The sequence below is a fragment of the Sturnira hondurensis genome, unplaced genomic scaffold (assembly GCF_014824575.4).
Source record: "Sturnira hondurensis isolate 20B ecotype Veracruz unplaced genomic scaffold, ASM1482457v3 Scaffold0025400, whole genome shotgun sequence".
Taxonomy (NCBI): domain Eukaryota; kingdom Metazoa; phylum Chordata; class Mammalia; order Chiroptera; family Phyllostomidae; genus Sturnira; species Sturnira hondurensis.
This window is the reverse complement of record NW_028098031.1, coordinates 1-144,179: the sequence shown is the minus strand read 5'-3', so window position 1 is coordinate 144,179 and position 144,179 is coordinate 1. Positions and strand designations below refer to the sequence as shown.

At 37.9% G+C, this 144,179-nt stretch overlaps 2 protein-coding genes across 4 annotated transcripts; both read left to right on the top strand.

Annotated features, from left to right (window-relative positions):
- The first annotated feature begins 67,601 nt into the window (after positions 1–67,601).
- CR2 (complement C3d receptor 2) lies at positions 67,602–103,572 on the top strand. 3 transcript variants are annotated; one of them, XM_037039708.1, is made up of 20 exons: positions 67,602–67,757; positions 82,449–82,838; positions 84,189–84,377; positions 84,463–84,562; positions 84,797–84,879; positions 85,334–85,741; positions 86,361–86,537; positions 86,625–86,715; positions 87,010–87,086; positions 88,173–88,580; positions 88,964–89,140; positions 89,215–89,302; positions 89,657–89,739; positions 90,231–90,623; positions 91,569–91,754; positions 93,353–93,541; positions 94,185–94,208; positions 94,898–94,973; positions 99,821–99,929; positions 102,836–103,572. In XM_037039708.1, exons 1-19 carry the CDS (start codon positions 67,700–67,702, stop codon positions 99,912–99,914), a joined length of 3,291 nt encoding a protein of 1,096 aa, XP_036895603.1. In that variant the 5' UTR covers positions 67,602–67,699; the 3' UTR covers positions 99,915–99,929; positions 102,836–103,572. The 3 variants fall into 3 exon arrangements, with proteins under 3 accessions (XP_036895603.1, XP_036895602.1, XP_036895604.1); XM_037039707.1 differs by having other exon boundaries at positions 88,952–89,140; XM_037039709.1 differs by lacking the exon at positions 88,964–89,140.
- A 6,503-nt stretch (positions 103,573–110,075) lies between these two features.
- On the top strand, positions 110,076–142,743 carry LOC118982574 (complement receptor type 1-like). The gene is made up of 9 exons (XM_037039710.1): positions 110,076–110,345; positions 118,442–118,621; positions 119,195–119,294; positions 131,535–131,620; positions 136,350–136,745; positions 138,660–138,836; positions 138,926–139,028; positions 140,388–140,473; positions 142,512–142,743. The coding sequence occupies exons 1-9, from the start codon at positions 110,228–110,230 to the stop codon at positions 142,733–142,735; spliced, it is 1,470 nt and encodes a 489-aa protein (XP_036895605.1). The 5' UTR covers positions 110,076–110,227; the 3' UTR covers positions 142,736–142,743.
- Positions 142,744–144,179: the final 1,436 nt, after the last annotated feature.

The following is a 144,179-nucleotide window of genomic DNA, read 5'->3' as shown; positions in this document are numbered from 1 at the left end:
GGAATGGAGGACAGATAAAAGTTGTCACATTGTTTTCTGTTCAAGCTTCTGCAATATCTAACTCCAAGTTCACTTGAAGGTCCACTATTCTCAGTGGTACCTGAGGAATCTCCTGTGTGTGAACAAGCAGATCCTGAGCATGTACTCTGTGTGGACAAGTTCCTAAATTACAACCTCAATTTCTCTTAATTTCTGCCTCCTGCCCTCCATCATCATTACCACAAGCACTCCATTTTAAAAAATGAGGTGTAAAACCCAATGCTCTAATCCCAAACCCAATCTTGTCAACTATTACTAAAAACAGAGGGGACTGAAATTACTTGTGGCTCTAATGAGGCACACTCAAAACTAATCACAGATTTTTATTTTAGCACAAATATAAGTTCTAAAGAATTTGGACACCTTGACTTTCTTCCTTCCTATAACGGGCAATAAATAAGCACAGGCTAGTTGACACCTTTTTCTGCCCCTGGAAAGGTTCCATTATGTCAGGACAAGTGACTTCCCAACCTAGGTCAAATTTATCCTAATTGTCTTTCAGGTCAACTCTGAACATGTTCTCCCCACCAGAACTTTTGAGTTGTATCTTGAATAGACAGATCTGGCTGGGTGTTAGGACATCAGATTCCAGCCCCAGCTGTCACTAACATTTGTGATCACTTACCTTCTAGGACCTTAATGCCCTCTCCTGTGAACTGAATGAATTAAAGTGAAGAATCTCAAAGGTTTCTCCCAGGCTTAGCATTGATTCTACAGTTTAATCAAGTGCTAGAAATGAATTTCTGACCTCCACTTCAAAAGTCCCTGGTAGTAGAATGAGTTGATTCTATGAACAATCCTTGCAGAAAATCTGCTGTGAAAATAACTGAAACAAACTTGGTATATGTTTTTCCAAGAGAGGCTACTTTCCTTTCTGTTTAACATTTTCTTTGTCAGCATAGTTAATCAGTTTTACAAGTATCAAAAGGATAGACTCAACTTTATGCCTCTGGAGAACCACAGGCATTGCTGCTTTTCCTCTTAGTAAACTCTAATCAAGGGGAGAGAATCATAGGGGAAAAGGGGATGGACTCACATGAACAAGTATAAAGGACACATGGACAATAACTAAGGTCGGGGACGGAAATGGGAGGGAGGTGGGGAGCACTGGGGGGTGCAGGGCTGGGAATATAAGACAGAAAACTACTTGAACAAGAATTAAATAAAAATAGAAATTTAAATAAAAAAGACTTTAAAATTTCATGAAAATCACAGATATTTGGATGCTTTTAGCTTTTTTAAAAGTATGCTACTTGAGTTTTATCTTGATGGGGTTTTTTTAGACTCCTTCTCTGAAGGAGGAATGGAACATTGCTTCTGTCCTCAATTGGCAGTAAGGTCCAGCAAGTCTGTTCCCCACTCAGTGCTGAGACCACCTCACTCTTAAAACCTCCCCTCTCCCTGACTACCTGTCACTTCAGCGATCTTGGATCTTTGTGGAGAGAGCTTCCCTAAGACCCTGATGTAGAAATCAGGCCCTGAAATAAATTATTCCCCTACTGTGTTCCTCACGTTTCTTAAATTTATGTCATACCTCCCTCACTCTCTTTGTGCCCCTTCTTAGAAGAGTCCTCTGAAAGACTACCCAGAGTCTCAAGTTTTTGAAATGATTTATTCTGTTGCAGAAAGCCAGATGTTTCTCCCCCTTTAGAGAAGTGTGAGGCAATCCAGTTGCATAAATTTCCAGCTAAGGGCCTCTAGGGAGTTTCTTAAAGCAAAGAGAGATGGAGTGCTTCCAATTCTTCCTGAAGTCGCCAGCTGGGAGGTCAACCAGAGGCCATTTTAGTCCCTGACCACACAAACCTTCTGGGAGACACTGCCCCTTGTGGTGCTGCAATCGACAAGTGTGAAGAGGTTTCCGAGCACCCTACAACGGTTTCTCCTCTTTACAGAAGGGTTCCCTGCCTCTGCTTCACCTCTGCTCTGAGGGCTCCAGATCCTGAGTCTGTCCCTGGGTGGTCCAATACAGACTTCCAAGAATGCTACCGCTTACTCCTTCCAGATCTCCTACTCCCATATTTAAGGTTTTGTTTCTTATGCTGTTTGCTAGAAGCTTATTGTATCTTTCTCTATACATCTTCGTTTATCTCTATTAATGATAAAAATTTCAAAGGACTGGATTTATTGTCACTTTTCACTTTTCAGCTCATTGAAGCATTGCTTCTTGGAGGAATATTATTTCCTACTGAGCTTTTGTAATGCCGTATTTTCTTATCAGCTTAATAGAGAAAATCAAAATAATAGCTACCTGTTGAGAGATTATTTGCATACGTAAATATTTAAGCTATCTTGAATCAAATAAAATGGTGAAATTTTGTCTTAAGTTTTATTTTAAATTTGAATTTTAAAATATTTTATTATTTTTAGAGAGACGGGAAGGGAAGGGGAAAGAGAGGGAGAGAAATATCAATGTGTGGTTGCCTCTCACACATCTCCTATTGGGGACCTGGCCCACAATCCAGGCATGTGCTCTGAGTGGGAATTGAGCCCTCGACCCTTTGGATTTGAAGGCCAGTGCTCAATCCAATGAGGTTTGCCAAGCCAGGCCTAAAAATTTGAATTTAATAATACAAGTTCTTAGTAAAATTTTAGAAACCTCCCTTGTGTTCTTTTCGGGAGATACTAATTTAATACTCTATTAAGCTGGTGTTGCATTAGGAGTCTAGAGTGTACAAATTAAAATAATATGCTCCACACCATGTAAGTGCCTGATAATCAAATAAGTAGATAAAAATTCATACACTAGCATCTAAAATTCTTTTCAGGAACAAAGCATGGGATAAATAATACATTCATTAAAAGCAAGAGACTATCTGTGGTTCAGAAAAATGTGTGACTTGAGAGGCAGTATGATGTACCTTTTATTACTACCATACATCAAGGCAACACACATGACTCTTAAAGCTTCCAATCCCACACAAAATAATACAAACCAGCCAAATTATATTTTTTAAATATATAACTGAGCTTGAAGTTAAGAATGGAAATCCCCAAGTACGAGAAATGAACAGAATATGCAAAATCAATGTAGTGACCAAGAGCTAAACCCAGTGACCTATAGAGGAGCCCCTATGGAGACATGGTTAATACCAGGGTTTGGGACTTGAGCTCAGAGTCCCAAGCACCATTGGCCCCTAGAAAAGGGCCCTTTTATACTTCTAAAAGCCAGCCCGTAAAGTGGAAACTGGAATACCCTCCCCTTTACACCAGGGAGGCAACAAAAAAACAAGAGAGAGGAAAAAAAGATGCAGGAAGCCCACGTCAAGCCTTACTCAGTGTGTCATATGAATTTGCATTAACCAGTATGTAAAACCAGAACTGACAAAACAGAAACTCTCAGGGCCTTGGTAGAGTCAAACGTGCTCCTGTCCCACAGGGGGTCCTCTGCAAATCAGTCCACTCAACTCTTGTGAACTCCCACTGGAAAAGAGTTCTAGTAAAATATGTGTAACCCTCAAGAGGAGACAGAGAACTAGTGAAGAGACAGAAAGAGAAGGTACAATGAACTAGAGAAACCACATTTAATGAAATACAGATAGTAGAAAAATATGAGCATGCCATCAATTAAGGATATTTACAATCTTTAAAGTAAGGAGTAGAAATTGTAATGCAAGAACACATAATGAAAAGGACTATATATGTTGTAAAGAAAGACTGAAACAAATCTAAAAATGAAAAATACAATAATTTACACCTTCATATCTGGCCAGATAGCCTAACCAGTACCAGGCTTGCCCTGCTACCATAAAACACAAAGGAAAAAGGACTCCTGGACATGGACAACAGTGTGGTGATTTCAGGGGGGAACTAAATGATAATGGAAAATATAATAAATTTAAAAAACCAAGTAAATTGGATTAAATATAAAAGAGCAGTAGTCTCCAAACATTAAATAACAGCCAGAGCAGGACTATGCTTCCTGAGAGAAGGAAAACCAATTATGTGACTCCTGTACTTGCTCTGGCTTCTTACAGAGACAGGTTTTAGATCACAACAGACAGGGAGCACCCCAGCAGAGCACAGTGGCCCCAAACACTTTGAGAGATGGAGATCAGAGTTCAGGGAGTCTGAAGCAGCAGAAGCTGTCTGGGGAGAACACAAGAGTGGAAAGAACTACACACAAACCGAGCTCCAGAAGTCCACCTAAGGGTCACCTTACATCAGATATAGTTAAAATAGCAGCACAGACTGTGATCCTGGAGGGTGAGCTTAATCTAAGCTCTGTGTTGCTATCTGGAGACAGACACCAGGCTGCAGTACAGGGAGTCAGCAGTCTGGCAGAACTGACAGGCAGCCTGAAGCTTGGTGTGGGCCAGGTGGCTAGAATTTGCAGGGCCAAGTATCAGAGAGAAGAGGAGCTGCACAGATGCAGAGAGGGGTGCTCTCAAGTGTGTGGCTGAGTACTAGTTAGGCAAGGGAAAAGAAACTAACTGAGGCCAGAGAAACAAGCACCAGAAAGACACAGGAAGAAAATTCTTAAAGAAGACGAAGAATAATTTGTGCTCTTACTGGTAAGAGTACAAAGATCTCAGCACGTGTAAAAGGGTATTCCCTTACCACTGAGGTTAAATGAACTCTAAAGTAAAGACTGTTCTGAATCCACTTAATAAACTTAAGACAGAAAATAAACAAATTTAATGCTATTTTAAGGATTTTTTTACTGGAATGTATATATGTAAAATTAACACCATTTAGGCAGTTAAGTACCTTTACCACACTGTGTGACCATCACCACCACTTATTTCTTGAACTTTTTCATCTTCTCAAACTGAAACTCTGTACCCATTAAACAGTAACTCCCCATTCTCCCCTCCATTTGTCCCTTGGTAACCTCTATTCTACCTTTCTGTCTCTATGAAGTAGCCCATTATAGGTACCTAATGTATGTGGAATCATACAATATTTGTCCTTTGTGCCTGGCTTATTTCATTTAGCATAATGTCTTCAAGGTTCATCCATGTTGCAGCATATATCAGAATCCTATTGCTTTTTAAGGTGAACAGTATACTATTATATGTATGTATAATTTTTTAAAATTCATTTTCTGTTTGAAACAGTTGGCAGTTATAAGTCAGGATATAGGAAGGAGGAAACTCCAGAGGGGCCCCAGGGCTAAGACAAAAGACATTGATACAGGACGGAGACCCTGTTCTAAGACCGGTTGCCCCTACTTTCTGGAGAAGTGCTGAATCACTGTGAATCACGACTGCCCCTGCTCAGAAGATGCTATATGACCCCTACTCCATTATAAGAGCATTATAATACATTAGTATTGTGGGACCCCCTGCGCTGGTGGCCAATCAAGGAAAATCATGGGAGACGGCAGTAGCTTTAAAGTAATATAACTACTTGCACATGCACAATAAAACCCCACCAAAACTAGCCAGGAAATATCTACCCTATGAGAACAGAATCTCTCTAGCCACTGAGGGTCAATCTCTGCTTGGCGTTGGCCCACTCCCATGTTCTGTGAGATGTACTATCACAATACATCTTGCTCTCTCTGCTATAAACTCTCTGTGTATTTCCCTCAATTCCTTGTTCATAATCACTAAGGACCTGGTTGCTGTGCCCACCTGCAACAGTCAGACATCTATGAACAGAGTAGGAATGATAGGCCAGGTACAGAAGGTTACCCAGGGTGTTACCCAGAAAGCCCCAGGTGTTTAGCAACAGACAATTGGAGGGTGAGACCTCACCAACAGGGTAAACTTTTTCTCCCCTAGCATATTGCTGGCTGTTTGGTTTAGACCCACTGATCTTTCATATCGCTGGCTATGGGGTTTGAATCTTCCCTTGACCTTTCCTCCCTTAGAGAAAGAAAAAGATGGCTGAAGACTATCCTCTGAGGACTCCCATACAATCTTCTGCAAAACCACTCCCTTAAGTAACATCTAGGCCTCAGTTGTGTTTAAGCTCCAGGCCCAGAAAAAGAGCAAGGACAGGCATGGCAACACCATGGCTAACATCAGACCAGCTGTGATGACTAATGACCACCTGCCCTGACACTGGCCAATGAGTGGAGACCATGACCCTGAAAAGACACACCTGGAAAGCTGATGAACATTCTACTGAGAACCTCCTCTGAGACCTCCAGGTAAAAGTCCTGAGGATTAAAGACCCAGACTGCTTTTCTCTCTTTCTCTCCTCTCTCACTGCCTGTGCCTTCTTCCATTCTCTTCTTACCTCAAAGCACACTCTTTGGGTCTCTGGAGCATACCTGCACCTATCCCCTTCTTCTTCCCCTGCATGTGTTACTTTTGTCTTTCTGTCTCCTAAGCTCCAAGGGCCCTTCTTTTGCTTCTGTAACTTTTTTCCTGAGCCCACACAGCCCAGCTTACTCACTTCTTACTCACTTCTTTCCATGACTTTCTAAATAAACTTTCTCCTTCAATTTGAGTTCATTGGTTCTGAATTCTTTCTTTACCAAACCCAAGCACTGAGATTGCTAAACCAAATGAAGTCCTATTGCCAGTAGCACCTGGTGCCATTCCTCCTCTAACATTTTGATACACATTTGGGCTGTTTCACATTTTGGCTATTGTTTTTTTTTTAATTTAATTATTGTTCAATTACAGTTTTCTGTCTTATATTCCATGCCCAGCTCACCCCCCAGTGCTCCCCACCTTTCTCCCATTTCCACCCCCACATTAGTTATTGTCCATGTGTCCTTTATACTAGTTCCTGTCAGCTATTGTTAATAATGATGCAATGAACACTGGTGCACAAATATCTATTGGAGTTCCTGTTTTCAAGTCTTTTGAATCTATACCTAGAAGTGAAGTTGCTAGATCATATAATTCTCTGTTTAATTTTTTAGGAGCTGCCAAACTTTTCCACTAAGTGGCTATACCATTTTACATTCCCATTAGCAATGCATAAGAGTTCCATTTTCTTCAGTTTCTTTTTTAAAACAAGTAAGCCCATTTAATTTAAAATTTCAAATTCTTCCTGCCCAGCTGGCAGAAAATTTCTCTTCATTCTGGTGCATATGTCCTTTTTGATTGGTGTTTCAGGGTCCTTAGGATGTAATTCCAGCAGTGGAATAGCAGCACAATTTACAATAGCCAAGTGCTGGAAGCAACCTAAGTGCCCATCAGTAAATGAGTGGATCAAAAAACTATGGTACATTTACACAATGGAATACAATGAAACAGAGAGAAATAAGGAGCTCCTACCCTTTGCAACAGCATGGATGGAACTGGAGAGCATTATTCTAAGTGAAATAAGCCAGGTGGTGAGAGACAAATACTATATGATCTCACCTTTAACTGTAACATAATCAACAAAAGAAAAAAACAAGCAAAATATAAGCAGAGACATTGAAATTAAGAACAATCTGACAATAACCATTGGGGAGGTGGGAGGGGATAATGGGGGGAAGGGTTTTCAGGAACCACTACTATAAAGGACACATGGACAAAACCAAGGGGGAGGGTGGAAGCAAGGGAGGGAGGTGGGTTTGGCTGGGGTTGGGGGAGTGGTGGTTGAGGGGAAATGCAGACAACTGTTGTTGAACAACAATAATTTTTTTTAAAATTTCTCTTCATTCCACCCTGGCTGGTGTAGCTCAGTGGATTGAGCATGGGCCTGCAAATTAAAGGATCGTGGTTCAATTCCCAGTCAGGGCACATGCCTGGGTTGCAGGCCAAGTTCCCACTTTGGGGCACACAAGAGGCAACCACACATTGATGTTTCCCTCCTTCCCTTCCTCTCTCTCTAAATTTAAATAAAAATAAAATCTTCAAAAAAAGAGTAAAAAAATGCAAGGAAAGGTGTTAAGCCTTTTGGCCCACACAGATTATCATTGAAATGTTCTTTGTTGCTGTCTGATACCGTCAAGGTTGGCTGATTTTTGTTGCTTTTACACTACTGTTGAGACAAGGCACATTCTTTTAAGGCAGGGAACTTCAGGTCTATAAGTTCTACCACATACCTATTGCTTGCAGCCATTTCCTTCTGAGATCATGTAAGATCCCAGCACTACCAGAAAGCCGGTCCTGGTTCCTTGTACTCTGAAATGCACAGACCCCTATCTCTAGCCCTGAAATCATTGTGCTCCCTGGGGGCAAGTTTCACTCTCTGTCTCTTCTAACCCCCAATTTCTCTAAACAATTTTGCAAATCTTTACATCCTCAAACAAAAGACCGGAAATCTTGCAGATAACTTCTGCTTTTCTGCCAGCCTCATACTTTCTGAGAAACAATGAAGGCCAGAGTCACAATAAGTTACACCTGATCAGTACAATGGGGTAAGGAAATGGAGACACTGAGGGGGGGAGGCACAATTAATACTTTAAATATTACCCAGACAAGTGAACAATTAGATTTAAAACAAATATAAAAATAACACCTACATGTGCTCATGGAAAAAATTTGAGAAATGCAGTAAATATAAAGAAAAAAATTATTATTTATAATCACACCACCTAAAGTTAACATTTTGGATATATCCTTCCAGCCTTTCCCCTGAATACAGAAATGCACTTACCACTTAAGTTGATACATGTTACCTTTCACCATTTTAGACTTTCCTTTTATTAAATAACTAAATAACATATTTTAAGTTTCTATTTCATGTGATTTCCAGAAATCTAGTGTGCTTTTTTCTAGTTCTGAGATTTCTAAATGACAGAAAACCTACTACATTCTTCTGGTTATTTTTCACCCACTGTTTCTGGTTTTATCTAAATGCACTGTACTGTTCAATATCATAGCCACTAGTCATGTATGGTTATTTGAATTTAAATTAGTTCTATTGAAATAAAATTAAGAATTCATTTCCTCAGTCACAGTAGTCACACTGAGAACATTCAATAGGCACACGTGGCTAGTGGCTGTCATATTAGACAGTGCAGGTGTAGAATCATTGCAGAATGCTCTATTGAGTGTCACTGCTTTGGCTCACTCAGACTCTTCTGACTCCTCCCCTGCACCTGCGACCATTTCCTCTTACCACTTAGCTCCCATGCCTATATTCTCCAAAACACAAAAACCCTATTGCTGCTGGATGTTTTTTTAAAGTATTTTCTAAAGGCTTAGCAATAGCAGAGGGATATTATTGCAAAAAACAGGAAAATAACTTCAAAAAATAGCAGGTGTCACTGTTGCTCCAATTCACTAACCAGCAGATACAATGTGTAAATGCATCCAACCCATAAATCAATTGGGCCTCGGTTCTGCATCTGATAGGTGGAGCAATAATCACTTTTTTATTCAAGTGTTAACTGATTGTGAGCATTTATCATGCTCTTGTAGTTAAAAACATCATGTAATAAAATACACGCATGATGAAAAGTTAGAAATTAAGATCAAGTATTCTTGCACAGTTAGATGTTTATTTTCAATACAAAAGCAATCTTTCCTCAGTCGTTGACCTTCTGCCATATTGTTGACCTTTTTGCTTCTTTTCTCTTTCTTGATCAAGGTCTCCAACGTTCTATATTTTAGGCTACCAATGAAAAAAACAAAAATTTGTTATATTATTATGATGAGAAATTTGGCTCCTAATTTTCTAAATCTCTCCCTCACTAGACTGGCCTATGACTTTATTTGCAGAGCCAGAGAGCCCCCATCACTGACCTTTCATAAGCAAATGAGTGATCTTTTCTGGAGAAGACTTTTGTCATTCTTCTAAAGTGCTGAAGCAGTCACTGGGAAATTTGGTTTTGTAACTGACAATTTTTTTCTTCCTTCTTTCTGCCTTTTTAAACTTTCTCAATATTTTTTATATCATGCTTTATACATTTCTGTATAATGTTTCCTTCATGTATCCTACTTTACCTATGTATCCTTGCTATTGGATATTTACATATTAGATTGGTTTGTTTCAATCTTACTACAAATGCAGAGATTAGTAACTTTGCATGCATTCTGATTATTTCTCTAGGATAATTTGGATCAATTATTTGATCCATAATAAACTTGTAAATATTCACTACTTTCCCACAGAAGATATGTTTACATTCTGATACTCCTCCCCTCTCAACATTGATGTGGAGCTTGGCCAAGTGACTTCTTTGGCCAAGTGAAGTGAAATTTAGCACGTTTGACACAAGCAGAAAACTGAAATATGCTTCTGCATTTAAGCCTGCCTTACTGCCCTTTGATAATCTTCCATGAAGACAGCACATTCTGTGTAACCACTTACAAACTAGGCCCTAGTGATACAGGGTGCAGCCAGGGGGGGGCCCAGAAAAGATTTAGAATGGTGTCCAGAACTCAAAGTGTACAGGAATATTGGAGGAAATATTAGGATATCCTCACCCCCCCGCCCCCAGGTGTCAGTTAGGGGAAGGGAAGAATGGAGCAGGGCCATTGAGAGCTGTTTTGCATAGCAACAGTTTTGCAGCTAACCTCTGGAATGGTCATTTAACATATCTATAACCTTTAACTGGTTTCATAGATATGTTAAAGAGCTGTGGCCAAGTTTTGGGTGAGGGAGAAGTGAGTGACTACCCAGGCTGGAACTGGGGCTGCTTCTCGGAGAGAGAGTGCCTGCGGGAGAGCCATGTGGCTTTAGCAGAGTGAGGACCCCATCTTGGCCAGGTGAGGGGGAGAGCCACGCTATTTAGGAAGATGTAGACCCCTGTAGCCATTAGGAGGGAGAGCCACACGGTCTCAGCAGGGTGCAGATCCCCTCTTGGCCAGGTGAAAGGGAAGACCACGCAGCTTTGCCAGAATGGAGATCCCTGCGGCCAGGTGAAGAAGAAAGACACGCTTTTGGTGGAGTGCGGCTTTGGTAGAAGAGGCCCACGCAGCTTTGGTGTGCTTCCTTTGGCTGAGTGGCCTGGAAACCAGGAGAGACTTTGACTAGGAACTTGGTACAAAGAACTCTTGCCAGTGAAAGGTGCCGCATGACTTTGGATTACTCGGAGATCCTGCCTGGACAGGCAGGCGACACAGCTCACGTGCCAGCGACCTGAAAACGAACGTGTGCTGTTTTCCTGATTTACGGTACCCGGAGTTGGGACAGTGGGAGAAGGGAGCGCTGTGTGTGTGTGTGTGTGTGTAGGTGTATACCCTTAAAGACTTTAATATTTTAAGGAAGGCATTAGGCCTGAATAGCATTAAATAAACATTTTGTTTCCTTTTCACAAATCTCTGGCATTGAGAGATGTGTTTCCAATTGGCGGCGGACAGAAGAGCCCTATAGATATTAGTGTATCGTCCTTGGGAGGGGCCCCTGTTTTCTGCAGCAGTTTTTGGCATCCCTTGGTGGGCCAAGTATTGCCCCCCCTCGGACCCTTTGTTCGGTAACACTAGGATTAAACGTAAAAACAACACAGGGAGTAGACTTGAATTCAAGCTATAATCTGGAGACAAGCCCAGTTTACTTCTTCTAAAGCAGTCACCCAGTTTAGCCCCTTCTAAATCAGCCAAAGTGCCATCAAACTGCAGAAGCATGAGCATGAGAACAAATATTGGTTAATATGGCAGTGAATTTTAGGGCAGTTACACAGCATAATTGCAGTGTAAACCAATTAATACACTTTTCTTATTAAGATTTGCATTAAGTTACAAGGTTTCCAGAATGCCCTTGTCATGGGTTCTAGATGAAATTTGTGATTTTGTTTTCAGAAAATTCAGAGACAAAACCTTACTGTGACTAAAGAACTTTTTAATTACTCAAATAAGACTGAAAACTAAACTAACCTTGCCTAAACTCAACTAGACTAAAGTACTGCAACTCAAGGCATTAACTTTATAGATCCCAAGTCTTGGGGAATTTGGCTTTTGATCCCCAAACAAGAGTCACTGTGATGATTTCAAATTCATACTATTAAATGGTTTTATCATTGGAGAACAATTATAACTGTCCACAAGAAAATTAATACCTGGGTAACTTTGCTGCAAACTCTGGCTACTTAGCATGCACTGGAAAAAGCTGAATAACTCTAGCTTGAGAAGATCAGTGAACAAACATAACATGTGCCTTGGGCAACAATAAATAAAATAAATGTATTTCCTATTTTATTTTATTTTATTTTATTTTATTTTTAGTCTTTTTTAAAAATTTATTTATTTATCTTTAGAGGGGAAGGAGAGAGGGAGAGAAACATCAATGTATGGTTGCCTTTAGTGCGTCCCCTGCTGGGAGTTGGCCTGCAGGGAACCAGCCTGCAACCCAGGCATGTGCCCTGACTGGGAATCGAACCGCAATTCTCTGGTTCGCAGGCCCGCGCTCAATCCACTGAGCTACACTGTATTTCCTATTTTAGCATTAGCTATAAGGAAATGAGAAGGGTTGAAAGGCTGTGTGGTTCGTTTATTGATTCTAAGTGCAGTAGAGAACTTGGAGATAGAAAATGACAAGCCCTACGATATTTATAAAAGAACATAAATATGCAGCACCCAATCAGGTCAAATTTAAAATGTCTAGTCTCCAATAGAAAACTGTCAGCTCTGCAAAATGCAAGAAAATGCAGTCCATAATGAAGAAATCAATTGATTTAAATTTGCCCAGAACTGACACAGATGATATAATGAACAGACAAGATGACAGAATATAGTAAAAACAGTTATTATGATCATATTTCACACACCTAAAAATAATTAAAAGTATGGAAGGTATAAAATGACATAAGCTAAACTTCTTGAACTAAAAAATATAATTTGAAAATAAAAAATACTGTGGATATGATTAGCAGTATATTAGACATTGAAGAAGAAATTATTAATAAACATGAAAAGATAGTAATAAAAACTATCCAAATGAAACACAGAGAAAAGAAAAAAGGGCAGAGCATTTATAAACTGTGAGATAACTTCAAATGACCTAAAATACATATAATAATTTGATTCTTAGAGAGCAAATAAAAGGACAGAAAAACAATATTTGAAGAGATAATAATCCCAAATTTTATCAATTTGGGATTGATAAAATTCCATTTTGGAATTTGCACAAGTCAAAATGCACAAGTCAGAGAAATTCATTGAATCCCAAGCATAAGAAATAGGAAAAAATTATTCCCAGACATATCATGATCAAACTTGGAAACAGATTATGGACAAGTTATTCACCTGCACATAATTATGTCCCATGGAAGAACCCAGAAGATACTACCAGTCGAAGAACTTGAGAAATACATTGATGAGAAAAATTCCAACATTTTTTAAGTCCTCTGTACTAAATTTTCTTTGCAGACTAAGAATGGTAGTGGAAAATTATGCCATTGAAAAGGTCTCTTTTAATTCAGTGAGGATAATTGATATCTGAAGTGCTGAGGGCCAAATGATAGTGCTTATTAAGTAGAAAATAAATGGTTATGATAATTAATAACAATGCCAAAACCACTAGTAATGGTTGACCCACAGATGTCTTTGACATTGGCTATTGAATAAATTTTTTTCTTTGACTCAGGTATTTGTTCTTTTTGTTTGTTGTTTTTTAAATATATTTTATTAATTATACTATTACAGTTGTCCCACTTCCCCTCTATTCGCCTCTGCCCTGCACATCCCTTCCTACCCTCATTCTCCCTCTTTAGTTCATGTCCATGGGTTGCACATATAAGTTCTCTGGCTTCTACATTTCCTAACTCTCCCCCTGTCTATTTTGTATCTACCATTTATGCTACTTATTCCCTGGACTTTTGCCCCCTTTTTCACTCTCTTCCACTGACAACTCTCCATGTGATCTTTGTTTCTGTGATTATGTTCCTGTTCTGGTTGTTTGCTTAGTTTGTTTTTGTTTTTGTTTTTAGGTTCAGTTGTTGATAGTTTGTTGTCACTTTACTGTTCATAGTTTTGATCACCTTCTTTCTCTTACATAAGTCCCTTTAACATTTGATGTAATAAGGGTTTGGTGATGATGAACTCCTTTAGCCTAACCTTATCTGGGAAGTAATTTAGCTATCCTTCCATTCTATATGATAGCTTTGCTGGATAGAGTGATCTTGGATGTAGGTTCCTTCCTTTCATGACTTGGAATATTTCTTTCCAGCCCCTTCTTACCTGCCAGGTTTCTTTTGAGAAATCAGCTGATGGTTTTATGGGCACTCCTTTTTAGGTAACTGTCTCCATTTCTCTGATTTTAAGATACTTTCCTTGTTTTTAATCTTGAGTAATGTAATTATGATGTGCCTTGATGTGTGCTTCCTTGGGTCCAACTTCTTTGGGACTCTGAGTTTCCTGGACTTCCTGGAAGCCTCTTTCATTTGCCAGATCAAGGAAGTTTTCCTTCATTATTTTTTCAAGTAAGTTTTTAATTTTTTGCTCTTCCTCTTCTCCTTCTAGTAGCCCTATGATTCAGATGTTGGAGTGTTTAAAGTTGTCCCAGAGGTTCCTAAGCCTCTCCTCATATATTTGAATTCGTGTTTCTTCATTCTGTTCTGGTTGAATGTTTATTTCTTTCTTCTGTTCCAAACTATTGATTTGGGTCCTGGTTCTCTTCTCATCACAGTTCATTTCCTGTATATTTTCCTTTATTTCACTTTTTATAGCCTTCACATTTCCCTCTATTTTGGGACCATACTCAACCAGTTCTGTGAGCATCCTGACTGCCACTCTTTTGAACTGTGAATCTCTTTGTTGGCTATCTCTTTGTTACTTAGTTGTATTTTTTTCTGGAGCTTTGATCTGTTCTCACATTTTTGCCTTTTTTTTTGTCTTGGTGCACCTGTTACATAGTAAAGGGCAGAGCCTTAGGTATTCACCAGGGTGGTGCAACCCACATCACAGTGCTCTGTCAGAGAGGGAACAATGCTGCTGCTTGTTCAGCTCTTTGCTGGCTTTCAGTCACTTCTGCCACTACCCACAAGCAAATTGGGCCCTTCTGGGCTGATTCCCAGGTGGATAGTTTTATGTGCACTCTAGGACTCTGTGGGCCTCTCCAACAAATTCTCCTGTGAGGCTGAAAGTTTCTCCTACTGCTGCCTCAACCCTCACAGGTCTTTTTGGTCAGAGATTTGAGGCTTTATTTCCCCAGGCTGGAACCCTGGGATTAAGCAGACTGTCTCACTTCTCAGTTGTTCCTCTTGGTTTATTCACATGTGAATGTGGGACCATCTGCTCTGCCAGCCGCTGTCTTACCTGCCCTGGTCCTCTAGCCACTGCCTTGCTGAGTCCTGTCTGCCCAGCTGCCCATCTATGCCCTTCCTACCGTCCTAAATGACCGTTTCTTCTTTAACTCCTTTGGCATCAGGCTTCCATACAGTTTGATTTTCTGTCAGTTCTGGTTGTTTTTTATTTTTAAATTTGTTGTCCTTCTTTTGGTTGTGCGAGAAGGCACAGTGTGTCTACCAATGCCTCCATCTTGGCCAGAAGTCCGATATTTTCTAATTCTTAAGTGAATAGGTGAAATACACACACTCAACAACTGGCAGAATCCAAGTATTTTTTCCCTAATTTTTGTATTGGGTGATATTCTGGTAGGAAAACCAGAGAAACTGGCTAGTGAAAGTCCCTAGAACTGTCACTATTTACCCACCCCCCCAAAAATAAACCAAAACAATCTTGCTTTTCTGGAGAAATTCTAGAGATTAGTACACTCATTAATGATCTGAAGAATCCAGAATTCATGATTTCTACCATATCTTCATTTAACTCACTTGTTTGGCTTATGCAGAAGAGAAATGGTCCTGCAAATGATATTAGCTCATCATTAACTTAGTGAGATGATAACTCTAGCTGATGGTGCCACTCAACACAACTCCTCTTATCTGCCATGTAGGCGTTGATCCAGAAAATATTTCTTTTTACCTGCTAGTAAAAACCACCAGCAGTGATTTGCTTTCACCCAGCAGGGTCATCAATACACATTTTCTGCTCTACTTATTTTTTACATCAACACTGCATCCATCTGCCTTACTCTAGTCTGTAGGAACCTTCACCATCTATCCAATTAAAATAATATTATAACTCTGTGGCATGGCCTAGGAATAGAGAGAAAGCTAGGAAGTCTGTACTATAAGATGGGGTTAGAAAAATCAGCAAAGATGAGTTTTGAGACAATTCAGCTTCTTATAGACCAAAGCTTTAAAGGATGTTAGGATTTTGGTCTTTAGCTTAAAGACAATGGAAAGTTTTTAAAGATTTTAAGATTGAGAGATTGGTAAAAGTAAGGGAGATAGAAAATTTAAAATTGTTAATATTTTTTCAATAACTGTAAGGAACCTATTCTGACCTAGAAGAGCAAAATGAAAATCATATTTTCAAGATTAATTAGTATTCTGTCAAAAAATGGATTAGAATGGGTAAGGCACTAGACTTGAGGACAAATTCATTAAAAGACTAGTACATTATTGCAGGTGAAAGATGGTAATAGCTTAGCATATGCTGGCAGAAGATATGGAATATATGTATGTACAGAAGAGATATTTAGAATAAAGAATAGATGGATTTCAAAAATGGATAAAATCCTGGAGTGTGAAAGAAGTGTGGTATCTAAGATTTTTAAGTTATGCAACTGCATGAATACATGGTTGTTTCCATTCAGTGAGATTAGAAATATTGGAGAGAACAAGCAAACTTTGGGGCAAGCTTGGTGCCTGACATATTGAGACTGAAGAGAAGTGTGAGGTAGATTTAGAACTTTTTTGAGTCATGTACATACACCTGTAATAAGTGTATTTGCCTGTGGAGATATAACAGAATGAGAAGAGGACAGACCAAGCTTGCGTTTTGAGAATCTCTGTCATTTAATTAATAAGTAGAGGAGGATAAATCTGCAAAAGAAAAAATAACAAAACAGTTTTTTAATTATAAAGAGCAAAAGTAGTCAGAATTCGAGGTAGAAAATCAGTAGATAATAATATTTCAGGAAGCTAGAAAAACAAATTGTTTCTAGAGGACACATGAGGTTAACAATGTCAAATTCTACTGAAAAATGTCCATTGGATATGGCAATATGGAGGTGATTGTTAACCTAAATGAGAGAGGCAGAGTCCTAATTAAAGCAGATTGGACATTAGTAAAAGTTGTTGAAAAGAATAAGAAATCTATAACTCTTTTAAACAATAAAAATAGTTGGCTCTGAAAGTAAGGAGAAAGGTGGAAATAAGTTGTTAGCTAGAAGGGGGTCTTAATAGAAAAGGTTAGAGAAAAGCCTTAAAATTTATTTGCCTTTACCATTTAAATTTTTAAAAATAATTTTAAATATTTGTTCAGGTTACTTATATATTTATTTTTAGTTGTAGTTGACATATAATATTATATTAGTTTTAGCTATACAACATAGTGATTAGTGTTTTATATACTCTACAAAATGATCACACTGATAAGTCTAGTACCATCTAGTACCACCCTTTGTTATTACAATGTTGTTAACTATGTTTCCCATGTTGTACTTTTTATCCCTGTGGCTACTTTTATAATTGACAATTTGTACTTCTTAATCCTTTTCACCTTTTTTGCCCACCCTTACAACCCCCTCCCATCTGGAGACCATTAGTTTTTTTCTCTGCATCTGTGAAATTGTTTCTGTTCTGTTTATTTATTTTGTTATTTTTAGATTTCACATATAAGTAAAATCACATAGTATTTTTCTTTCTCTGTTTGATTTATTTTACTTAGTATAATATCCTCTTAGGTCCACCATGTTGTCGTAAAAGGCAAGGTTTCATTCTTTTTTATATTTTAGCAGAATAATATTTTATTGCATATATGTACATCTTTTTTTTTATCTATCTCCCTACTAGTAGATACCTAGATTGCTTCTATATTTTGCCTTTCAAACATTTTTAACATGTTCAAATATCACCAGAAATGATCCAATTTTAGGAAGCAATTGAAGACACAGCACAGAGAGGAATTATTTGGTAGTGTGATATTTTTGAAAGATCTGGAAAGAGTAGAATTCAAGACTCAGGTGAAAAGATTAACTTTAAGTAGGAGTAGAGACAGGAAGGTAGAAGAAAAAAATGAGTTCAGATGGAGGTTCATAGAATTGGTAGCAAGAATTCAAAGAATGTATTTCTGATGGCTTCTCAGTGAAGAAAAGGACAAGCTCATCAATTAAGAATGAGGTGAGAAGCCAGAAAAGAGGCAATATGCTTGGAAGGATACGGGGGTATAAAGAAGGTTCAGAGTAATTACCGAGAAAATGAATTAGCACAGAAAACTTGTAAGGTTGCCTTGCAAGAGGGAATATCCATTTGAAATTGGTTACTGAATGTCTTCACCACTGCAGCCTGCAATTGAAGATGAAGAAGGTGCGGAGAAAGAAGAAAATAGGGCTGGTACAGGTTTGGAGCTTCCTAAACACTTGTAATAAGAAAACAGGCAAAGGAGTCTCGTGTTATTGGCAGAAGTGCTATTCAATTTGCGGTTTATAGCCTCTAGAGCAATTAAGGAACTGAAAAAAGAGTGAAGGGGCGGGGCTACAGAAGGTCCTAATACGATCAACCAAAAGTCCAGAATAAGAAGTTTCTAGTTCAGTCAAAGGTCGAGTATACAGGAGATTATAGACAGAGAGCAGGATGTTGACTTTGTGATTTTGGAAGTGATGCAATATTATGACATAACAAGGACTACAGTGTTACCAAGGAAGTAGTTTGTCAAAAATATTTACTTGAAAACATGCTAATTTTTAATCTTGCTCTTAAAGTCAATGTATTGACAATTATCATTTTATCCATTTATAATACTTAAAAAATAAATCCACTGGGAATAAATGTTCATGTGTAGTCTCTGAATCCATTCTCATAGACTATATTTGCATATTTTAAATTGGTAGCAACTGTAAAATTTTATATTTAGAGTGCACACTTCCTTTTGATGGCATTCAAATTTCTTTTACTCACTAGTTCTATAACCTTGGTTGATCATCAGAATCACCTGGGGAAATTTTTAAATTCATAAATTCCCAGCCTGCTCACAGCTAAACAGTAGTTCTCAGTAGATTCAGTAGTTTTTATGGGGGAAAATGGGGATCAGTATATTTTTGAAAAAAGCTTCCTAAGTAATTCTGACAATTCCCCTAGTATGACAACCATTGGGGGAAGTATTCTGCCTCTCACTTCTCAGCTTCTCAATGCAATCTTTTGGAGCTAGACATCTAAAAAGGAGCAGCAGGAATGCTGGAAGAAGGGCCATAAACTGTAAACAAATAGAGTCAAAATTCACATTTCATTAAGCTAATTTATGGATTTGAATAACTTTAAAATACGAAGATATTTCATTATTTTAATTTCTAATTATCTTTTAAGAAGCAAGGGCTATTTCATAGTTTATTATAGCAGTAACACTCCAATTATAATTTTATCATATTATATATTATATAACATTATGTATAATATTATATGTATTATATATTATATAATCAAAATTTAAACGATGGAATATCTTCATATTTTAAAATTATTCAAATCAGGGGTGTCAAACTCATTTTTACTGGGGGTCACATCAGCCTTGTGGTTGCCTTCAAAAGGCTGAATGTAATTTTAGAACTGTATAAATGTAACTTACTCTGTAACAGTTAAGTGAGCGCTCAGTGCTGCCACTGAGTAGAAACAAGGTGTCAGTCTGGATAAAACAAAGTGCAGGGCCAGATTTGGCCTGCGGGCCTTGTGTTTGCCACCTGTGTTATATAATAACTATATCATAGACTTTACTATAAAATGGTATAATGTTTAATATTAATTTCAAAATGTTCTTTTTTATATTCTCCTTCATATCTGATTTTTAAAACTGCAAAAAGATAACTTGGATAGTTATGTAGAAGACTCATTAAAGATGATGATGAAAACTACAAAAATAGTAAAAGGCATACAAAGAAGAAAACAGAATCAAAGTGAGTTATAGAATAGAGACAATTTAGGATTAGGAATGTACCTTCAGATTTCTACAGGGGTTCTAAAACTAACTTTTTATAAGTAACATAAGGAAGTTTTTTTTTAATTTTGGTTTAAAGACTGGCTTCACATTATCTGATTATTTCAAATTATATGATTATTCCAAACATTAGCTTATTTTTTAACCAAAAACCAACCAGAGACTTAAAACCAACTTTCAAAGTTGCTTTTGTCACAAACACTCTTCAACTTAAGAAGGACTGAAAAAGAAGAATTGAAAAGCAAGTGCAGTGTACCTTGGTTCCTATTTCCCATGGGAACTCTTAAAACCTATGGGGGAGGGGAGGAGGTGACTTTAATTATGTAAGTCAAATCAACCACAGAATAGCTGGGAAAAAATAGTAATAAAACTCTCCAGCTACAGGTAGAGACAATTAAACCCTTTTAAACTCCACATGTTTAGAAATATAGTTCAATGACTATAATACACTACTGGGAAGCACATTTATGATCTGTGAGTTTGTGCTTAAATTAAACTCACTTTATTCTTACTTACACCCTTATAAAATAATCATTCCTTGCAAATGATAATTCACCTTGAATAGAAGCCTGGCTTTGGCCCTCTTAATGAGTTGGAACAATTATTGATGGCAGATGTACAAAATTTATGATTGATATGAAGTAGGAATGAATAGCCAGGGCCAGCTGTAAAGAAGAAAGATCCAAAATAATATTAACACAGGAAAACTTTAGGTCAAATCTTAGAGAAGCTAATATTAAAAATATAACTATAAACACTGGTACTTAATTTTAAAAATCTTCAAATGTTCAAATGTATACGTTCAGCATGGGAACTAATATGGCTTGAAAGCTGCATATGTGAAACCATTTCAGTACTTAAATAACTCAATATTAGCCAATAATGTGATAGAACAGTGTAGATCAGTGTTGTTATTTTGGAAAACATTCACATAGGTATAGTGTTCAGGAAGAAAGTATAACCTCATTATTATCTTGTTGAGGTCAGCTTTGCCCACTATATTTTAGATGGAGCATAAGCAAACTGGCTTGTATAGAACAGTGAAGACAATGGTACAAGAATTTGAATCTGTAATACAATTTGTTAAAGAGGTAAAACACCTGGCCTCTAAAAGAGAAAGACACAGCTGGTCTCCAATATGTGAAGCAGCATTAGCTCATTCTGTACAGTTCCAAATGGCAGGACTCAGTAAGGCTGATGGATGATGGACAGATTTTGTCTCCATGCCAAAACGAGTTAAGAGAAAATGTCTTTACAAATTTTAGCCCAAGGGGAGCTAGAAAGGTCTCTGGGGATAATACTAACATAGGGTCATGCTTTAGACAGAGGAATAAAATGCTCAGTGACTTTAAAATGTATTCAAATAGTAGTCCCACACTAACAACATCAAAATAATAACCTGGGATCATTAAAAACAAAAGTTCTAGATCCTTCACCCGGGGATTCTAAGTTATTTGGACTTATTTGGGTTGTAGCACAGAAATCTGTATCTGTAACATGCTCTTGGGTGATTGTGATTATCAGCCATGTTGGGGAACCACTGAATCACATTATTTCCAAAAGTCTTTTCCAACTCTAAATGGTATAATCCCAAATACTTACAAAAGATGACGCTATTGGCCAAATGGCCTAAAGGAATATTCAGTGAGGTTAAGACTTAATTTATATTTTATTTATATAAAAGACATAATTTATATATTTAATTTGTCATTAGTTAGTTTATAAGAATATCCTAAAAATATGTCCTGAGGAGAATTTAGAAGAAGAAACAAAATACAAACACTAGTTTTTTTACTGTCTGTTTGTTTATCCTACTAGATAAATTAAGAACATTGAGCCCTGGCTGGTGTAGCTCAGTGGATTGAGCACTGGACTGTGAAGCAAAGGGTCGCTAGTTGGATTCCCACCCAGTCAGGGCACATGCCTGGGTGGCAGGCCAGGTCCCTAGTGGGGGACACATGAGAGGCAACCATACATTGATGTTTCTCTCTCACTCTTTCTTCTTCTCTTCCCCTCTCTCTAAAAATAAATAGATAAAATATTTTTAAAAATCGTTAATAAAATGAACATTGATATTAGCTAGATTTTGTGGGTGTCCTGGGGTCAAATAGAGTATGCCTTTGCTAACCTGCAGAAAGCACCGGTCTTTCTTAGTCTAACATAGGGACTTTCCACAGGGAGCAAAGGATCTTCTGTCCAAATAGACAACTATACTGACTGAAGCTCATTTTAAAAGCGTATTAGGAAGAAAATTGCTATGATTAAATTCTCACAAAGCACAATTGTCCTTTAGTCAGCATGAACTAAGTCAGTAATTCTTGGGAATTGTTTCTGCAGTATCTGTGATCCACTTCTGGATGCGGGTTCCATTGTGTTGTACTCAAACATGTGGCCTTGGGACCACAGACGATAATTGTTGACACAGAGCAAGGAAAGCTGAACTGATAAGGCTGTGATTAAGGCAGAGTTTCCACAGATGAGGCCATAGGCCTGTATTTAGTAGATCAGTTTTCAAAGTGCTAATGTGGAGACTTAAAAATCATAAAATACGAGAGTTGACACAGCCCTTAAAGGGCACAAAGTTCAAAGGTTAGGGGAAGGAATGTGACTTGACCAAGTCTTTCCCTTAGACAGTGATGGAACTGGGACTAGAAACTGGACCTTCAGTCTCAGGCAGGTAGGAGAAGAAAATCCAAGAGCATCTACCTCAGACACCACTCTTTGGAAAAGCAGTTCCATATAAATGGAGATAGGCAGTGGTTAACATTTAGTTTGTATGTAGTGACAGTGACAACCAAATGGAGATTTGCTCTACACCTAGAAGGTATAGAAGTAAGGTGACTGTGGTGGGGGAAGCAATGGCAGTGGTGATTCAAGAGCAAAAGAAAATTACTGGAGGTTTAATTCAGGTTATTGGGTAGAGATTGAACCTAGGGTCTCTGGTTTAGGACTTAAGAGATACTGTTTATATAATAAATAGAATGTAAGAAAGAGAAAGACAACCAGAAACTTAGTACAGAAAGGGGATAATCTTGCAAAGAAAGAGATTTTGATGCACTCAACACATTGTGGATTCTTTGGGGGGTGGGCTGGAGGTGAGGGGATGACACCCAGATAGTAGTAATTGGCTTTCCCTGTACCACCACAATGGTATCACAATATTGGCACCAAAATGAAGTTCTACAGCAATTTTAAAATGAAAAATGAGGCACATATTAAAGAAGTTCTCAAATAAATTAGTGTCTAAGAGGGAATATTTGGAAACATTCTATAAGAAAATTAGGATTTGGGGACACCCTATCAAACTGGAAAATAGCTGTTACTGAACAAAAAACTTCATCCCCCCAGAACCTGCAGAGCCAAATGTTGTGCAGTGGAGAAATCAGTGTGGCTTTGCTTTACTCTCAGAGCACTAAACAAGGAGAATGAGAAGCTGTGTCGCTTAAGGCCCAAGCTCCCCAATGGCTCTCCATCAGAAGGTTTTAAGGAGTTAGGGGCAAGGGGTATGCCAAAGTGCTGGTGGGGCAAGTTTGGTTGGAGAATTTTGGAACTTCACCATTTACAGTAAAAGGCTTCAGCACCAGATTTTCCTTGACAACAGACCCTCTGTTTCTTAAAGGATTCCGGTGTTCAAGTTCCCATGATGTCCTGTCTTTTGGTTCTGTGGGAGTAACGAGACTTTGCTTCCAGGTGGAGCTGGAGGACAGGGTTGGCACAATGGCAGGCTGCCTCTGTAAAATCACTGGAGCACTGCATTAATTACCAATCTGCCTTATAGCAGCAGAACCACTTTGAAGCCAGTCTATGTGATTTGTTTGTTGTTTCAGAACTAGGTATTGTAACACTTTATAGAAATTCTGTAAACCTACAATAAAACTTCACTAGTTGTCATTCAATATTTTTGGATAGGATTCTGGAGTCATAGTTAAGTTGAGTAAATGGTTAAGTACATTTTGGAATATATTTGGTGGCATATTAATAAGGTTATTAAAGTGGTACACATGAAGATTTTAAAAATATGTGGAAAATTTAAGATCTAGGATAAGTGAAAAATATTACATATATCACAAGGTTGTTGTAAGGATTAAAGTAAATAATTGATGTGAAAGTAATTTTATTACTTTGTACTATAAATTCCCAATTAATGTTTTCCTAATACATGAATGAGGACAAGCAATTGAGAAGAGAAAAAATATATGTATAGGAGATTCAATGTTTTGAAAGAAATCATTTTGTTGTAAGATAAATGGTAATAACATTACATAGATAAGCAAAGGATGAACTTCCATCTGAAAGGAGTAATACTGGTGGTAAAATAATTATTTATTCCAATAGAAATGGTACTTCAAACTTAAAGGTTAATTTTCTTTCTATCTACTATGCACTTCCTTCTAGCTCCAATAACATTTAAATCAACTAATTTGTAAAAAAAATTAAAGAAAAGAAAAAGGATCCCTGATGGTTATAAGATCTAAGTTTGAACCCTGAGCCATTAGTAAGAGTTGTACAGAAGAGGGGTGGTTGTAGCAGTCATGGAAAAGGAGTTGGAAAATGTCCTAGGCAAGGGAATAGTGTGTTCAAAGATGTGCTAAGACAAGTAAGTAAGTTGTGTGAGGGGAAAAACAAGAGCATGAAGCTAGAACATCTTGACTGTAAGATTTATAGGTCACCTTAAGATATTTGGGCTGTACTTGAGGATCATGATAAACCAAAGGATTTCAAATGGAGCCATATGACAGGGTAGAAAGAAAGAGTAAGAAGGTGATAAAATTGATAAACTCAGGCCAGCTGGCCACCCAGACGAGTTTTCTCAAGGTTTATAAGTGTGTCCTCACATTCTAATGACTAATCCTTGACTTCACATATTCAAAAATCGGGCCCTGGCTGGTGTAGCTCAGTGGATTGATCATAGGCCTGCGAATCACATGATCGCGGTTCCATTCCCAGTTAGGGCACATGCCTGGGTCGCAGGCCAGTTCCTGGCAGGGGACACATGAGAGGCAACCATACATTGATATTTCTCTCCCTATCTCCTTCCCTTCCCCTCTAAAGATAAATAAATAAAACATTTTTAAAAATTGTTTTTCTCAGCGTAAGAATCATCCTCTGGTGGACAGACATACTAACAGAACTTGCATGGAAATGTTTCTATAAATTGTAAAACTTTCCAGTGACCAGTATATTCATGTCTCCTACAGGGAACCTCTCCTCCCTTTTATGTATACAAGTCTAGACCTCAGAAGCTCACTTCTGGAGTTGGAATTACAGAAAATAGATGAGGAAAATATATTACATTGAGGAATATTTTGTCCAATTTCACCCAAGCCTATGATTCTTAATCCTGACTGTATGTTAGAATCATTCAGAGAGCTTTTTAAAATCATTGATGTGCCTCTTATACAGATTGTCAGAGTTAATGGGAATGAGTCCCAATTTATTTTTGTAAACCTGATCAGGCTGTGTTATTGTATAACCTGATGAGACAGTTTCTCTGCCAAGTAAATGTTTACATCCCTCAAAATTCTGTTTGCTTCACTGCACAAAACAAGATATACACTATCCACTTTCTTGTCACTGACCCTGGGTTTTCTAGCTTCTGTTACAAACCACCTGTGTTTCATTAACATATAGTTTCTTTTTCATTTTACAATATTTCAAACATACAGAAAAGTAGAGTAATAAATAACTGTGAACCCCAAGCCAAACTTGGTCAAATCTTAGCCACTTTATATATTCACTTCAGATTTGTAAAATTACATATATGAATTTGTCTCCTATATGTCCTAGTCCAAGCCAATTTTTCTCCTTTTCTGCTTAGAGATATCCACTATCTCTAAAGTGGTACTCATTATTTCTATAAATGTTTTATCTTTTTACCAAAAGTGGATTCATTTTTAATATACGCATTTTTAAACAATGTAATATTGTCTTGTTTACTTGTAATATTTTATAATTGAATCATTTTCCATGTAACTATTAATTTTCTATCTTTCTCAAGAGAATGTTTTGAGAATTACCCATGCTGATACATGTAGCTTTATTTCAACCAGTTTTACTGATGCATAAATTATGTACCTTTGTATAAATGTAACTTCCATGCTAGAGTTTCTCTTGGATATTCACCTCAAAGCAAACTTGGTGCACACACACACACAAAATGGTCTGTCCAGAAAGTATCTAGCCGTGTACTATGAAAAACAGAGACATCAATTGAAGAAGATAAGAGATACAAAAAATATTGTACATAGGACAGTGGTGCCTCATTCTCCACCAAAGTTATTAGCTTCTTTAGGAAATCTGGTTTATTGGTAGCAGTTTGATTCAAGTTATTAGCAACTACAGCATGATATTCCTCCTACTCTGGTATCAGAAGCCATAGAACAAATTTTGTCAGGAAACATCTCATGCCAAGACCCTGTGTCAAAAAATCTCAGACACGGTAGTTTTTGGAATCCCCAAATCATCTTCTGGTTCTTGCACTGTCAGTCACTAATCTTTGTTGATTGCAGCCTGTACCAGTTCAACATTCCCAGGTGTTCTGCTTGCTGTAGGCCTTCCAGAATGTGGATCACTTTCAACCTTCTTGACCGTCTTTAAAGCATTTGTGCCACACTTTTACTTGTGCTGTGCTCATTGCATTGTTCCTGAAAGCCTTCTGAGTCATTCAAACAGTTTTCACAGAGGAAGGTTCAAGCTTAACACAGAATTTGATGCAGTATCATTGCTCTACTCACTTGGTCATTTTGAATATGATGGCTACACAGTACACAGGTTCTCTCTAAAGTGTCTACCACACCCACTGACTAGTATAGTGAAGGTGTCATTCTCACCCAAGCGCATTCCAATCTACTCTCCTTGGCTGCTAGGTTATATCAATGTCACAAAAACTGTTGTCATTATATTAACAATAGTCAGACTTTTTCGGGACAGACCTCATATATGTATACATGTAAATATAGAGAGATTTACTAAATGTNATTTGTGCCACACTTTTACTTGTGCTGTGCTCATTGCATTGTTCCTGAAAGCCTTCTGAGTCATTCAAACAGTTTTCACAGAGGAAGGTTCAAGCTTAACACAGAATTTGATGCAGTATCATTGCTCTACTCACTTGGTCATTTTGAATATGATGGCTACACAGTACACAGGTTCTCTCTAAAGTGTCTACCACACCCACTGACTAGTATAGTGAAGGTGTCATTGCTCACCCAAGCGCATTCCAATCTACTCTCCTTGGCTGCTAGGTTATATCAATGTCACAAAAACTGTTGTCATTATATTAACAATAGTCGGACTTTTTCTGGACAGACCTCCTATATGTATACATGTAAATAGAGAGAGATTTACTAAATGTGGCCAAGTAATTCTGCACAGAAGTTCTAATTTACTACCAGCATGCTGTGAAAATGCCTTTTGTGTCACATGCTCATCAGTGCTTGGTATCATTGACAATAACAACTTTAAAATTTTGGCCAATCTGATGGGTGTGCAATAATACTGGTTTTAATCTGTAATTCCTTGATTACTAGCGAGATTTAGCATCTTTTTATACACTTATTGGCTATGCAGTTTTCCTTTGCTAGGAAACATGGGTCAGGAAATTTCTTAGCCAGCATAGAAAGATTTGTAATGTTCTTCAGAGGAAAATATTTCAAAGCTATGTTTATCATTGGAAATACAGAACTAAATACCCATTTGATCATGAATTATTACAAATTACATAGACATAGGAGTGATATGTGAAAAGTACATTGTCACAAAAGCAGAAAGTAGAAAAATGTATACAATGAAATGCTTTAGGAAAGAAGAGGATTGGGATGAAACAATGAAAAATAGTTCAAGAACAGTATTCTTCTATTTCATCAGCAAAAGAGATAGGCTTTACTGTTTTTATAAACCCCACAATTTATCTATAGATAAATCTGTTTCATAAATGAGGGAGACATGCATGATTACTTTCCACAACATATAGTGGCTCTTAGAAAGGAGAGGTTTCAATGATATTGATATCTTTTGGGAGCTAGAAAATGTATGAAATAGTTTAATTATTCAGAGATATTTGAAGCTACCCTGTGGGACTACTTAATTACACTAGAATGATCTTCTTGCCTATTTTTCCTGGCAATTAGAATAATGTTTGGTCCATATTATTTGTTCAATAAGTATTGTTGAATGAATAAATGACAAAATAAATGAATGCCTTGATACTGTTACATATAGATATCATTGCCCTTGCCTGTGACTTTTCCAGAAATACACCCTATTTCCATGTGACAACCCATGGGAACATAGCTCTTAAAAGGCAACAGAAGGGAATAGCATATGATAACAGGGTGGACCAGTTCTTTTGGAGACACAGCTTTTAAAACCTGTGATGACTTACAGGCCTTTCAACTACCGGAATAACAAAGATAAGAATGTTATCATATGCTAAACTTCACTTAATATGAATGTGAAGTTTCTAGGTAGATTTTCTCCAAAGAGAACTCCCTCTGGGGAGACTTGTGATGAGAAGCAGTGCCCAGTATGTTTTCAAAGAAATGTCAGCCTAGATGCTGGCAGATGTATTCTCCACCATTGACTGCACTCCCTGGGGAGGTAAATGCTACAGACACCATTGTTATCTACTCATTTTATCAATATCACAACAAAAACATTAAGCTCCTTAAAAATTACTCGAAATTCTTCAAGACTTTCTCTTCTGTAATCTATTAACACTGGCAGAAATAGTTTAAAAGGAGTAAAAACAGATACAGAATACTGAAATGAAGAATAGAACTGAAAACAAGTCAGCCATGAGAAAGGAGTTATGCAAGGAATAAACTGTGTGATTTTTATTGCATGTTGAAATTGGGGAACTGGCTTCTGACTTGGTAGAAACATCTTTATTTTTCAAATGGACTTAAGCAAAGAGAAATGGAAGGATCATGACAAAATTTACTGATAATTGAAAGAATTTTTAACAGTTAAAGAAATCAATGTGAAATGTACAAAAAAGGAAGCAATGCCATGTGGGAGTAATTCCGAATTAAAGCAATCAAAGGGACAAACAACTACAACAAAACCTTTTACTGAGGTCTAAACAAGAGCTTCTGTGTGTGATTTCGCAGTTCGTGGTGCCCAGAGCTAAAGTAGAGAATGAAGTTCAATTCAGGTCACACTCCCAAGCACCAGGCTCTTTCTGCCTGGAGGGGGCCCTCTTTTAGAGACTATTGCTAGTGGTACAAAGTCTCTCAAGAAATCTTTGTGACTGCTGTTAAGCTTGCAAAATCGCTAGCCAAAGAAGCAGCAATAGCTTGTAAAAGAAAAAATCCCTAGAGGAAAAACTGCATGTTTAATTACTTTGAGCAAGTTCACACGTTACTACTTACTCTACTTCTTTTTTTTTAAGATTTTATTTATTTATTTTAGAGAGATGGGGAAGGGAGGGAGAAAGAGAAGGACTGAAACATCAATGTGTGGTTATCTCTAGCACGCCGCATCCTGGGAATATAGCCTGCAACCCAGGCATGTGCCCCGACTAGGAATCAAACCGGCGATGCTTTGGTTTGCAGGCCTTAACTCAGTCCACTGAGCTACACCAGCCAGGGCCCTTACTCTACTTCTTATACAACATGTTTCAGTGAAGTAAAATTTTAGATATATGACTTATACCAGGGAGTTCTCAACTGTAATTTTTTTAAAAAATTTTGTTGTTTATGCTATTACAGTTTTTCCAATTTTCCCCCTTTATCCCCGCCTCTGCACTGATCCCCCAACCTTCTAGCATTCCTTGCCTCTTAGTTCATGTCCATGGGTTGTACATACAAGTTCTTCAAGTTCTCTGTTTCCATACTATTTTATCTCTCCTTATTTTATGCCTACTAATTATGCTGCTTTTTCCCTGTACCTTCTCCCCCCTATTCTTCCTTTCCCCCTCCCCACTGAAATCCCTCCGTGTGCTGTCCATTTCTCTGATTCTGTCCATTTGCTTAGTTTTTGTTTTTGTTATTTTTCTTTTCTTTTAGGTTCATTTGTTGATAGTTGTGAGTTTGTTGTCATTTTACTACTCATATTTTTATCTTCTTTTTCTTAGATAAGTTTCTTTAACATTTCATATAATAATGGCTTGGTGATGATGAACTCCATTAATTTGACTTTATCTTGGAAGCATATCTAAAATGTTAAAAGATAAATTAATAAGAATAGAGAAAATGTGTAGATGCAATTGTTTATTGATATTTTCATGTATTACTTAACTTTGTTGCATGAACTATTTGCTAAAATTTCTGAAGGAAGAAAAATTTGATTTTTTTATTTGCTGCACACTACAATAGAACTTGAAATAGTTACTAATTATCCCTTAAGATTGTATGTTAGCTAGCAAGAATTTACAGATTTTCTAGGTTTACAGGTTGGGAGATAATAGATCATCTGACTGCTGTTTTGTGATTTGCAAGTTGTAGACCCTTGCTGAGCTCTACCCTTTTCAGCTACTTGCTGTATTTGCAAATATTATCTATCATTGATCTACTTCCACCAGACATATATAAAAATAGCCCAATCTCAAACTGTTCTGTGTTGCCTAATGATCTGGAAAGTTTAAAGGGATCTTTAAAATGTTTATAAAATAAAGTTTTTATTATATTGACTGCTGTGCTATTGCTTTTTTAATTGCTTTTAAATTTAGAGAAATTGCTTTTGTTTTGAGGTTTAGACCCTGTGACCTCAAGTGAGCAAACTGACTTAGAACTTTTATAGATGTGTTAAATTGCTTTAATAAATTTATCAAATTTTTATGTATGTCATTATTCTCATTATGAATAAATTAAAAATTTCAATGGACTAGTTATGTTATTTGTCATGTGAATTATTAACTTTACAGCTTACAGATTTTAATGAAATTCAAAGCTAGTTCACTTGATTATTCTGTGTCTTGTTTTTTGGTGTTGAGGATCAATCAATCTTTCACATTCCTCTTAATACACAAACTCAACTTCAACCTATGAAAATTTATTTCCAGGGGCAAATGATGATAGAAGAAAAGTTGACTTTGGGGGGTGAACATATGATGCAACATATGGATAATGTATTATAGAGTTATACACTTGAAACTTGCATAATTTTACTAACCTATGTCACCCCAATAAATTCAAAAAAATTAAAAAGAAAAAATATTTTATAATATAAAAATGGAATAAAATAGTCAAAAAACCATGTCAAAGCTGTTGGGCTTTAGAGATGCTGGGGAGAGTGGAGAGAATCACAGGAGAAAGGGGAAGGACTCACATGAACAAGTATAAAGGACACATGGACAATAACTAAGGTGGGGGTGGAAATGGGAGGGAGGTGGGGAGCACTGGGGGGTGGCGGGCTATTCTGGGAATATAAGACAGAAAACTGTACTTGAACAAGAATTAAATTTAAAAAATTAAAAAAAAGAAATGCTTTTTTTAAAATCCCTCTTTGGATTGGGGAAAAGATGGCAGCCAAGTAGGTGGAAGTTGAACCCATTTCCTCATGCCCTCAGCACAGATTTTCAGATGATCTTCTGAGAAGTAACCTGAACAATCAATGGAATCTCAGCTTAAAGGAATTTTTGAAGCCAAAAAGTAAAGAATAAGCTTTGCACTATCTGGAAAGAGATTTTATAAGGTGAAGGGGAAATATCCTGTGTGAGGTTCTTGAAGCAAAGAAAAGAACAGAAGAGAGAAATTGCAGCTTAGTAGCTCCCACCCTTCCTGGAGCAGGGGAGCCCTGGTCCCACACAGGGAATCCCCAACCCTAATCAGGAGAGACTTGGGAGGATATACGGAGTCTGGGAGACTCAAGTTGCACACACACAGCTAGCAGCACATTCATAATTGCAGCACCAAAGGGAGAGGCCAAGAGAGAAATTCTAGCTCCTAAAACTGTCAGAGGCACTGACAGGCTGTAGCTAGTTCTTACGAAGAAAAACTTTTTGCCCTTTGGGGAAGTGGAGTGTGTGGAGATTTGGGCAGTAGCTTGGAGCTGCAGTGAGGGTGCCACAGAGGGACTTTTTTAAAAGAGGGGAGCAGAGACGTGGCTGAGAGGAAACTCACACACGTGCACAGCTGCCCTGCCAGTAAGGAGGCCAGATTCAAAGCATGGTTCATGTCCAATGAACCATGGATTGAGGGGCCCCATCGAGCATGGCTGGCAAACAAGAGGCTGCATTCAAGATGGAGGGTTTGGGTCTTAGCCTCCTCCAAGAACAGTGAGCTGGGAACTGGATAGGCTAGAGCTAAGCACCTGAGGTTCCTTACAGCCAGGCAAATCACAGAGTACAAACCTCTGGGAAGGGGTAGTGTGTTCATCCCCATTCTCAGGATTGCAAACTCTGCAGAACAATAAGGCCAGGTTTAAGAAGCCCCTGCTGGGTGCATATCTACAGAGGAAAAGAAGAGAATCTCCAAAGAAGCCCTTTATGAACTTTTATCAGATACTATGCTGGTCCTCCTCAGGCCCTACTCTACTGAAAACAGCAGAGCAGAGAAATTAGAAACTGGTAGTGCAAGAAGTGTTCATGGCCCTGCCCTGCCTTGGCTCTCACACAGAGCTGCCATCAGTGCCAAGCAGGAAAGAGCTGCCTTTTACACGGATTGGTCACTCACAGAGAGTTAATTAATCAGAAACTACACATTACTGGAAATAATTTGGGACAGACCAAAATGTGTGGCACAGGACCAGGGGAACACACCCACCATCTTCCCTGAAAGCTGAGGAGTGCCTCCTGGGGGGTGACCCAAGGATCCCACCCACATGATTGCACTAGAGGCCATCTCCGGAGGAAGGTGGAGGTGGTAAATGTGGTGCTGTCAGACACTAGAGAAACTAACCCTGGGCCTTGTGCTGATAAAAAGCCAGCAGGGCAAAACAGTGAGCACCAACCAAGTCTGAAGGAGACAACCACAGACTGTGGATCACTTGTAGCCTCAAACAGGCTGCCTAAAGCTTGACTGGGACACCAGTTGAAATCAGGGATGGATCTTAAAGGGGAGGACAGTAAGGCCAACAAACACCAGACTCTGCTGAGCTAAAGTCTACCTTGTTCTTTTTCATTATTTGCGACATTTTTTCTCCTGCATAGTGTTTTAACACTGTTGAAAGATAAATTTGTCTTCAAATTTGTTCCCATTATTTCATATATTTTATTTGTTTGTTTGTTTGTTTGTTTTTAGACAGAGGGGAAGGGAGGGAGAGAAGCATCAATGTGAAGTTGCCTCTCACATGTCCCTCACTGGGAACCTGGCCTGCAACTCAAGCATGTGCCTCAACTGGGAATCAAACTGGCAGCCCTTTGGTTTGCAGGCCAGTGCTCAATCTACTGAGCCACACCAGCCAGGGCTATTTTTTATATATGTTTTTTACTTTCATTTTTTAAATTATTTTTTATTTTAGTTTTAACTCCAAGCACGTATTTTACTCTTCCCTTCTCTATTCCACTTTGCCTTCATCCTTCTCTTTCTTATTTTTATTTTAAATATTACTTTTACCCCTCTTACACCTTGTTTCTTTTCCTTACTTTTACTATTCCTCCTCCCGCCATCCTCTCAAAACAGCTTTCTTCCCATTAGTCATTTCACATTGTTTTTCCCTTCCATATGATATCTTGTTGTCATTCTACCTTTATTAATATTTGCTTGGTTTTAATTGATATTGGTGTTGTTGGTGCCTTTTTTCAATTTTATTCCTAGTTGTTCACTACTTTTTAATTTTAAATCTCATATTGTACTGTTCCCCTGTCCTACTTTATTTTGCCTTCCTCCTGTCTTGTCTTATTTTTGTTTTAAATTTTATTTTTGCCTTTTCATAGCCTGGTTTCTGACCCTTACATTTATTATTTTTCCTCCCTTTAGCCTCTCAAAAATCAGTGTTCTTTTCTCTAGATATCTTAGAGTTTTTATTCTTTTCTCTCTTATAACATTTTTCTCTTTCCACCTTTATTAATCTTTGTTCTTTTGGCATGGATATCACTACAGTGGTGGTTTTTCTTCAATTTGGTTCCAATTTTTTCTCCAAACCTTATATTGTACTCTTCACTTCCAGGATACCCTATTCCCCCCTATTTTATTTACATTTTAAATTTTATTTTCTCCTTTTCTTTGCCCTATTTGTGTTCCCTACTCTTATTATTTCTCTACTCCCTACCCCTTCAAAATCTTTTACTATTAGTCACCTCATATTTTTTCTTCTGTACAATATTTTATTCTCTTTCCACTTGTGTTAATCTTAGCTCATTTGTTTTTTCTATAGCAGTAGTGGTTGTGGGCATTTTTGATGGTGCGGATGTTATATGCTGGGTTGTTTTGTTCTGGCAGCTCCTGTATAAAAGCATACAAGACATGATAGGGGTTATGAATCATAGTCAGCCAGTTAGAAGAACCAATCAATGAATAAGCCAAAAACAACCACAACACAAATATAAGATAGCCTATGTAAACTACATAAAGAGCATCCCTAGAGAATCTAGCTCTGGAGCTCAAGGAGACTGCACCACTCAGTTCCACAGGACTGCTACCACAGAAGGCCACCCAATAAGTAGAGGGAGTTAAAACAGATCAATCTAATACACAGGAACAAACAAAAATAGCCACCCTAAAAATGGAGAGACAAAAAAATAACCCCCAATCAAAAGTCGAGGAAGAATCCCAGAAAGAGTTCTAAGTGAAATTGAGGCAAACAATTTATCAAATATAAAGATCAAAGTAATGGCTATAAGGATGCTAAGAAACTCAGTGAAAATGACAAGGAACTTAGAGGTAATTACATCAACATGAAAAAGGACATAGAAACTATGAATAAGAACCAGGAGGAAAAGAAGAATACAATATCCAAAGTGAAGGATACACTACAAGGAATTAAAAGTAGGCTAGATGAAGCAGAGGATCGAATCAGCAAGTTGGAAGTTAAGGTAGAAAAAAACACCCAGCCAGAGCAACAAAATGAAAAAAGACTCAAAAAGAAAGAAAATAGTTGAAGGGAGCTGCAAGGCAACAGAAAACATAACAATGCTCCCATCAGAGGGATTCCAGAAAGAGAAGAAAAGGAGCAAGGGATAGAAATCCTGTCTGAAAAAATAATGACAGAAAATTCCCTTAACTTGGTGAGGGAAAAAATCATATAAGTTCAGGAAACAAAGTGAGCCCCAATCAAAATGAAACCAAAAATGTTCACTCCAGAACACATCATAATTAAAATGGAAAAAGCTAAAGTCAAAGAGAGAATCTTAAAGACAGCAAGGGGGAAATAGCCAGTAACATACTACAGTGCTCTAATAAGGCTAGCAGCTGATTTTTCAACAGAAACACTACAAGCCATAAAAGAATGGAATGAAATACTCCAACTAGTGAAAAACAAAGACCTGCAACCAAGACTACTCTACCCAGCAAGGCTCTCATTTATAAAAGTAAGGAGCTTCCCAGACAAAAAAAAAAAAAACGTTAAAACACATCTCCACTAAATCAGTATTGCAAGAGATGCTAAAGGACTGCTTTGAGCATATGAAGAAAAAGAGAGAGAGTGAGAGAAACACAGACACAAAGGGAATAAGAGCAGTGAATAAATACCTATCAATAATAATCCATAAATGGTTAAATGCTTCAATCAAAAGACATAGGATAGCTGAGCATATAAGAAAATACAACCCATATACATGCTATCTATAAGAAACTCCCCTCAGAAAAAAAGATGAAAGGAGGCTGAAAGTGAAGGAATGGAAAAGCAAATGGACATAAAAAAAAGCTGAGGTAGTAATACTGATATCATACAAAATAGACTTTCAAAACAGAGGCTATAACAAGAGACAAAGGCCAACACAATACTTAAAGTTGTCCAACAAGAGAATATAACCCTTTTAAACATATATTCAATAAAGATAGGAGCACCTAATTACATGAAAAATCTTGGAGAACTTTAAGAAGGAGATTACAGAACTACAGACATCATAGGGGATTTTAATACCCCACTATCAACAATGGATAGATTATCCAAACAAAACATTCACAAGGATATTGTGGCATTGAACAACATGCTAGATCAAATGGACTTAATTGATATTTACAGAGTATTTCACCCCAAAGAAGAAAAATATACATTCTTTCAAATGCACATGAATCATTTTCAAGGTAGACCACACAGTAGGACACAAAACAAGTCTCAGTAAATGGTAGAAGATTGAAATCATATCAAGCATCTTCTCTGACCACAATGGTATCGCTCACAAAAACACCGAAAAACATGCAAACACATGGAAGCTAAATAGTATGTTGTTAAACAAAGAAGGGGTCAACAATAACATCAAGGGAGAAATTAAAAGATACCTCAAACAAATGAAAATGAGGACTCAACAATCCAAAATCTGTGAGACATGGGAAAAGCAATCCTAAGGGGGATAATCATAACATTACAAGCCTATCTCAGAAAAACAAGTAAACCTCCAATAAACAATCTAACTTTACACTTAAAGGAAATAGAAAAAGAACAATGAACAAAGCCCAAAGTTAATAGAAGGAAGGAAATTATAAAAATCAAAGCAGGAATAAATGAACTAGAGTCTAAAAAATGATACAAAATATTGATGAATCCAAGGGCTGGTTCTTTGAAAAGATAAAACTAGATCAACAAACCTTTAACCAAATTCACCGAGAAAAAAAAGGAGGACCCAAATAAGTCAAATTGGAAATGAAAGAGGAGAAATAACTGACACCAAAAGAATACAAAGGGTTGTAAGAAAATATTATGAAAAATTATATGCCAACAAACTGGACAAAATGGATAATTTCTAGAATCATACATGTGGGGGCAACTTTTCTTGCAAGTCCCCCTGTGTGCCATGGATGAAAGTAAACATGACTGAGACATGATGTGATCTGCTTGGGGAGGAGAGGTGGCTATTTTCCCAGAGGAAAAAGGTCATGAGCGGTGGCCAGTTTCTCAGGAGAAAAAGGTGTTGAATCCCCTCCTCTAGGGCCTTTTATTGGGTTGTAATGCACAGGAATACATGGCGGCAAGGATCAAAGTGTAGATAACATTTCAAAAAAATCTGAGAGCTTACTATGAGTCAGAGTCTGTCAGGAACAGAGTTTTAGGGTTTCCTGCTCAAACCCTTAATGTATGAATGAAAGCACTCTTAGCAGAGCAGATTTCACAGGTTTTTCAGGAATTCTCTGTGATGCCAGATTTTTCCCTGGACACTCTCTGGCAAGGCAAGGAGCTGCACCCCTCCCCATCAGGTATTCAGGCTTAAGAGGATTAGAGCCAAGAAGTGCTTCTCCCAGAAGACATGGGGACTCTGCCTATGTCAAAGCGGGGGGGGGGGGGGGTGAGGGTCCATTGCTCTCTCTTTGTTGCAGCCCCCCGAGTCCTTCCATGATGGCCTCCCAAGTGATCGAGTCTGGCTTAGGTTGCCCCCCGCTGTGAGGGTTCTTACCCGTCATTGACTTCTGACCAAGCTTTGGGGCAGGGAGAGAAAACTGAGGCAGCGTTTGCTACCAGAGACAAGCTTTGGCAAACCAAACTCCCTCACCCTCTGCCACAGGGCAAATTCCTAGAACCAGGCACAGTGATCCACAACACATACAATCCTCCAAAACTAAATCAGGAAGAATCAGAGAATCTGAATAGACAGATTCACCTAGTGAAGTTGAAACCATAATCAAAAAACTCCCAACAAACAAAAGCCCTGGACTTAATGGCTTCACAGGGGAATTTTACCAAATTTTTTTCTAAGAAAAACTAATACCCCTCTTTCTCAAACTGTTTCATAAAATTCAAGGAGGGAAGGCTCCCAAACTCATTTCATGAGGTCAGGATTTCTTTAATTCCAAAACCAGATAAATACTTTACAAAGAAAGAGAACTATAGCCCAATATCCCTGATGAACATAGATGCTAAAACCCTCAACAAAATATTAGCAAACAGTATATAGCAATGCATCAAAAAGATCACACACCATGATCAACTGGGATTTGTTCCAGGAATGCAACATTGGTACTTCATCCACAAATCAATCAATGTGATTCACCACATAAACAAAATGAAGGAAAAAAACACATGATAATATCAATAGATGCAGGAAAGTTATTTTATAAAATTTATCACCCATTTATGATAAAACCTCTCAGTAAAATGGCAAGAGAGGGAGCATAACACAACACTAAGAGACCATATATGACAAACCCATTGTCAAAATCATACTCAATGGGCAAAAACTATAAGCATTCTCCTTAACATTGAGAACAACACAGGCATGTCTGCTTTCTTCTCTATTATCTAAATTAATACTGGAAGTCCTAGCCACAGCAATCAGATAAAAAGAAGAAATAAAAAGCATCCAGATTGGAAAGGAAGAAGTAAAACTATCAGTATTTGCAGATGACATGATGCTATACATAGAGAACCCCAAAGAGTCCAACAAAAACCACCAGAACTGACAAATGAATTCAGCAAAATAGTAAGATAGAAAACTAACATCCCGAAATTAGCTGCATTTTTATATGTCAATAATGAACTAACAGAAAAGGAGATTAAGAAAACAGTCCCATTCACAACTGCTACAAAAAAAAAAAACCCTACAAATAAACTTAACCAGGGATTTAAAAGACCTGTGCTCAGAAAATTATAAGGCACTGAAGAAAGAAATTTAGATGATACAAATAAATGAAAACACATTCTTTGTTCATGGATAGAAAGAAGTAGCATCATTAAAAAGTCCATAGTACCCAAAGCAATCTATAGATACAAAGCAATTTCTATCAAGATTCCAATGGCATATATCACAGAACTAGGACAAATATTTCAAAAATGTATATGGAACCACAAAATGTCCCACATAGTGGCAGTGATCCTGAGAAAGAACAAAGTTGGAGGAATCACACTACCTAGGTAATATCAAACTATATTATAAGGCCACAGTAATCAAACAGCATGGTACTGGCATAAAAATAGACACATAGATCAATGGAAAAAATAGAGAGCCCACAAATAAACCCATGTCTTTATAGTTAATTAATATTTAACAGAGAAAGCAAGCACATGCAATAGTCTAAAGATAGTTTACAATAAGCGGTATTGGGATTTTGGAAAGATACATGCAGTAAAATGAAACTAGATTACCCTATTACACCACACACAAGAATAAATTCAAAGTGGATCAAAGACTTAAGTGCTAGATCTGAAATAATAAAAATCATAGAAGAAAACATAGACAGCAAAATCTTGGACATTGCTTGTACCAGTACTTTATCTGCATATCTCCCCAGGCAAGGGAAATAAAAGAAAAAGTAAACAAATGGGACTATGTCAGAATAAAAGTTTTTGCACAGGAAAGAAAATCATCAACAACAACAAAAAGACAACCCACAGAATGGAAGAACATACTTGTTGATATATCTGATAAGGAGTTAATATCCAAAATTTATAAAGAACTTATAAAACTCAACACCAAAAAAACCAAACAACCCAATATCAAAAATGAGTAAAGGACTGAAGATACACTTATCCAAAAAGAACATATAGATGGCCAAAACACATATGAAAAGATGCTCAGCATCACTAATCATCAGAGAAACACAAATTAAAACCACAATGAGATACTATCTCACACCCTCCATAATGGCTACCATCAGTAAATCAACAAACAACAAGTGCTGATAAGGATGAGGAGAAAGGAGGACCCTCTTGCACTGTTGGTGGGAATGCAGACTGGTGCAACCACTGTGGAAAGCATTATGCAGATAACTCAAAAAATTAAGAATGGATCTGCCTTTTAACCCAGCTATCCCACTTCTGGGAATAAGTCTGCAGGAGTCCAGAACACTAACTTGAAAGAACATAAGCACACCTGTGTTCACTGGAGCATCATTTGCAATCACCAAGATACAGAAGCAGCCCAAGTGTCCATCAGTAGATGAGTGGATAAAACAACCATGGGAAAGTTATACAATGAAATACTTCTCGGCTGTAAAAAGGAAGAAAATTACCTTTTGCAACAGTATATAAATGGACCTGAAGAACATTATGCTAAGTGAAATAAGCCAGTCAGAGAAAGACAAACATCATATGGTTTCACTCCTATTGGAATCTAATGAGCAAACTGAACTAAAAAGGAAAATGGGGACAGACTCATAGATGGACAGCAGGATGACAGCTGGGGGCAGTGCAGGAGTGTAAGGGGTGGAGGGATTGAGCAAAAAGGAAAAAGGACTGAAGGACATGGACAACACTGTGGTGATTGCTAGGGGAAGGGGTGTATAAGAGGGCAAAATAGTAATGGAAAAAATACAATAAAGATTAATTTAAAAAGTACTTGATAGTTAAGTAAATTAGGGAAAGCGCTTTCTTTTAAATGAAACGATGTATTAAGTGTTTGGAATTTAATTAAGTGTCTGGTAAATTAGTTTGTTGAAGTTACTTCAAAAGTGAACTCTAGGTGATGAAGATGAGGTGAAGGATTTCTTCACATGTCCAGGAAAATAGAAATAAAGACAATGAGCCATGACTAAGTCTTATCTTCTTGAAACCAATGATCTTTGTGTAAAAATTGGATAAACCCCAAGGAAGAAACAAAGGAGCCACTAAGAAAGGGTAGAGAAGTCTGAAAGGAGAATGAAAGTACACCCTCTTCCACTACTTACTGACCCCTCACTGCTCTTCTTAATCAGGCCATTGCAAGGAGGCAAAGATGCGATGTGGCAGATGACAGCAGTCTCCATTCCCATTGCTGATTGGGGTGGGGGAGGATATTTCAAGTATTCTGCACCTCTGTAGGTGGTCAAGTCTTTGCTTCAGTACCCCACAAACACAGAATCTGAAGTAGGTCAAAAGCAGTAAAATATATGCAAATCCGTGAATTTTGCAGGAAGGTAGATCCAAATGGCAGCAGAATCTCTTCTGCCTTGAATTCAAAGGAATGAAAATATAAATGGTCATGAAATATCTGTAAAGAGGTAGCCTGGAAAGCCCCTGTAAATGTCCCTAGCCTCCTGACCATCCCATCCCATTGTCACCACTAGCACCACCACCTGATCTCAAGTTCAGCATCGTAACCTGATGTTTGACCATTTTCACGGAGGGTTCATTCATTAACACCACATGATAGAATTATACTGAAGTAATTTACAATACAGGCTGTTGGTTCTAAACTGGCCACTCACTGAAACAATCAAGTGGTTTAGAAGGGGAAACAATTGTCCTAGCCAGGATCTAGACACTGATTCTACTGAAGCTGATACTACATTAATTCTGCCTTGAAGGGGAAAGAACATTGCTCTTTATGTGACTCCTGAATAAACTTCTTTCACTATTGAGGATGCAACATTCCACACTCCAAATCAGTGGAGTGGAAACTCCAAATCAGTTAGAATGGAAACCCCCCAAAAGGAAGCAGTTCCTCTTCTACTTTTTGAATAAACTGACCAGTTTTTTTCTTCAGGAAATCCCTAGGAATTGATTTTTCTTGACAAAAATGACATTTTGTTGTATTCAAGAGACCCACATTCCAGGATGTTAATTTAGTTAGATGGTACAAGCATGGAAAGTGTTTTTAAACTCCATAATAATGTCATGACAGGATTAGTGTTGTGACAGATTTTTAAAACACTGTTTGATCTTCGAAAAATTAAGTCTTGTGGAAAATGATTTCCTTCTCTGGTAGCTACCTGGGGGCTCTCTACCACGCCCAGACACTCACTATGCATGTGTATTCTTGGCAATACGCCAGGAAGTTCAAGCCCCAGACCTTGTCACCACTGAAAACCACAACTAGCAGATGTGTTAGCCCCATGTGTATGGCACTTATAAAATGTTCTGGACCAAGAATCCCATCCATTCCTATGGTCTAAGGGAACCTGAGTATAAATAAAATTTTGCTGTAAGAAAGGGGGACTAGAAAGAGACTTCGGATGACTTGATATCAATATCCTTTATAATTCATAAAAAGCTGAAAGTTCCACAACTGATCAGTGGTCATAGACAGTATTTTGGGTAAATCATACTGGGAAGCATTTTGTTAGGGACTTACAGATGGGTTCATTGAACAAACTTGGCAAGCTTTCTTGATCCATCTATTCTAATGACCTCTTGTACATTTATGATGTTTAGCATTACTTTTATCCCTTTTTCTCCGTTGTTGAACACTCTCACTATTCATTTGTCCAATTAATTAGACTTTAAAAAAAACAAAGTTTGTTTTTATTTTTTTTATTTGACTGATCTTTACTCTTGCTTTTAGAGAACCTTCCTGCTATTATCTTTGGATTTCTTTTTCTAGCTACTTAAAAGAGGTGCTTTTCTGATTTTCTTTTCAATTTATCCATGTAAGAGTTTGCATTTTCTTCTAGAACTTGCATCAGCTGAATCCTACAAATTTTAATGTGATATTTCTCATTTGATACATTTGAAATACATACTAATACATGTTAATCTCTACTATAATTTTTCTCTCTGGTACATGCATTATTTGGAAATGTCTATCTTAATTTTCAAGTTGAAGTCAGGAAACACACTGTATGATTGCAATTCTACAGGGTTTATTTGAGAATTGCTTTATTACCTAGTCTGTGGTCAACTTTTGCAAATTATCCCTATGTACTTAACAAAAGTGTGTTAAGTATACCCTTGGGCTCAGTATTTTGTAAGCCCATTAATTATATCATACTTATTAATCACACTGTACAAATTTTAAAAATATTTTATTTATTTATCTTTAGAGGGGAAGGGAAGGGGAGAAGGAGAGAAATATCAATGTATGGTTGCTTCTCATGAGTTCCCTGCTGGGAACTGGCCTGCAACCCAGGCATGTGCCCTGACTGGGAATCGAACCACGAGCGTGTGGTTCGAAGGCCTGCGCTCAATCCACTGAGCTACACCAGCCAGGGCACACTGTACAGATTTTTAATATATTTGCTAATTTTCTGTCTACTTATCCTATCAATTTATTTCCAGCTTAATTAAAACATATCTGTGATTTTGAATTGTGAATTTCTTTATTTCTTCTTACTATCAAACTTGCCTTACATGCTTTGATGCTATGTTATGGTATGCAGACAAATTTACAATCACTACATCATCTGAAGGATTATTCTTTTAGCATTATTGAGTGACCCTCTTTATCTCTAGTGTTTTCTGCCTTACTTTCTATTTTGTCAACAATTGATATAACTATATTATACTTACTTTACTGGTATTTGCATGTTACATCTTTTACCATTATTGATTTTTAAGTTTTCTGTATCTTTAAGTTTTTTGTAAACAGCTTTATTGAGTCATTTAATAGTTCACATACATTTAAAGTGTACAATTAAATGGTTTTTAGTGTATTTACAAATATGTGCATCAATCATCACAGTTGATTTTAGAACATTTTTATCACCTGAAGAGGAAACCTTGTACCCTTTAACTATCACTCTACTGTACTTCCATTATCCTTCTCTTCATCAATGAGTAATGGCTAACATACTTTCTGTCTTTATAGGTTTCTCTACTATAGACTTTCATACCAAATGGAATCATATAATGTGTGGAATTTTGTGACTGTTTTTTTTTTTTTTACTGAGAGTGTTTTCAAGTGTTTTCTAACACTGAGAGTGTTATCCAAATTGTAACATTTATCAGTGGTTCATTCCTTTTAATGGCAGGATAATATTCCATTGAATGGATTGTTTACCCATTCAACAACTGATTACCAATTGTTTCCACCTATCGGCTATTAAGAATTATATTGCTGCCTTGGCTGGTATGGCTTGGTGCATTGAATCCTGGCCTATGAACCAAAGGATTACTGGTTCAATTCCCAGTCAGGGCATATGCCTGGGTTGCAGGCCAAGTCCCCAGTAGGAGGCATGCAAGAGGCTGCCACACATTGAAGTTTCTCTCCCTCTTTTTCCCCTTTCCTTCCCCTCTATCTAAAAACAAGTAAATGTCTTGCAAAAAAGAATTTTGCTGCTGTAACAGGGTGCAGCCAGCCTCCCACCCCACTCCACAAAGAGAGGATTTGTAACAGGGTCCAGAACTTGGGGTGTTGAGGAGTATGGGATATCCCCAAGTCCACAAAGCAGGCAACCATGGGGAAATGGAAGATGTGGAGCAGGGCCATTGAGACTTATTTTGCAAATCAATAACAGCAGGATAGTTTAATACCTGGTATGCAAAAATGCATATCAACAAGTCTAGCTAGGAAGATGTCAGTGACTTTGATCAGTGATGTTAACTGGGAGGCAGCTCCCCCTGGTTACAGTGCCTACTGCGAGCTTGGAGATGGTTTGCTCCATGCCACTATGCCACACTTGCCTGGACTTACTGGCAGCCAAGAAAGACATAAAAACTGCAGGAATGCTACCAGGTGTAGCCAATTGTGGGAGGAGTCAGAAATGCGGTTTCCAGAGGAGGATTTGCACCGTGATTTAAACCTAGGCCTGGCAGCTATGCTGGAGTCTTAACCATGTGGTTTAAGGGAGAGGGGTCTCCCTTGACCACATGGTTTAGAAAGCAGGAAAGCAAGATGTAGGAGCCATGAAAAGTTCTCTCTCTCTTAGCAGTTTGAAAAAGTGCAGGACAATGTGAGACATTGCGGCAAGGAAAGGGGTGAAATGACTCTTGCTGGTGGACCATGAGAAGGTGCTACGTGGTTTTGGATTAAGAACTGGAGATCAGCCCTGGCTGGTGTAGCTCAGTGGATTGAACGATCATGGTTCGGTTCCCAGTTAGGGCACATGCCTGGGTTGCGGGCCAGTTCCCAGCAGGGGACTCACAAGAGGCAACCATACATTGATGTTTCTCTCCTTCTCTCCTTCCTTTCCTCTCTAAAAGAGAAATAAATAAAATCTTAAAAAAAAGAACTGGAGATCAAGGTGGCACAGCTAAAGGTGCTCTGAACCACAGGAGGCTTGCCCAGAAGAGCAGGTTTTACTGGGAGGAACCGAAAGTCTAGCCAAGCTACAGACTTGTATTTCTTTCTCCAGAGATATGGTACCCCTGACTGGACAAAGTGGGGAAGGCAGGACTGTGTGTATTTGTGGGCTTTGAGATTTTTATTTATTTATTTATTTCTTTTTCAAGTACAGTTTTCTTTTTTTTACTCCCATTCCAGCCCACTCCCCCATGCTCCCCACCTCCCTCCCCTATCCAACCCCCTTAGTTGTTGTCCATGTGTCCTGTATACAAGTTCCTGTAAATCCTTCCCCTTTTTCCCCCTGAAATTCCCTCCCCTCTCCCCTCTGGTCCCTGTCACCCTGCTCTCTATTTCAGTGTCTTTGTTTTTATTTTGCTTGCTTCTTTGATTTGTTGTTTAGCTTCCTGTTAAAGATGAGATCATATGGTATATGTTTTTCAACACCTGACTTATTTCACTCCGCATAATGCTTTCCAGTTCCATCCATGATGTTGCAAAGGGTAGCTCCTTCTTTCTTTCTGCTGCATAGAATTCCATTGTGTATATGTACCATAATTTTTGATCCATTCATTTAGTGACAGGCACCTAGGTTGCTTGCAAATCTTAGTATTGTAAATTGTGCTGCTATGAGCACTGGGGTGCATAGGTTCTTTTGGATTGGTGTTTCAGAGTTCTTAGGGTATAATGCCAGCAGTGGAATTGCTGGGTCAAAAGGCAGGTCCAATTTTAGTTTTCTGAGAAAATTCCATACTGTTTTCTATAATGGTTGTACTAGTCTGCAATCCCACCAACAGTGAACTAGGGTCCCCCTTTCCCCACAACCTCTCCAATATTTGTTGTTTGTTGCTTTGTTTATGATAGCCATTCTGACTGGTGTGAAGTGGTATCTCATTGTGGTTTTAATTTGCATCTCTCTGATAGCTAGCAATATTGAGCATCTTTTCATGTGTCTCTGGATCCTGTGTATGTCCTCCTTGGAGAAATGTCTGTTCGAATCCTTTACCCATTTTTAAATTGGGTTAGTTGTCTTCTTAGAGTGAAGTCGTGTGAGTTCTTTGTATATTTTGGAGATTAAACCTTTGTCTGAGGTATCATTGGCAAATATGTTTTCCCATATAGTAGGTTGTCTTTTTATCTTAATGCTGTTTTCTTTAGCCCCACAGAAGCTTTTTATTTTGATGAGATCCCATTTGTTTATTCCTTCCTTTATATTCCTCGCTCTTGGGGATGTATCAGTAAAAATACGGCTGCGTGAAATATCTGAGATTTTCCTGCCAATGTTCTCTTCTAGGACTTTAATGGTGTCACAGCTTATATTTAAGTCTTTTATCCACCATGAATTTATGTTGGTGTATGGTGTAAGTTGGTGCTCAAGTTTCAGTTTTTTGCATGTAGCTGTCCAGTTCTCCCAACACCATTTGTTGAAGAGGCTATTTTTACTCCATTTTATGTTACTACCCTCTTTGTTGAATATTAATTGACTGTAGAGAGTTGGGTTTATTTCTGGGCTCTCTGTTCTGTTCCATTGGTCTATGTGCCTGTTTTTACACCAGTACCAGGCTGTTTTGATTACAGTGGCCTTGTAATACAGTTTGGTATCAGGTATTGTGATCCCTCCTACTTTGTTCTCCTTTCTCAAAATTGCAGCTGCTATTCAAGGTTGTTTATGGTTCCATATACAGTTTTGATGTGTTTGTTCTATGTCTGTGAAATATACCATTGGTACTTTAATAGGTATTGCATTGAATCTGTAAATTGTTTTGGGCAATATGGACATTTTGATTATGTTAATTCTTCTAATCCATGAACACAGTACATGTTTCCATTTATTTGTGTCTTCCTTGCTTTCTTTCTTCAGCATTGTGTAGTTTTCTGCATACGGGTCTGTTACCTCCTTGGTTAGGTTTATTCCCAGATATTTTATTTTTGTTTTTGCTATATCGAATGGGATTTTTTTCTTGATTTCTGCTTCTGCTGATTTATTGGTAGTATACAAAAATGCCTTTGATTTCTGGATATTGACTTTGTAACCCTCTGTTTTGCCAAAATCATTTATTAGTTCAAGCAGTTTTTTTGTAGAGTCTATAGGATTTTTCATGTACACTATCATGTCATTTGCAAACAATGGCAGTTTTGTTTCCTTATTTCTTATTTGGATGCCTTTTATTTCCTTTTCTTGTCTGATTTCTGTGGCTAAAACTTCCCATACTATATTAAATAGAAGTGGTGAAAGTGGACAACCTTGTCTTGTTCCTCATCTTAGTGGAAAAGCTTTTAGTTTTTACCCATTGAGTATGATGTTGGCTGTAGGTCTTTCATATATGGCCTTTATTATATTGAGGAATGCTCCCTCTATTCCCACTTTGCTGAGCACCTTTATCATAAATGGGTGTTCTACCTTATCAAAAGCTTTTTCCGCATCTATTGATATGATCATGTGGTTTTTGTCTTTGCTTTTGTTGATGTGATGTATTACATTTACTGATTTGTGAATATTGAACCATCCTTGCATCCCTGGGATGAATCCCACTTGGTCGTGGTGTATGATCTTTTTGATGTATTGTTGGATGAAATATGCCAATATTTTATTGTGGATTTTAGCATCTATGTTCATCAGCGATATTGGCCTAAAGTTTTCTTTCTTTGTTGTGTCTCTATCTGGTTTTGGAATTAGGATGATGCTGGCTTCATAAAAAGAGTTTAGGAGTTTTCCATCATTTTGAATTTTTTGGAATAGTCTGTGAAGAATAAGGGTTAGCTCTTCCTTAAATGTTTTGTAGAATTCTCCTGTAAAACCATCTGGTCCAGGGCTTTTGTGTGACAGGAGTTTTTTTATTACTGCTTCAATTTCATCTGCTGTGACTGGTCTGTTCAGGTATGCTGATTCTTTTTCATTGAATTTTGGAAGATTATATTTTTCTAGAAATGTGTCCATTTCACCTAGCTTTTCAAATGTCTTGGCATACAGTTCTTCATAGTAATTTCTTACAATCCCCTCTGTTTCTGTGGTATCAGTTGTAATCTCTCCTCTTTCATTTCTGATTGTGTTTATTTGTGTTTTTTCTCTTCTTTTCTTGATGAGCCTACTTAAAGGCTTGTCTATTTTGTTTATCATTTTAAACAAACCAGCTCCTGGGTTCATTGATCTTTAGAATTGTGCTTTTAGTCTCTATGTCATTCAATTCTGCTCTGATCTTGGTTATTTTCTTCCTTCTACTTTCTCTGAGCTGTCTTTGTTGTTGTTCCTCGAGTTCTTGTAGGTGTAGGGTTAGGTTGTTTGTTTGGAATATTTCTATCGTCTTTAGGTAAGCCTGAATCGCTATGAACTTCCCTCTCAGGACTGCCTTGGCTGTGTCCCATAAGTTTTGGGTTGTTGTGAGTTCATTTTCATTTGTTTCCAGAAACTTTTTGATTTCTTCCCTAATTTCAATCTTGACCCATTCGTTGTTCAATAGCATACCATTAAGTCTCCATGATTTTGGGTGTTTGGGGTTTTTTTCTGTGGGGTTGGTTTCCAATTTTGGTCCCTTGTGGTCAGAGAAAATGCTTGGTGTGATTTCAATTTTCTTGAATTTGTTGAGGCTCTTTTTCTGTCCTATCATGTGGTCTATCTTTGAAAATGTTCCATGTGCATTTGAAAAGAATGTGTATTTAGCTTCTTTGGGATGGAGGGCTCTCTCTATATATATATCAGTTAAGTCCATTTCATCTAGGGCGTTGTTTAATGCTGCAATATCATTGTTGATATTGTGTTTGGAAGATCTGTCCATTTTTGACAGTGGGGTGTTAAAATCCCCTACTATAATTCTGTTGCTGTCAATATCTTTCCTGAAGTCCTCTAAGATTTGCTTTATGCATTGGGGTGCTCCTATGTTGGGTGCATATATATTTATGATGTTAATGTCTTCTTGGTGGATTCTTCCCTTGAGTGTTATGAAGTGACCTTCTGAGTCTCTCTTTATGGCCCTTTTTTTGAAGTCTATTTTGTCTGATATGAGGATTGCTACCCCGGCTTTTTTTTTTCTTGTCCCTTTGTTTGGAAAATTTGTTTCCAGCCTTTCACTTTTAGTCTGTGATGGTCTTTTGTCCTGAGGTGGGTCTCTTGTAGGCAGTATATGTGTGGGTCATACTTTCTTATCCATTCAGCTATTCTATGTCTTTTGATTGGAGCATTTAATCCATTTATGTTCAAGGTTATTATTGATAGGTACTTATTCATTGGCATTTTGTACCTGTGTTCCTCTCTGTCTCTCTTCCTTTCTTTCCTTAAAGCAGCCCTTTTAGCATCTCTTGCAGAGCTGGCCGAGGGATAGTTTTTTAGACTTCTTTTTTAAAAGATTTTATTTATTTATCTTTAGAAGGGAAGGAGAGAAGGAGAGAAACATCAATGTATGGTTGCCTCTTGTGCATCCCCTGCTGGGAACTGGCCTGCAACCCAGGCATGTGCCCTGACTGGGAATCGAACCGTGATCGTGTGGTTCACAGGCCCACGCTCAATCCACTGAGCTACGCCAGCCAGGGCTAGAATTCTTTTGTCTTGGAAGCTCTTTATTTGGCCTTCTATCTTGACTGAGAGCCTTGCTGGGTAAAGTAGCCTTGGTTGCAGGCCTCTGGTTCTCATTACTTGGAATATTTCTTGCCATTCTCTTCTTGCTTGGAGTGTTTCCATTGAGAAGTCAGTAACTAACTTTTTGGGGCTCCCTTGTATGTTACTTCCTTCTTATCCCTTGCTGCCTTTAAGATTCACTCTTTGTCTTGGAGTTTTGCCATTTTAATGATGATGTGTCTTGAAGTGAGCCTCTGTGGGTTCCTTTCGATTGGGACTCTCTGTGATTCCTGGTTTCGTGTGACTTTTTCTCTCATCAAATTAGGGAAATTTTTCATCATTACTTTTTCAAATAGGTTTTCTATCCTTTGTTCTTCTTCTCGTTCTGGTATTCCTATTATTTGGATATTATTATGTTTCATATTGTCTTGCATTTCTCTTAATCCCTCTTCATTCTTTCTGAGCTTCTTTCCTTTTCTTGCTCTTTCTGGGAGTTTTTTTTTCTACTTTGTCCTCCAACTCACTTATCCAATCTTCTGCTTCATTGATCCTGCTTTTCATTCCTTCTACATTGTTCTTCAGTTCAGAGATTGTATTCTTCATTTCCTCTTGGCCTTTGCTGATAGTTTCTATTTCCTTTTCATGTTGATATAGTTTGTGGTGAGTTCATTGTAGCTCCACTGTAATTTCTGGTAGCTCATTGTGAGCTACTTAAATTTCCAGATAACCAGTGCTTTGAATTCAATATCTGATAGTTGACTTGCCTCTCTTTCATCTAACATTCTTTCTGAGGCATCCTCCTTTTCTTTCATTTGGGGATTGTTTCTTTGTTTTCCCACTGTTTGTGAGACTCTTCTTGTTAGCCTTAGCTTCTTAAATTGATCTGTTCTGACTCCCTGGGTTTATGTTGTGAATTTCTGTGGTAGAATACCTGTGAAATTCAGTGGTGCAGTCTCCTTCAGGTATCCTGTTATTCTCCGTTTCCACCTCCTCATTTGTGTGTATGTGTGTGCGTGTGTGATCAGTTGGAGGGGGAGGCAAAATGGTTTATGACAGCAGAAGAGTATGTTATCATATTTACAGTCGCAGCTAGTAGAGAAGAAATAGACGATCTTTAGGCTATATATAGTGTTAACCGTAATCTTCAACCCAACTTTACTGCCACTGCCACTGCCACTGTCTGGTCAGTCAGCGTCTGTCACAGTCTCTGGTCTCTTAATTTCATAAATGCTGGCAAACTGTTGGTTGATTGCGCTGTTCCTCAGTAGATCTGCCAGGATTTTCTCCCATGTGCACAGGAGCTTGAATCTGCTCCGTCCTACTTTGTCACCGTCTTCCACTAATGAAGCAGCTAAATTCAGGTCCTTTTGCTTTTATAGGCAAAACCATCCCCAGCTGAGTCTTTGAATGGTGGGGCTTGATTTTGGGTTCCACCCCCAGCTGGAGTGCATGCAGCAGGCAACCAATCAATGTTTCTCTCTCATATAAATGTTTCTCTCCCATATAAATGTTTCTCTCCCTCTCTCTCTCCTTTCCTTCCCCCTGTGCACTAAGGCGCCATCTCTGTGGCCTCCAGCCCTGGGTTAGGGGGCTGTGAAGCTAGACCCAGTTGCTGTGAACCCGAAGCCCCCAGCTTTGAGATTTTTAAAGGTGACATTCTGCCATTACTCTGAACCTGTATAACTTTTGAATAAATAGTTCCTTTCCCTTTTACCGAACTCTGTCATTGAGAGCCACAATTCTTAACACCTGGTGGTGGTCAAGACAAAAAGTACAGAAAAGCCCTGGGGGAGGGTGCTTGTTTTGGTAACAGTATCTTGGCCCCCCAATAGGTTCTTTCTGTAACACTACTATAAGCAGGCATGTACAAGTTTTAGTGTGGACTATGTTTCATTTCTATTGTGTATATATGTAGGAGTGGAATTGCTGTGTCTAATCATTTGAAAAACTATCAAATTATTTTCCAAAGTAACTGACAATTTTGCAGTCCCACCAGCAGTGCATGAGGGTTTCAATTTTTTCATATTCTTGAAATACTTTTTATTATCTGATTTTGTCATCCAAGAAAGCCTTGATTTTTCTTTCTAGTGGCCCAAAAATCTTTCAAAATCAAAACTCAAATTCTCACATCCTAAAAACTGACCAATTGGCTTCCTTCTTCTTTTTTTATTTTGTCCTGATACTTCCACTGGTATAGTTTGACTGTATATTTATATTTATATTTACATTTACATGTTTATATGAATATCTAGATAGATACATATTCATACATATACAAGAACTCACATGTGCATGCACACACACATATTCTAGCACTCAGAATTGTTTTCATTGAAATGATTCATCTATATAACTTAGGACATAATGTAACTAAAAGTACAATTAGGTTCTTTTGTTTATTTTTTAATGTTTTCTTATTCTGGTTGATATTTAGGGGTATTTATATGTTCTGCATACTACTCTTAATTTTAATTAAATAAGTTGCAGCTATTTCTCTTTTTGTTGACTTTATTGTGGTAATACTCAGTAACAAAATCATGCAAATTTCAGAATATAGAACAATTCTATAACACATTATCTGTACACTGTATTGTGTGTTCACCACCCCAATGAAAAGTCCATCCATGGACTTTATCCTCCTTAATCATCCTCCACCTCCCCCCAGCAATCACCACACTGTTGTCCATGTCCATGTTTTTTTTCTCCACTTTTTCTTTTTTGCTCAATCCTTCCACCTCAACATCTGTTACCCTGTTCTCTATGAGTCTTTTTGTATGTTGCTTGTTAGGTCATTCATTTTGTTTATTAGATGTCACATATGAGCAAAATTTTATGGTATTTGTCTTTCTCTGACTGGCTTATCTCACTTAATGCTCTTATAATGCTCTCCAGGCCCATCCATGCTGTTTTAAAGGGTAAGATTTCTTTCTTTTTTACAACTGAGAAGCACTGCATTGTTTAAATGTATCACAGCTTTTTTATCTACTTATCCACTATTGGACATTTGGGGTGGTTTTAAATTGTGGCTATTGTAAATAATACTGCAATGAACATAGAGGTGCATATGCTCTTTTTAATTACTGATTCAGGTTTCTTCATATAAATTCACAGAATTAGAAACACTGGGTCATATGGCAATGGCAATTATATTTTAAATTTTTTGAGATCTCTCCATAGTGCTTTTCACAGTTGGCTGCCCAAGTCTGCATTCTCACCAACAATACGTGAGGGTTCCCTTTCCCCTACACCCTCACCAACACTTGTTTGTTAATTTACCGATGATAGGCAAGATCTGATGATTCTGAGAAGAGTGAAGTGATACCTTATTGTGGTTTTATTTTGCACTTCTCTGAGGATTAGTGTCATTGAGCATCTTTTCATATGTTTACTGGCCATCTGTACGTCCTCTTTAGAGAAATGACTACTCATGTCCTTTGCCCATTTCTTAATTAGACTGCTTGCTTTTTGTGTGTTGAGTTTTATAAGTTCCTTATACATTTGGGATATGAAGCCCTAACAACATATTGGCAAATATGTTCTCCCAGTCAGGGGGTTATCTTTTCATTTTGTTCATGGCCTACTTTGCTTTACAAAAATTTTTTAGTTTAGTATAGTCCCATTTGTTTATTTTTTTCTTGTTTCCCTTGCTCAAAGAGATATATCAGAAAAAACATTGCTCTGAGAAATGCTCTAAATTTTACTATGTTTTCTTCTAGAATTTTTATGATTTCAACTCTAACATTTTAGACTATAATCTATTTTGTGTTTGTTCTTGTGTATGGTATAAAGAAGGGTTCTAGTTTCATATTTTTGCATATATCTTCCAATTTTCCCAATACCATTTTTTGAAAAGATAATCTTTAACCTATTGTATGTTTTTGCCTCCTTTGTCAAATATTAATTCACTATGAAGGTTTGGGTTAATTTCTGGGATCTTTATTCTATTCCATTAACCTATATGTTTGTTTTTAAGCCAGTACCATGATGTTTTGATTACTATGGTCTTAGAGTATAGTCTGATATTAACTAGTGTGATTCCACCAATTTTGTTTTTCTTTCTCAAGATTGCTGTGGCTACTTGGGGGTGTGTGTGTGTGTGTGTGTGTGTGTGGTTACATATACATTTTTGGAATATTTGTTCTAGTTCTGTGAAATATGCCATTGGTATTTTGATAGGAATTGCACTAAATCTAAAGATTGTTTTGGATAGTATGAGCATTTTAATGATGTTAATTATTCCTGTCTATGAACACAGTATGTGCTTCCACTTTTTTGTATTTTTTCAAATTTCTTTCTTTAGTATCTTATAATTTTCCAAGTACAGTCTTTTACATGATTAGTTAAATTTATTTCTAGGTATAGTTTTGGGGGGTTTATTGATACAATTATAAATGAGATTGTTTTCTTAGTTTTCCTTTCTGAAAGTTAATTATTAGTGTATAAAATGCAACTGATTTCTGGATATTTATTTCATATCTTGCTGCTTTACTGAATTCATTTATCTGTTCTAGTAGTTGTTTGAAGGAATCTTTAGGGTTTTTATTTATAATATCATGTCATCTGCAAATAATGACAGTTTTTATTTCTTACTTTCCAATTTTAATGTTTTTTTTCTTCTTCTTTTCTTATTGCTGTGGCTAAGACTTCCAGGACTTTGTTAAATAAGAATGCTAAAAGTGGACATCCTGTCTTGTTCTTGATCTGAAGGGAAACACTTTTACTTTTTTCCCATTAAGTGTAATGTTGGCTGTGGGTTTGTCATATATGGCATTAACTGTACTGAAGTGTGTTACCTCTAGTCTCACTTTGCTGAGAGTTTTTATAATAATTAGGTCCTGGATTTTATCAAATGCTTTTTCTGCATTTATTAATATGATCAGATGGTTTCTATTCTTCATTTTATTTATGTGTTTTATCACATTGATTTGCAGATATTATAACCTGCATATCTGGAATAAATCCCATTTGATCATAGTGTATGATCTTTTAAGTATATTGCTAGGTATGGTTTGCTAATGTATGGTTGAATATTTTAGCCTTTATGTTCACTTGGGATGTTGGTCTATAATTTTCTTTCATTGTACTGTCTTTATCTGTTTGGGGAATTAGGATAATGCTGGCCTCATAAAAAATACTTTGAATAAATGCTCAGAGGCACTAGCCATCAGAGAGATGCAAATTAAAACCACAATGAGATACCACTTCACACCAGTAAAAATGGCTATCATAAGCAAATCAACAAACAACAAGTGCTAGTGAGGTTGTGGAGAAAAGGGAATCCTAGTACATTGTTGGTGGGAATGCAGATTGGTACAGCCACTGTGGAAAACAGAATGGAATTTCCTCAAAAAACTAAAAGTGGAGTTGTCTTTTCACCTGGCAATTCCACTGCTGGGATTATACCTCAAGAGTCCTGAAACACCAATTCAAAAGAACCTATGCACCCCAGTGTTCATAGCAGTGCTATTTACAATAGCCAGGTGCTGGAAACAGCCTAAGTGGTCATCAGTAAATAAGTGGATCAAAAAAAAACTGTGATGCATTTACACAGTGGGATACTATGCAGTAGAAAGAAAGGAGCTCCTACCCTTCGCAACAGCATGGATGGAACTCAAGAGTATTATGCTAAGTGAAATGAGCCAGGTTGTGAAAGACGAATACCATATAATCTCACCTATAAGTGGGAACTAAATCAATAAAACAAGCAAGCTAGCAAAATATAACCACAGAAATGGAAATAAGGAACAAACTAACAATAACCAGAGGGGATGGTGGACGGAGATAATGGGGGAAAGAAGGGGAAGGGTCATTAAGGAACAGGTATGAAGGACCCATGGACAAAGACAATGAGCGCTGGAGAAGGACTGAATGTGGGAGGGGGGGTAGGGGAAGGGAGAGTAAGGGGGGGATGGGGACAACTGTAATTAAAAAGCAATTTTTAAAAAAGAATGAAAAAGTTTGGGAGTCTTCCCTCTTCTCGAATTTTTTGGAATAGTTTGAGAAATATAGGTGTTAGTTCTTTGAATATTTGGTAAAATTCACCTGTGAGGCTTTCTAGTCCAGTACCTGTATTTGTTGGACATTTTTTATTACTGTTTCAATTTCACTAGTTGTAATCTGTGTATTCAGATTTCTGATTCTCTCTGATTTAGTTTTGAAAGCTTTAAGGTTTCTAGGAATTTACCCATTTCCTCTAGATTGTAAAATGTGTTAGTATATAATTGTTTGTAATATTTTCTTACAATCTTTTATATTTCTTTGGTGTCAGCTGTTACTTCTCATCTTTCATTTCTAATTTTATTTGGGTACTCTGTCTTTTTTTCTTAATGAGTCTTTTTAAAGCTTTGTCAATTTTGCTTATATTTTCAATGAACCTACTCTTGCTTTCATCAATTGTTTCAACACAAAACATGTATTGTATTTTTAGATTCTATTTTCTTTTTTTAAAATCTGAACTTGGTCATTTCTTTCCTCTACTCACCTTGATCTTTGTTGTTATTTTTCAGTTCAAGTATAAATTTAGATTGTTTATTTGAGATATTTCTGGTTTCTTAAGGTAGTTCTATAATGCTATGGATTTCCCTTTAAGGACTGCTTTTGTCATATTCGTAAATTTTGTTGTGTTCTAATTTTCATTTGTTTCAAAGTANAACATGTATTGTATTTTTAGATTCTATTTTCTTTTTTTAAAATCTGAACTTGGTCATTTCTTTCCTCTACTCACCTTGATCTTTGTTGTTATTTTTCAGTTCAAGTATAAATTTAGATTGTTTATTTGAGATATTTCTGGTTTCTTAAGGTAGCTCTATAATGCTATGGATTTCCCTTTAAGGACTGCTTTTGTCGTATTCGTAAATTTTGTTGTGTTCTAATTTTCATTTGTTTCAAAGTATCTTTTTCTCCCTTCCTTGATATCACTATTTAGTAACATGTTATTCAGCTTCCATGTCTTTCTGTGTTTTCTGTTTTTTTCTTGTGATTTATTTCTAGTATTATCCCATTATGGTCAGAAAAGACAGTTGGCATTTCAGTATTCTTAAATTTATTGAGACTTGTTTTGTATCTTAGCATGTAGTCTAGCCTACAAAATGTCCCATGTGCATTTGAAAGAATGTATATTCTGCTGTTTGTAGTGAATGCTCTGAAGATATCAATTAAATACATCTGATCTAGTATGTCATTGAAGGCTAACATTGCCTGGTTATTTTTCTTTCTGGAAGATTTGTCCATTGATGTGAATGAGGTGTTCAAATCCCATACCATGACCGTATTATGTCAATCTCTTCTCTTATTTTTAAATATATTTTTAAAGATTTTATTTATTTACTTTTAGAGGGGAAGGGAAGGAGAGAGGGAGAGAAATATCAATGTATGGTTGCCCCTCATGTGTCCCCTGCTGGGAACTGGTCTGCAACCCAGGCATATACCCTGACTTGGAATTGAACCACGATCCTTTGGCTCACAGGCCCCCACTCAATCCACCTAGCTATGCCAGCCAGGGCCTCAATCTCTCCTTTTATGTTCATCAAGATTTACTTTACATATATAGGTACCCCTACGTTTGGGGCATAAATGTTTATAAGGGTTATATCCTCTTGTTGGACTGCTCCTTTTATCGTTATATCATGTACTTCTTTGACTCTTAGACTTTTAATGTCTATTTTTGACAGATATAAATATTGCTACCTCAGCTTTTTTTCTTTCCGTTTGTATTAAATATATTTTTCTATCCCTTTACTTTAAGTCTGTGTGTTACTTTTGTTCTGAGGTGGATCTCTTGTAGACAGCATTATATGGGTCTTATTATGTTATCTATTCAGAAACCTTATGTTTTTTTATTGGAACATTTAAGTCATGTACATTTAAAGTGATTACTGACAGTTATGGATTTATTGCCACTTTATTCTTTTAACTATGTCCCTCTTCCTCCTACTCCTCTTCCTGCTTTTTCTTTCCTTCTTAAAGAAGGTCCTTTAATATGTCTCGTAATACTGGTTTGGTGGTAAGAAACTCCTTTAGGTTTTGGTTGTCTGGAAAGTTCTTGATTTCTCCTTTATTTTTAATTGATAGCCTTTCTGTGTAAAGTAGTCTTGGCTGTAAGTCCTTGATTTTCATCATTTTGAACATTTCATGCCAAATCCTCCTGGCCTAAAATGTTTCTGTAGAGAAATCAGCTGTCAGTCTTACGGAAGCTCCCTTGTTGGTAAGTAACTTTTTTTTCTTGTAGCTTTTAAGATTCTCTCTGTGTCTTTAAACTTTGCCGTTTTAGTTATGATGTGTCTTATCGTAGGCCTCTTTGGATCCATCTTGTTTGGGATTCTCTGCACTTCCTGGACTTTTGTATCTTTTTTTCTTCACCAGGTTAGGGAAGTTTTTGGTTGTTATTTCCTTAAAAGGTTCCTGACCTATTGTTCTTTCTCTCTTCCATGTCTGGTACCCCTGTGATACAAGTATTGTTATACGTCATGTTGTCCTAGATGTCTCTAAACTATCCTCATGTAATTGTTTTTTCTTTTTGCTGCTCTGATCAGGAGTTTGTTTCCTACCTTGTCTTCTAAGTTGCTGAATGGATCTTCTGCTTTATCCAACCTACTATTTATTTCTTTAGGTATATTCTTTATTTCAGATATTATGTTCTTCATTTTGGGCCAATCTTTTTTTAGGATTTCTATATCTTTTTTCTTACTTTTGAACATTCTTATAACCATCACTTTGAACTCTGTATCCAATAAATTGCTTGCCTTCATTTCATTTAGGTCTTTTTCCGGAATTTTTTCCTGTTCTTTATTTGGGGTCTGTTTCTTTGTCTTCCCATTTTGGCTGCCTCTTTCTGTTTGTTTTGAAGTATTAGATAGATCTACAATGACTTCCAGTCTTTGTGAGGTGGCCTAATTTAGTAAGTGTACTGTGGAGTCCCATGACATACTCTCCATGATCACCTGAGCTGGGTGCTTCATAATGTTCCTTGTGTGGGTTATGTGGGCCCTCTTTTGTTATTACATCTTGATTTCTATTGTTCCATTTGTATATGGGATTTATCCCGAGGCTGGCTGATTGTGAGGCTCAACCCAGACCACATTGTGCAGGCTGCTGTGCAGGTGCTGACCACACAAAGTAAAATTCACCTCATCAGTGTTTGTTGCCCACTAAGGTCTTTCTTTGGATATGCCACTTGTGAATCTAATTGGATCCTGCTCATTGCCTGAAGCTGGCCACTGAGTATGTTATTTCTGGGGGCCTTTTGGGAGGGACTCTGGTCAGACCAATGTGAGATGCTACCTGTTACTGGCCCTGGATATCTTGTTTGGAGCTAAGAGGGACCCACAGTTTGTGCCTGCTTCTGCTGAGTCTTGGCACACAGGGAGGTCCAAGCTCAACACCAAGCTGGATTTTACCAGCACTAGCCTAGGGGCAGGTCAGCAAAATTCCAATGCACCTGTAGATCTGCCTCCCCCTTCCTCCACCTGCTAGCTGTAAATTAGGCTGAGTCACTGAAAGAGCCCCTGGCTGTATTTTTCAGCATGGCATAAGCTCCACAGGGTGGGCCAAGAAAGAATCTACAGGGTGGGACTAATGCTTTCCTCCAGGCTGACGCTGAATGGAAGGGAGTGGTCCACCCAAGAAAAATTGTGTTTTGGTATGGAAGAATGACTCAGTGCAGGGATTTTGGTGATTGCCTTTTCAGCTTCTTCCCCAGAGCCACAAACCCCAGACTCTCCTCATGTGAATCTAGTTCACTCTACCCTTCCTCCACTGGAGCTCAGGGTGAGTGGTTGCATGCATTGTCCCTTTAGAATGTGCCTGTCTTCAGTGGACTCTCATCTCTCCCTGGTAGACATCTCCTTTTCACATCCGGATGTTATGTGGACACCTATTTCTAGCTCTAGTGCTCTGAGCTGGGTAGCCCAGCATGGTGTTTAGACCACATGCAGGAACCCCCTGCATGTTCTCAGCAGGAACCCCCTGCAGCTGAGATATGCCTCCAGAACCTCAACTGCAGCTTATGAAAACAGGGCCAGCCTTTCTCACATCCCTGCCTTTCCTACCAGTCTTGATATAGCTTCTCTTCCTATAAATCCTTGGTTATAAGGCTTCTTTTCAGCCAGTCTTCAGTTGGTTATTTAGAATGATTATTCTAAATATAATTTAGTTATAATTCCAGTTTGGTCCTGGAAAGAGGTGTGTATAGCTTCCACCTACTCTGCTTCCATCTTGGATCTGTAAATATCTTATGTAGTTGATATGGTTTTACCCTCAATAGTTCCTTTCAGTGAACAAAGTTCTTAATTGAATATAGTTGAGTTTATCAATCTTTTCTTTGTTTTTTAACGTCTATTAAAATAAATTCTTACTCTAAGGTGAATTAATATGAAATTCATCATTTATATATATACATATAATAGATAGAAAAAGTGTAGATAGATATAGGAATAAGTGTACATTCATATACTTCCAAGCACTGCCTTCTCAGAGGGTGTAGAAGCAATGATACTCCAATAGCAATGAACATACTTAGCATCAAGTTCTTGGTCTTCAAATACCAATCTCTGCTAAAAGGAACTAGCATTCATTGGAGAAATGGCAAGTTCCAGTGCTGGGTCTGGAAAAATACAAGGTAAGCTTGGGACATCTTGTTTTGTCAAAAGGAAAGCTCAAAGAATGAGAAGTACTGGTCAATGTGATACTGGAGCTAACTTGAGGGCTCCCATTAGCCAAAACAGGGGCAAACTGAGCACCAAAAATAAACAATGGTAGTAATAAATTATGCCATTTTAAAAATAAAGTCTATATTGATATAGATATTGGGTTTATGTTGATATAGATAAATAAATAAATGAAAGAAAAAGAAAATCTTTAATTTACAGTAGAATGTCAACAACTAAATATAGAAATAGTGATTGAATGAAAAAAATACCATTTAACAACCATCATAGTAATCACTGATTCAAGCAAGAATTACCTAAAACACTAAATACTAAAATTAGTGGAAGAAAATTTCATAAAAAAATAAGACATTTACATAGTTTTGAATATCTCTTCACAAAATCTTATTAATTACAAAGGAAAAATAGTGAGCCAAATTAACATCATGAGCAACAGGATAAATAGACAATATATGCCTTCTGATATAATGCAATGAAAAGGATACAACATCACTTTTGTGGCGTTACTGAAAAAAAAAAAAAAAGCATGACCTGGATCTGATCAACAAGAAACTCCTGATAAAACCAAATTGAAGCATGAGGTAGCCAGCCTCCAAATGACCTCAAGTGATGATCCTCATCTCCTGATATTCCCATTCATGTATAGTGCTGTGTCCACTCATACTGACATGAGATGATACGTGCATCTGTATTACTGAAGGTTCTCCAGAGAAACAAAACCAATCAGAAAGAATGAGGGAGAGAGAAATTGTAAGGAGTTAACACACGCTATTATGGGAGCTGATGAGTCCCAAGATCTGTAAGGTGAGTTGGCGAGCTGGACACTCAGGAGAGCTAATGTGTGCCTCTTTTCTGAAGCCTAGCAGGCTAGACCCAGGAAGTGCTGATATTTCAGTTCAAGTCTGAAAATTTAAAAAAAAATCTAATATTCCAGTTTGAGAGTTCGCAGATAGGAGGAATTTTAGATTATTCATGGAATGGTCAGCCTTTCTTATATTCAGGTTTTCAAATGATTGGATAAGTCCCTCTCATATTAAGCAGGGCAACCTGCTTTACTCAGCCTACTAATTTAAATGTTAATTTCAGGGGGGGTTGATCCAAGATAGTAACATAGGAGGCTTCTGAACTTACCTCCTTCCACAGATAAGCCAAATCTAAGCTGCACATGGAACAGTTCTCTCTGAAAGAAATCCAGAAACCAGCTGAATGACTCCTACATACTAAAAAAAAAAGGGGGGGGAACCTCTTTTTAAGATGAATAAAAATGGTTAAGATATAATCTTGTCTTTACCCCCTGCCCCTGTCAGTACAGTGATATACAACTGAGAGGAAACTCAATTCTCAGCTTCTCCTTGAAAAGTGAAAGGTTTGGACCTATTATCTAGCACCCCAGGTTTAAGACTTCCAAATAAGGAAAGGGCCCTCAAACCATATGGCTCTAAAACCCACAGGGAGCAGATGGAAATGCCCAGATACATCACATTCAAAATGATAGAGAGTAGAGCAATTAATCTGAGTCAAATTTTGTTAAGTTTGAACACTGTTCTACGGAAGCTATTTGAATGATTCAGAAGGCCACCGCTATGGGCAAACCAGTGATTGGCAGCTTTATTATGACAATATGGCCACTCATGTATCACATATCATGAAGAGTTTTTTGGTAAACCATGAAATCACCCAGATGACTCATGCCCCTGCAGCCCAGATTTGGTGTCCTGCGACTTTTGCCTTTCCCAAAGCTAAAATCACCCTTGAAAAGAAAGAGACTTTGAACCATCATTGAGGTTTAGGAAAATACAATAGGGCAGCTGATAGGATTGGGAGAACTATGTGAGGTTCCAAGATGCCTACTTTGAAGTGGACAGAGCCATTACTGTCCTATGTACAGTGTTTCTTGTATGCTCTATTTTCTTCAATAAATGGCTCTATTCATCATATTACATATCTGGATACCTTCTAGAGAGACATCATATATGTAGTCAGTTAATTTATGACAAAGAAGCCAAGAAAGTACACCATGGAGGACAAATAGATTCTTCAATAAACGGTGTTGGTCAAAGTTGATAGCCACATGCAAAAAATAAAAAATAAAACTGGCTCCCTGTCTTACACCATACACAAAAATCAACTCAAAGTGGTTTAAAAACTTGAATCTAAGATCGAAAACCTTAAAACTACTAACAGAAAAGATAAAGGGTAAGCTCCTTGTCATTGGTTTTGGTAATGCAACATAAGCAAAAATAAATAAGTGTAACTACATCAAATTAAAAATCTTCTGCACAGCAAACACAAAAGGTGCTCAACACTGCTAAACATCAGGGAAATGTAAATCAAAACTACAGTGAGATATCATCTCACACCTGTTAGAATAGCTATCATCAAAAGGACAAGAGATAGGTGTTGGAGAGGATATGGATAAAAGGTCTTTCAGTAGGAAAGTAAATTGGTACAGTCACTAGGAAAACAGTGGGGTGACGCCTCAAAAAATTAAAAATAGAATTACTATATGACCCAGGAACTCCACTTCTGGGTATATATCCAACAGAAAAGAAATAACTATCTGAAATAGATGAATAAATGAAGAAAGAAAATATGACACAGGACTTCTGACCAAGATGGAGGCATTGGTAGATACACTGTACCTCCTTGCACAATGAAAAGAAGGACAATAACAAATTTAATAACAACCAGAACTGCCAGAAAATTTAACTGCATAGAAGTCCTACAAACCAAGGAAACAAAGAATAAACATTCATCCATACTGGTAGGAGGGGCGGAGACAGGAAACTGGGTAGAGAGGACTCCTGGCAAGTCCTCAGCTGGAGAACTGGGCGAGGTGGTGGCTGGTGGAGTGGGCAATCTCTATTTGTGTCCTAATAAACTGGGAGAAACAACTGGGGAGCAAAACAGACCATGCAACCCAGAGTTCTAGTGATGAGACATAAAGCCTCAAAACCTCTGACTGAAAAAAAACGGAGGGTGGGGGTGACAGCAGGGGAAATTCCTAGTATCACAGGTGAGTTTAATGGAGAAACCCTCAGGATCCTGGAAGGTACAAAACCCCACCCACCTGTGAATTGGCACCAGAAGGGCCCAATTTGCTTGTGGGTAGTGGAGGCAGTTAGTGAAAGCTTGCCTGGAGCTGAACAAGCTGCATTGTTCCCTCTCATATACAGCACCACCCTTCCATATACAGCACCACAACACAGTGACCTGGTTTGCCCTACCCTGGTGAATACCTAAGGCTCCACCCCTTACTACAGAATAGGCACACCAAAACAAAAAAAATATGGCCCAAATGAAAGAACAGATCAAAGCTCCAGAAAAAATACGACTAAGCAACAAAGAGATAGCCAAACTATCAGATGCACAGTTCAAAACACTGGTAATTCTCAGCTCACAGAAATGGTTGAGTATGGTCACAAAATGGAGGAAGAAGTAAAGGCTGTGAAAAGTGAAATATAGGAAAATGTACAGGGAAGCAATAGTGGTGGGAAGGAAACCAGGACTCAAATCAATGGTTTGAAGTAGAAGGAAGAAATAAACATTCAACCAGAGCAGAATAAAGTAATAAGAATTTTAAAAATTGAGGAGAGACTTAGGAACCCTCAGGATAACTTTAAACGTGTCATCAACTGAATCAGGAAGGTACCAGAAGGAGAATAGGAAGAGCAAGGAATTGAAAACTTATTTCAAAAAAATAATGAAGGAGAACTTTCCTACTCTGGCAAAGGAAATAGACTTCCAGGAAGTCCAGGAAGCTCAGATAGTCCCAAAAAAGTTGGACTCAAGAGAGCACATGCCAAGACAAATCATAATTACATTCTCCAAGATTAAAGATAAAGAAAGAATCTTAAGAGCAGGAAGAGGAAAGGAGAGAGTCACCTACAAAGGAGTTTCCATAAGACTATCAGCTGACTTCTCAAAAGAAACTTTGCAGGTGAGAAGGGATGGAAAGAAGTATTCAAAGACATGAAAGTCAAGGACCTACATCCAAGATTACTTTATCCAGCAAAGCTATCACTTAGAATGGAAGGGCAGATAAATTGCTTCCCAGATAATGTCAAGTTAAGGAGTTCATAATCAACAAGTCCTTATTATATGAAATATTAAAGGGATTTATCCAAGAAAAAGAAAATTAAAAATATGAGCAGTAAAATGACAACACACTCACAACTATCAACAACCAAACCTGAAAATAAAACAAAAAACAAAAATAAATGAACTACTAGAACAGAAACAGAATCACAGAAATGGAGATCACATGGAGAGCTATCAGTGGGGAGGTGAGAGGAATGGAGAAAAGGTACAGGGGATAAGCAGCATAAATGGTAGGTATAAAATAGACAGGGGGAAGTTAAGAATAGTATAGGAAATGCAGAAGCCAAAGAACTTCTATGTATGACCCATGGACATGAACTAAGTAGCCGGTCGGAGAGGGTATGCAGGGTGGAGGGGTATAAAGGGGGAAAATTGGGACAACTGCAATAGCACAATCAATTAAATATATTAAAGAAAAAATAAATTGTTACACACACAGAGGACTATTATTTGATAATTATAAAGAATGAAAATTTGCCATTTGTGACAACATAGGTGAATCTTGAGGGCATTATGCTAAGTGAGATAAGTCACAGAGGGGCGGACAAATACTAGGTGATTTCATTTATATGTGGAATCTAACAAAAGCAAACTCATAGAATCGAGAGCAGGTTGGTGGTTTCTGGAGGTGGGGAGCATGGAGTGGGGAAAAATGGGTCAAGCTGTTCGAAAGTCACAAACTTCCTGTTAGAAGATAAATAATTTCTGGTGGTGTGATGTACAGCATGGTGTCTATAGTTAACAATACTGTAATGTATATTTGAAAATTATTAACAGGATAGATCTTACAAGTTCTTATTATAAGAAAAAAGATGTAACTATGTAGGTGATGGTAATTAACTAAACTTATTGTGGAAATCATTTTACAATATATACATATATCAAATTATTAGGTTGCATACCTTAAACTTATACAATATTATATGTCAATCATATCTCAATAAAATGGCAATGATGGAAGTAAAAGTCACTTACCACTATAAAAATGTTCACCTTGTCCATAAACACCTTAACAGAAAGACTCAGAATGTTTGACCATGTATCTGGCACATGAAATTAATCATCATAGTATCCAATAGAATAACATGGGAATAACATACTGTACCTTCTAATGGTAGATTATAAAAAATATTGTGGCTTCTGCCATACTCTCTTGTTATGGGAGTAGAACAAGAATAAGCCACCGTGCCCTGGCTTATAGCTCAGTATAGCTCAGTGGATTGAGCACGGGCCTGTGAACCAAAAGATCGAGGTTCGATTCCCAGTCAGGGCACATGCCTGGGTTGCAGGCCAGTTCCCAGCAGGGACCAGTTCCCAGCAGGGCACACATGAGAAGCAACCATACATTGATATTTCTCTCCGTCTTTCCTTTCCTTCCCTTCCCTTCTAAAGATAAATAAATAAAATTAAAAAAAAAAGAATAAGCCACCGTGTCACAAGGATACTCAAGTACAGGGTCCAGCACAAATAATGGCCCCTCTTTATTATAAATTCTCTTATTAAAAATCATGAGCATATAATTCTGTAACATAATATCACACTCAAGCACACCATATGACATTTTAGGTGAAATGTTCATATTAAAACTATAAATTATTATATCCATATTATTACCCTACCAACTACACTCTAGCAAGCCTTACTTCTGCCAGACCCTATAGTATAATACTATGAGGAGGTCCACTATGGTGGACCTCACAATACTATGGTGAGGATATGAGGCCTCCAGCCAAAAGCTATGTGAGTGAGCCATCTCACATGAGGATCTTTCAGTCCCAGTCAAGTCTTCCAATGACTGCTTTTCTGGCTGATGTCTTGATTGTAACCTCATGAAAAATTCCAAGGCAGAACCACCTTGCTAAGCTGCTCTCAAATTCCTGACACACAGAAACTGTGTGAGATAATAAATATTTATTATTTTTTCAATCCTCACCTGAGGATATGTTTCTTGATTTTAGAGAGAGAGAAAGGAAGAGAGGAAAACATCAGTCAGTTGCCTCCCATATGCACCCCAACTAGGGATCAGCCTGCAACCTAGGTATGTACTCTGATTAGGAGTTGAACTCACATTCTGGTGCATGGAACCACACTTTAACCAACTGAGCCACCAGGCCAAGGCAATAAATATTTCTTCTTGATTTAAGTCATAAGTTTAGGTTAATTTGATACTATGCAATAGACAACCAATCTTAAAGTCATTCTACCAAAAATAATTGATGTGTATTCTTCAAAAATGTCAAAGTCATGATAAGCAAAAAAATGCTGAAGACTTTGTTCAGACTAAATGAGGAAAAAAACATATCATTCAAATGCAATGTATGGTCTTAGAATGATCCTAGATGAGAAAAAAGTGTGTTTGTATATTTGCTTATAATAACCATCACTGAGATTATTAGAGAAATTTGAGTATAGTGTGTTACTTAGGTAGTAGTATTGTACCAATATTAATTTTCTGGTTTTACTCATTGCATTGTAGTTGTGCAAGAGAATGTTCTTGTTTTTAGGAAATACACACTGAAGTATAAATGAAGGAGAGATGAAGGAGGGATGTCATGCCTGTAAGTGATCTCAAACAGTTCCAAAGTAGCATTTACATAATTACATAATTATATGTGCATGCATCTATATATATTATATTCATATATATGAAACTATATCTACCTATATTTATTCTATCTAACTATCATCATTTACCCTTCCATCTAAAGTGAAAGAGACAGAAAATGGTAAAGAAAAAATCAAATGTTAACATTTGGAGACTATATATATATATATATATCCATACACATATATTCAATTCTTTGTACTACTCCTGCCACTTTTCTGTAGAAATTATTTCAAAGTAAAGACAAATACCATTTGATCTCACCTATAAGAGGAATTTAATGAACAAAATAAACTAATGAACAAATTAGAACCACAGACAGGGAAACATAGAACAGACTGAAAGTGACCAGAGGGGAGTGGCGAGGGGGGGTTAATAGTGGAAAGAAGGGGAAGGGACTAGACAAAGAACATCTATGAATGACCCACGGACATGGACAACAGTGTAGGAATTGACTGTGAGAGGAGTGGGATGGGCAGAGGAGGGCGATGGGGGGAAATGGGGATAACTGTAATAGAATACTAATAAAAATGATTTTTTAAAAAGGACATGATAGCAGAGGTTGCCACTGTTCAAAAGTTTCTTTTCTCAATAAACTCTTGTTTCAACCCGAGGGGTAGAATTAATAACTTTTTAAATAAATTTAATGGATCCAAGCCAAAAAAAAAGGGGGGGGGAAGGAAACGTCATTCTTGATTAGTAAGGGTGATTACTATTTTGTGAAACTTTTGTTCCACTTCTCCAGAGGCAAAAGTAGATGCACTGAATAGCACCGTGAAAAGTTTGGAAAGCCAGTGCACTGATGGCTGGAGTGTTAGCCAATAACCGGATGTCAGAATTCCACCATTCACCCGCCCTCTCCAGCCCGCCCCTTGCGGCTAGGGCCACCCTCACCGGCGTGGGCGTCCCGCCCCCAGGCAGCCTGCAGGTGTGCGCGCAAAGCTAACACGTGGTTCCAGACACTATTTATGGGGGCACCTTCCTTTGCTTGCAGCAGCCTCCTGTTTCAACCCTACCCTCGTGGAGCTGCCGGAGGTTCGCGGGTCCCGGAACGCATCCCACCGCTGAGGCTGCTGCAGTGTCATGGGCGCCACGGGCCTGCTCTGGGTTTTCTTGGCTCTCCTCACGCCTAGGGTCCTCGGTGAGCTGGGAGGGGGAGCACGAAGGTAGGGAAGTGTCTGCCTGGGTCAGGGACGATGTTTTGTGCCGTGAGGCAAAACAGAATCAAAAGCGAGAAGGTGGGGGCAATACGGACGCTTGCCTTCCTCCCGCTCGCTTTGGGGGACCCCCTCAATCTCTTGGTGCTGAAGGTACTCACTAGGGGCTCCAGTTTGTGGGCTGGGAGCACCCAAACTGGAGGCTGTGCTACAGAGGGACTCTATGGGATCTACCTGGTGAGGCTGTGGCGTGCACTCTCACTTCTCTCTGGCTTCCCCGCCCCTGGTCTCTGTGGAGCAGGTGCTCCACACTCTGGGCGGGGAGCTCTGCTAGCTCTAACCACCGCCGCATAGCCAAAAGCTGCCTTGATATGCGCAAAGTCTGCAGCACGCTCAGCTAGTCTCAGGAGTTTTTACAACTGCCGAACTGGCTCCTGCGGCGTGCAGCGTGTCCTCCCGCTTCCTTCCCCAAAAATGTCTGCTTCCCAGGCATGGTGCTCACATTTTTTTTCTCTCACTTTTTTTACTTGTAATTTTTATAAAGAGCTCCTAACGATCAACTCCTGAAGTTACTTAGAAAACGTGAGGCATGAATTAAAACTAGTTGTCTTTGTGGTGTATACATTCTGTGATGGTAATAGCTGCAGAAGGTCTCACTTAACGTTTATTGTAACCACCCCCCACTCCAATACTGGACTAATGTTAAAGAAATGTTGTAATTTGTCAAGATTAGAACCTCCTGGAGACCAGGTAAATCTAACTTTCTCCTAATTACCTCCAGGGTACAGTGAATTCCTAGTTTACTGAGAAGGTAACTCTATGCAGACCTCAATGACTGGGTGACTCTGGGCAAGTCAGCTCCCTAATTCTCAGTTTCTCCCTCTGTGAAATGAAGCTAGAGATAAACTGTACTGCCACCTTACTGAGCTACCCTGAATAGCTGATGAAATTGACAAATGAGAGTTAGATGTATTAGTTGTTACTACTAACTACCGGTAATAAGACTACTTGATGGCCTATTTTTATGGAGCCAGCATTTAAGCTTATGAACCACCTCCAGCCTGTTAAGTTCCACTACATACTTTGGTTCTATTACAATTTATTTGTTCTAATTCCTGACATTTAACTTTCTCCTGACCCTTAACTGGCTATTTCCCCAAAGGACTGTCTTCTCTCTCTTTCCTACACATTAACTCCCTTTAAATGCACATTCACAACGTTCTCCAACACCTCTGTATCGCAGACCAGGCTTCTCACCAGCCTTGCATTGCTACTCTAAATTTTAAAGAGACTATTATAAGTTGAAAATCAAATTATTCGCCAGCTCCCCACATTCATCATCCCTTCCAAGTGTGCCAAAGTATCCCCTCTCAGTACCATCCTCTAGGTCACTTAAATCCACACACCTGAAAGACTAGGTCTACCTACCTGCCAACTCTGTTAGCTAATGCACTCTTGTTGTTTGTATCAATCATTCTAACATAGGTATTACATTACCTGTGTAACAACCTCCTTTCTTACAGGTAGCTATGATATCAGTCTTTAACCTTCCCAATAGTGGAAAATCAAAATTTTTGAAGCTACATATATTTTTCATTATTCCACTTCCTTTTTCAAAAATCTAAAAGGGTTTTATGCTCAGAGGGAAAAACTGATTTGTTAGGGAAAAATAAAGTCATCATTTTCAACCTCATTGACCCTACCCCCTCATCAAGGACTCTTTCAATAGGCAACAGTGGGAGTCTCTGTGGCCCCTGGGGGCAGTGGTTGGCTCCTTCTGCCTAGGACTCATGAATGCTTTTAGCCTGCAGAGCGAGGAGCTTTGTTCCTTCTATGTGCTCTTAAATTGACTGTCAGCTGCTGGTTTGGTGGCAGCAGACCTGGCCTCTGTGGGTGTAGGGGCCTTGCTGGCTTCTTTCTACACAACTCAAGTCCTCGAAACCTTCATGGAAAACATATGCAACAGAATGTGTTCAAAAAGAGAAAAAATGGAGGAGCAAGAAATGACAAAATTTTAGCTACAAGGCAGCATGAATGATAAGAATTTTAAATATGATGTAAGAATTATACTCAAATAGAACATGAGAATTTATTTTTTAAAAACATCTAAAAGGATTTTCTACTGCCTGTGTGATTAAAAAAAATCAAATGTCTTCAGCCTTTCAAGCCCTTTGTCATTGGATCTCACCAAAACATGCCCCCTCCAGATTCCTTATTTTTCCTATCATGCATGTACCATTCACTGTCTTCCCTGACTGTCCTCCCATGGTTCTTTGTTTATGCTTTGCCCACACCCCCATCCTGACTTTGTCACCTACTAACTACCTCCCCAGACTGTTTCTTGGCTCTTGGCCAGTTCCTGCCCTTGAACATGCTTAAGAAGCCACCTTTTTAAAATAAAATACAGGTTCCTCAGTTCCACATTGCACTCTAGAGATTCATAGGTTTGAGATGTGGCCAATAAAGCTGAGGTTTAACCAGCACTCTGGAAAATTCTGAAGTAAGTATCTATGGGGCACACTGCTGTAAGCAGGTATATGGGAAGCAAATCTCCTTCTTGGAGCATTTCTCCACTTCTTTAGTTTGTCTATTTTCATGAACTGATTCAAATTTACTGCACTAATTAATTTCATTCTTGCCAAGATCCTCAAACAGGAATTCCCTTGTTTTCTAATCATCTACCTCCATCTAAGACCAGATTGTTTTATTCACTTCTTTAAAATCTGTCAAGGGCTTCCCATCACATTAGAATAAAATTAATGCACCTTATCCTTGACTACACACCTCTGCCTCTCTCTAAAATTCTCTATCCTGCCCCACAACTTCCTCTGTTCCAGCCACACTGACTTTCTTTCCATTCCTTGAACACGCATTTGTTAGCCTTTGCACTAAATGTCCCCTCTGTTGAAATGTTTTTTTCTACAGATCATCTTGACTATCTCTTGGGCATTCATGTCTTAGCTCTACCTATATTCTTTTCTGACTCTTATCTGAAGCAGTTTTCCCCCAGGTCACTCTCTATCACATAACCATGTTCTATTTCACAAAGAGCACCTATATCACATGAAATAGTCTTGTTTATTTACTTGATTGGGTTTGTTTCCTCACTGGAATGCATGTTCCAGGGGAACATTGCCCAATGAATTCTAGAACTAGCATAAAACTAGGAGTTCAATAAAGATGTTCTTTTTTTTCCCCTTAACGATGGAAAAAGTATCCTGTCTACTGAAATGCCAGCTCCTCTTCTTGTATTCATGATTACATTGCATCCCCTCTTTCCTTTGGAAGGACTTCTGCAGTGTACTCTGACTTGCATCATTGAATTTATATCACTTGTTGACTTATGACATCCTTTATTTGGGAAAGAGGACTTCTCATAACCAATGGAACTGCATTTTTCTGCCCCTGTTCCTCATCATTCTTAGCAAAATTTTCCGCTGACTACTTACATATCTTTTTCTCCTTAACCCACTCCAGTCAAACCCCCTTCCCCACCATTTTCCTAAGGCTTCTCTCAATAAGGTCACTACTGACCTTCATGCTGGCAAATCCAGTAATCATTTTTCTATCCTTGTCTTCCTCAGTCTTTCAGCAAAAGACGAATACTTCCAACCTCTTGAAACAGTTTCATCCTCATTTTCTAAGATGGGACACTTTTACCTACTTTTCCTGTACCTCTCTGGTTGCTCTTAGTCCCTTTTGCCTTATCTCCAAATATTAGAGGGTTTGGGGGTTCAATGCTGGACCTCTTATATTTTTCTCAATACTTTCCTTCCTAAAAAATTTCATCCAGTTTCATGGCTTTAAACACTATTTATATGTTAATGACTCATTTGTTACCTATAGTCCTGACCTATCTCCTGAGTGGCAAATTTGCACATCCAACTGCATACCTAGCATCTCCATCTGGAGACCCAGTAAGTGTGTTAAATATACCAAATCTACAGTGCAATCAATTCTGTTCCTACCATATCTTACCTAACCCCCTACACACATACACACACCAAAAAAAAAAAAAACCTGGGTCTTTCCCAGGCTTTCCCCTCTTAGTACATGTATTACCATCAACTAAGTAGCTCAAGTGAAAAGCCTAGAAGTTATTACTAAATCCTCTCATTTCCTTAGCCCCACATCTAATATACAAAAAGTCATCACAATTTATTTTTAAGTATATTCCAAATTGATCCACTGTGGGGGCAACTTTGCCCACAAAGTCCACCCATCCACCACGGATGAAAGTGAAACTACCAAGACATGATCTGCTTGGGGAGGAAAGGTGGCCAATCTTTCAAAGGAGAAGGGCCAAGAGCTCCTTCCTCAAGGGGCTTTTATTGGGTTCATTTGCACAAGAATACAGGTAAGGATCAAACAATAGATAGCATTGGAAGAACTATGAGGGCTTATTCTCAGTCAGGGTCAGATAGCTAAGGAGCCATAAAACTGAGGAACCAACTTCTTGCTTGAACCCTTATCATTTAAATGGGAGTACTCTAAACAAAGCAGGTTTCACAGAATTTTACATATTCTTAGGCCTGATCACTGGGCATTCCTCTCTAGCCAGCAAAGCGTCGCACCGCCTTGCCCGTCATAGGTTTTTAGGCTTAAGTGGATTAGAGCTGGGAAGTGCTTCTCCCAGATGAAAATAGGGACTCAGGCTATGTCAGAATAGCAGGGGGGCAAGGGTCCATCACTCCCTCTTTGTCACAGCCTCCCCCCGCCCCCGAGTCCTTCCATGATGGCCTCCCAAGTGATTGTGTCTGGCTTAGGTTGCCCCTGCTCTGAGGGGTAGTACCCATCATAGACTAACTGACCAAGCACTGGGGGCAGGGGACAAGCTTTGTCTCCTTAGTACCTCGCATTCCGAAGGTCACTCACTCAGTCTTAGCCATGGGGGGCAGTTACAACTCCTGAAATCAGGCAGAGTGGTTCCCAACAATCCACTTCTCACTATCTCCTTGAACTCCAAGCCTCATTTTTCCTTTCTGAAATACTATTATAGCCTCCAGACTGCACTCCTTCGCTTCTGAAAGTAAAAGTCCTGTTTATTCTCCACCCAATTGCCAGAGTATTCTTTTTAAAAAGCCAGGCAGTTTAACTCTCCTGCTTCAACTCTCCAGTGACTTCTGCTCTGGATAACCTCCAGACATCTTGCTGCCACTTGAGGAGCCCTATGCAATCTGTCCTTACTGAAACTTCTAACTTGATGACATGCCACTCTGTTTTAATCACTGTATTCCAGACTCCCTTGCCTTTCATCTCTCCTTAGAGAGTAGCAAACCCATCCCTACTGTTAGGCCTCTGTGTACAAAGCTTTTATCTAATGCTTTGCCTGGCTGGCTGCTTCTTATCCTTCAGTAGCAACTCAGTGCTGATTCTTTATAGGCCTTCGTTAAGCATCATAACTTTAAGCATGGATAATATACCATGGTATCCCCTCATCCTTCTAGTGCATTACATTTTGACACATCACTCTGTTTATTTCCTTTACAAATCATCTATTTGTTTATTGGTATTATTTTTCCTGCTTTATGGGATATAAATTTCATGAAGGTGGGAACCTTGTCTCTAATACTCACTGATGCATCTCCTAAACTTAGGACAGTACCTTGGTTAATACACATAACCATCATTCAAAAATGGTCAAATAACAAGAAAGCCCAGTGTTAAGTATTTGATTATAATAATTTTCAATAATGATTTTCCTCCTACCTGCTTTCTGACTTAATTTTTAGTTTTACTTATATTATCCTATATCATGGTGGTTCTTTTTTTTACATTTTTTTAAAAATTGATGTTTGAATACAGTTGTCTCCATTTTCTCACCACCACTTTCCCACACCCTACCGACGCCCACCTCCCACTCTCAATCCCACCCACCTTTTCTCCATCCATGGATCCCTCATTTGTGTTAATTTACATTCCTTTCCCTTCTTTCCCACATTATTTCCCTCTCCCCTCCCTCTGGTTATTGTCCATTTGTTGTCAATTTCAATGTCTCTGGCTGTATTTTGCTTGCCAGTTTGTTTTGTCAATTAGGTTCCACGAATAGGTGAGATCATATGGTATTTGTCTTTCACCACTTGGCTTACTTCACCTAGCATAATACTTTCCAGTTTCATCCATGTTGCCATGAAGGGTAGGGGCTCCTTTCTTTCTGCTGTGTAGTATTCCCTTGTGTACATGTACTGTAGTTTATTGATCCACTCATTTACTGATGGCACCTAGGCTGCTTCCAGCACTTGGCTATTGTAAATTGTGCTGCTATGAACATGTAAGAGCATAGGCTCTTAGGATATAATCCTAGTAGTGGAATTGCCAGGGCAAAAGGCAATTTCATTTTTAGTTTTCTGAGGAAATTTCATACTGTTTTCTATAGTATCTGCACCAGTTTGCATTCCCACCAACAGTGTACTAAGGTTGCCTTTTCTCCACAACCTCACTAGCACTTACTGTTAGTTGATTTGTTTATGACGGCCATTCTGACCAGTGTGAAGTGGTATCTCATTGTGGTTTTAATTTGCATTGCTCTGATGGCTAGTGATGCTGAGCATCTTTTCATATGTCTCTGGGCTCTCTGTATGTCCTCCTCCTCCTCGAAGTGTCTGTTCAGTTCCTTTGCCCATTTTTTAATTTGGTTGATTGTCTTCCTGTTGTGGAGTCATGTATAGTTGTTCTTCATTAATTTCAAATAAATTTCTAAGCCATTTTAGGAAAATCTCCTTGGATCTAAATAAAAATTAAATGTATTTCTGTTCTCTAGAAATAACTTTGTCTAGTTAGTTTTTAACATGCTTTAAGGAATGTATATCTCAGTGTCTTGCCACTATCTTCTATTTTAGATCTAGTCCTGATCTACTCAGATTTTTATTCTGGATATTAGGAAAATATGAAGAGGGTTCAGTGACCCTTAAGAAAATTCATATTACTTAAAATTCATGCACTAACCTTCCCTTTTCTGAAATGGGACAGAACATGATTGCTAAAAATTCTGTCTTTGACCTGGGATTTTGATAATTTCATGACTAATGAGAGCTAGTGTCTGCCAAAAGAAAAAAAGTCCCAAGTATTCTCATTGAGGATACAAATTTCCCATTTTTCATTTGGAAAGTGTGATTCTTCTCTTCTTTCACTTTGGAAGGTCATATTATAAAGTACCTTTCTGCTTTTGCTGCTTCGCAGTCTTGGTTCTCTCATACTTCATGTCTTTGCTACAATTTTGTGGACTAAAATTATTTTCCTAGCTTGTGGAGAACTATTTGGTATTGTCCTTATCCACAGTGGATAATTGCAGGTTAAATCACTTGCTTGGAGTAAATTCTCACAAGTAATGTCATAGCTGTGAAGTTGGTCTTTATTGACGTCAAATCCTGTCTTTCCCTACAGAGGCCTGGTGTTTTACACAGGCAGGCACTTGGAGACATTTGTAGTTGTTAATGGAGGACACCAAAGGAGTCCAGGAAAGGAATAGAAGGAGACCTAAAGTGTGATCTGGGTCCCAACAGTGATGGATATTCTTAGTAAATCTATATGACTTCAGCAGAAGTGTGGGACTATAGACAGACTGGGTTTGGCTAAAACTGTGGGAGCTCTCTTTGCCTTTATGTCCGTTAGTCCATAATTTTTCTTTAACTTTCACATGTACCCATCTCAGATTTGTTTGAAAAAAAGATTTCTAAATTTATTATTCAAATTATACTGCCATTCTAAAATTAAAACTGGAGATTTCATACCTAAAAAAAATGACTTTTCCAACCATATCCTCAAGTATGTGGGTGTTACAGTTTCTTACCCATATCCTAGGATAAAATTTGTTTCTTAGTGTTGTTATTATTTTTTAACTCACTGGGAATCGTCTTGAAATGAGTAGTTCCTTTTATCTGGCACCTGTCAGAAAGAAAATACTAAGATCTCTTGAGGGCATATTATTCCACTAGGTTAATGAAATGCAATAATGAAGAATAATACACACACACATTTTTATTGGTAGGAACTAAAGCTGTAATGGTTTAAAAAGTAATGTTAATTCATTAAAATAATTATAGGGAATCTTAAATGTCCAAGCTTATTAGGCCTCTGATGTACTTTAGTTTCCTTTGCATACTAGAAAACTTTATAAGATTTTAGTTTTTATGTGTGAGGTTGTGAAAAGATGAAATAACTCTGGGGTCTTTATGGAATTTTATGAACTGACTTTCTCCATCTAAAGTCTATCCTAAAATGTCTTTGAACTTCTGAGCTTATTTTTTTCTGTATATGTACTCATATTGCAAGATATATGTACTTTGTCCAAGAAACTATTGCCCCATTTTGGGTTTACTTTCTAAAAGTTAAAGTTGTCAGGGTACTTGGTGACAAAACAGAAGCAGAGTAGAAGTTTTAGCCTCTCTTACTTTTGGTATTCATGTGGTCTTTGTCTCTAGGTCAGTGTAAGTTCTTGCCAAGGTATCCTTTTGCTAAGTCAAAAGTTCAGAGTAATCAGTCTGAGTTTGCTTTGGGGATGTCTTTGGAAGATGAATGCCTTCCTGGGTATAGCAAAAGGTCATTCTCTACCACCTGCCTAGAGACCTCCAAGTGGTCAGATACTCAGCAATATTGTAAATGTGAGTAATCTTTGTAATAGAGGCATCTTTGGATCTATTAGTATCTCTATGGGCTAACCTGTTATTTGTCATGATAAATGATTAGCAAATTAGTAAGTCATCTCAGTGAAGGAGGCTCTTGGGTTTTCCTTCTCTTCTTTTACTCCTAAGGACATTGAGTATTGAGGTTAAGTCACCACAGTTGGCCCACTCTATTTACCTGTGATCTCCATGACTTGATGTTCTCTGTACTATGTTAGAGTGAGGTTAGAACTTAGTATGCACAGAATAATAGTTTAACATCATTCTTACTTCCATTTAATTCAAGAGATTTTTAAAAATAACTACTAGGTATGAAGCTTTATTCTAGATGATTGGGCTAGAGAGAAGCGTCAAAGTCTGCTAATCCCTTCCTGTGAGGAAATCTTATACTAATTTTAAAGACTGGCTTTTAAACAAATACTGTACTATCATTTAATGTCACTTATTCATAGATGAAAAACTTCTGTGAGATCATAAAAAAGTAAATAATAAATGCTATCTAGGAGAATTAGAGAAATCTATACATCACAGGCAGAGGAAACATCACACATAAAAGCATGAAAATGTAAAAGAACATGACATCTTCAGAAAAGAGAAAAATTCAGTAAATGGTGAGGAATAGTAGTTGTTTAAGTAAATTGGAGCTTAACTGTGTCAGGCCATGAATTTTTCCAACCAACAATGTTAAGTTATTGTAGGTTAAAATTTAGGTAGTGGTACAACCATATTTGTGTTTCTGAAAGATAATATGTTCATTGGTAGATGTGCATAGAAGTTGGAAACCAGGGCTAGAAAGGTAAATTTGTAACTCAGTCCTCCAGTGAGAGATTACAGCTTTGATAAAATAGTAAGTTTGGAGATTTTTGGAATTCAGTTACTAAAATTTGGTGACCAGCTCAATGAAGGGCCAGAGATAAAGAATGAGTTACAAAAAGGAAAGGATGACTATTAAGTTTGTTTTTTTTTCCTTTAAGTCGCAATACTTGGTAGATGATGCCATCAACTGACAGTATAAAAAGGGGAAATAGAGATTATAAATTATGTTGACCACAAATAATGTTTTGCATGCACACTCAGAAATATAGGCTGTATGCTTTAAGTACATACTGTTCTGGAGTTACCTGTTCCCTTGGAAGATAGAAGTTCTATAAATGTCAGAAATTTCTTTGAATAAACAGAGATAAGCTACTCAGAAAGTCCAATCAAGTTGGGACTTGTATAAAACATGAAGGGCTCCTCAAATCCTAGTCCCAAATCCTGTTTTGTTTTGTTTTCCTTTGTAGGTAAATCATGTGTAAGTCCTGGAGAACTCCTCCATGGCTCTGTCCTCACACACACGAATATCATATTTGAGTCTACAATTACATATTCTTGTGACAAAGGGTGAGTTGGCAGGAGACATTTCCAGAGTACATGGGTGTTATAGCCATCATTTCAGCCAGAAGCCATCTGTCTTCAAGAAGAGATCTGAGTAATTTCTACCTACCCTTCAAAATAGAGAAGCAAAAAGAGAATCACCTACCTCACCTGCTCTAGAGACTACCTTTCAGGACTACCCCCTGGAGAGATTACCTAGAAGAGAAAGTAGGTTGGGCTACCCTTCCTCCAATTTTAAATCTCCACTGGTCACAGCAGGCAAATTTTACTTGGCCTTAGTTTCTTTTATCTTTTGTATGAGTCCTTAGTCCATCACTTATACTTCTCACACATGATATTCCATCTTTTGCCATTCTTTCAGTGGACAGAGAACTAAACTTTGCTGAAGTGTACATCTAGCTGAGAGATGATCCCTCATCTCTTTGCCTTTAGATATCAACTCATTGGTGATTCATCTGCTATATGCATTATCTCAGGCAATACTGTAACCTGGGATAAGGACATGCCTTTATGTGAGTGTGAGTACAATGATCCCTTTACTATACCCTATGTAATTCTTGTATTCTAGAGGGAAATTAGGCATCTGCATATCAAAATGTGTGCCCAGACAAAGTTACAGTTGGTTTGGAAATTTCTGGGCACAGAGCTGTGGTATATGTTCTTCCAATTACCCCCATCACACCACACTTTCCTTTCATTTCTCCCCTTTGATGATAAGTTATTTCATACTGAATAAGGGCTTAAATCTAAATAAAATATGCCATGAGATTACACTGCCAACTTTATTTCATGAAAAATGTAGGTCATCCCAGGTGCCTCATATAACAATTTATCTGTATTCTAGGGACGATATATAGTGATCTTGTCATTGTTTTTTTGTTTTTTGTTTTTGTTTTTTTTACTTTATATCAGGGAAGTTCCAGGCATCTTCCTACCTTGCAACTTCCTATATCATCATCTTTGAGACAGGATATACTATTTCAACAAAATGTGTTCCTTGTAGGCTAAATTAGAGTTAGGTTTTTAAGACTGAGAACAAAATCCTCAGAGGGTATAACATTTAAATATCTTCTTTATCCTCCCACCTGATTTCCAAAAAGCTATTCCTTGTGAGTCACCCCCAGCCATCTCCAATGGGGACTTTTCTAGGACAGTAGAGAGAACTTTTGCTATGGAATGGTGGTGACTTATCAGTGCCATGTTGGACAGAATGGGGAACAGCTGTTTGACCTCGTGGGTGAGAAGTCAATATATTGTACCAGCAAAGACAATCAAATTGGCATCTGGAGTGGCCCTCCCCCTCAGTGTATTAATCTAGTCAAATGCCCAGTTTTGGAAATTGAAAATGGAATTATAGAATCTGGATATAGATGTTCATTTTCCTTAAATGATGCTTTGATGTTTAAGTGTAAGCCTGGCTTTACCATGAAAGGCAGCAACACAGCATGGTGCCAACCAAACAGTAAATTGGATCCTCCACTTCCAAGGTGCTTCGAGGGTGAGTTGGACTGAACATTTGGTAACCTATAAATGAAAGTTGGTTGAATAGACACATGGTAGCTATGAGAGGAGGAGGAGAAAGATAGTAGATATGGTTGGGTATCCTTGTTAAGGAATTTCAAAGTGAACTTTGAAAGTAAAATCTACATGTTGATGAGGTAAGAAATTTACTACATCATGGAGCAATATGAGATATACATTAATGTAGGGGAATTTAGAAAACTCTTAAAAAAAAAAAACAGATAGTGCCAGAGCCAATGATCAGATATTTTTCTAAAATGTGTACATAAATCAATTTTCTTCAAATGAAGTTAAAATGAATTCTCAATTCTGTTAGTCATGCCAGTGGAGTAATTGGCTGATGTCAGAATTTGATTCAAATATCTGTAGACATTACACATTCTTATATTGAGAGTAAAGCTAGAATTAAGATTTAGTCTCTTCCCCCATCCTTTCTCCCCTACTCTTATTGAGAATATCTGACTTACAAAAATGTGGCTACATTCAGATCCCCCTGCTCTCACATGACAAGGCTTAGAACCCTTATTGACCTGGTTTGGGGAGCAGGAAAAATGAGGTAGAGTTTGGTGGTAAAAAAATGTATTACCAAAGTTTGGTTCCCCTGACTGCTGTATCAATGAGAAGAAAACCACCGCCATTTTAGTTAAATAAAGTGGAAAATGGTGAGTAAATGTAATGTTTCATGGTACATCAAGAAAGAAAGTGTATGGTTGCATGGTTCATCATGTATAAAAAAAAGTAATGGATGTTAGCCCACTCCACATTACTGAAGGACTCTCTTCTTTATATCAGAAAGGGGGCCATGACCAATTTTGTCCCACCTCACACCCCAAGTTTGGCTTAGGTTGTAGAGAAGAAAGTTCTTATTTCATAAATAAAGGGCCTCTGGTCCAGTCCTTTTCTCAGGGTGTCTACCACCTCCACATATCTACCATGGTAATTATAACAAAATGGATAAGGAATTCTTTGCAACTGGATGGAAAGTGTCCTACACTCCAAAGTGCCTGGCTACAGTCTCATTGGAGCTAAGGTTCCACTATGCAGTGTACATCCTTGGGAACCTAGAGCCATACATCCCCCAAATGTGAAGGTGCCTAAAGCTCTATTCCATCTTAAGGAAACTCAGCTGTTTCCTGACTCTTCATGTGCCAGCTCTGTCTCTTTTTTCCTGGTGGAATCATGTGATCCCATTCCAGAAAAATTTCTCAATGGCAAGATGGTGGCCCTTCCTAACCTCCAGCTTGGGGCAAAAGTTTCTTTTGTTTGTAATAAGGGGTGACTGTGAGGTGACAGGGCCTGAATTGAGACCTTTGACTTATAGTTAAGCATTGCAATATGTGATCTCAAAGACTGTTACTGTTTTTCCCTCCCTCTAGTCTTTTCCCTCCTGTTCTTTACCATTTATAACTAAGAATCCTGTTATTAACCAAATTGGTTTTCTTCAAGTGTAGATATTATACACAATCTGTGAAAAGTGGGCATTATCCATTCATCATTGAAAAAAGAAAGTTTGAGGTCCAAAGAGAAGTCCTCTCATGGAGAATGAATAGATGATGGGAGTATAGTGAGAGGGACTCTTTGGGATAAGCTTAGGGAACAAGATCTTTGATATTTTCTTCACTCAAAACTGAGGTTTATTCCTTCAAAATTGTCAAGAGAATCTTGAAATTTGGAAGCCAAAGAGAAAAAGAATATTTAAAAAATTTATCATCATTAGGATTTTTTTCTCTGTTTTCACTTGGTCTGAAGTCATCACATAGCTGAACTGATTCATAAACAATCTTGGACTTTTTCCTTAAGCCTAAAATGCTTTAAAAAACTGAGTTCATTAATACCACATGTTTGAGAAATGTGATTAATTCCATGCAACTGAAAATTGATTTCTTCTGGTGATGATTTGCTACCCCTTATTGTTTAAGGTACTGGTTAAGTGGCAAATCTTCTAGTCAGTGTTTTTCAGAAGGGATGAGAGTATGCTGGAATAATAGCTTCTGTGTCTGTGAATTTGAGTAGAAGCAAAAATAAGTATGAATCTCACCTCTTGATTTTTGGTGTTATCATGCATTTATAAATTATAACATCCTATGTGTTCTTTGAACATGTACATGCCACTCTCCAGTATGTTCTAGAGTGCAGACCAAAATGAAGGGTATTCAGTTGACTACATATTCATTGAGTATTCTATTTATATTAAGATAAAGGCTCTGAAAAGTTACCCCACTGTAACTGAGTAGCACATCTGTGTTGAAATGTTTTGGCCATGTGTTGTTATCCCAGTTCTTCTACTGATGAGCAACTCTTAGAGGTAAATGCAAATCAACCAGCAATTCTGAGACCAGTACTTTTTCTTTATTCTGAGACTCACTCAAGAAAGGTATGTATATACCAACCCAGCTATAAAGAATAAATATTCGCACAAGAATATAAAGAATATGAGGTCATTATTCCAAAATCTTGACTACTTCCTGTGGCTTTTTCAAAAGGATGTAGCATCAAAGAATGACAAATGACTGTAGCGAGGCTGCAGTATCTTTAGTAGAGGAACAGAATGTCCATCACCACTTGTAGCCCCAGTTGTGTGTTTTAAACAGGCATCAAATAATTTCTACATTCCAGGTGTTGTACTTGCTCATATCAGGCCTTTTGGGTCGCCATTATAACCTTATGAAGTAGCTTGATTTATATGATACACTAGGAAACTGAGACTTAGAGATGATAAGACTTGCCCAAAGTCACATAGCTATTGAATGACAGCAGGGATTTGAAACTAGGTCACTGGAGCCCTCATTTCATTAGTCCATGGTGCTCACACTTGTGATTAGCATGTCATTAACATATAGTTTAATGTACTGTTTGCCTTTGTTTTATTAAAATTGATTAGACTGACAACTATTTAATAAATACTGTTTGATTGCCATTGTTTGGTCAAGATGATGCCTCTAAGTTCTATATTGAGTTGTTTGCTGAGGATCAAGTGAAAGGTAAGAATTTAGGATCTTTGGTATCAGTAAGACTATGAGTAAAAAATAAATTATACACATTTCTAATTCTGTTTTTGATAAAGTGACATATTCTATATTTGGACTTTTAATCTAAACTTGAATCTTTTTGTTGTCATAATTAATATCACCACATATTTCTTTTTTTAATATTCAGGAATTTATTGTGACCCTCCTCCTGCAATCAAAAATGGTAAAAATAGTCATGTTTCTGGCCCTATACCTATTAATACTCTTGTGAGGTACATTTGTTCACCTGCCTACCGCATCATTGGAGAAAGAAACCTTTTTTGTATTAGTAAAGACCAAGTGAAAGGAATCTGGGATAAAGATGCTCCTAAATGTGAAAAATTCAACAGGCAGATTTTTTGCCCTGAGCCCAAAGTATCAGGGGGACACAAAAGTAAAACATCTAGGCCACCATACAGACATGGGGATTTTGTGACATTTGCCTGTGACACCAACTTCACCATGAAAGGAAACAAGACCGTTTGGTGCCAAGAAAATACATCATGGGGACCAACACCACTACCAATCTGTGAGAGTGGTGAGTAAAAAGGAAATTAAACTGAGTTGGGAGGGTGGATCCTTCCATTTCTGTTCAGGTGAAGCTTTGTATCATTCTGAAGGAAGAATAGTGTTAATGTGTGAACGGTGGGGATGAGAGTGGAAGCATGGCCAGAGTGAAAACGATAATTTTCTTGGGGTATTTTTTTAGTTGTAAAGGATTTGAATGTTCATTCAACAAGCATCAGTAGAACAAATATTTTAAATTATGATGGGAAAAAGTAACTGAACATACCTAATAATTGAATTGAACACGTCTCACAAGATTGGGAGCCAGAGTTTGCTAATGTTGGTTTTGTGAATTGTGTGGTTTTAAAGCATATATCTGAGTTAATGTTAAAATGAGAAGAAATGTGAGTTCTGTTAGCAAAATTATACCCCATGGACTCAACACTCATCTGTAAATAACTGCTAATGCAGCCTGGAAAAAATGGTGCCCTGTTCTATGTGACTTCTGTAAACACTTTCTGAAGTGATCTAGTATTTTCCCAAATCATCTCCCAGTCATAACATTTCAAATCAAATGACTTTACAAGTGAGGTCTCCATTAATCTTTATGTAGTTGGGTTTATGCTGTTGCTGAAATCTTAATCTGAACTTCTGTCATAAAGTTAGAGTAGCTAGCATGTTTGACAAACATTTTACCATCAAAATTAGCTATTTATTTTCTTAGTGAAGAACAAAGTCAATTTTAAATTAATTAACAGGTTAAAAAACTATTAATGGAAAAATATGATTTTATGTATATATTTATAAATAAATATATAATCTCAGAGGTGAGGACAATCTGAAGATAGTCACTAAATGAGCTGACTATACAAAAGAATTCAGCCTTTATAAAGATTTAGGTAGATCTTTATTTACATGGAAAGATCTCATATGTTATTAAGCAAAGAAAGAAAGGCATAAGTTAAGATGTGAGCACACACAGTGTCACCCAATATGTGTACATATATGTATCACATATAGAATCCCACAAAACTGTTACTTATATCTAGCAGGGTAACCCCCTAATAATATGCTACTTTTGGAGAAGAGAATAAGCTTAAGAGGAGATGAGAGTATCTGTGAAAATGGACTATTTTTTGATAACTGGTATTTTTCACAAAATAAGTCATAAAGTAACTAAAAATGAAAAACAATGAGCTACTTTTGGTATAGTATGGATATGATAAATCACACTTGTTTGACCTTTAAAATGTTGAGTTGAAAATTCATGACTCGTTAACACAGATCATGTGTCATTTATTTAGATTCATGTACTATGTCAAAATCTGTATCATGAAGGATATTTCATCTAATGGCCTTTTTTAAAAATGTGTGTGTAAAGATTTCTCCCTGGAGTGTCCACCGCTTCCGATTATCCCCAATGGAAATTACACAGGAAACAACATTGGCCCCTTTGTCCCTGGATCATCTGTGAATTACCACTGTGAACCCGGTTACTTGCTTGTTGGAGAAAAAAACATTCGTTGTCTGTCTTCAGGAGACTGGAGTACTACCATTCCAAAATGTGAAGGTACCCTAAATTTACAACCAATTTTCAGAAATTAGGCTATTCTGTTCTATGCCTTTCCTTGTGTATCTTTGGTGTGTTTCCACAGAGGCCCAGTGTGCACCTCCAGGACCACTACTTAACGGGAAGGTAAAGGAGCCTCCAAGTCTTCAGGTTCACGTGACTGTGAGCTTTTCCTGTAATGAAGGGTGAGTGTCTGGAGGCCCTGTGAGATTTAACCCTTTGGGCTTCTCTGTGCATGGTGACCTGTGAAGGCTCCTTTGTGAGGATCTGTGGGGAGCTGGGGGTGAGATTGTGACAGACAATGCTAATAAGAGTTGATGAACACAAATCAAATTAACTTACCTGGGACTTTAAGTAGAGGTTATTGACCCATATCAATAGCTACCTAATAGTTCTGAATGACCACCCTCTGTCTACAGGTATAGATTAGAAGGCCCAACTTCTAGTCAGTGTGTAATTGATGGACAGAGAGCTGTATGGACAAGGATGCCAGTGTGTAAAGGTAGGTTCTACAAAATGTGGTCTGCAACCACTTCCTTGTCCAGGGCTCAGGAGGACTCTGAATTCTTTTGACAAAAAGCTTCTCATTAGAGACCAGATATCTCTCCTAGACATCTCTAAGGGTTATAGCTGAAGCATGTTTCAGTTACCTCTTTATTCTGTTTATTCAAGTAAGGCAGGGTTCCTAGGCTTTTCTTTCTCTTAAATCTACATAGACTTGTAAGCTGGGCCACGCACATAAAGGAGATAATATACTCAGTAAAAGAAATCAAAGGACCAGAAGAAATTCTGAAATAGATCATATGTTTTGAACTATATTCCTATAGCTGTCTTGATTGATGTATTAAAACTCAGGTATCCTAGGTCTGGGAACTTAGGAGGTGAGACTGGTCAAGTTTGTGGCTTTGTTGGCAGCTCAGCTGCTACCTTGTCATTTCTCTGTGTAATTTCTCTAGAAATTCTTTGCCCACCACCTCCTTCTATTCTCAATGGAAGACATACAGGCAACCCTTCAGTGAATGTTCCATATGGAAGCACAGTCACTTACACCTGTGACCCAGGCCCAGAGAAAGGAGTGGACTTCATCCTGACTGGGGAGACCACGATCCGTTGTACAAGTGATAGTCAGAAGACTGGGACCTGGAGTGGCCCTGCCCCACACTGCAAACTTTCTGTTTCTGGGATTCAGTGTCCACCTCCCCAGATCCTTAGAGGGCAAATACTATCTGGGCAGAAAGATCAATATTCATATAACAACACTGTGGTGTTTGCTTGCTTGTTTGGCTTCACCTTGAAAGGTAGGAAGGAAATACGATGCAATGGCCAAGGCATCTGGGAGCCATCCCCACCAGTCTGTGAAAAGGGTGAGTGTTCCAATTCCAACAAAAGGTCCTACTGATTGGTCCCTTCAAACAATTAAAGGAATGAGCTGTGGACTTAGGCAGGACCTTTTCCAGTTTTTAGTCCCCTCAATTTTACTGAATACTACATACAGTGTTTATGAATTATGTAGAAGGCTTTTTTTTAACACTGCCCCCACTTTTGGTTCATTTTGTGGAAGTATCCTTGGGGAAAATAACATTAGGGAACACTAAGTTGCTCATTTCTCTAGTGAATAAAAATGCTTGTTTGTCCTAATAATGTCCTGATATCTTAAAAGGGGAAGTCAGCAAAGTGCCCACCCCATGGAAACATTAGAATCTCTCATGAAAGCATACAAAGTGATTCCTTAAGAAAGGAAGAGACAAGAAAGAAGGTAAAGCACCGAATGGAAATTGAATAAAAACTGCAGCAGCCTAAGAGCAGAAAAGAGGAAAAGATCAGAATCATTGACCTAAAATCACCCCAAAATGGGCTGCAACATATCTTCTGTATCATACAACTGCTGCCAGAGGGAAATTACAGCATTAATGCAAATTTATTTGGTTGTTTCCTCCTGTTGCTGTTGTTTATGTAAGACAATGTTTTTTTCCTTCCCTCTAGAGTGCCAAGCTCCTCCTACAATCCTCCATGGGCACAAGGAAGATGGACACAGAATCCGCTTTGAGCCTGGAACATCTATAAAATACAGATGTGACCCTGGCTATGTGCTGGTGGGAGATGAATCCATACATTGTACCTCTGTGGGGGTGTGGACACCCGCTATCCCCAAATGCAAAGGTGCCAGGCTTTACATGCATGTGTGTTATGATTTTGAGATTGCCTTGAGTTGATTTCTCATCGTAGTCTTTTTTTTTTTTTTTTTAGTGGCAGAGTGTGAACCTATAGGAAAGCATCTCTATAAAAAACCCCAGGCTCAATTTATTAGACCAGATGTTAACTCTTCTTGTGATGAAGGGTGAGTGAGTGCTGGTTCACCTAAACTAGGGCTGGCTCTTCAGTGCACACTGCAAGCTCTGTGTAAGAGTTTACTGCAAAGACCTGTCTCTGTCATGTGTTCATGAAAGTGTTGTTTGTGCTATTTTTCCATGTGTGGGAACTATGCCTATGCAATGGCTGATGGAGCTGATGCTGGCTACATTTTTGTTCCTATTGCTTCTTGTCCTGAACGTGGTGAGTCTGCTATAGAGCCAATAGCTCTTGCTTAGCTTAGTGGTCACTAGATGGCAAAATGACATGACTGTATCTCTAGGTACCGGTTAGGTGAGAGTGTTTATCAGCTGTGTCAAGGCACGATTGCTTGGTTTATGGAGATTCGTCTTTGTAAAGGTGAGTAGTAGCACATATAACAGAGAAATTGAAATAATGTGAGACCTATGCATGCCCTGGGAAATTTCTGTTTTAGGCTGTGTTTCGGGAATAAGAATATTAAACTCTGTGCCATTAACTTTGTCAAGTTTTGCTGTCTCTCCACTGTGACCTCTCTACTTTAAAGCATAGCAACCACTTAATTTAAATGTATTCAGTTGCTGCTCCTCTTTTGTGATTTAGGAGTATAATAAGATAATGAAAGCAGTGAGTATATGAGTCACCATGCTTAATTTGGGGCACACTGTATTTAAGTGCAGAAAAAGAAGATTGGTATGAGATCTGATCTCTTATTCTGTATCTACTGCATCATATGATCTTAGTGATTTATATTACTTCTCTAAAACTTTAGCCCCTCATCTGTAAAGTCAGCTCAAGAATGCAGACTTCAGAGTTATTATAATTAAGTGGTAGTATCCCTACTTTGTAAATGAGAATATTGCCTGTCAAAAAGTAGATGCTAAATCAACAATAAATATTCTTGACCACACCCTGGCTGGTGTAGCTCAGTTGATTGAGCATGAGCCTACAAACTAAGGGATTGAGGTTTGATTCCCAGTCAGGGCACATGCCTGGGTTGCAGGCCAGTTCCAGCAGGGAACACACGAGAGGCAACCATACATTGATACTTCTCTTCCTCTCTCCTTTTCTTCTCCTCTAAAGATAAATGAATAAAATATTTTAAAAATAAGAAAAATAAATATAATGACATTACGTGTTGGAACATTAATTCCTGTGCCTTTTATACACCTATTGCTTATTAAAAACCAAAATTTTAATTAATAAATTTCTACTGGTCTTGACTGCCTCACAATGTAATATTGATGTACATGTTCACTTTTAAGAAAGATTTCCATTACAGAAGTCTTTTCTATGAATCCTGTTTAAACTGAATTTTACACATCAAGTGAGCTTTGACATAACTCATCATCAAAACTCACCCATATCCTCCAGGAAATGTGATAACGATGGTTTCATAACCAGGTCCATGTATCTTCTTTGGTTTCTAATACTGAAATGGATTTATTTAGTCGCTTCTCTTTCCAGAAATCACCTGTCCCCCTCCCCCTGTTATCTACAATGGGAAACACACAGGCAGTTCCTCAGAAGACATGCTGTATGGAACCACAGTCACTTATACGTGTAACCCTGGGCCTGAGAAAGGAGTGGAATTCAGCTTGATTGGGGAAAGCACCATCCACTGTACAAGCAACAATGAAGAGAGAGGCATCTGGAGTGGCCCTGCTCCTCTGTGTAAACTTTCCCTCCCTGCTGTTTGGTGCTCACATGCCAACATTGCAAATGGACACAAGATATCTGACAAGGAAGCTCCATATTTCTACAATGACAGTGTGACATTCGAGTGTGATGATGGATTTACTTTGAAGGGCAGCAGTCAGATTCGTTGCAAAGCTAATAATACCTGGGATCCTGAAATACCCATGTGTGAAAAAGGTAAACCCAAATAGAGAAAAATAGGAGGTATTTACTTAGTTTTCTTATCTCCCACCTAAAACTAGAGTCATGGGAAAAGTCAATGGGGCACAAATTACTCTCCTGTTTCTTCCATCTGTAACAGAATGTTCCATGTGTGTTTTATATGTTTTCATGTAAATACCTCTTGTATCCAGAGTAGATTCAGAGTAGATAATGACAGGCCCTGATTAAAGATGTCTTAGTTCTTTCAAAAGTACAGACAGCATTTAGTATTTAATTAGAGCTTTGTGATCCTTGGCTTAAATGTTTAAGATTGTCTATTGTCAAATTTTGTATACTTACTGTTCCAGAGTGTAAATTCCTTTTTTTGTTGGTATTTATGTGGGGAGTTTTCTCTTCAGACTGCCAGCCACCTTCTGGGCTCCTCCATGGTCAGCACACAGGTGGAAACAGGGTCCTCTTTGTCTCTGGGATGACTGTAGACTACACCTGTGACCCTGGCTACTTGCTTGTGGGCAACAAATCCATTCACTGTATGCCTTCAGGAAATTGGAGTCCTTCTGCCCCTCGGTGTGAAGGTACTTTCAGTTCCAGAGTTGCCTTTCTCTTTGATACCAAGCATGTATAAGTAATTCCAAGCTTCTTCCTCTAGAGGCACCATGTCAGCCTGTGGGAGAAGATATTCAAGAGCTTCCAGGTGATCCCCATGTGATTCCGGTTAATACATCCTGTCATGATGGGTGAGTATGAGATGGTCCATTCACAGAGGCTCTCCACTTGGTTTGTGCAGTACTTGTCTCGATGACTTGTCTTGATGACTCTCTTTAAAGGTTTCTTATTGCCACACTCACAGGTAATGTGGGGTTCCAGAGGTCCAACTAACATCTCTGACTTTTTAGTTCTTTCTTGACCTGGAAATGGCTTTGCTGTGAGCAACTCTAAACCTAATAGTTTTCTTACTTGGAAGGTCTACTGTTTTAATTTCTCTTTACCAAAATTCATGTTTAAGAATGCCTCTGCAGTTGTGGTATGAGGAGGCTAGGTTCCAGAGATACGATATTGAGAAGAAGTAATGTATTATAATCTCTCTCTAGGTACCAGCTGACTGGACACACTTACCGGAAGTGTCAAGATGCTGAGAATGGGATTTGGTTCCAAAAGATTCCACGCTGTAAAGGTAAGACAGCACTGAAATTTGTCAGTGTGGTGTAAGGCATTAGGAGTGGCAGGCCATTGAGGAACTACCTCAACAGTCTTTGTGCTCTATCTTAGTGTATCTCAGATAAGAAATATCTTTCACTGTTTGGTCCTCACTGTGTCACTGGGAAGCAAAGCTGTCAAGTAGAAACTAAGTATTTGGCATACAGCTCCTAAATTATATGCTATTGATATAAATTATACATAAATATATATTTCTAATTTATGTTAATATAGCAGTATTTCTTTCATTCTTATTGCTTTACTATATTTTTAAAATTTTTAGAATGACTACATATTATTTATATAATCAAAATATTAATGAAACAGTTTAAAAGAACACTTTGTAAATCTAAATCATATTATAGTTATGTGCTATACACACAGTTGCAAAGCTTCATTTGTATCTGAATGATGCCTATTCACCTTGGTGTACTTGCTAAAACAGAACTTCCTGAATCTCTTCTGCAGCTATTCACTGCCTGCCTCCACCAGTGATTGACAATGGGAGGCACACTGGTGTGATGGCGGAACACTTTCTGTACGGAATTGAAATCTCTTATGAATGTGACCAAGGATTCTCTCTTCTGGGAGAGAAAACTGTACGATGCATAAGTGATTCTAAAGGCCATGGATCTTGGAGTAGACCACCCCCACAGTGCTTAAAACCTCCTCCTGTGACCCATTGCTCTAACCCAGAAGTCAAACATGGATACAAGCTTAATAAAACTCATTCATCATATTCCCACAACGACATTGTATATGTTGCCTGCAACCCTGGCTTCATCATGAATGGCAGTGAGTTGATTAGGTGTCATACCAATAACAAATGGGTGCCAGGTGTACCAACTTGTATCAAAATGGGTAAGTTACTTTAAGACATTAACTGTAGGATGGTGCTCAAAATAAAAATGAAGATTTTTTAATCTGACTTGCTTGCCATTTGACTTAAAGAAAAGCATGTAAAAGCTTGCTTCTTCTCACCTAATTCTTTCTTCTTCTTTCCTTTTTAAGTGGATTGAGCTAAATATATGAAAGGACAATGGTTAATTGGCAAATGGATAGTGTCTACAAAATTTATTATTGTTACTAAATTAAAATGGTAAGAACACACCTACTATTGAGGGGGACGGTCAATGATGTGGCTTGTTAATTAGATATTTAAGGCTGTAAGACCAGCCAGAAAGAGAACTTTGTGTATTCTGAGGAGTGACACTGACCTTTGGACTCTGAATTCTCTCTTGTAATTTTAGTTATCATCTGTCTATTTTATTTCTGTCAGTGACGAGGTGACTATGTACAATAGAGGGTGGCAATTAGTGACCCAACAACTGAATTTAAATCACTAGAACAGTTCTCTTTCACCAACATAATATTCTCATTTTAAATGAAACATGTCTACAGCCAAAGATAAATGTTGAACCTCTGGTTTAGTGAGGGTTCCCTCTGCTCTCCTGTCAGGCAGCAGTTGCTTGAATTGGCCTTTGGCTGTCATTTTTAGAAGGGCAGGTTGTCTCTCCTTTGTGGTATCTAAAGGGAAAAGGGAAGACTACTATTGGCTGACAGATTACAGTTGCGGGTTGCAGCCTCAGGTGTTTCATTATCTTACTTTGGACATTTTTCCTCAGATCATGTACAGCATACATAGTGCAAATCTCTGTCCAGTGCTGCTTGGTTTGGGTGGAATGGATATGACTAGATACCAGTTAGTTGGCTTGTTGCCTGCCTTCTTTCTGTATGGCCATCACCCACAAAAAGTGTTGGCTGTTCATTCCTCTGTGCTAAAGACCTTTTTTGTTGGTTTCTAAGCCCTCATAGGATGTCAACCTCCATTTAAGATCCTTAATGGGAATCATAGTGGTGGAGATATAGCTCGATTTTCTGCTGGAATGTCAGTCCTGTACAGCTGTGATGAAGGCTACCTGCTGGTGGGAGACGCACTCCTTTATTGCACTCGTGAGGGAACCTGGAGTCACCCTGCCCCTTTTTGTAAAGGTGCATTATCTATTTAATATTTAAATCAAATTTGTCCCAAATAGATATATTCAGTTAGGAACTTTCAACTTAAAATTAGGAAATAAATGCTTTAATTAGATCATTTAATTAAGTGCATTTTAATTAGATTAATATAGTAACCTAAATACCACAAAATAAGAAAAGTGACTGATTGTGTAGTTTATCTGGTGAGTGACCAATTATGTAGTCCTTTACATATAGAAAGTTGAAATGTTTATATAAATTGAACAACCAAAGTGTATTACACTGTGATGACAATTATGCTAAGTATGCATCTGACAAAACACTAATAAAAAAGTACAGTGCCTTTTTTTAGTGTATTTCCTTTGAGTGATGGTGGGATTATAGGTGTATATTTTTTATAAAAGTTTCAAAATGTCATTTCATTAGGCATATAGAATATGAAAAGTGAGTTAAAATGAGGGGGACCCAAAAACATAGAGCCTATTTATAAAAAAATTGTGTATTTATTTTTGCTTGCTTAAACTTCAGTCATCTTCAAAGCACTCTCCATTTGAGCAGTACACCTATTGAGACCTTTTCCACTACTCAAAACAGTTTTCTAATTCATCAATTTGGGTGCCTTTTATGGCTTCTGCTGTTTTTTGTTTCACCTCTTGCACATTGGTAGAATGTTTTCCTTTGAGTACTTTTTTCAGCTATGGAAAAAAAAATAGTCACTCAAAGTGAGATCAAGTGAATAGGGAGGGTGAGATATGGGTATCATGCTGTTTTTGGTCAAAAACTCTTGACTATTTAGTGCTGTGTGGGCAAGTACACCCATAAATCACCCATCATGAAATGGGTAAATGTGCTGAAAGAGTCTTAAAAAAATTCAGGGGCTGAACATAGCCTCTCACAACAATGTCAGCTGGTACACTGATAGAGATGGGTTCCTAGAACACTCACATAGCAGGGGAAGCCTGGACTACATGGGACCCATTCTCCAGAAGATAATTACAATTTTGGGGTCCCTCCTCATATGTAGTATTTGGTGAGCACTTTTTCCTGTGTCTCTGATACTGTACACAGCATTTCAGTGCATTGTCATTTAATCATTTTGAAAACCATATGAAGTTGGTACCATTTTTATTCCTACATTAGAGATGAAGACTCAGTAGAATGAAGAGATTTGTAACTTTTCCAAAATCACACTTTAGGAGGGCTGGGCATCAGGATTCAAATCCAAAAATCTCATTATACTGGCCCCTACATTGAAGAGATGAAAGAAAAAAGGAGGAAGCATGTACACATACAAATTGGAGAGTAAGAGTCGACAGAGATAAAACAGTAATTCAGAATTCCTACTCATTTAGCCCTCACAATTTCCCTGACAAGTCATTAAAATTAACCAGCTATTAGTTTAGAAATGAAAACACAAGGAAGGAAAATAATCCTCCTTTAAATCACCTAGAGGTTATTGAGATAGATGGCTGACACTGAAAGACTCCACCTACGTTATCATTTTGCTATTTCAACGAGGCTTTACTTACTGAGAATGACCTAACTTGGTTTGTAAAACTTTTCACTGGGGGTAGAATCTACTTCATTGCTAAATTAGATTCCTTTGATTTCAGAGGTAAACTGTAGCTTCCCAGAGTATATGAATGGAATGCAGAAGGGGCTGGAATCTGGGAAAAAGTATCAGTATGGTGCAGTTGTTACTCTGGAGTGTGAAGAAGGGTATACCCTGGAAGGCAGCCCCCAAAGCCAGTGCCAGGAGGATCATGGATGGAACCCTCCCCTGGCTGTTTGCAGATCACAAGGTAAGTACAAGGGTCTTTGCTGGCACTTATCTCACTGGAGAAAAGTGACTGAGGGATACCCTTCAATGATAGAGGCTCCTGGGTTTTCAACTGACATAGGCCTGTAACCAGTGGTACAGTAACAGACAAATTTGAAGTTGGTTGTCTATTCTAGAAAAAAACAAAGCTTTCTGAGAATGAGGGAAGTAAAGAAAGAAAAAGGAACACTAACTTAAAAAGGTACAAAACTCACAGCTTTACATTTTGTAAGGGGCTGCTGCTGAGACTTCCCTTGTTGCTGAATCTTGATTTATAAGGGCTTACCAATTTGACAGGGACCTCAAAAAATTTGTTAACAAATCAGTCATAGAAGTTAATAGTTGCATTCCAACCTGAGAAATCCATGACTATATTGTTTTTTTTTTAGTTTGTGAACTACCCCAACTTAATTAAAAAAGTGAAAACAAGTTCAATGAGTTGCAAAGTAAGAAATGAGGGAAGAGTCGGTAAACCTAAGGTTCCAATTCATCCTTTTAAGTAGACTTAGAGAGAGAGGAATGTTAATTTAGAGAGAATGCTAACTTCAGGAGAGTGCCATGGGACTTTGGGCTGTGTTGATTCATGCAGCTAGACTAATATGTTCATAATTTTGGATTTTCCTTAGGTTCACTTGTTCCTCTTCTCTGTGGTAAGTTTTCTTAAATAAGAAACATTTCAATGATTTATAAAAAATGTATATAAAGTGTGAGGTCTTACATTCTGCCTGAGTGTTACCACTTTTTCTCTTTAACTCATAAGAAATTAATTATCTTTTTTGGTGTGTTAAGGAAATTTTAATATGCCCTGTACATTGCAAACTGTCACTTTTGGATAGAACTGAATAAATAATTTGAACAGCCAACTATCCCCAGTTTTTAAGTTGAAAGTTCGGTTCATATTTACTCTTGGCCTGTTGCATGATCGGGCACTAGAAAAATAGGCTGGCTTATTTTACAATAGAAAAATATATTTCACAATTGAGAATTAAATGTTGTCGTGTAAAGTCATAGGATACTGGTGTCCCCAGCTCCTAACTTTACCCCAGTGACAAGAATATTACTAATAAAACAGAAAGGAACAGAGAAGCCCAAGAGGACATGACTGGAACCCCTGGGGTCAAATGCTTGATGCTTTAGATTAATGGTGGAATGTTTTGTACCACAAAAACCCCAAGCCCAAGTATGATTATTTAGAAATTCTATGTTTCTATGGCTCAGAAGTGTAAGTATAAAAGTAGCATGCCATATTCTCCTCCACTGGGAATAGTCTCCATAATCAGTTCAGAACTATATGGGTAACATTTTTCTGCCATTTGATACTTGCTGTTTTGTTTTCTAGGTCTTTCTGCAGGTTTTCTGATTCTTATCTGCTTGATTGGTGTAGTCTTACACATGATATTAAAATACAGAGTACAGTAAGTTCAATGCGTTTTTCACCAAAATTCACTACAGGTTTCAGCTTCTTGCCTGAAACTAAACACAGAAGCGCAAGTTGCAAGAAGGGAATATAGTCATGTGAGAACTGGAATAGAGTGTCTTATGCTGTATGTACATAGGAAGCCCTATCTCTAAGATCTTAATAGATATTGAACATTTATTTAAATGGTTTATAATCAAATAACACATTATACAAATTCTAACCAAAAAAAACATCCTAGAGGTAACAACTATAGATAGTTTGGTATATTCCTATCTGATCTTTTTCTCATATTATTTTTTTCTTTAAAGATTTTTATTTGGTAATCTTAGAGGGGAAGGGAAGGAGAGAGAGAGAGAAATATCAATGTATGGTTGCCTCTCGTGTGTCCCCTGCCAGGAACTGGGAACTGGCCTGCAACCCAGGCAAGTGCTCTGACTGGGAATCGAACCGCGATCATGTGGTTCGCAGGCCCACGCTCAATCCACTGAGCTACACCAGCCAGGGCCTCTTTGCTCTTTTTAAACTAAAATTTTGGTAGTACAGTCCCTCTGCCTAATATTTTTGACTTTGCCCATGTACGTGTTTTGTGTCTTTACATCATGTTTTTTTATGAAATAATAGTCTATTCTATTATATGTATTTCTGCATTGTGGAAATACAGGTGGCTTCCACATTGATCTTAATGATAAAGATGTGAGGAATACCTTTTAATAAATTTCTCATGTACATGTACTTAATTTTCAGTGCTTATATTTCTGGACTTACTAAGGATAAGTGTGTGATGTTTTAAGATATTTAATAAATATTGCAAGTGATTTTCCAGAAAGTTTGTTCTAACTTGACCAAATATCAAATGATTAATATATTTGTGTTTGTTGTATTTATATATGTATTTCTGTATTTCTATATGTTGTGTTTCTGGACTCCTTTTTCTGCTTTATCGATATGTCTATTTTATCAAAACTACTTTGTGTTACCCTAGCCAGATGGCTGGAAATCGTCCTACAAACTGAAAACTCACCAGTTTGATTCCCAGTCATGGCACATGCTTGGGTTATGGGGTTCTGTACTCTGCCCTGTCGGGAACTTACAGAAGGCAATCAGTTGATGTTTCTCTCTCACATCGATATTTCTTTCTCTCTTATTCTCCCTCCCTTCCTATCTCTCTACAATAATTTTTTTTTAAGAAAACAAGTTACTTTGTGTTTAATAAGTAGGGCTTCCTACTATTCTACTATTTGGTTGGGCAGGAATCTCCTCACTGTGGTTTTTTTTATTAGGATATTTTCCTCTATTATGTTTGTACTTTCAGGTAACTTTCTGATCATTTGTCATTTTCTAAAAACAAATACGTTGTGATTGCATTTATATCTGTAGATTACTTTGTGAGAAATTTGTCTTTTCTGTAATGTCTTCCTATTCAGAAATGTACTAGACCTTTTTTCTGTTCAAGTATTCTTTCACTCAGTTGTTTTTCATAACTACTTAAGTATGTTACTAGGTTTCTGTTTTGTTATATTATGTATTACTATACAGTATTTAGACATATCAGTATAAGTTTTTGATTTATTAATTTTTAATATGTTTGAATCTATAATGTTGCCAAAGTATGTCATGTAATATTTGGTGAGGATACAAAACAAATAATCAGTATGTGAGATTTTTGATCAGAAAAAGTTCTACATTGAAGGAGTTTGTTGTTGTTTTTGTTGTTGTTGTTTCTCCATCTTTTGGCCAAAATCAAGTGAAGGAGCTGTTTTAGGTGAGATTTGAGAAAGTGTAGACAAAAATGGAATGTTCATACAGGCAGAAGGAGCCATTTGAGTAAAGACCCAGAGGCTTATCATTCTACCATTTACTGTGAGAACCACATAAACAGTTTGACACGACTGGGAAACAGGTGAAGGTGGCATATGTTAAGGTGGAAGCAACGGAATAAAAGCCCCATTTGACATATACGTCTGGTGGAAATTACAGGATATTCTGGCATGTGTAAAGGATACATTATTAGCAAATGACACCATCATGTATCAGCCTTGAAATGTTCTTTGTGCATAAGTTCTTATGTACATGACAGTGTTAGGGAAGATAATCAGATGAAGTCTTACTAAGTCTCAAATTCCAGTGGGGGATGGCCAGGTCACGTCACCCCAAACATATCACTCACAAACTCTAACAAAAGTTTCTTTAATATACCAAGTGACCTGAATCTTTTATTTAGCATACAACCAGTATCATCTGATTAAATTGTTCACAGTTGTGTGTCAAGTCTAGGTAGAAGACAAGAAGGGGACTACATTGAAACTATTCAATGATGGCATTGTTGAACCTGAGTAGTTGTTCTAAGCCTGGGAGGGCCTGAGCAGGATAGGTCTGGCAAGGGTCTACAGTTGGGATGTACTTCAGACTGTTGTGTTTGCCAGAAAATGGCGCTGTGAATGACTTCAGGAGAAAGGGCATTCCATGACCAAATAAGATGGAAAAATACTGCATACTATATTTTTCTCATGGAGATTCACAATCACTATGAGAATACAGTCCTGTAATAAAGAATCCAGTTAATGTTTTTTAAACTGGAGTTTCCCAAACTAATTTGACTGCACAACTTTTTTTTTTCTCACATAATGCTTTTAATAACACTTGGAACTGATCTGCATTGAACAGACAATTTGGGAATCTAGAAAGGTGGTCAGGAGCTAGATCATCAAAAGCCTGCAGACCGTACCAAGGAGTTGTGGTTTATTTGATAGGAACTTAAGAAAGGGAAAAATATGTTCAGATTTGCGTTTTCACAAAGTAGTAGGATTGAGCCATCAGCCAAAGCAGCAGTGGCAGGAATCGAGAGGATGGAACAGATGTAAGAGGAATCTTCACTGATGAGACTGCGAGATTCCCAGAACTGTGTATCCCATTGAATATAGGGAGAAGGGGGCACAGAGAATGAGTCAAGAGGAGGTCACTGGGTGGTCCTAGTGTTAGACCAAAAAAGGAGAGGGGCAGGTTTGTGGGGAAAGATCATGAGTTCAGTTCTGACCATACCACTTTGTGGCACCTGTGATGTGGGACTCAAGAGAGGTGGCCTGGACTCTGGCAGGTGACATTAAACTCACAATTGAAGCTTTGGGACCAAAAATAACATTGAAGATAAAAATAGGGATGAAACAAATTTCAGAAGGACTGTAATGCTCAAAAGGCAAGAAGGGAAGGAACAGTGAGAGGTGGGAAGAAAGTTAGGAGAGAGTAGTTTCACAGAACTGAAGAGAGAAAAGGGTCTCAAGAAAAAAATCAGGATGTCATTTGCATGGCTTTCTTTACAGGAAGTTAAGAGATAATTTTAGCCAAGAGTAATTACAAATTTAAATAAATAGAAAATGTGGTCTCTATCTCTTTCCTTCATTCTACTTCCTAAGTCTGTTATCAGGGAATGGCATGTGTAAGGGAATTTTCAACCTTAGGAAATGCCTACAAACTCAAAGAATTCATAGTGTTCTAGTCTGATTATTATTAATTTTATTAGCATAATTATAGCACATTCTATTATTTAAGTGCCTCAACTGGTATGAACCAAGCAAATTCAATCTATTTTTTGAAAGTTGATACAGATATTTGAGCTGCCTTGAATACTTTTGGCAAATGAGATGAATAATCATTTTAAAATGGGTAGAGAGCAGGATCATAGTTGGGGTGGGGGGAGGTTAGGGGGTGGATAATTAAGCAAAAAGGAAAAAAGACTCATGGACATGGACAGCAGTGTGGTGATGCTGGGGGGCGGGGAGCATAAGGGGACTAAATGGTAATAAAAAATAACAAAAAAATTTTAAATTAAAATAATGTCTTCCATGAACATGGACAATGATGTGGGGATTGACTGAGAGAGTTGGGGCATGTGCTTGGTGGAGGGTAACAAAGGGGGGAAATTGGGACAACTATAATAGCATTAAAATTAAAATATTTAAATAAAAAATTCAAAAATATTCAACACAATGGATGCCCTGTAACAAAACTAAATATTTATAAAAACCATCTAAGCATTTGAAAGAGAAACTGTTCTATTATTTTCAGGCCTCTAATATATTTTGATAAAATATAAATATCACATTAACCTAAAATTACCATTTTACCATGGATCTTCCTATAAGCTGACCTTGTAAATATGGTAGTGAGAGGCATGCTGTAAGTAACCTTAGAAGTAATTTTTCTTTCCCAGTAATTATGTAATGCTTTATTTCTGGGTTCTCCATAGTATTGTGATCACATTTTCTTGCCCTTTGCTAATTTCAGCAAAGTGGTTTTAGAAGCACCAGAAAGTATATGTGCTTTCAAAGAGGAAAAGTAAAAATGTCCTCTTAAAAATTATATAAAGCTTTTAGTACTGTATAATCATGTAAGGATTTTGAATTAAGCATCAAATATAGAAATTTTCTTTTAAATTAGATTGAAAGATTATGTCCCAAAAAGGTAAACAAACCTATGATCATATCCTAAAAAAAGACTTTATTTTTTCCAAATAAAAGGAAAAGTAAGCTGATATGAGGCAGCTTTCTATGACAACCAGGACATCCTGGTTCTCAGGACATCCTGATTCTCATAGAAAGCTGCCTTGTATCAACTTTTGACTTGGACACTTGGCAACCTAGCAAGTTATTTATTTTTATGGGCCTTCCCCCCAGCCCCAAATTGGAATTTTAGTGATTATTTTATAGGCTATTTAGGACAATATAATGAAATCATGCATGAAAAGTATTTACCATGTATTGGGAATCATGAAAAGAAAACAACTGTTATGTTTATAGCAATCATAATGAATGAGTAAAGATTTTACTTTTTTCTTCTTTCATTTAGCAATTATTATACAAATAAAAGCCCTACAAAAGAAGATCTTCATTTAGAAACACGAGAAGTCTATTCTGTTGATCCATACAACCCAGCAAGCTAATCAGAAGACAAACTGGTATCTAATGAGAATAAAATATTTTTATTAATTTCTATGTCAAAATGTCCTTCAAATTCTATTTATCAGTAAGCATAGTGCTAAGTATGTATGGTTCTATTGCACAATTTTAAAATAATCTTGCATAAAAATTGTTAATTAGGTCATATTGCCAATTAATGTTCCTGTTATTTTTATTCACTTAGCCATTCAACAGACACTGGAATAAATAAAATGATTGAGAATATTATGAATAAGAAGGTGGTATTATAAAAACAAAAATAGGGCATGGGGATAGATAGGGCAGGATGTTTAGAGAGGAACTTCTCACTCAGAAAATTGCATTTGAGCAAAGACTAGAGTAAAGTAAGGAGCTAGCCATGTGAGAGAAGAACATTCCAGGAAGAAAGATCAGTAAGTGCAAAGATCATAATGTGTTTTATGCATGTTGTGGCCAGAATGACCTAGTATGGACTAAGGAACAAAGTGGCAGAAATGAAATCAGAGAGGTAAGGGAAGGAGGGTGAGGATTGATCATGTAGAGTATGCTAGGTCATTCAGTGAGTTTGGGGTTTATTCTGAGATAGGAACCATTGGAGGTGTTAAGCAGAGAAGCAAATGATCATTGTAACTGGTGTGTTAAGAACAGAGTGTAGGAAGCCAAGGGCACAAGATGGAGAATCAGTGTGGACTCTACCACAATAATGCAGGCAGTGCGTGGCTACCACCAAGCTGGTGAAAAGAGGTCAAGTTCTGCATGCACTTTTAGGATAGTGACAGTAGGATTTGTTGCCAGTTTGTATCAAAATATGAAAGAAAAGGAGGAATCAATAATACCAGTGTATTTGGGCCTGAGAAAGTGAAAGGATAGAAATGCCATCAATTAAAATGCCTGAGAATTTGAAAGCAGGATTTGCAAGATTAACCAGGAGTTCCACTTTGAAGATGTTAAGCATAAAATATTAAATAGACATCCAAGTAGAAGTGCCAGGAAGGCAGCTGGATGTACAAAATAGGTCTGGACTCGAGGTGCAAATTTGGGCCCTGTCAGTGTATGGACTTATATAATAATATCATCAACTAAGATCCCCAAGGGTGAGAAAGAGGCTAAGGAAGAGAAAAGGTCCAAGGACTGAGCCTTGGATCCTCCAACATTAGGAGTCATGGATTAAGAAGGAACCAACAAAGAAGCAAAGAATCCTTGATGCAAGAGGAAACCACCCGAGTGTGCTTGTCTAGAAGTCATAGGAAGAAAGAATTGCAAGGAGGGAACTCTGTCAAATGCTGCTGATAGATTAATAAAATGAGTAGTGAAATGGCCTATTGCATTTAGCAGCACAACACTTGGTGAACTTGACAAGAACTGTTTTGGAGGAGAGGAAGGAAGCAAGACCCTGACTGAAATGAGCTTAAGAGAAAATGAAAGGAGAAAAATTGGAGACATCAATTAAGACAACTCTTTCAAGGAGTTTTTCTGTGAGGAAGAGCAGAAAAGTAGAGTGATGACAAGAGTAAGAAAGAAACCAAAAGAAATGTTTTTAAGATGGAGAAATGGCAGCTATGCTACTATTCCTATGTGCTGATAAGAATGATGTAAGAGAAAGTGGGAAAATGATGGCAAAAAAGGGCAGAATTGCTGGAGCAATGTCTGGGTAAGCTAGAAGGAACAGCATCTAGGGCACAAGCAGGGTGGTGTAGACCTCAGATAGCAGCATGGCCTTAGGAAAGCAGAAGATATGGGTGCAGATGAAGGCAGGTGGGGAGGTGTGATGGTGAATGCATGTGTGGAAGTTCTCTTCTGATGATTCTGTTTTCCCATTGACTAGAATGTAAAATGATCAGCTGAGAAGAGATTGAGAAAGGAGATGATAGAGATTTAAGGAGTCCGAAGAAGGCACTAAGTAGTCATGCTGCATTGGTGAACATGACTGCATTGTCAAGTTCACCAAGTGTTGTGCTGCTAAATGCAATAGGCCATTTCACTACTCATTTTATTAATCTATCAGCAGCATTTGACAGAGTTCCCTCCTTGCAATTCTTTCTTCCTATGACTTCTAGACAAGCACACTCGGGTGGTTTCCTCTTGCATCAAGGATCCTCTTGCAGGCAACAGCAAGGGGCCCCCTGAGGTTTCCAGGAGAAAATGGGAGTGAACAGCTGAAGGTTTACTGTGTGCAGACATTACACTGACAGTCTCTCATGCCTTACCTTGTTTAGCCCTGATACAGCACTGAAAGTTGAGTATTGTCCCAAGATAATACCGAGGGGAGCAGACAATATCTGAGATGAGAAAACCAGGGCTAAATGTTTCTCTTGATCATGATTTTGGGGTCAGCAATTGGCAAAGGTAGAATCCAAGTTCAAATCTGACTTCAACCTGCTTTCTTTTACATAATCTATAAAATACAGATGTCATCTCTGACCTCTTGTAACTTTAATAGTAAAATTAAAAATAAGACACATACATATCATAGTGTAAGAATACATTGAGTAAACAAGATACAGAAAAACGGTTCTGGCAGTGAAGCAAGAAAAGGCAACTTGGCTGCGGGAGAGTCAGAACAAAAGGGTTCAGAACAACAGCATCAGGCCACACCAGAGTTATCTCTAAATTGAAAGTCGTGGGGATCCAACGCAAAGCTATGACATAAGTATTAGTTAAGTGAATAAGTGAGAATGAGGCTATTGGTTCAGTTTCTCCCTCACTTTTATTCATATTTATCAATATTAAATTTAACTGTTATTTTTTCATGTTATCTGAAGAAAGACTTCTTAATAAAATGATGTCTTCTTATAGGCTTGATGCCTCATTAGTTGTAGCACTTATAATTAGTATATGCAGAGAATGTTAACACTCCTGTTATTTAAACTTTGATTTGAATCAATGTTATTTGTGCTGCTTCTTAAACACAAATTATCTATTTCAGTGTGCCTTCTTGCTTGGAATCCAACTGACTGTGGATTGGAAAGCATTCGAACATCAGCAAGTATGAGTTCAATATGAATGAAATGATTTCATAAGCTATTTCTTCCTATTTGCACTTATTTTGGAGCGAAACAAAGGAAGTTTGCCTGATGGTAAAGATGGGAGCTTGGTTTCACTGCCACCTGCTCTTTAAGGTGTTTTTGGAGCCTCACCTGTGATGTGCCTGGGGCCAGACTGTGGCTGGAATCAGTTATGTAGCTCTGAAAGCATCACTGTTATAAGGAAAGCACCAAAATGAACTATCTTTTTATGTAGATTCTTCTTTTTGTAATTAGCATGTTTACTGTTACCACATACTTTTGGTTATTGTGTGGTTTTAATTCCCTGTGGCTAGTATGGGCATATTTTTGTTGGGAAGTCTGATTTTATTTTAATGTGGTTAAACAGATCTTTTCAGATATGGTTAAACATTTCACTTCTATTTCCACTTGATTTGAGTTTTTCTCATTGCCTTTGGCAAAAATGTATTGGCTTATTTGTTGCCTTTCCATAATCACTCAGTAATTATAACTTGCACACTTTTTTAAGTTATGGAAGTCAAGTTTCAATTCTAACATTTTTGTATACAATCAACCTGTAGATTTTTCCTTGGCAGTTTTGTCAGAAGCTCTAGTTGTTTGTAAAATGTCACTTGATAATATGTACATTAGTTATTCAAATAAATTTTATCTTAAAAAACACTTGCCTTGTATAATTTTTCTTTCTGTATTCAATGAACTATTGAATACAGACATAGGGTTTTTAGAGTTCATGATTTAACATTTATGCATTCTAGATCCCACCTCAACATCTTTTTGGCCAAAGTCTTAATCTACAAACTCAGTTCCTTCATTGTCAAGACTTTCTCTTATATTTATTCAGCTAACACCTTTCCACAACCCATCACCACACTTTTTCTCTCTGGCCACACTCTAAATCCAGTTGTCAATTTTCTCTGTTCCAGCATTTAAACTACTGAGGAAATAAAACCTTGCTTCCTGACTACCAAAAATTTACTCTCCCCGTCTCCTCCCAGACTGTGTATGCCATTTGTGGTCTTTTAAAACTATTGTGTTAAAAAGTATAAAACATAAAATTTTCTATCTAAACCCTTAAGTGTATACTTCAGAAGTGTTGAGTATATTTACATCATTGTGAAACAGATCTCTAGACCTTTTCCATCTTAAGAAATTAAATGCTATTCCTATTACAAAATAATTCCACATTCACCCTTTCCTCCAGTCCCTGGCAACCACAATTTTACTTTCTGTTTCTATGAATTTAACTACTTTAGCTAATTAATGTTGGTGGAATCATACACTATTTGCATTTTATGACAAGTTTATTTCACTTAGCATAGCATCTCTAAGGTCCATCCCTAATGTAACATGTGGGGGCAACTTTGCCCTCAAAGTTGTCCCCCCACCGCCCCCGCCCCCACCGTCCACCACAGATGAAAGTGAAACTACCAAGACATGATCTGCTTGGGGAGGAAAGGTGGCCAGTCCCTCAAAGGAAAAGAGCCAATAGCCCCTTCCTCAAGGGCCTTTTATTGGGTTTGTTTACATTAGACTACAGGTAAGGATCAAACAATAGATACCATTCAAAGAACTATGAGGGCTTATTCTCAGTCAGTGTCAGATAGCTAAAGAGCCATAAAACTTTGAGAAACAAACTTCTTGCTTGAACCCTTATCAATTAAATGAGAGAATTCTAAACAAAGTAGGTTTCATAGGATTTTTACATATTCTTTCTTAGGCCTGATCACACCAGAGAACCCGCCCTTTCCAGCACAGGCTGCACCACCTTCCCCATCATAGGTTTTTAGGCTTAAGTGGATTAGAACCAGGCAGCGCTTCTCCCAGACAGAACTGGGGACTCAGGCTATGTCAGAATAGCCGGGGTGGGGGGCAGGCAAGGGTCCATCACTCCTTTTTTGTTGCAGGCCCCCCAAGTCCTTCCATGAAGGCCTCCCAAGTGATTGTGTCTGGCTTAGGTTGCCCCTCTCTGAGAGGAGTCTTACCTGTCTCTGACTAGCCAACCATATTTTGGGAGCAGGGGAATAAGCTGAGGCAGTGTTTGCTACCAGAGACAAGGTTTATCTCCCGTGGCTCACATTCCAGAGGTTGCTCACTCAGTCTTAGCCATGCAGGGCAGTTACAATTCCTGAAACCAGGCAGAGCGGTTCCCAACAGTAACATGTTTCAGATTTCTTTCTTTTTCAAGCTCAATGATATTTCATTGCACATATATACAACATTTTGTTTATGCATTCATTTGTCGGTGAATATTTGGCTTGCCTTTACCTCGTGGCTGTTGTGAATAATATTGCTGCAAACAGAGGTATGCAAATATCTCTAAGACATTGCTTTCAATTCTTTCGGATATATACCCAAAAGTGGGAGGTAGTTCAGCATCTTTTATTCATTCCTATTTTCATTTTCATTTCTCTATATTATCTGTTCATGCACCTCAGGCCAGTTACTTTAGTCTATCATCTCTATTGTTCATCCTTCTCTTAACAAATAATGGAAACATCACAGGCAACTCTCAACTTTCCCTTCCTCCATCTCCAAGTTTATCAATATCCACATGTCATTTCCACTAACCACTTTTCACAGATTTTACTCTTCTCTACCATCCCTTTCTCTTTCTTCCAGAACATTGCTCCATTAGTTATATCCTCTCTCTTCATCACTCGCTCATTTCCACCTGCAAACTTTCTCAAGCTAATACCCATTCATCTGCAGTGACAAAAGTCTACCTCACACTGGTTTGGACCAAAATGGGATTTTATTGTATCACATGACAGAAAAGATCATGGGTGCCCTGGCTTCAGTCAAAACAGGAATTAAATATTCAAACTATGTCCTCAGGAATCTGTTCCATCCTCTGTTTCTGTTTTTCTCTGCTGGCCTTAGTCTGTGGTTGACACTCCCTAAAAACTGGAAAAATATTTGCTGAGAATGGCAAGCATACAACTCATCAGCTTAGTATTCCAGCAAAAAAACTTTTTCTGTCCAATAACTTCTTCACAATTCCCTTCATTACCTTTGATTGGTCCAAACACAGGTTATGTAACACCAACTAAACCACTTACTAGGGCCAAGGCAATGAAATGCCAGATGACAAGGCCTGAGCTGCCTGCCCAGGCTTAGAGCTAGAATAGAATCGATCAACCTCAAGTGGTTGAGGAATCGATTGGTTCTCAAGTGGAACCGATCCACTTCCTCAAGTGGAATCAATCGGTTCTCAAGTGGGGTGACCAAATTTCTCCTGAAGACATTGGCAATGTCTGTAGACATTTTTGGTTGTTAGAGCTGGAGGAGGGGAGTGTTTTGACATCTAGCGGGTAGAGGACAGAGATACCACTAAACATCCCACAGTGCACAGGGCAGCCTTCCACAACAAAGAATAAGCTGTTTCAACATGTCAATAGAGTCAGGGTAGAGAAACCATGGTCTGTGTGAACCACATGGAACTAAGTGAAAGAGGGAATTTCCTGAAGGATAATCAGGGGACTGATCCCAGATGAAAGGGCCCACTATAAGCAGCCTAGCTGAAAGCAAATCCTCCTCAAACCATCCATGTTTTCTTTCTTAAGCTATCCCCCTACTTTTTTTCACTAAGTTATCCAAAAAAGTGGTTGACCTTAGCTACTTCAATTATTTCACTTACTCAACAAATAATTGTATACGTCCCTCATGTGCTACGCAATGTTTTAGGTCATGGGATGCAGCAGTAATAATATGAAAGTCCTCATGGAGCCTTCATTCAAGTGAGGAGATACAGACAGTTAAGAAGATTTCCAAATTACAATTGAACAAAAAAAATATAAATGCAATATTTTTAAATTCTATAAAGCAATGAAAGAGGAAAGAAAGTTCAATGGTTTTGCAGTTGTTAATAGTGGCCAAGGAAGGTTTTGTAGATGGGGTCACGTGTGAGCAAAAGAACCCAAGATGGAGGAGCCTAAATGCAAATAGCTATCTGGCCAGAAAATGTTCCATGCGAAAAGAACATTAAAAAGAAAACAAAGAACTATGCCAGCAACATTTGGAAAAATCCACTAGAAAATGAAACAGTGCACTGAAGAGAGAGAAGAATTCCTGGAGATATGTTTTTGAACAAGTAAAAGCAGGTGAACTGTCCTGCACTAGTAGAGATGGAGAAGGTAGCTTTAGATAATGCTGTGGACAGCAGAACCATAGGTCTTTGGCTGAAGCGAGGAGAGAAGTTTGTGGAAATTTGTTTTGAGTGCTTCTATTTTCTCTGAAGAAAAGCAGAAAAACTATAAACAGATTGAGAATGAAGTAGGAGATATCTACATTCAACATCGATTACAAATATAAAATTGTTACTTAATAGAATGACAGAGTAAATGGACTAGGCAAATACAGTAGGAATATAGGCCAGCATTAAAATGGTCCATTTGAAATGAGTTGTCTTCAATGTAAGAGTAGTCATCATGGATACATGTTTTTCTCTAGCCATATTCTGTTTCTTGGGAACAAGGGCAAAATTATGGAGAATTAACTCCACCCAGGATTATTGTTTGTCTAAAATGTACCATAAGTGACAGAAGGACAATGGAGCTGAGGTTGCATGCAAGATAGTGATTACAATGACGGAACATGGAACTTAACTTGGTAAGGCTGAAAGTGAGGACACCAAGAGGGTCTCAGGCTGAACCATGGTGGTGAGATCAGTGGTCTGCAGGTCCTGAGAAATACAGAGGTTGTTGTGATCAGGGCAAACTAGAAGGGCAGGACTGGTTGTTGGACAGCAGGAAGACAGAAACTCTGGAAGGTCTCCAGTTACTATTGAGGACAAGTTCTAAGGTACTTCCATGAACATAAGTGGCAGAGTAGAGTGAAGGACCAGATCACTGGCAGAAAATATCAAGGCACTGAAAGGCCAGGTATTTGGAAATAGCATCACTGTGAATATTGAATCACTGGAGAGTATGAATGCCATAAGAGTGGTGAATGTTGCTGTGAGCTAGGGGCTAAAACCTTCAAGGAATGAGGGGAGACAGCAGATACCAGGAGATTAGTGCAAAAGCGGTGGTAATGAGCGGTGTATTCTGATAGCATGTGAGGTGAAGCTAGGGAGTTGAAGCTTCTATTCCCTTCTCATCAGCCTACTGGGCTGTTGCTGCTTCTTCCATTGCTCTACTGAGAATAACTTGAAAGCATGATAACAGATCCTTGAAAATATGGTATTAGATGTATTAAAAAAGAGGTGCAGAGAGTGATACAATCAAATATGATATTTTTTGCAGTAGAGTCTTGAAAGAAAGATGAATGGAAACTAGTGGAAAATAAAAAACACACCTCACATTTGTGACACTGTTTTTTCTCATCTATTGAGGGTCAGAACTGAGACTTGAGTAAAAGAGCCAAATGAAGTAAGACAGTGTCCTAGAAACACGGTTAGGGCTTATTCTATATAACTGGTTTCCTTTGTAATCCATGTACTTTATTTTATTCATTTAAAAATAATTCTTAGAAGGGATACATCCATAGTATTGACCAACAGGCAAAGAGATCCATAATACATAAAACCGTTAAATATTTGCTTTCCAAAGAGCCTCTTGTTGGGCCATTCTTGGAGTCCAGCTTCATAATCAAGAAACTACCTATATTCCCAACTTTTCCCTAGAACAATCCCACATCCCTTGGACCTCAATAAACTACATCTGTCCCATACCCAAGGCTTTATCAGTTAAAAGAATGAAAACCTTTTTATGCTTTTTCTTTTTTTTTAATTTTTTAAAAGATTCTATTCATTTATCTTTAGAGGGGAAAGGAAGGGGAGAGGGAGAGAAATATCAGTGTATGGTTGTCTCTAATGCATCCCCTGCTGTGAACTGGCCGGCAACCCAGGCATGTGCCCTGACTGGGAATCCAACCTCCATCGTCTGGTTCACAGGCCTGCGCTCAATCCACTGAGCTACACCAGCCAGGGGTGCTTTTTCTTCCAGTATCACACACTCTTTCTCTCTCGGGTATTTGCCTCCTACTGCTGCAGTAACATGTCACCTTGTAGGTACAAATGACACAGATTTATTCTTTTACAGTTTTGTTCAGAAGTCTGAAAAGTGTTTGATAGGGCTAAAATCACAGTGTTAGCATGTCTGGTGCCTTCTGGAAGCTCCACAGGAGAATTCTGATTTGCTTTTTCCAGTTTCGAGAGGGGACTGTCATTCCTTGGTTTATGGCAGCATCATTCTAACCTCAGCCACTACCTTCTACCATTCTGATCTACTGTCTTTCTCGAACTAGGACCCAGTGATTACATTACCCACCCAGATAATCCAGGGCAATTTCCCCATCTCAAGATTTACAGAACCTCTCATTACATAAGGTAACATGTTCACAGTCTCTAGGGATTAGGACAAGGACATCCTTAGGGAGGCATTACTCAGGCTCCCACACACTCCAACTTCTCCCATCTTTAAACTCTGAACCCTATGCTCCCAGTATGTCCCACCCCCATATTTTTTTAATTTTAATAAACTGTAAAACCCTTAATTTAGAGTCCTTGAGCAAGTTATTGCTTTATTTTTTCTCACCACTAACTTTAGGAAAAGAAGTAACCAATATCCAATGCACAAGCAAATTTTGTTCATTCCACCTCCAGTATCTTCTTTGATTGTTCACTTTATCTCCAGTCAAGACCAATACCAAATCTAAGCTGGGCGATGGCAAAGCCTCCTTGCTGGCCTCTGTGTCTATTCCCCCTCGTCTTATTGCAAACCCATCTTCATAAAACAGAATTATATTTTTAAAATGTAAATCTAATTAAATCACTCTCTTTAAAAAAAAAAAGCTTTCAACATCTTGGTATATCTCAGTTCAACAGAGAGAAATTGGTCCTTCATCCTCCCTCTACACTGTACATGTTGTCTGCAACTGTCGCCTCAACACAAACAACAAGCATTTCATGAGCTGAGCTACCCTCGCAAATTCCTGCAAAGGGCAAAAGTCAGGTAGGAGTGTAAGGCAGCTGACTAAGCTGGGAGAATCCACTTCCTTTGGAACTGCCTATTCAGGCAGGCAGAACACATTAAGGAACTGAAGCTTTGCTAGATTTTGCTTCTGTGTACGGGTCCCTACTCTAAGTTGGTCTCTGGGAGGCAAACTCGCTAGAAACTGTAAATTGTGAGTAAACAAGACCTGCCCATTAAGGGGAAGCTGTGGTCAAAAGCTTTTTGTCCCGGAACCCCAACAGCACTCTCCACACGCCGAGGGCACAGCCCTGACTGTGGTCTTTGTCCTCTGAGCTGCGCTTTCCCATGACTTGGATTTTCTTCCAGATTGCATCGGGTTCCTAGAGGTTTTTGGGGAAGATGGGAGACTCCCCTTCGAAGAGCCAGAAGTCTCCCTGGCCGCTGGCGCCCCTTCTCTCCTGCTCCGGAGGCGCCCTCCTGGTGGTTCGGGTACTGCTTGCGCTGCCGTCAGCCTGGGGTGAGATGCAGGCGGGAGTGGGGAGCAGACCCAGAGGGCAAGGCAGCCGCTGAACGGGCGGATCCTGGGGTTTCGTTTTCAGAGGGCTAAGCCTATGAGAGGGCCAGGGCAAGGCAGTTGGGAGCTCTGGGATGCCTTCTGTGTACCCACACCCTCCTTGCCTCTGGGTAAAGGTTGAGTTCCCTTCTGCAGGGTCTTACCTGGTCCCCCAAGCAGAGGAGAGCGCAGGTGCTGAAGTGATGCCAAGCAAAACTCCTAGTCTCCCTGTGGCAAGAGCGGCTGGCTGTGTTAGAACCTGTGGCTTATCCTAGTGAAAGAAAAGGGTCTGGAAGGCCGACCAGCCTGGGTGCTACTTCTAAAAATTTCTTAGCTGTGAGGGAAGTTACTACCCCTGCCTGCTTCTGTTTGCTCATCTGTAGAATGGGAACACTGATATCCCTACTTCATGGTGTGGCTAACAAAATGGCATAAAGCACGCCAAGGGTCTAACACAGTGCCTGTCAGTTAATTTCTATTCCCCAACCTAATGGTGCTCTTCACTTTGTTCATGAGGGTGTTTGAACAAGCAGTTCTGGTCCGTTCAGTTTTCATGGGAAACTTCTGCACTGGGCTACATTCAGGCCACTCACACTCACCACCTCCATCATTAATGTGAACTTACCGAGTGCCTACTTTAAGACAAACCCCTTGTAGAGCACTTGGTGTTAGAAGAGCTGCAGAAGCTCCAGAACCTTCAGTGTGTAGGTGGCCTCAGGTAGAAGGAACTGTAGAGTGGTTTCCTTAATGTCTATTTCTACTCATCTGTTCAGTACAAAGTGAAGCCTGTAATAACTATGATAGAAATTTTGAGGCTACACCCTTCCTGTCTTCCTTTTAACTTCAGACAGGTGGACAACTTCAATGAGAACCCTTTTCCTCTTATGTTTGGCTTTCTCAGGAGACTTCTTAGTTGCTTGGACTCATTGGCAACATCGCGGTTAAGAGACAGTCTTGACTCTTTTCGTCCTGCTTCTTCTTGACAACTGGCTTTGCCCTTCTCTGTCACTAGACACTTTACATTCATTATTTCTCTCCTAAGAAAGGGGGAAATAAGTTTTTGTAAAAGTTGGTATTACTATTTTATCTCCTTTAACATGAAAATCATCCCAGGTAAGTTAAGTGATCTGTTGCCAGTGCATAGAAATCGTTGTGGACCTTGTGAGTATCTGGCTCCCTTCTTACTAGAATGTTCTTATAGTTTGCCCGTGTTGACTAAGTTACTGTTATAGAAAAATCCCAGACACTATTAAGTGCAAAAAAATTTTACTAAGGTTATCACAATAACCTCCTAATATGAAATAACCTAAACTAAACTAACTAGTGATTTACTTGCCAAAGTAATTTACATTTTTAAAGGGGATAGACTCACATGAACAAGTATAAAGGACACATGGACAATAACTAAGGTGGGGGGAGGAAATGGGAGGGAGGTGGGGAGCACTGGGGGGGGCAGGGCTGGGAATATAAGACAGAAAACTTCTTGAACAAGAACTAAAAAAAATAAAAATTAAAAAAGAAAAAAAATGCTGCTTCAATGCTGACAATATCTGAGCACTTTGGATTGAAAAGAAGCCTGGGAGAGCTATGCCTCCAAGGTGGATGCATATAGACCTGGGGGGGGGGTGGTTATGAAATCTCTGTGATCAGGACACCAGGGTTCATGGGTCTTGGACCCATTAAGTCCATTAACATCCCTAATTTTAAGTGTTCATGAATATAAAATGAATGTAATCAACCTGGGGTCATCTGAGGAGCCTATCACAAAAATCACAACAGGAAGTATATGTGATAGTGTTTTGTAACCTGAAAATTCCCGAGCAGGTCCTGACTGGGAAGTGACAAAAGAGAATCTATCTAAAGGCCACAGGATGATTGCAGTGGAGACATCTCAGCTTCGGTTATCAGAGAAAAGTGAATGGAAGCAGCATGGGTTAAGCAGCACTTCAAAAGTTAATCCAGAGAACAGTTGCACAGGATAATTCACAGAGATATTTGATGAAGTTCATCACACTGATTGAAGCAGTACTAGGATAGTGTTTCGTATAAGGCAGTCTCTGTCGCCCTCTCCTGGTACTCAGGTCAGTTTTCACTGGTCCCCTGCTGCAGAGGTGCCAGGTAAAAAGGGCGGCGAGGGCAGTGGCAGTTTGCTCTCTGTGCTTTCAGAAGTATTTCAGTTTACCTACGCTCAGATGAAAAGTTTCTTGCCTTCTGTTCCCTGGCTGTATTTACTGTTAACCTGCACGATTGAACAAGTAACTTCCTAACTTTCTTTCATACAATCACTGAGTGAAATAATTCTAATACTCAAGCAAACAAGAAAATGGCAAACCTGACAACCACTCCTACGCACACAGAACACAAACACACACAGACACACATACAAGCTCTTTGTCAGAGGCATTATGAGGAAATAATACTCTCGGTCTCATCACAATTTAAGCAAAACTTGACAAAAACAGTAAAGTAGACAATATCAAGGAGTTACTTAAATATAGCTTTATTATTTTTAACAGAGAAATCCACTGTAATTATATTTTGTCCCTTTAGATGTTAGTGAATGATCATACTAAATTATTATCAGCAAAGCATCTATAATGTTTATTTCATTTATATCCTGTTTCTTTCTATCTCAATTTATATATAATATATAATATTAGTATACACATATACTTTATAAATATATAATATCAAATATAAATATTTAATTATATTATTAACTAATATGCATGATATAACATAAAACTATCTTTCTGTTGTATGACATGTTTATATACATGAATTATGTTATATTTATAATCTACAATGTATGTAACATATATAATTACATTATAACTAGGTCATTATATAATAGCTTTATTAAGCTACATAATATATATTATAGTATATACTATGATTTATAGTTTGTATATATTGTTTATATGTATAACATGTAATACTGTATGTTATACTGTACCATATTAATCTATTTAATATATAATATATACCATATGCCACATTATATATTGTAAATTAATGTTATAAATATACATATTACATATATTTGTAATAGACCAAATGTAATATACAATATGTTTCTTTTGTATGATATACACTTATACTGAAGCATGAAGTATATAAAGGTTTAACAGTGTATGGTTTTTTCCCTTGAACTGATAGGGTTGCTTAACCAGAACACTTTCAGGTCCCTTCAATAAAGAGGACAATATGTAGACTGGGGAGCAGAGTGTACTGTAGGTAGGCAGCTCATGTGTGAACAGATGTGGAAGTAATCCTGAATAAGTTGAGCTTGTAACAATAGTAAATCAACCTTCTGTGAATGGAAGGCTTGAATCAGAAGAATTTGAGAGTGGACTGTGTCATCCAAGACAAAAAAAAAAAAACTACAATGACAATATATGCCTGCTAGAATGGCTAAAGCTATTAAAACCAACCATACCGAGTGTCTGAAATAAGGTGAAGTAATTGGATTGTCACATTCTGCTCACTGGTAAAAAGATATAACCAATTTGGAAAACAGTTTGGCCATTCCTGAAGATATCAAAAACACATTATCATATGACTAAAGCCTTTTACTTGTAGGTATTTACTTATATACATATTCAGGAAAGATTCTGAGATCATACTGGTCACAGATCCTCCAGTGCTTTCCCAGCAAAACTGGCTTATTACAAGCTAGTTCTGCACATGTACATTAAATAAACTCTTGAAAGCAAAGCGAGCCTACCTTTTCAGAATATTCAGATCTATCTGTTTACATATTCTTTTTCTATGAATAATAACTATACTACTATTTTTCAAGTGCCTTCTGTGTGCAAGGTACTACTAAATGCTTTGCATCTTGACTCTACCAGCAAACGTACTAGGTAAATATTATCATCAGCTTTCTGAAGATGAAACTGAGCTCAATGAGATTAAGTAGCTGGTCAAGATTTCAGTGCTAGTAAGTTCAAGGCTAGGTCTCTAGGAATTCAAAGTTTTTAACACCATATGCCATCATCTTTTGTTTTAATTTCTTATCGCTACTATAACAAATAACCACGGACTTAATGCCTTAAAGCTGCAATTTTCAGCCAGGGTGCCACAAGAGGCACACTGGTGTGCCACAAGAATTTTTAAAACATTCAGCATCTGACTATTCAGTCAGGGGCATTGACCTTTTTTTTTCTTAAATTGTTGAATTTCAAAAAAAAGACAACAGCCAACACAACAGTAGAAGTGTTGTGTGAATAAATCAAAATTATACCCATTTTTTGTCAGATTGGCCAAAATGTTTTGGGTGTGCCACAGAATTTTAGTAATTAGTTTATGGGTGCCATGAGATGAAAAAGGTTGAAAATCGCTGGCTTAAAGCAGCAGAAACATATTCTCTTACAGTTTAGGGTGTCAAATCTAAAATGAGTCCATAGGACTGTGTTCCTTCTGGAATCTCCAGGACAGAGTAAGTTTGTTTGCTTCTCCTATCTTCCAGAGTCTGCCTATAGCCTTTGGGCTTGTGGTCCCTTTCTCTCCCTTCACAACTAACAACGCAGCATCCTCAAATCTCTTTCTTTCATCTCCTTTGACCCTTTGCATCCCTCTGATAAACACCTTTGGGATTATATTTAAGGCTCACACAGACAATCCAGGATGATCTTCCTACCTCAAGATTCTTAATCACCTTTGCAAACCCCTATTGCAATGTTATGTAACATTTATTTGCTCCAGAGATGAGGGTGTGCATGTCTTTGGAAGCTCATTATTTAGCCTTCCACACATTTCTACATAGATTTTCAAAGTCTTAGTTGAGCTTGCTGAGGGAATCCATTACCATTAGGGTACAGCTTGGTAGCAAATGGTTATAGCCCAACAATCTGCAGTGTGTACATTGAATATGACTAGAGAGGGTTAAAATAGGTGTAGTATTTCAATATATGATAATGATAGAACAAATGACAAAAAGGAAGTAACCAGTTAGCATTTTCAATGGTCTTGCATTATTGAGGAAATAATGGTTAATTACATGTTAATATGGTAAGAATTTATGTTCTCTTTATAGGAACAATAAAAAGAATGTGTAACTAATAACATGATAAAAATAACAATATAATAATAACTCTAATTGATAGTCACAAAGAAGGCAAAATAGAAAAGAATAAAAATGTAGGACTGATAAAAAGCAAATAGTAAGATGGCAGCTCTGATCCCAAGTGTATCACTAATTATATCAAATATAAACAGATTACTTCACTTTAAACACATAGATTGTCATACCTCTGCATCTCCCAAACTGAGGTACCCTGGGAGCTTCCATGAACTCACAGAGGACCTATGGGATATTTTAAGTATTCAATGGAACCACAGCAATACTCAGTATCTCTCAGATACTGTGTAAACTACCAGCTCGATGTTCTTCTGGGATACATTAGGTTGCAGTAGGTTCTTCTTGATGACATCAGATCTTTGCAAAGCTGTATTTTCAGCAGTGGTTGCGAAAAAGTAGAAGTACCATGGAAGATTATTTGGAAAGGGAAGTAAACTGGCAGTTTACAATCTGATGCCAAGGTTTGTGAATTTGAGCAGTATACAACATGCCATTATAAAATTGTTGTGGGAACAAGACTTATTAAGTTGTTTGGACCTAATTATCTAACAAAGGGAACTGTTAAGTGTTTATTTTTTTGGCTAGAAATGACATGAAAAAACTACTGAGACCCTAAGAGTGCCATGAACTGAGTGAATTTGGGAACCTCTATCATAATGAGTAAAAATTAGAACTATATGGTACAGACAAAAGAAACAGTATACATATTCAGAGACAGAATGGATGAATATATAAGGATGGAAAACATACTCTTCAAAAACAAACCAAAGAAAGCTGATTTTTTAAAAATGTTTTTTATCGTTCCCATGCTTTCTTCCTTTCCCCAACTCCACCCAATCCCACCCATTCCTGTCACTCAAAGAAAGCTGTTATGACAAATGAGGAATTATGACAGTCTTTGTCTTTAAATTATCATATGTGTTTATATTTAAAACATTATTGATATATTGAGGATTAAATCTAAAATATCATTTCTTTTCTAATTGTCTTACAAATAAAGTAGACAAAGTAGAATTGGAGGCAAAATTCATTACTACACATAGTCTGCCATAAAATATAATAAATATAAAATAAAAAATAGACAAAATTAGAAAAAGAAATAAGACAAATATATAATAAGATGGAATATTTTGACACAACTACTTTAGCATTTGCAACAATAAGCATACCAGCCCCACCCCAAATCAGTAAGTATCCAGAAGATTTGGGCACGTAAGATTAACTCTGATCTGTCCTCACCAACATACCCAAAACACTATACCCACTACCATAAAAACACCTTTTTTACAAACACATATGATACGTTGCATCAGTTGACCAGATGGTGAGACATACAAGCGTCAATCAATTTCAAAGCTCTATAATAAATCTACAGCTAAAAATTGCCTTAGCCTTGACTGGCATGGCTCAGTTGTTTGAACATGTGTCCCTCAAAGCAAAGGGTTACCAGTCTGATTCCCAGTCAGGGCACATGCTTGGGTTACAGACCCAGTCCTTGGTTGGGGCACATGTGAGGGCAACCAATTGATGTTTCTTTTTCACGTCAGTGTTTTCCTCCTTTTCTTTCTCCATCCCTTCCATTCTCTCTACAAATAAATAAATAAATAAATAAATAAATAAACAAAATCTTGAAAATGTCCTCAAATGTTTCTAAATTATGCAAAACATTGCTAAATAAGCCATGAGTAAATAAGAACTGACAGTGGCCATTTCCAAATATCTTGGACTGATAAAACTGAAAATGTGCAGTTGTACACTGGAACCCTATTCTTGGAATAAAATAATAATCTGAACACTTATTCTAGAAATCAGGAAAAGCTGAAAATAAAAGATATCTAAGTTACCATCTTAAGAAATTAATTTTTTTATAAAGCTCAGGAAATAAACTCAAGAAATTGCTCGTATCTTTTTTTCATCAGTAAAGATGAAATAAAGATACGAGCAATTGATAAAATGAAAAGTTGATTATTTAAATTCTAATAAAATTAAATGAATCTACTCTCCTTTATCTGAATTCATTAATAGAATGTGTAGGGAGAAACAGAAGATTAATCCAAACAGAAGAGAACAGATTTCTAAGATAAAATGATACTTTTCCAACAAATATTTCTTCCTGATTACATGTTGTTTAACTGTAAGTGGTGTTTTATTATTTTAACGTAAACCTTTTAGGTCTTAAGGGGAAATAATTTAGTCTAATATTTAATTCAAGAATTTCCCCTTGCTGAAGTAATTGGCTCAATAACATCACTTAACAGTCATGACTGCTATTGAAGGCCAGAGAAGAGGCTTACAGTCCAATCAGCTCTGGGCGATCTACTGAGAGTGAAGATGGATGGTGAAAAGCATGAGTTTTTCTTGTTACACAGGAGGCTGGAATAGATTAAGCCAGAGCCTGGGACTTCCTGACTGACTAAAATGTGAAGCTATAAAGTAATTTCCTCTTCAATGAAAGAATAGGTAGATTAGATATATAGACACAGATGAAATAGATTATAAATAGATCGGGATATGGATATAGAAATATATATATCTTAACTGCCTTCAAAATAGAATGGACTTTTTAAAAAATCCTCACCCAAGGATATGTTTATTGATGCGAGAGAGACAGAGAGAGAGAGGCATCAATGTGAGAGAGAAAATTGATGGGTTACCTCCCATATGTGCCTTGACCAGGGATCTAACCCACAACATAGGTACGTGCCCTGTCTGGGGATGGAACCTGCAAACTTTTCATATATGGGAAGACACTCCAACCAACTGAGCCACACAGGGCCGGCATGGACTTTTTAAATGAGTAGAAATTGATTTTAAAAGCTCATTTCTAAAGTTACTGCTAAGGGAAGCAATCCTTTCACCATTATTAGAGTGTTCATTTTCTTCTTTGATCATATGCTTTGAAGCATATTGGAGAAAAGGTGAGGTGGATTAGAAGTTCCTCCATTGACTTTGATGTCACTGTGATCTTGATCTTCAGGTCAGTGCAAACCCCCAGCTTATTTTGAAACAGCCAAACCTACAAGGCCAATTAATGCAGATGAGTTTCCCATTGGAACATCTTTGCAGTATGAATGCCGCCCTGGTTTCCAGAAGAGAAGATTCTTTATCACCTGCCTAGAAAACTCGGCCTGGTCAGAACCTCATCAAAACTGTCCACGTAAGTAACTCTGGACTGAGAACTCCTCTGTATCAGTTAAACATCCATAAGATCTATGCAGTTGTTCAACTTTTGGAACAAAGGCACCTATGACTTGATTAATTCTCTTAGTAGTAGCAGATGTGAGCATTACTCCTGTAGGTCATAGCTTCCTACTGTTTGAGTGCCTAGTACCTTCATTACAAGTTCATTGCTTGAGAAGCTATGATTATAAGGCACAATTGAGGAAAAATCTCTATTTAATAGGATTTGTCATTCCACAACTGAAATTAATGGGAAGGTAAGAAAAGTGCAGACAGGGACAAAAGCCCTGATGCTGAGACCTTTACCCTGGTTGAGTCACAGACTAAACAAATAAAGTTTACATTTTTCTGGGAGGCACTGGTGGGGAAGAGACAGAACTGGAAGGAGGTGCTTTTTGAAAGTGGCCGTCTTGTGAAATTCCCCAATGTGGTAAATTCTCTAGAACTACAAATGTTCTTCAGTAAGCTACAGCCAGATTGGGTCTTTATGTACAAAGAGAAGTTCAGAGTCTTCTACACCCAGTCCCCAAATTATTCTTCTTTCCTGCAGGTAAATCATGTGGATCTCCTCAAGAACCCATAAATGGCAAAATGGAAGTAACTGGAGGCACCCAGTTTGGATCAGTTATTAATTACTCTTGTAATGAAGGGTGAGTTGGCAGTAGTATTTTGGGGGAGTGATAGTTTAAAAATTATAAAACCAATCTCTAAAGAATAATATTAGATAGGAGAGTTAAATGACTTGGCTGTTAAAAACATACCAGTAAGATTTGTGAATGGAGGTGCTGGCTTCAATCTAAGCATTTAACTGCACTTAAAATGATTAAACAAATCTTTCAAAATAAGAAAAATCTGTATCCATGCTAGAAAATTAGGGGTAGTGCATGTTGTACATCAAATGAATGTACCTAAAACCGAATGAAGCATTCATTATATGGGGAGGACCAGCTCTCCAAAGAAGTAAATAAAGCAAACAGTAGGTGACCCACAAATATATTCTTACCTCAAAGCATCAGGTTCCGGGGTCCAGCCTCGGCAGGTCTCAGGGTCCCCGAAGGATGAATGGCAATGAATGAAGAGTCAGATTGGATGCTGGAGAACAGCCAGCTTCTGAGAGTCTGACCAAACTCACAGTTTTATTTAAGCTTTATTTTTATAGGGATTGTTGCATAACATTAAAGGAATAGCTGTATGGATGGCATGATCAGTTAAGCAGAAAAAATTAATACAGAAGTAACTAGGAAAAGTACAGGAAATTCCATAGATTCAGTTATGTTAAACAAAGGTTATTTTGGCCAGGAGAGCCATCAATCAGACAATTAGAAATAGCTGTATATACAGAGTTTTAAATGTCTTATTGATGAATAGATATTTATTAAAGTTTTTAGAATTTTTCAGGGGTCAAAAGGATATGCTAGACTAAACAATGGTTATAGGAAATTTATTACAAGGCCTTTGTGATGTTTAACTTTGTGGTGTCTATCTTCTTGTCTAGTATCTTATTTTATGTACTTTGGACTCTAACTCCTTATCAATTGTTTCTTTGTGCTTGGATTGTAATAGTTAACCAGCTTCTCCTGCTTCTTTACCTATCTAATTCCATTAATATATATTCCTGTCCAAGGTAGAGGAGGGGCTGTTACTCCATCAACTTTTAGACATTCAGGGGCTACCCCATCCAGGGGGACTTTTGTTCTATGGCCAAGAAATCTTTGTGTACAACTTCATTGGAATTCTGCAGATCACTGGACCTGAAATACAGGTGTCTAAAAATCCCACCACCTATTAATAGCAAAGACAGACCTGCAAGGAGAGATAGACAGGGAATCCAGCCACAGTTGCCTCTGCTGTGCAGATGCATCTCAGCCGCCCCAACTGTGTCAAGGGATGGCTGTTGGTAGCTCCCGACATCTCCCTCTTTTTTATTTTGTGAGTGCAAGATTTCCACTTTTTTTTTTTTTTAAGATTTCCACTTCTGATTGTACTCCTCTGGTTCTTCTTGCAAGGAGTCAGAAGGTGACTGAAAAAGGACAGATTCCAATTAGCACAACTCCAATGAGAAGTGCCAAATTAATTATAAGGGAAAACAGACTCATATTCTGCTCAGGCCTTTATCATTTAACTAAGAGCATTCTTAGCAAAGCAGGTTTCACAGGATATTACAAATCTTTTCTCAGGCCTTATCACCAGGGGAGCCTGCCCTTTCCAGAACAGGGCTGCACTGCCTTCTGTCATTGTTTTCAGGCGTAAGTCTGGCAGAGGAGGCAGATAGCCAAGGAATTCTTGGAGACTTCTCGAAGACAAACTGAGGACTCAGGCTTCGTCAAAGCCAAGGGGTGAGGGTCCATCACCCCCTTTCTCCATAGCCCCCCAAGTCCTTCCCTGGGCCCTCCACATGATCATGCCTGTCTTAGGTGTTTCCCCCTTGGGGAATCTTACCCATCATTGGCTAACTGATGAAGCATTGGAGGCCAGTTATGGGAAAAGGAGCAGAAGTGGTACTCCTGCCAGGGAAATAAGCTTTGCCTCCTTAATGGCTTAAGGTCCAAAGGCCACTCACTCGGCCATAGCCATTGGGGGTTTACAGCTGCTGAAACCAGGCAGGGCAGTTCCCAACAATCAGGAGCTGGAGATGGTGGATTCAGGGGGAAGTGGGAAAGAGTAATTTGTTTAGGATGATGGAGTAGATGTGGGGGATGGGCAAATCTAATTTTAGAGCACCTGTCCAAAAGCGCTCACAGTTTAAGGATTCACTGGGGACATATTCTTGGCTTATCCTTAGGGAAGACAACCAATTTAGGAAAGAAGTAGGGAGACTGCTTTACCTTATATCTTATCTTTTGCTTTGTTTTTTTTCTTACTAACAATACATAAAAAATAATATAAGGGAATAATTAAAATAGTAACAATGAAATAAGCTTAATGTATAAACTATTCACCTTAAGAAACATTACTAGCACCTTTGTGATCTGTGTGCTGTTCCCAATTATCATTTCTCCACCTCTACCACCTCTCCAGAAATAACCACCATTCTGAATTTTGTGTTTACCATCCCCTGGTGTTTCTTTTTTATTTTCTTTCAGACATAATTCCATAATCAGTGTATTTTTAGCTTTATATAAATAAAATGATGTTATATGTACTTCTCTGCAACTTGCTTTTTTATTTAACAGTTTCCTTCTGACACTCACCCCTGGTGTTGTGGCTAATTCATTTTAACTTTGAATGGAATTCTCTTGTATAGGTATACCACAACTTCTTTACTTGTTCTTGGTTGTTTCTTAGAGATTGTATTCTTTTGACTTTGTTTTATTTTGGCTATTATAAGCATTCCAGATATAAACATACTTACATGTGTCTCCTAGCACACATATGTAAAAGTTTCTGGAGAACAGTGGTTTTCAAGCTTAAACCACAGCTACGAAATTTTTTTCTACAGTACATCGTACAAGAGGCGCTAGGCAGGACAATTGGGGAAGAAAAAGAAAAAAAATGATATCAAGATAAGAAGGAAGAATTAAAATAATCTCTGTTAATAATTGGCATGCTTTGTTATTCAAAAAAAATCAAGAAGGAAAACTCCCAGACTCTTTTTATGAGTCTAATGTCATTTTAAACCTACACCCAGGTAAAGACACAAGAAAGAAAGAAAATTATAGGCCACTATTTCTGATGAACACAGATGCTAAAATCCTCAACAAAATATTGGCAATCCAGATTCAGCAATATATTAAACAGTACATACACCATGATTAAGTGGATTTTATCCCAGACATGCAAGGATGGTATGACATTTACAAATCAATAAGTGTAATATGTCATATAAACAAAATTAAAGGTAAAAATCACATGGTCATATCAATAGGTGCTGAAAAGCATTTGATAAAATCCACCACCCATTTAATGATAAAAAAAACTCAGCGAAGTCAGAATAGAGAGAGCATACCTCAGCATGATAAAAGGCATATATAAAAAACCTATAGCCAATATCATATTCAATGGGCAGAAACTAAAAGTGCTTTCCTTAAGATCAGGAACTAGACAAGGGTACCTGCTTTCACCACTATTACTCAAAATAGTATTGAAAGTTCTACCCACTGTCATTAGACAAGAAAAAGAAACAAAAGGCATCCAAATTGGAAAGCAGAAAGTAAAGCTCTCATTATTTGCAGGTGACATGATAGTGTTCATAGAGAACCCTATAGTCTCCACCAAAAACTACTTGATCCAATAAGTGAATTCAGCAAAGTAACAGGATACAAAGTCAATATTCAGAAATCAAGGGCATTTTTGTACACCAACAACTAATTATCAGAAAGAAAAACTGGGGGCAGGGACAGGGATGAGAATATAAGACAGAAAACTACTTGAACAAGAATTAAATTAAAAAAAGAAAGAAAAACTAAGAAAAATCACATTTACTATAGCAACAAGTAACACAAAATACTTAGGAATAAATTTTACCAAGGATGTAAAAAAAGACCTGAACTTGGAAAATGATGGAACATGAAGAAAGGTATTGAGGAAGATACAAATAAATGGAAGTATATACCATGTTCATGGGCTGGAAAAATTAACATTATTGAAATGTTCAAACTAACAAAGCAATCTATAGATGCAGTGCAATTCTTATTAAAATACCAATAGCATATTTCACAGATCAAGAATAAGTATTAGAAAAATATACATAGAAATACACAAAAAAACTGAATAGCCTCAGCAATACAGAGAAAGAAAAACAAAGTTTCAGGGATCACAATACCTCATATTAAACTATACTAGAAGGCCACTGTAATCAAGACAGTCTGGGACTGGCATAAGAACAGGCACATAGAACAATGGAACAGAATAGAGAGCTCAGAAAGAAATCCGTGTCTCTATGGTCAGTTAATATTTGACAAAATGGGCATGAGCATAAATGGAGTAAAAACAGTCTCTTCAATAAGTTGTTTTGGGAGAACTGGGCTGGTACATGCAAAAAGATGAAACTAGACCACCAACTTCCACCATACACCAGAATAAGCTCAAAATGATTAAAAGACTTAAATATGACTCATGATATCAAAAAAGACCTAGTGGAAAACAGGCAGCAAAATTTCAGACATCCTGTGAAGGAATTATTTTTGCCAATATATCTCATAGGGCAAATGAAATAAAAAAAGTGGGACTACATCAAATTTAAATGGTTCTGCATAGCCCTGGCTGATGTGGCTCAGTGGATTGAGTGAGTGCTTGAAAACAAAAGGTAGCGAGTCTGATTCCCAGTCAGGGCTCATGCCTGGGTTGTGGGCTAGGACCCCATTAGGGGGTGCATGAGAAGCAACCACACATTGAAGTGTCTCTCCCTCTCTTTCTCCTTCCCTTCCCCTATCTCTAAAAATAAAATAAATAAAATCTTTTTTTATTTTTATATTTATTTATTTATTATTGTTCGAGTATAGTTGTCTCAATTTTCCCCCCACCATTTCCCCTGGTCCCACCCTTTATCTCACCCCACTTTGGCTGTGTCCGTGTGTCCTTTATGCATGTTCCTTGACAGTCCTTCCCCTTTATTCCTGCACTGTACCTCTCCCCCACCCCTTTGGTTACTGCCAGTTTGTACTTTATTTCAATGTCTCTGGTTGTGTTTTGCTTGCTTGTTTGTTTTGTTGATTAACTGACTTTTAAATATTGTTTTCTATGCAAAAAACCTTACTAAATTGTCTTTTGAATTGTGGTATTTTAACTATAGATTTTTTTGGATTTTCTATGGGTATAACCTTAAATTCAAATAAGAACAATTTTATTTATTTCTTTTCAGTTCTTGCTCCTTTTACTTTTTTGTCTTGCCTTCTTGTGCTGTCTTAGACCTCCACAAAGCTGATAGTGGGCAGTTTGTCTCATTCTCAATCCCTAGGAGAAATCTTTCAATGACTCAACATTAAATACAATGTTTGCTATAGAATTTTCCTATGTATCCTTTTTAAAAATTGTGGTCTTAATTTGCCAAAATTTTCATTTTGAATGCATTTTGAGTTATACGAACCATATTTTCTGTATCATTAGAGATGATATGACTTTTCTCCTTCAATCTGTTACTATGATAAATTACATTAACAGATTAAACATTATATCTGTGAGGAAACCAACTTGGTCTGAAAGTATAATAAATATTTTCTCTATATTGCTAGATTTGTTTTACAACATTTTTGTTTAAAATCTTTTTCTTTCATGCTTATGAGTGTGATAGGCCTAATAATTTTCACTTTTTATACTGTCCTTGTCTAGCTTTACATCAAATTTGTCCTTATACAATCAGCAAAGTGTGTTCTTCTTCTAAAACAGGCTTGATCTATCAAATCTCATTTAGTAATTTTTTCCCTTTTAAATATATTTTATTGATTATGCTATTACAGTTGACCCATTTGTCCCATCTTTATTCCCCTCTGCCCTACAGGCTCCCTCCCATCTTTATTCCCCCACCTTTAGTTTATGTCCATGCGTCATACATATAAGTTCTTTGGCTTCTACATTTCCTATACTACTCTTAACCTTCCCCTGTCTATTTTGTAGCTACCATTTATGCTTCTTATTAACTGTACCTTTTCTCCTGTTTTTCTCCCTCCCTCTCCCTGCTGATAACCCTCCATGTGATCTCCATTTCTGTGATTCTGTTCCTGTTCTGGTTGTTTGCTTAGTTTGTTTTTGTTTTTTTTTTAGGTTCAGTTGTTGATAGTTGTGAGTTAGTTGTCAGTTTACTGTTCATATTTTTGATCATCTTCTTTCTCTTACATAAGTCCCTTTAACATTTGATGTAATAAGGGTTTGGTGATGATGAACTCCTTTAACTTGACCTTATCTGGGAAGCACTTTATCTGCCCTTCCATTCTTAATGATAGCTTGCTGGATAGAGTAATCTTGGTTGTAGGTCTTTGGATTTCATGACTTGGAATGCTTCTTTCCAACCCTTTCTTGCTTGTAAGGTTTCTTTTGAAAAATCAGCTGATGGTCTTATGGGAACTCTTTTTAGGTAACTGTCTCCATTTCTCTTGCTACTTTTAATATTTTTCTCTTTCTCTTTAATCTTAGGTAATGTAATTATGATGTGCCTTGATGTGTTTCCTTGGGTCCAACTTCTTTGGGACTCTCTGAGCTTCCTGGACTTCCTGTAACTGTATTTCCTTTGCCAGATTGGGGAAGTTCTCCTTCATTGTATTTTCAAATTCTTGCTCTTCCTCTTCTCCTTCTGGCACCCCTATTATTTGAATGTTGGAACATTCCAAGTTGTCCCAGAGGTTCCTAAGCTTCTCCTCATATTTTTGAATTCTTGTTTTTTCATTCTGTTCCAGTTGAATGTTTATTTCTTCGTTCTGGTCTAAACCGTTGATTTTGTCCTGGTTTCCTTCCCATTATTATTAGTTCCCTGTTCATTTTTCTTTGTTTCACTTTTAGTAGCCTTCACTTTTTCCTCTATTTTGCAACTATACTCAGTCATTTCTGTGAGCATCCTGATTACCAGTGTTTTCAACTGGTAGGTTGATAGGTTTGCTATCTGTTCATTGCTTAGTTGTATTTTTTTCTGCAGCTTTTACCTGTTCTTTCATCTGAGCCATTTTTTTTGTCTTGGCATGCCTGTTACATAGTAATGGGTGGAGCCTTAGATATTGTCAGGGCAGGGTAGCCTATGTTACTGCATTGTGGCACTATATATACGGGGGGGTCCAAGAGGGAACAATGCCACTTGTTCAGCTCTGGGCCGGCTTTCAGTAATTGCTTCTGCTACCCACAAGTAAATTGGGTCATTCTGGTGCTGATTCCTGGATGGGTGGGTTTGTGTACCTTCTAGGACCTTGTGCATTTCTCGAATAAACTCACCTGTGAGGCCGGGAATTTCCCCCACAGGTTTTTTTAGTGAGAGGTTCTGAGGCTTTATGTCTCATCACTGGAACCCTGGGTTGCATGGTCTCTCTTACTCCCTAATTATTCCTCCTGGTTTATCAGCATGCAAATGTGGGACCACCCACTCCACCAGCTGCCAGCTGTCCCGGTCCTCCAGCCACCTCCTTGCCGTGAGTCCTCTTCACACCAGCTGCCCATCTCTGCCTCTCCTACCAGTCTAGATGGATGTTTCTTCTTTAACTTCTTTGTTGTCGGACTACCATACAGTTTGATTTTCTGCCAATTTTGGTTGGGTTTTTAAAAAATTTGTTGTTACCCTTCTTTTGGTTGTGTGAGGAGGTACAATGTATCTACCTATGCCCCCATCTTGGACAGAAGTCCTTATTTAATAATTTTTTCAATGTCTATCCTGCATTTCTGTCTTTTTTTGTTTATGCTGTATTCTTGAGGCTATGTAATTAGGTGCATACACATTTAACACTTGCTTTTCTTCAAAGGGTATTAAATGTTTGACATTATATAGGGTTTCTATTTCTCTCAAGCAGTGCTTTTTGCATGTATCAATTTTGTGTGTAGACTTAAAGTATTTCTACTTTTAATATAATGATAATATTTTCTTTTATTATTTTCATACTTTTTTTTAACTTTTTACCTTGCTTTATCATTGTTGCAGGTGAGTCTATAGTAAACAACTTATTTAGATTTTTTCACCCAATCTGATCATTTTTGCCTTAAAACTAAAGAACTTATTTACTTTTAATGTAATTACTAATACTTAACATTAATGCCTACCATCTTATTTTGTGTTTTATATTAGATTACTTTTGCTCAATGTTTTTCATTCTTCCTGAACATGTTTTGTACTGATTGGGTTTCATATTCTTATTCCATTATTTCCTTCACTAGTTTAGAAATTATAGCCTATGTTTATATTAATTTAAAAGTTATCCTGGAAATCTTCACTTGCATACTTTAAAATTCTATAGTTTATCACAATATACTCATGCCCCACCATCAATACATAGATTTAAGAAAACTTTAGCAACTTTGAATTTGCAAATATATTCAATAGTACATGAAACTGTACTCTATGAAACTGTATGTATTTATTTATGCATCTGGGTAATAAATATTTATTGAGTACTTAACTCTGTGCTCAGAACTGTTGTGGGGATTGGGAATATACCAGTTAACCAAAGAAAGTTCATCTTTAATGAAGCTAAATTATAGTGGGGGGAACAGACACAAAATAAATAGATAATATTATAATATGAGAGTGATAACTGCTATGAAGGAAAATATATAGGCTGAAGGAATAGAGAGCCACAGGGACATAGAGAAGTCAGAGGAAGTGACACCAAGTTAGTAAAAATTTGGAGACTTGAACAGAGTGAGAAACTGAGCTATATGGGGAAGTTGCATCCTGACAATGACAAAGCTTTGTTAGAGAAATATTATTTGAGCTGTGAAGGTTTAGTAAGGAAACCAGTATGACTATAGCAGGGTGAGTGAAAAAAAAACAGTGTTAGGAAAGTGGTCTGAAGGATAGCCAGCGCTATCTAGCTATATATATATAGCTATATATAGAATATAGCTATTCTATGTATCCTATATCTATAGGACAGTTATGCAGACCACAGCAAGGACTTTGTACTCAGTGTAAGTTTTTCAGGAAGTCATTGGAAGATTTTAACCAAAGAGCGACATGATCTGATTTGGGATTTTAAAGTCTCATTTTAGCTGTCACGTGACGGATCTCTTGTTGGAGGGCAAATGAAACAGTGAAGTCAGTTGAGGGCTATTCTTTTGTTCAGGTGAAAGATGCTCCTGGGCAGGACTGGAACAGTGGTTTTCAACTTGGCAATCTCTGCAAATGCTATTGGTGTCCCAGCTGAGAGGGTGCTACTGGCATCTAGTGGGTAGAGGTCAGGGACATGGCAAAACATGTTGCAGTGCACATGTTTTGATGTGAGGATGTTCTCCTCACATCAAAAAATTAATGGCCCAAGATATTAACAGTGTATAGGTTGGAAACGTTGAACTGCAGTTAGAGAGGTGAGAAGTGATTACAGAAGTAGAGATGACAAAACTTCTGAATGGATCAGATATTGAGTTGAAATGAAAAGAGGAAGATGAAGGACTCTAAGAATTTTTATTTGATCTGAAAGCACGAAAGGAGTAAATATCATGAATGGAATACAAGCATTTTTTTCCTAACACACACATTTATAATGTATGTATTTTAATGGATGTAACCTCAGTGTGATAAAAATTTTCAAACAAATTTCCAACTGAAATCATTATTAGTCATATATATATAATTAAGATGCATACATACATACATAAGAAGATAGAAAAAAGTTAGAGACCAGAATTCCTCTTAGGATAGACATTGTATCTTATAAAGTTGAATCTCCAAAGGGGCTGTTCTGTGCAAGGCAAGGAGAAGTTGCTTGTTACAGCAGAGCAGTAGGAATAGAAAGACAAGTAAAAGAGAGAGAATAAAATGCCCAATGGTAACCACTCCCCAGTGTAACACCTCCCTAAAACTGCCTCCAAATTACACACACACACAATGCTCTGAGCAAGTGCATTTAGAGGAGACTCATGTAGGAAGACAGGGCTTTGCTGCTGGGTGAACTGGAGTACACAACCCTAAGACAACAGGGACAGATTCCAGAGGTGGAAGCAGAGAGAAGTGTGGGGAAGGAAGCCTGGGATGTATGGGAATCATGAAGGTAGAGGAGGACTCACATAGCTGTGAATAATAGGACCCAATCATTTTAGTCAAACATGTGTGACAGTTGATATCCATGTTTTGTGTATATCTCTTTGTAGAAAAGACTGAAAAAATTACTCTAAGTCCTTGCCACCCAAAATGGTTCACAGACCAGCAAGGTTAGCATATTCTGGGAGCTTGTTAGAAATGCAGAATCTTCATATCCACTGAATCAGAACCAATTTTCTTCACATTATCCCCAGGTGATTTCCATACAACTAAAACTTTTACATAGCACCGCTCTAAACCATTAACTATGCTAATTTCTACAATATGGCTTTAGCAAAATTTTTTCCCATTAGTGGAATTTTCTGTGCCTTTCTCATTTTTTTCACAATCAATATGTATTAACTTTTTGAATCAGCTTTTAAAGAGTTAATACTAAAACTTCCAGTTTCAGGAAAAGATGAGAAGATTCACTTTTCTCTGCTTCTCTCTGTACACATAACTAAATACCCTAGAAATAGTTCAAATACAACTATTAAAAGGACCACAAAATTTGGAAAGAGGTAAATTCCTGGGGTCCACAGAACTTAAAAACTGACACCATTGTGAGTTCCCTGGGTCTGCTTTTATCTCCAATACTGGGTGCTGTTCTGGGGAGGACTGGAAGCTGGAAGCTGCAACAGGCAGAGAAAGAAGGGAAGAGCAGGAAGGAAGGGAAGGGGCTGGAAGGGGAGGTGAGTGGGGAGACGACCTGCTCTCTGGTCATTGGACTAGGAAAGAAGTCAAGCAGAGACATAGTGGTGATACCCATTCTTAGTGGCAATGGTACTCCACTGTGCACACATTAGAAACATAAGCAGAAATCAAGAATGAAGGAAGGCTATCCCTTCCATGTCCCAAACCCATGAGAAGCAGCAGGCTCCACTCCACCCGTACTCCACCAACACCTCTCTCAATAGTAGATTCTTGGTGGGCTGGTACATCTCATACCCCACACCAGTCAGCAGCAGTGGGCCCTATTCCGCTGACAGCAGCAGTGTTAGCAGAGCCCAGATAACAAGACCCAAACTTCAAGACAGCAACAAGATGGTCTCCTCTCTTATGGCAAGAATGCCACAAGGCCTAGTGTCCTCCTCACAGAAGCAGAGAACATCCCAGGGCCAGTGTATCTTGGCCCTACACCCATGGCAGTGAGCTACCAATTTAGGATCAGAAGGTGAACCAAGCTTGAATTCTCTTGATCTTGCAACCAGTGGGGAAAAACTCCCAGACCCATGTCTCCGGGTCCTCCACCCAGCCGCTAAAGACAGCCTGGATAGATGCTTCCTTCCCCTGTTGGCACCAACACAGGTGAAGTGGGAAGCTCACCATCACCAGGAAGCCAGAGGACAGACCAGAGAGTTTATTCTCCATCCCAACCATTCTTCATCCCCCCATTCTTCATCTAGTGACACCAGGCAGCCCAGCAAAGCACCTTCACTCTCACAGGTAGCTTCAGCAGGGGTCCACTGAGGATTTACATGGAGCCAGAAGAACAGAGCAGACCAGAATGGCATTGCAAGGCTCAGAAGACTAAGTTGTCATTGGAACTAAATCCCACAAAGGAGGCCAGAATCTACCCACTACCTAAATGACATCCACTGCTTTCCGCATTTCCCAATTGAGCTCCAGTTGGCTTGCTTTGCTGTTTGAATAAAGTTTGTGCTGCCATTGTTTTTATATATATTTATAAGACAATGTTCTAGCTATACCAAATAACACTTGACTGTTATTTGGCATTATTTGTCTCAATTTGTAGTAGTATCAAGTTTAGCCCTACTCTATACCAATTATCATGAAATTGTTCAGCCCAATGTTCCATCAGTATACAGAGTCTCTGTTGAAGCAAATAGAAGCGTCATTTTTTTCAAGTTGTCTGGCACACTTTGGGGCATACCAATAGACAATCTCTGTTTTTAATATTTAAAATATAAAGTTAGTGTTCAACTGTTTCTATTCTGCTTGGATTTCTTTTGGTTCTATCTTGATGAATCTTATTGACCTTAGATTTATATAAAAATGTGTCTCAAGGTAATAAAGAAGTGAGATCCCATCTAGTTTACAGGGTCTAAAAAAGAAAATTTTAAAGTCCAAATACACACATAAAATTAAGAAACTGATAGCTCTTAGATGAATGGAACTTGTTTTTCTGAATTCTTCAAGATTGTGATGTTTTTGTAAGTAGCAATCTAAGCAGGGGCATTACTTGTGAACTTAGAATGTAACATTCACTATTCTTTGCCTCTAGATACCGACTCATTGGTGAATCCTCTACTGCATGCATCATTGTAGGCAATATTGTCGCCTGGGATAACAAAGCACCTGTTTGTGAGAGTAAGTTGTAATATTTGTTGCTATTATCTTTACCAATATATTCTAAGTGTTCATCTGGGTTTCTAAAAATCTGAATTGAATTCCTTTTGTTCATTCTGTTCTTCAGATAGTGGAAGATGGCTCTAGTATCTTCAAAGTACTTGTGGGTTTTCTGGAAACTGTCTCACTGAGTTCTCCCTTATCTTGGGATGTGCCTTTTCCGAATCTGGGACTTAAATGTATAAAAGCCTCTAAAATTTATTTTTACTTCAATAATTTGGAATTCCATTGGTTCTGCCATCCCCAATGTAATAATAATTCTGCTTAGCAAAGAAAGATTTATAAAGTGATGCTCTCCAAGGTTAGTGAAGCTGTGGAGGAACTAACACTCTCAGGTCCTGAGGGTTCCACAAACCCTTTTGAAAGGCACTGTGTACTATAAACCTCAAAAGTGGGCATGTATGTGAATCTTAGCCCAATTCTTAGAATTTATACTTAGGAAATAAATGGATTTTTGTAAGGTGTTCACTGTAAACTTTTCATTGCTGCTTTCTTTATAAAAGCAAAATTATTACAGTAACCTAAATGCACTATGTATTTCAAAATATACTTTAGAAATAAATACTGGAAGGAAAGAAACATGGTAAAAAGGACTTTATAGGATATCCTAGGAAACATGAATACCACACATGATTAGAAGAAAGACATTTATACACCGGGATTTTATTGAGTCATAGAAGAAAATTATGGAGAAGCACTTAATGACATATAAAGATGTTTATTACATATTACATATATTACATCATATTACATATGTTTTTATGTGGAAAAAACAAAAGACAAAACACTTTTATGGCAAGATCTCATTTTATTAAAAACAATACATCTATATATATTTCTCTATTTTCATCTTTATCTCTAATTTTGCAAGTCTTTTTTGTATCCAAATTCCAGTAAATGGTTTTAAGCCTCCTTGGTGAAGGGTCGGGGGGAAAGGTACATACACCTTTTGGATGTGTAGTTGGGTGCTTCCTCAAGAAGGTCCAATCTCCCCTTTCTTCAGACACCTCTGTGCCTGTAAATGGGTTTCAAGTCTGTGAACCGGCTGATGAATAACCACACTCTCTTTTTCAGTGTTTCAAGTCAGTCTTCATGTTACCAGCCCTAGACTTTTTCTGGTTGTACAAACCAACACTAATGCTTTAGTCCACTATTCATCTACTCAATTTTTGAGACTCCAGGATCAATTAAGTGACCACAAAGATCTCTGCAGATAAACCATTATGATTCCTGTTTCAATTTTCTCTGGGAATTAAGTGCTGCCACTTGGCCTCTGCCACACTGAGGTGTTTTCATCCCCCTTGAATTCAAGGAAACTGGTTCAATAGCTACAGTTCCCACAGTCATGCTGGCCTACATAGAACAGCCATTTCAGAGTTCTTCAAAGATGCTGGAGCTCCTACGTGAATGTATTTCTCAAAGTCTTGGGAGAAAAGTCTCTCTTTCAACTCATTTCTCCACCCACTCCCCACCCAACCCTGTATAGACTTGGTTAAGGAGTGAGTGATCAGGTCTTATAAAATTAACCCACTCTTGCATTCTCAGTTCCCTATTCCCCCTGGGGACTTGTGCCCAGAGCCACAGGAAGTAATTCAGGACCCAAGTTAGATAAAAGGTGAAAGTGGAAAAGAAGGTTTTATTGAGTAGAGAGGACAAACAAGAAAAGCCACTCCATAGGCAGAGTAGGATAAAAGAAGGAAGAGGAAGACCCCAACCATCTCTAACGGTTGAGCTTATATCTGTTCATACTTTCTATGGAAAATTGGGGGTATGTGAAAATAGACAGTGGGAAAAGTTGGGATTAACTTTAACCTCTGCAAGATATATTTTGTGGCCTGGTGTTCTCCCTTTATGGCACAGGTAACAAACACAAATCCTGTGGTCTGAATCCGGCCCAGCTCCTTGTTTCTTCCAGGTAACAATACTGAGCTCCTTCCTCCAAGTTAAGGAGTAGTTATATATATATATATATATAGTCCTAAAATTATATTCAGCCCTTTGAAGGCAACCATGAGGCTGACATGGCCCCCAGTGAAAATGAGTTTCACACCCCTGCTTTATGGTATGGGTAAATAATAAGGTACTAATCAACCTTTGCAAGAATTTTCTTTGTCCAGAGGTTCCTTGTGGTCTGCTTGCATCTCCGACCAGCTGAGTGCCACGTTAGGCAGCACGCGGCAGGCCCCTGACCTATCTTTGTCTTCCTTTGGTTAATTTGTTTAGTTCTCATGCCCCTCTCCATATTAATAGGATTTCTTCCTCTGAGGTATGTTAGTAGAATTCTGGCCTTTCAACTTTATTCGGTATAATCCACACTCAAACTAACACATTGAAATCAGAATCTCATTTCTTTTGGTACGTTTGCACTTCTTATGAGTCATAATTTTTATTCCCTCTCCATCCAACTCCACCTCCAGTCCTGCCAGGACTTGATTCTGGTCAAAGGATGTGAGGTGGTAGGTGTAGCTCCTGAGGCAGAGCATGAGTTGTTACCATTTGAGTTGCCATTATTAGTAAGTAAAAACATACTATACCCAGTTACATTTGAATTTCAGATAAACAAATATCTTTACAGTATAGATATATGCCATGCAATTCCGGGATATACTTACACTTAGAAATTTGTTATTAATTTTCTGAACTTCAAATCTAACTAGACCACCTATATTTCCTCTGGCAACTGTATCAAGGGCTGCTACCTACAGGGGGACTACTAGAGTTTCAGGAAAGTGGAGGCTTACCTTCTCAGACAGGGGAGGAAGGGCTGCTTCTGCTAGTAAAGGACAACTCAGCAGCATTTCCAGGTTCAAGGTATTGAAGTTATTCCAAGCTTCATTGGAATCTGTCCACATATCTCCAGCTCACTTTTCAGAATCCTTTCCAAGCATTGCTCCACCTCTAGCATAGAGACCCTGTGAAGCTGTGAATTCAATTTGCATTAGAATTCAGCCACAGGCTTAGATGTTGGATTTGTTTTTCCGAAATCTTAGCCCTGTGGCTATGGGATACAATTGTATTTCAGCGCAAATATATAGACTTTCAGATCCAGGCACTGACCAAGTATTTAAAGCTTTGACCTCACCATTTTCATTCTCTCAAATTCTCTAGTGTACTTCAAGGCAAGCAACCAACCCTATGATGTGCCTTCCTAAAATATTCTTGGACAGCAACCACTTTGTCTCTCATAGTTTTGCTTCCATGCTTATAGATGGCTACATGTGATAACTAGGTGATCATTTGTCCCTGCATGCCATCAACTATTTGCTTGCCCTTTTCCATAGTAGAATTAACATTAATTTCTTAAATATAATAATAATAATCATATTAAAGAACCAATCCTAGTTTCCTCTGTTACCCTGGGATAAATATTTGTCCAAATACAGAAGCAAAACTATCAGAATTATGAAATAAGGGATTTATTATGGAATTAGGACTTATTGTGTGAGCACCTAGTCTAAAAACATGAGAAGCATCATTAACCAGGTGCCTCAGAGCTGGAGCTTCCAGGAGGAGAAGGATACCTGGCTGCTGGGGTAGAGCTGTGAGGAGCTGGTGTAGAAAATTGTAAGGATGGCTGGCTTTTCACGACTGCTGCTGCTCCTGCTCTAAGTTCATAGTGACACGTCTGACAATGGGTAGGATTCAGAGCAGGTCCAGCATTTGGCGAGAGCTATATGCAAAAAAAAAGGGGAAGCAACAACAAACCAAAATCCCCAGCTCCTCTGCATCTGTCCCCTAGTCACCTCCAGCCTAGGATGACCTTCAGAGGAGACTGGCTGTTTCTTCACTTCTATGCTCAAATTTCAGGCCAGTTTCTCAAGCTTCAACTCTAACCTAGAGCCATATAGGCAGAGTAAGTCCAGGTGACCTAGTTCCATTTAGCTTGGATAACACTGTGTAAAACCACTAGACAAGTAGAATATAACTTATTTTCCTTTTTCTCCACTCTTCCCCACCCTCCCCCTTTGTAACTATTTTTATCTTTGTAAATGAGTATTAGTAATTTATGTTTGCATTTATATCATTTAGATTTTTTAAATGTTTAAAATACAGTAGTCTACAGTTTCATAAATGTTTTCATGTATATGCAAATATATTCAAATTTTATTTCCTACTGCTACATGTCTGTGTTGCTTCTCTTTCCCTATATATTTTATTTAACGCAAAGATTTTTTTATTTTATTTCTTTAAAAAGCTATGCTGATTTCATTTGTAACAAAAATGAGAGGAAAACAATTGGAAAAGAGTATGGGGAAAGAGCTGGGGAAAACTGTGTAAACTGTGTCATCATATAAACAAGTGCTATTTGCAATGAAAAGAATGTGAATTGTATTAATAAATGGACATGTTTACATGGAAGGGGAGAGCAAGGGGGGAATTGGGACATCGTTTTATAATAAAACAATAAAAAGTGGGGAAACAAGTAAATAAAATAAAATATCCAATATTAAAATGTGAATTGAGTTAATAAATGGATATGTTTATAGCAAATAGTATAAGTAGGAAATGCAGAATTATGCTTTTGTTTTGCATAACAATTACAGCTTTGTAAAATCTAATAATATACATGTTAGCAAAGCTTAAAAGCAAATAATGAATGTTACAATGACAATAGTTTAGTTAGTAATTCATTGGAATGTTCTAACTAGTTATTTCCATTCACTATTATTTAAATTGTTTCCTTTTTTAGTTATTAAATGTGAGCCACCCCCAGCCATCAAGGACGGAGATTTCCTTAGCACCAACAGAGAGTATTTTCCTTACGGAACCGTGGTGACCTATCACTGCGATCCTCCAAAGACAAGGGAAAAGTTTGTCCTCGTGGGTGAGAAGTCAATATATTGCACCAGCAAAGACAATCGTTTTGGCACCTGGAGCGGCCCTCCACCTCAGTGCCTCATGCCTAACAAATGCACCCCTCCGGACATTGAAAATGGAATAAGGGTGTCTGAGAACAGAAGCTTCTTCTCCTTAAATGAAATCGTGAGGTTTAGGTGTGAGCCTGGCTTTGTCATGAAAGGACCCTCCAGTGTGCGATGCCAGGCCCAAAACAGATGGGAGCCGGAGTTGCCCAGCTGCTTCCGGGGTGAGTCTGACTGAGGCTTTGAAGGAGCCTGCAGAGGACCTGAGCTGTAGGAGGACCAGGGTATTGGTGTATGTTCTGGGGGGGTGGGGAAGATGGGTGGTGAGTGGTGTGAGTAAAGTTTCCCGGGATGAAGCATGAAATTAAGTCCATGTGTGTGTTTTTGTGCATGTGTGTGTGTGTGTGTGTGTTCAAGTTGAAAAACAGCTGAATATGGGCACAGAATGTGAGGTTTCCTTAGGATTCTAATAAACAGAAGTACTCTGAACTTGTCACTATCTCCATTCTTCATCATTTACAAGTAGTGATTTCTCTGTTTGGGCATGATAATATAAGCTGAAAACAATGGCATGTCCTAGTTACCATTCTTTCATGATTTACAGATAAAATTGTGTCTTAGAGAGGTTAGAAAACTTTCCAGGATTAAACAGATACTAAGTCATAGACTAAAGGCAGAAATGCAAGTTTGCCTGACTCGAGAACCATGGAAATCAAAAGGCAATCTAGATAATTCAAGGATTGGGGAATTTAGTACAGATAACAGGATACAAGGCTGCTGGAAGGGCAGGAGAGCAAATGGAGGAAGGCTGTTTGCACAGTGCAGGAAGCTGCCTTTACTCCTGGGCTAGCCCACACACAGCTGCACTCACTGCTGAAACTGTCACTGAGAAGCTCCTCCTCCAAAGCTGTTGTGGCTTCCAGGATGCAGCTGAGGTCCCTGGAGCCAAAGCCATGGCATTGCTAGAAGAAATGTTGCCATTGCCCAGCAAGGACCACCAATACTGCTACTTCCCAAGCCTCCTCTAGAAGAAGAATGGCCTATCATCTTTCTGCCTTTTAATTTGCTGTATATTCCACCAATTGACAAAGTCTAACCACAACCCAGCTGGCAAGGAAGATAAGCAATTGTAGTTTGCAGGCTTCCAGTCTACTCAAAGCAGAATGCAGAGATATGGAGCAGGAAGTTCATAAAAATGTAATCAACACAGCATTTAAGTATCACATCACTGCTTTTGTTAATCAAGAGAGGCAGGGGGTTAATGAGCCCTGAATATGGGTTTTAGAGCCTCAGAATATTTTCAAAGTCATTTATCTAGCCTAATCTTCTATTTTATATTTGAGAAAGCTGAAGTCCAGAGAGGGGAACTGACTTTCTCTAAGCCAAAATGAAATGATTTTTTTCATTTCACTACAGTTTCATATATTTTATTTGAGACTCAAGTACATTCAGACTAAGTTAAAATAACTCCTTAAAGAGACAGTCAGAGACTCAGTTACAATGTGCTGTATCCAATATGCACTCTCACTAGGAGAGCTATACTTTTTCTAGAAGATTTTGTTCACTGGTTGCCCATCTTTCATTGGCATGAAATGAATGGTTAAGTGAGACCTGGCTGTATGGACTGTAGAGAAGAGTCTCAGAGTTCTCCAAGCCATGTCAGGGGAACATCAAGTTGCAAGAGGATGAGAAAAGATGTGAGTCTTACTTTGTTGTACCAGATGTGGTCAGTGATTAGCAAATCTATTAGATAAGACCTGGACACAAGCACTCTGTATTGCCAAAAAGTAAAAATTGGTGATACTTTTCTAGAAAGTAGTGTGAAGATTCAAAAAGATCCTTCAAGCCCTGGTGAAGTAGCTCTGTTCAGTATATCCCCATACATTAGGGTTACAGGTTCAATTCTCCATCAGGGCACACATGAGAAGTGACCAATGAGTTTATCAATGGGTGGAATAACAAATTGATCTCTCTCTCTCTCTCTCTCTCTCTCTCATTGCCATTAATAAGATAAGGGTATTAGTCAGCCAAATTTAAAATATATATATATGGACTTAGATTATAATCCTGTTGTTCAGATTACCACTGAGAAAATGGGATTTTCATACAATTAACAGCACTTGGGTCTCTTTCCCCAGTATGTGAGCCACCTCCAGAAATCGTGCATGGCAAGCGCACCCAAAGTGACAAGGGCAACTTCTCACCTGGGCAGGAAGTGTTCTACAGCTGCGAGCCTGGCTATGAACTCAGAGGGACTGCCTCTCTCCGCTGTACACCCCAGGGGGACTGGAGCCCCTCAGCACCCAGATGCGCAGGTACGTACACTCCTGTCTCCTTTGAAATTTTTAGCTTAGGGCTTTACTCTCCACCTGCCTGGGTTATCTCTGTTTTCCTTTTTCTCCAGTGAAATCGTGTGCTAACTTCCTGGACCAACTTCCTAATGGCCGTGTGCTCTTTCCACTTAATCTCGAGCTTGGAGCAAAAGTGTCCTTCGTTTGTGATGAGGGGTGAGTGTGAGCTTGCCAGGCCTTCTGGAGATTGAAATTGAACTTAAAAGTTAACACAAAAGGTGAAGCTCTGGTGTAGTTAAAAAAGAAAAACCTCAGGAACATTAAATTTTGAAAGTGTGTAAGAAAACTAAGGGTAAGAAACACATGGAATTAATAATATGAGATATGAAGGAAAACTTGGGACATATATTAAATGGCATATATAAAGACAATACAATGAATGGTTATGAATACATATATCATACATTGTTTGAAAAAAAATTTTTCCAAGAATAAGAGTTTTGGAGAGTCCCAAGAAAAGTTTGATATGTAACAAAAAGCTTATTAAAATATTAAGATTATTTTTAAAATATCAGTCATTTCTTTAACCATCAAAAGTAGAATTTGTAATAGGAGCAAAAGTAAAATAATAAGTATTTTAATCTAATTATATATCTACTGTTTGGTAATGGGTTAAGTGTTCTGAATTGCGATTATGGTGGCTGATGTGATGTTTTAGGTAAGGTCATTGACTTGTTTGTGTGAATCTGGTGCTCTTCAGTGTGTGAACATCTGGGCATGGGAAGGATCAAGCATGAGCAATGAAGGACCTGTCTCAGACTGTTCCAAAGAAGCCTGGCAGGCACCCAATGCCAGTACCTGATAAGATTTAAAAGACACCAGGGTCCCACGTAACATTGAGAATTCTGGATGCTTTCACACAGAGTAATTTCTGATCTCCTTTCCTTTTCCCCTAGAGTATTCAGACCTACTCTCCAGTGGCCCAGTGTGCTGTTGTGAGCCTCCCTCACAGCTATCACAGATGTAGAGACCAAAGAACAGCCTTTGTTCTTTTCCCAGTTATTCTCTGTTTGTTTGTTTTTGTTTTGTATTTTTTTTTTTCAGTTCAAACTGGGAGCTGTTTTAGTTGCTCTCTCATTATTAGAATTAGGTGGCCATTGCATTAGAAAATGGGGCAGGGCTGGGACTATAGGACAAAAAAAAACTGTACTTGAACAAGCATTAAATAAATAAATAAATAAATAAAAGAAAAGTGTTTCCCATCAGGGCAATGAGTACAGATTTATCAGGTTGGTGTTGGAACAGTCAGCTAGAGATTCACTTCTTAGAATCTGAGTCCAGGATCAAGGAGATGGCTACTCTGCTATGACTGCCTTCTTCAAGGCTCAGACTGCATGTGATGTGACCAGCTAACAGTGCTTTACTGTTCTCCCCTGCTGGAGGCTGTGATCTGTCCAGATTGGAGTGACCTCCAAACCTCTGCCACTTGCTGGTTTCAGATGCTAAGAGTTTTGGCAAACTGAATGGCATTTTGGCTAAACCAGCTCACCTATTCATTACCTTCCTCTTCTTTAGATTCCGTCTAAAAGGCAGTTCTGCTAGTCATTGTGTCTTGGCTGGAATGGAAAGCCTTTGGAATAGCAGTGTCCCTGTGTGTGAACGTGAGTAGAAGGAAAAGTACTTTAGGACAATTTCTCCCTTTAACCTGGTTAGTATTTTGACCTACAGCCACCCCTGCATGGTCTTCTGTTTTTCATCTGAATTATTGTGAACTAGTTGCTGACTTTACTAGTATTTATCTGTGATCAATTTGTTGTGATGTACTTGGCTGGGCACCATGAGTTTGGGGAAGCATTTTCTCTCTCTTTGTCATTTTGAATTCTGTGTTCCATGTGATATATCCTAGTTTCCTTTCAGGTCAAGAGAGATTAAATAATGTGAGTTTTTGACAATTTCTTCCTTCCTTCCTTTTTTTCTTCCTTTCCTAATTCTTTCTTTTTTTACCCACCAGATTGCAATTGTTCTACAATTTTACTATTTATTTTCTAGTATATAAACATAAACATTCTTTTTTTTACATTTGATGCATATCACAAATTTTGTTTTACATCTTTTAATAGTTCACTTTCTATTATATTTTTGTATTACCACTTACCCCAATATGCTTTTCTACCACCATCTACATGCCTCTCCCTCCCCATCACTACACTCTTGTCCTTTTCCATAGTTCTTTCTTTCCATCTCAATCTTCCACCTCCCAAACCCTATCCCTAAATCTCCCAATGCACTCTCTATATCTGTCTCTATTTCAAAACATTCATTCATTGAAACAACTATTTCCTGAACACATACTATGTGTTTGAATTTCTCCTAAACACTGATCTGATACCAGTGAACAAGATAAGTTAATTCACTGTCCCCTTATTACTTATACCAAGGTGGACGATAGTCAGGAAAATGAGCAAGCAAATAAATGTTATGGAAGCAATAAATAAGAGCAATTGCAAGAATGAGAGCAAAGTGAAGAGCAACATTACATGAGATAAGTAGTTTATGATTCCTTAAATTATAAAAATGTAGTTAAATAAACTATGTTCATAAGTAATAAGCTGATGAAAAAATGAGTCTTTGATGTGTAGCATCAATGCCATGTTCTCCTATTCTTCTCAATTATATTTTGCCCAATATAAGACAAGAACTTGCTTCATCTCTTGATCACAAAGATTGGAATATATATGTCAATCAAATTTTATTATAATGTTTTTGTTGCTAGATATATACTCAGACATGAAAATGTACTTTTTTATAGTAAAACTTATAAGAACATGACTTATATGTACATGTCTGCTATCCATGAAGACCAATATTTCTTGATGAGACATAATAAGTGGCTGGCTAAGAGACATGCATTAAAGTTCAGTTACTGATTGAACTATCTTTCTTACTTCCATGACTCTTCCTAATTGCAGTACCTTCTTCCAAACCCTAAGCCTAGTTAGAAACAACAATAAAAAATGAGAATGTGACTGTTTTAAACAGAAAAATGGCAACAAGAAATAAGTAATGATTTGAAACCTTGTCAAAAGTAAAGAAGAAAATTAAATCACAAGCAGATCCATATATTTTAAAAAAGAAAACAATTGAATTGCTGAGAATTACTACAATGACCAAATATGCTCTAATTCATTGTGTCAGCACACTGTCATAGTCATAATCAAGATTGATGGCTGGTATAAACAAATTATCAAGGAAGAGTTTCATATCTTTAATCTGATTAGTACACATGGATACATTCTAGAAATTTTTATCAAGTATGTAAGCTCCTTGGAAGACAATGACTTTATTGTGCTGTGTCCCAGGGCTCTGATGACTGGCTGGCACAGAATAAGTGCTGAAGTAAAATTTATTAAGTATTTGAATGACTTACCTTCCTAAGGGATAAAACAGTGTAAAGTTTTACTATCCAGAAGACTTAACTGTCAGGAAGATTCAAGATAAGCCCATTTGTTTTGCACTTTTTCAATAAAAAATGACATTGAGGTATTATTTCATTTGTCTCATCTCATCAAACGCCTACACCAAAGACATACTGTCATAAATGTTTTTTAGATAGCACTCTAAACTCTAACACCCTATGACTGTGGAATACCTCTGGAGAAAACTCCTCAATGAAGCTTACAGCCTTTGCCTTCTTTCCAGAGATCTTATGTCCAAATCCACCAGATATCCATAATGGGAGACACACAGGAAAACCTCTGGAAGTCTTTCCTTATGGAAAAGAAGTAACTTACACATGTGACCCCCACACAGACAGAGGGACGACCTTCATCCTCAGTGGGGAGAGTACCATCCACTGCACAAGTGACAGTCAAGGGAATGGGATTTGGAGCAGCCCTGCCCCTCGCTGTGGACATCCAGGTTAGAGCACACTACCCCACATCCTAAATGGTTCCAGAATACCTAAAACAGAACTTCCAATATTTTGGGAGTGGGCAACGCTTTCAATTGCTTTGTAGACAAACAACATACATTCTTTCAGACATATTGGCCTAGCTTGTAAACTAAAATAATGCTTATTTGGTTCTCTGCTTCCAGTAATTTTAGTCATTTAATTCTTCTCACTTTAGTGAAAGAGAAGTGAACAGGAATATCAACCTAAAGGAAAATACAAAACAAAGACAATGTGTATTTTTAAGGTCTGGAGAATGTTTCCTAAGACACCCAACCACTCTAAGACATCCATCTTCAGGACATAAAGATAGAAAGGAGAAAGTGAATTGTAGAAGGGACCCTAGGCTTGACATTACTTACTGGCAACTGAGAAACTGTGAGACAAAAGAAAAATCCTGAAGGGAAAAGGACCAAGGGAAAGTTTCTCAGAAGTCATTTTTGTCCTCACTGTCCTCCTCTATCACAATGGCTTCAACGTCAGGTGCACTTATGAGCCTGTTTACCAATGTAGACACCTAGTCCATTCTTACTGAATCTGTAGTCAGAGACAATCTTCCCTTAAGTTCCATGATTTTCTTTTCACCAAAACCCTTTCAGAAATGACAACCCTTGTTTTATTAGCTAGATTAGACTGGAGACATCTTCATGTGTGATTTGTCCTTAGAAGTAAATTTCAATTATAATAGGGACTCCTTGAACTGGAAGATAGTAGAACTAATATTTCAGCTGCAAGATACAAATAAAGAGGTGATATAAATAAAGGAATATCCTGTGGAAAATCTTAAAAATAAGCCAATATTTATATAGAGAGAAATTACTGAATAATCTCAAGAGGTGAGAAATTGCTTTACAATATCTTCCACCCAAAAAAAATGCTGGGCGCAGAATTGGTTGTGGTATAACCATTTCTGTTTGAATAAGCGATTGGAAGGGAGGTGGAGGACAGCTGAAAGAGAAACTAAAAGAGAAGATATTGTCAACCCAAGTGGAAATGACTTCTATTTTCCTAAGCATATGTACTTTATTGGATTCACACATTTTGAATCCAAAGTGAGCCTGGAGCTAATAGGCCAGAGGGGCATGGAGCTTAAGCTAGAATTTAATTCAATATACACTTCCAACAATGTTTACTCATAATGGTAATGAAGTATGTTAGTTTGTTGATTTTAAGGGGATGCTAGCACTTCCCCCTTGTGTCAAAGCGGCTTGCTTAGGAATCAGACCTACAACTGGTAGCTGCTTCCTAGAGTCGAGAAATACCTTGAGTTCTCTGATCATGCTTGTGAGCCCTCCATGGGGGTTTCGATGCACTAAAGGACAAGGAAACCAGACCGGAATGGTGGAATCTGGGTAGGAGAGTTCTTTCCCAGAAAAAAAAAATGTGGGAAATTGAATTGAAGCTGTCTTTTACAGTAA

Excerpts from the sequence above, each read along its gene's own strand:
- CR2 (XM_037039707.1), top strand. The coding sequence starts at position 67,700 with ATGGGCGCCACGGGCCTGCTCTGGGTTTTCTTGGCTCTCCTCACGCCT. Across the intron at positions 84,378-84,462 it reads TACCATTCCAAAATGTGAAG|AGGCCCAGTGTGCACCTCCA; the intron begins GTACCCTAAATT and ends GTGTTTCCACAG. Across the intron at positions 86,538-86,624 it reads CGCTATCCCCAAATGCAAAG|TGGCAGAGTGTGAACCTATA; the intron begins GTGCCAGGCTTT and ends TTTTTTTTTTAG.
- LOC118982574 (XM_037039710.1), top strand. The coding sequence starts at position 110,228 with ATGGGAGACTCCCCTTCGAAGAGCCAGAAGTCTCCCTGGCCGCTGGCG. Across the intron at positions 119,295-131,534 it reads AATTACTCTTGTAATGAAGG|ATACCGACTCATTGGTGAAT; the intron begins GTGAGTTGGCAG and ends CTTTGCCTCTAG. Across the intron at positions 131,621-136,349 it reads CAAAGCACCTGTTTGTGAGA|TTATTAAATGTGAGCCACCC; the intron begins GTAAGTTGTAAT and ends TTCCTTTTTTAG.